This window comes from Silene latifolia, chromosome 3 (assembly GCF_048544455.1).
Source record: "Silene latifolia isolate original U9 population chromosome 3, ASM4854445v1, whole genome shotgun sequence".
NCBI classification, from domain to species: domain Eukaryota; kingdom Viridiplantae; phylum Streptophyta; class Magnoliopsida; order Caryophyllales; family Caryophyllaceae; genus Silene; species Silene latifolia.
This window is the reverse complement of record NC_133528.1, coordinates 138417492-138560766: the sequence shown is the minus strand read 5'-3', so window position 1 is coordinate 138560766 and position 143275 is coordinate 138417492. Positions and strand designations below refer to the sequence as shown.

The 143275-nt window shown below is 37.3% G+C and overlaps 14 protein-coding genes and 1 long non-coding RNA gene across 20 annotated transcripts; 4 read left to right on the top strand and 11 right to left on the bottom strand.

Moving 5' to 3' along the window:
* Nucleotides 1–5903: 5903 nt before the first annotated feature.
* LOC141649782 (uncharacterized) lies at nt 5904–7951 on the bottom strand. The gene is made up of 4 exons (XM_074458462.1): nt 7789–7951; nt 6579–6866; nt 6283–6465; nt 5904–6220 (listed from the first exon to the last, which is right to left on the bottom strand). Exons 1-4 carry the CDS (start codon nt 7949–7951, stop codon nt 5904–5906), a joined length of 951 nt encoding a protein of 316 aa, XP_074314563.1.
* Nucleotides 7952–11033: 3082 nt separating this feature from the next.
* On the top strand, nt 11034–12123 carry LOC141648157 (uncharacterized). The gene is made up of 2 exons (XM_074456642.1): nt 11034–11963; nt 12006–12123. The coding sequence occupies exon 1, from the start codon at nt 11142–11144 to the stop codon at nt 11871–11873; it is 732 nt and encodes a 243-aa protein (XP_074312743.1). The 5' UTR covers nt 11034–11141; the 3' UTR covers nt 11874–11963; nt 12006–12123.
* Nucleotides 12124–15836: 3713 nt separating this feature from the next.
* Nucleotides 15837–26847, bottom strand: LOC141648156 (uncharacterized). 3 transcript variants are annotated; one of them, XR_012545944.1, is made up of 19 exons: nt 26556–26847; nt 26043–26105; nt 24298–24391; nt 24067–24178; nt 23731–23769; nt 22882–22965; nt 22727–22788; nt 21813–21915; nt 21532–21714; nt 19885–19953; nt 19272–19328; nt 19016–19189; nt 18393–18470; nt 18198–18308; nt 17711–17781; nt 17050–17268; nt 16833–16926; nt 15981–16466; nt 15837–15904 (listed from the first exon to the last, which is right to left on the bottom strand). XR_012545944.1 is itself a non-coding variant. In XM_074456640.1 (18 exons), exons 2-18 carry the CDS (start codon nt 26101–26103, stop codon nt 16152–16154), a joined length of 1926 nt encoding a protein of 641 aa, XP_074312741.1. In that variant the 5' UTR covers nt 26104–26105; nt 26556–26847; the 3' UTR covers nt 15929–16151. The 3 variants fall into 3 exon arrangements, 1 of the variants encoding a protein (XP_074312741.1); XR_012545945.1 differs by having other exon boundaries at nt 24067–24175; XM_074456640.1 differs by lacking the exon at nt 15837–15904 and having other exon boundaries at nt 15929–16466.
* A 3579-nt stretch (nt 26848–30426) lies between these two features.
* Nucleotides 30427–35585, bottom strand: LOC141648152 (uncharacterized). Of its 2 annotated transcripts, none has more exons than XM_074456636.1 (3): nt 35033–35585; nt 33406–33948; nt 30427–30809 (listed from the first exon to the last, which is right to left on the bottom strand). In XM_074456636.1, the coding sequence occupies exons 1-2, from the start codon at nt 35413–35415 to the stop codon at nt 33426–33428; spliced, it is 906 nt and encodes a 301-aa protein (XP_074312737.1). In that variant the 5' UTR covers nt 35416–35585; the 3' UTR covers nt 30427–30809; nt 33406–33425. The 2 variants fall into 2 exon arrangements, with proteins under 2 accessions (XP_074312737.1, XP_074312738.1); XM_074456637.1 differs by having other exon boundaries at nt 30468–30809; nt 33393–33948.
* A 455-nt stretch (nt 35586–36040) lies between these two features.
* On the top strand, nt 36041–37087 carry LOC141648155 (uncharacterized). The gene is made up of 2 exons (XM_074456639.1): nt 36041–36570; nt 36831–37087. Exons 1-2 carry the CDS (start codon nt 36211–36213, stop codon nt 37002–37004), a joined length of 534 nt encoding a protein of 177 aa, XP_074312740.1. The 5' UTR covers nt 36041–36210; the 3' UTR covers nt 37005–37087.
* On the bottom strand, nt 36931–41359 carry LOC141648153 (mitochondrial outer membrane protein porin 2-like). Its single transcript, XM_074456638.1, has 6 exons — nt 41153–41359; nt 40950–41017; nt 38764–38874; nt 38593–38679; nt 37920–38128; nt 36931–37402 (listed from the first exon to the last, which is right to left on the bottom strand). Exons 1-6 carry the CDS (start codon nt 41202–41204, stop codon nt 37099–37101), a joined length of 831 nt encoding a protein of 276 aa, XP_074312739.1. The 5' UTR covers nt 41205–41359; the 3' UTR covers nt 36931–37098.
* Nucleotides 41360–42547: 1188 nt separating this feature from the next.
* On the top strand, nt 42548–43339 carry LOC141649781 (uncharacterized). The gene has a single exon (XM_074458461.1). It carries the CDS (start codon nt 42548–42550, stop codon nt 43337–43339), a length of 792 nt encoding a protein of 263 aa, XP_074314562.1.
* A 4562-nt stretch (nt 43340–47901) lies between these two features.
* LOC141648151 (ABC transporter C family member 13) lies at nt 47902–65915 on the bottom strand. 3 transcript variants are annotated; one of them, XM_074456633.1, is made up of 32 exons: nt 65786–65888; nt 65617–65662; nt 63793–63891; nt 63274–63522; nt 62293–62362; nt 60884–60944; nt 60258–60345; nt 59719–59837; nt 59329–59426; nt 58608–58674; nt 57457–57574; nt 57248–57364; nt 56770–56850; nt 56430–56681; nt 55858–55959; nt 55703–55770; nt 55362–55493; nt 55116–55263; nt 53868–54145; nt 53434–53593; nt 52417–52592; nt 52236–52347; nt 52097–52150; nt 51444–51566; nt 50956–51054; nt 50382–50474; nt 50169–50279; nt 49768–49929; nt 49474–49661; nt 48980–49169; nt 48401–48568; nt 47902–48081 (listed from the first exon to the last, which is right to left on the bottom strand). In XM_074456633.1, the coding sequence occupies exons 3-32, from the start codon at nt 63856–63858 to the stop codon at nt 48001–48003; spliced, it is 3831 nt and encodes a 1276-aa protein (XP_074312734.1). In that variant the 5' UTR covers nt 63859–63891; nt 65617–65662; nt 65786–65888; the 3' UTR covers nt 47902–48000. The 3 variants fall into 3 exon arrangements, with proteins under 3 accessions (XP_074312734.1, XP_074312736.1, XP_074312735.1); XM_074456635.1 differs by having other exon boundaries at nt 63793–63859; nt 65786–65873; XM_074456634.1 differs by having other exon boundaries at nt 65617–65915.
* Nucleotides 65916–66246: 331 nt separating this feature from the next.
* LOC141648150 (G2/mitotic-specific cyclin S13-7-like) lies at nt 66247–68890 on the bottom strand. Its single transcript, XM_074456632.1, has 5 exons — nt 68762–68890; nt 67808–68007; nt 67103–67705; nt 66861–67022; nt 66247–66771 (listed from the first exon to the last, which is right to left on the bottom strand). Exons 1-5 carry the CDS (start codon nt 68796–68798, stop codon nt 66454–66456), a joined length of 1320 nt encoding a protein of 439 aa, XP_074312733.1. The 5' UTR covers nt 68799–68890; the 3' UTR covers nt 66247–66453.
* A 5129-nt stretch (nt 68891–74019) lies between these two features.
* Nucleotides 74020–78861, top strand: LOC141648149 (uncharacterized). The gene is made up of 5 exons (XM_074456631.1): nt 74020–74944; nt 77464–77521; nt 77616–77699; nt 77815–77956; nt 78191–78861. Exons 1-5 carry the CDS (start codon nt 74452–74454, stop codon nt 78554–78556), a joined length of 1143 nt encoding a protein of 380 aa, XP_074312732.1. The 5' UTR covers nt 74020–74451; the 3' UTR covers nt 78557–78861.
* Nucleotides 78862–80092: 1231 nt separating this feature from the next.
* LOC141646326 (uncharacterized) lies at nt 80093–80889 on the bottom strand. Its single transcript, XR_012545509.1, has 2 exons — nt 80779–80889; nt 80093–80297 (listed from the first exon to the last, which is right to left on the bottom strand). It is a non-coding gene; the product is annotated as an uncharacterized LOC141646326 (long non-coding RNA).
* A 7839-nt stretch (nt 80890–88728) lies between these two features.
* LOC141649780 (uncharacterized) lies at nt 88729–90234 on the bottom strand. Its single transcript, XM_074458460.1, has 3 exons — nt 89679–90234; nt 89476–89585; nt 88729–89361 (listed from the first exon to the last, which is right to left on the bottom strand). Exons 1-3 carry the CDS (start codon nt 90232–90234, stop codon nt 88729–88731), a joined length of 1299 nt encoding a protein of 432 aa, XP_074314561.1.
* Nucleotides 90235–90292: 58 nt separating this feature from the next.
* Nucleotides 90293–92019, bottom strand: LOC141649779 (uncharacterized). Its single transcript, XM_074458459.1, has 3 exons — nt 91657–92019; nt 91386–91577; nt 90293–91279 (listed from the first exon to the last, which is right to left on the bottom strand). Exons 1-3 carry the CDS (start codon nt 92017–92019, stop codon nt 90293–90295), a joined length of 1542 nt encoding a protein of 513 aa, XP_074314560.1.
* A 19154-nt stretch (nt 92020–111173) lies between these two features.
* Nucleotides 111174–113699, bottom strand: LOC141648148 (putative WRKY transcription factor 40). The gene is made up of 4 exons (XM_074456630.1): nt 113369–113699; nt 112623–112964; nt 112207–112323; nt 111174–111739 (listed from the first exon to the last, which is right to left on the bottom strand). The coding sequence occupies exons 1-4, from the start codon at nt 113525–113527 to the stop codon at nt 111404–111406; spliced, it is 954 nt and encodes a 317-aa protein (XP_074312731.1). The 5' UTR covers nt 113528–113699; the 3' UTR covers nt 111174–111403.
* Nucleotides 113700–118752: 5053 nt separating this feature from the next.
* Nucleotides 118753–121126, bottom strand: LOC141649778 (uncharacterized). The gene is made up of 3 exons (XM_074458458.1): nt 120247–121126; nt 118966–120123; nt 118753–118868 (listed from the first exon to the last, which is right to left on the bottom strand). Exons 1-3 carry the CDS (start codon nt 121124–121126, stop codon nt 118753–118755), a joined length of 2154 nt encoding a protein of 717 aa, XP_074314559.1.
* Between the last annotated feature and the right edge of the window lie 22149 nt (nt 121127–143275).

Below are 143275 nucleotides of genomic sequence, written 5' to 3'. Positions count from 1 at the left end.
TTAGTCTTATAATTTGGTAGACTTTTGGGGCTTTGTTGAGCACCTTAGTGGTGTAATCTTATCATATCGATCATAAGCTTTGATGAGTGTTTGGTAAGCGGTAACCCTTTCATTGTGCCGTTTCTATTCTCCTTTCCTTCTCTTTAACGATCGTTGAACCTTGTCTTTATGCTAAATTTTACGTATCTTCTTCTTTCCCGAGATATCTTCTTAACTCGAATACCTCTTATTTTTGTCAACCGTTATCTTTACGGTCTGACTCCTTAGTTTCCTAACTTGTCAGATGCATGCACCCTTCAGAAATGTTTTATTGTTACTCTATTCCGTTATCACTCCTTACCTCCTTAGTATAGTTGGTACCCTGTTGACCATGTTTACAGAGTTTGTAAGATGTGATTTGAGGATATAGGTTTGACTAAGTAGCCGAGTTTGGGTTGGGCTTCCATAATCATTTTGGATATAAGGGTGTCACAGAACTGGTCTCTATTTCATCCTTTGCTTACCCTTCTCCATAATCTGGTCTTTTTTCTTCCTGCACACTCCTGCAGTATGACCAATACCCCTACACTATGAGCACTTAACAGGCTTCCACTCATAATGAACAATCTGTCTATGTAAAGTGTCATTCTCATCCAAAAACGCTATTACATCAGGGAATTCCTGATCCAAAGTGACTTCCACCATTATACGAGCAAACCCTAAGGACTTAGCCTGAGTAGCAACATCAGTACGAATAGGCTTCCCAACTAACCTTGTTATTTTGTTCAAAGCTAATCCCCAAAATTTAAGGTCAAGTCCATAAAAGCGAATCCAAATTGGAATAGTATCAATTGCAGATTTAACCATCATCACATCAGACTGCCATTCCTTAACAACTAAGGGATTGTTGTCATAAAACACAGGACCTGAACGAAGCACAGTCTGTTTACTCGTTTCATCCTTAAATCTGACAACACAAATTCCATTTGCCAGAAGTGCAACATTATCAATTTCATGAAATTTCCATAATCTCCTTATATACCCTCCTAATACATAGCCAGGCGGGTTAGCCCCAAGAACATAGCAGAAAACCGACGTAGACCAATACTCTAGTTCTTGTTTCGCATCATCAATGTCTATTTTAAGTGGAGAAGAATCCTTACTCTCAGAAGATACAGAAGACGACCTGGACTTGGATCGATCAACTTGCTCCCAATCCTCCTCATCCAGAATCGGCTCTTCAACAATTGGATTCATCTCTTTTGTTAAATCATAAGCCCGCACTTCCACCTCCTGATCGTTGATCACACCAGCAGGAGAGCCCTTGCTGGAAGACCCAACTTCCATGGAAGAGGAGTTGGGTATATTATTATTATTAGGCGTACTACTATTAATTGGTCATTGATTACTACTAGATGCATTACTATTTTTGGTTTTTTGTGAATTAGTATTAATTTTTTTTACTGAATTTTAAGGTTACCCCTTCGTCTCGCCATTGCAGAAATCTGAACAACCCTAAAATCGCATAATCTCCCCTCTCTCTAAAATCGTTCGCAGTTTTCTTCTATTATTCTTTCCTTTAATGGAAACTTATTTTGATATCTTGGATCCTCCTTTTCGAATCCTTTGATATCTTGAATCCTATTGGCTTCTCCGGTGGTATCATGATTCTTTAAAATGCTAGGGACATCTCGGTTACTATTGTGAACAAAAGGGGTCAGCTCATCAATGCGGTGGTCCAGGGATCGGTAAAAAGCCTCACCTTCCGTGATCATCATATATGAGAAGCGTTCCGCGAAGTCACGAACCATGTCGCGGAAGTAATTTCCAAATTCACCTTGCGTGACTCGAACTTACATTGTGGCTCCTTTTGTTGGGACAGTGCACCCCATTTTGGTTTGGATATGTATAACTTTGATTTGGCACATATTTGTACTCCTTTATCTCCTTATCCACCCCTAGTTATATTTGAACCTGTGAAATTTTAATATAATTGTTCCTCCTTTTTCCAAAATAAAAATAAAAATGGGAAGGTATTTTATAGGGATTAATTAAGTAAATAAATCTATATGATTTTACAATAATATTATTGTACAACCGATGGACGACATAATGTTTTTTTGAAAATTTGGAACCCAGTCAAATTAGATTTCTAACTTAAACAATTTGCCAATCTACATAGTATAAAAGCTGAGTTTTTTAAAGAGTTCTCATTGGTTGTTGAATTTTAACATGTGGATCTCCTCGTGTTTTCTATTTTATTTAATTAATCTCTCTCTCCTCAACCCAATTCTTATTCCTATTTCATATTCATATTTTAACTACTTATGTTAAAACATAAGTTAAAATGTCACAATTTACAAAAAATGTTGAAATTTACATGCATTCAACGGGTCTAACATGACAAATACCTAAAATATAATTCTAATAAAATACGGTTGTATATTATTTGATATTCAAATCTAATATTTATCAAATATTCGAATCTCCAAATCTGACTATTTATATTGTCACGATATTGAACACTTAATCACGCTCAAGTATATGCTCATGTATCTAATGATAGCGTCTTCTATTACGACCCGTACATTTTTTTCTACGGGTATAAATTAAAACTAGTTAATTTCATAAAGATTTGCCTTGATGTAATCCTCCAAATTGGGTAAAGTTTTTGTGACAACTTTGATACGTACAATTTGAATGGAAATCCACTCCATTTTCTAAAAAGAAATGGAGAGGCCATTTACTTTCGGTGGCCCAGATCGCATCTTGGAATTATTGAACGGTTCTAAATTTATGGGTAAAAATAAAGGAATAATGGGGTTTAGTGAAACAAATATTATTTAAAGTGTTTAAAAGAGGAAATGGCCTCTTTATTTCCTAAAAGAAATGGAGAAGATCCTACAATTTGTATAATTCACCATTGAAAGTTTATCAAATGAGTGAGATCTCTATAATTATATTTTATATCAATAAATATTACTTACATATTTAATTCTTGTATTTCAAGAGTGTAAAAGAATAAATAAACAAATCATAATCACAAAGTTACAATAAGTATGAACTTTTTGCTATTCAATCCAACCTATGAATTCAATCAATTTCATTACCTCCATAAAATTATTTAATTTTTAAAAATTAAGTGTATGTTTAATCTACCTTTTTAAATATTTTTGGACTTAAAAGTACTTCTTGGCCAAACACATTATTCTCTCCGTCTCGGTCATTTGTTTGTCTTTGGTTTTGGCACAAATACCAAGGAAAGAGGATGAAGTCAATTATTAGATGACAAGTGGATCAAATTGAGCGTGGAAGATCAAATAACACATTAAAGACATTCCTACTAAACAAAGACAAACAATTGGCTAAGACACCCCAAATTAGAATATGCAAACAAATGACTGAACGGAGGAATTATTATTTAAAAGTTAAAAGTAAATTCTCAACACAGACATTAAACCGATTTAATTTAGGGTAAATTGATAACTTATACCTAATATAACACACTTTTTCAAACTTTATCCCTAGAATATTTTTTTTCCAAAACTTATACCTGAAATCCCGATTTCTTTCATGGTTGCTACCAAATATCATGAATTGACCATTTTACCCTTACTAATTTCACTTCACCACCATATTAACCCATCCCTATCACATTAATCGACAATCATTCAATCATCACCATTAACCACCTTCTCCAAATCCCACTAACAGCGCCGCCATTGCTGGTGCCGGTTTCAGCACCAGTACCGGTATCGGCACCTTACTTATTCTCTTGCCGACAATCCCTTTTTAGATAGCAACTATCATACTGCTCACAAAATCACAGTCGTAGACTCATCATCTCCCACCACACACCTCTTATTTACATACAATAACATCAAGTATCAATACACCACTCTATTTCTGCCAAATCTCTTATTATCCTCCTCTTTTGTAATTTTCCTCTTATGTAGTTTATTTATAATGTGCAATAAATGGTCAATTGAAGGGTGGTGTTTATTCTAATTGTGGTTGATTAGAGTCGGGCTTGGGTGGGTGAGTCGGGGTGGGGGGAGCGAAAAGTTGGTAGTGGTGCTTGGTTTGAGAAAGGTGATGTATGAATAGTATGGGGTTTAAGTGGGGTGTGGTGGTCTGGTGGAGGAGGTGGTTGGTGAAGGAATTCATGGATCTTCATGTTTAGGAAGATGAAGTTGTATATGGTTTGATTGCTTTAATGAAAGATGAGAGAGAGAGAGAGAGAGAGAGAGAGAGAGAGAGAGAGAGAGAGAGAGAGAGAGAGAGAATTTGTAGAAAATGAATTGTTGAGAGTTGCATTGAATGAATTGAATGAATACTCTGTCTTACAATCAGAGATGGGTATGACCTTATATACTTAATATAAACCGGCATAAAGCCATATAACAAACTTCTAACTAAACCCAACAAAGGGTGTAGAAGACATCCCCAACTTGGATTGCAGCAGACGATGTTGTGGACCCCTGAGAGCCTTATTAAACATATCAGCAAGCTGTTCTTTGGTGGGGATGTAAGAAAAACTGGATCACCTTGCAGTAATTTCTCACGAACAAAGTGACAATCAAGGTTAATGTGCTTTGTTCGTTCGTGGAACACGGGATTTTTGGTAGTGTGAATGGTTGCTTGGCCGTCACATTTAAATGAAAATGTGAATGGTTGCTAGAAATGTTAGGTACATCCAGTTTAACAAGTAACCTGCTTAACGAAGCTAATTCTACAGTTAGCCTTCGAAGTGATTTCTATTCAGCATCAGCTGAAGAGAGGGAAACTGTTTATTGCTTCTTAGATTTCCATGATAGCAAACTACCACCCATGAAGATCACAAAGCCACTGACTAACCTCGCTCTTATTATGAGAACATGTTGCCCAATCAGCATCACAAAACCCTTCTGACCTGAAATCTGCATTATTATTGAGAAAGATCCCCTGACTTGGATATTTGGAAAGGTATTTAAGGACATGTAGGGCAACTTTCCAATGATTATACCTTGGAAATGACATGAATTGGCTCAATAACTGCACAAAGAATGCAATATTAGGCCTTGTGTTTGTGAGGTAGTTCAACTTACCCACCAATTTTCTGTAATCTACTGGGTTATATATGTATAAGGTTGCCTGAATCTTTGTCAATCTTGACTGTTGGATCAAGTGGACAACTGACTTCTCTTCTATCTGAACAACCAAACTCTGTGCGTAATTCTTTGGTGAATTTTTTTTGAGTAATAGCCATGCATTTGTCAGTCTCTGTAAATTCCATTTCTAAGAAATAATTGACGAAACCAAGATCTTTGATTCTGAAGGTCTTGTCTAAAAACGATTTTAAATCTGCAATTTCATCTGTATTATCTACAATCAGTAGGATGTCATCAACATAAATAGCAAGGAACACCACTTTCCCATTTGTCTTCTTCTTGAACAAAGAATAATCATTCAGAGATTGCTCATATCCTCTTGATCTTAAAGCATGACACATTTTGGCATTCCATTGCCTTGAAGCTTGTTTCAGGCCATAGAGGGATTTTTTAGCTTATAAACCAGATTTTTGTCATGTAATGCCATGCCAGGTGGAACTTTCATATAGACTTCCTTCTCTAGCTCACCGTGAAAGAAAGCATTATTCACATCCAACTAAAGCATACTCCAATTTTTCTTAACTGCAACAGCAACAAGGCTTCTAATTATAGTCATCTTGACTACTGGTGAGAATGTCTCAGTATATCTATTCCCTATTTTAAGGTGTATCCCTTAACTACTAGTCTTACTTTATATCTCTCTATAGAACCATCTGACTTATGTTTGACTTTAAACACCCATTTGCAAGAAATAGCCTTCTGTCCAGTGGGCAATGGTACAGCAGTCCAGGTGTGATTATCATCAAGTGCCTTAAATTCAACTGCTATAGCTCCTTACCATTCTGGAAATGCTGCAGCCTGTTTATAAGAAGTGGGCTCTTGGATTGAAACCAAGGCCTTGTCCACAGAAGTGGCATTGAAACAAACAAAAGAGATATCCTCTCCAATAGACACATTTTCACACAAAGATGTAAGAGTGTTACTGCAATACAAATCATTAACAGTATTGTAAGATTTCTTGGTCTTGTTTGGACATACATAATGTTGTAAGTAGGCAGGTGGTCTAGATGGCCTAGAGGCTTGTCTAGGTACAATATTATTTGTATTTTGAGAAGTTGTATTATGAGAATTAACACTGTGATTATTGATAACTGGAGAATTAGTAATGTTGTTATTATCAGTTGTAATAATGCTTATATTAGTAGTAGCAGACTAGTAGTATTAAACATATCAGGCATAACATCAATATCTTCATGCACAGCTACAGATCTGAAACTATTTGAGGAATCAGTAATACATGGAAAAACATCCTCATGAAATATAACATCTCTAGATGTAAGAATGAAATGGTTCTCTAAATTTAACAACTTATAGGTCTTTTTACCAAATGGATAACCTAAGAAAACACAAGGAGAAGCCCTAGGAGAAAACTTGTCTCTCCATGGATTTGCAGTTAAAGCATAAACAAGACAACGAAGGCTCTCATATGAGATAAATCAGGAGTCTTACCAAAAAAAACTTGATTAGAAAGTAGTCTATTAACAATATAAGTAGCAGTGAGTACACAATCACCCCAATATTTAGTAGGCAAATTAGACTGAAACTTTAATGCTCTGACAGTTTCTAAAAGGTATTTATGTTTACGTTCCACAACTCCATTCTGTTGAGGGGTGTGAAAACAAGTAGTTTGGTGCATAATACTATTGTCAGACAAAAATTGAGCAGTAGAATCACTTGTACCTAATTCAAAAGCATTGTCTGATATGATAATTCTGACTTTCTGATCAAACTGAGTTTCTGCCATTTTATTAAAAGATTAGATGAAACAAAAAGCATTGCTTTTGTAGGACAAGAGATGTATCCAAGTACATCGAGTAAAATCATCTACTATATTGAGGAAATATTTGTATCCATTATAAGTAGGAGTATGGTAAGGACCCCATAGATCTATATGAATTATCTCAAAAGGATGATAGAGGTAGATATACTGGATGGAAATAACAATCTGTGTTGTCTTGCTTTAACACAAACAGTACAAGATACAATATCATTCTCAGGTATAAGAAGTTGTTTTAATTTGTAAAGAGGAACATGCCCCGGCCTATGATGCCAGGTTTTACACGAAATCTTAGAAACAACTGAACTAAGATTACAACTGTTATCTTCTTTATTCCCTAGTAATGATGATTTAGAAATATCATGTTGCAGCAGATAGAGGTCATTATGATTTCTACTAAGGATCAAGTGCTTCCTGGAAGAGTCATGCAAGTGGCAAAGGTTGGGGGTAAAACTCACTACTGAGTTCAATTGTTTGTTCAACTTACTGATTGAAAGAAGGTTATATTAAAACATGGAACATAAAGCACATTAGACAGGCAAAAATCTGATGTGATATGCACAGTTCCTACTGTATCAATGGTTACTACCCCCCCCCTCCCCCCATTTGGTAAGGACACCGTGTATGGTTTAACAATGGCTTGGAAATAAGTGAATAAAATCTTATTAGAACAAAAATGGTCACTAGCACCAGTGTCTAGAATCCAAGTATTAGAGAATTTAGAGCAACAAGCATTACAAGAAAAAGAAGTGGATAGAGAACTCATACCAGGGAAATTAGCAGAAGAAACTTGATTATTATTATTATTATTATTATTATTATTATTATTATTATTATTATTATTATTATTATTATTATTATTATTATTATGATAAGAAGTACTTGTTCCATCTCTTCTTGTTTGACTTGATTGACCCCGTCTAGTGTTGAAAGCAGGCACTACACCATAAACAGCACTAGAGAATTGACCATTCTCAAAACCAGAAATTATAGTTTCTTGATTGTTGTAGAACACATTAGCAGTTAGTCTTCTTTTCCTATTCATTAAGTGATAACAATTGTCAATTGATTGACCATTCTTCTTGCAATAGTTGCAGAAAATGGTTTGTCTTCACCAGAACCAGGATTTGGATTTTGAGCTGTGCCTTTATTGAAACCAGTATTATTCCCTTTATTTCCAAGATTATTGTTGAAATTTCCATGATTGTTTTTGTTCCCATAACTTCTGTAATTAGTACTGTTGGAATTATTATAATTCCCTTGATTTTTACCCGAATTCATGTTCTTATTACCCTGATAACCCTTGTTATTACAGGAATTTCCTTTATTACCCATATTCTTGGCCATCATAGCAGAAGAATCTGCTTGGAATTGAGCAGTATTATGGATCTCTCTCTGCCTTTCTTCCTGCAGGAGATTATTGTAGATGACAGAGATCTTTGGCAATGAATTTTGCATCAAAATTGTGCCTCTGATTACAGCATAAGAATCATTCAAACCCATTAAAAATTGAACCACACGCTGATTTTCTTGAAATTGCATATGTTTTTCTTGTGCTCCACAGTTACAAGTACAACACCTTGGATTCATTCCCATGCTAGCTATCTCATCCCACACAGACTTCAATTTGATAAAATACGTAACAATATCATCTTTACCTTGAGAAAAGTCGTTTAATTTCTTTTGGATACCATACAGTTGTGTGCCCTATTTGTCTGCCCAAATCTTTCTTGAAGCTCATCCCAAGCATCTTTTGTTGAGTTGTTGAAAAGAATGGAATTAGCAATGGTAGGATAGACAGAGCTGAGAATCCAGGAGAACACCACATCGTTGCATCTTTGCCAGGCTTTAGCTGTAGGGGCAGTTGCAGCAGGTTTTGGAATGGACCCGTCTATGAACCCAATTTTATTTTTAGTAGAAAGAACAATTAACATGGATCTCCTGCAACCATCATACCCAGTTCTTTCAAAGATATTAGCAACGAGTTTACCACCAGGAGCATCAGATAGATGAACATAATGTGGATCATTCACGTCAATATTTTTGTTATTCTCTATTTCAGACATCTTGAATTATTATGAAATTTATTGAATGATGAGGATAAGAAAGAAGAAGAAAGAAAAAAAAAGTGTGTGCGGAAGCGTAATGAAGACAAAGAAAAAAAAACAGGTTGAACAGAAACACGATCAGAAAGACCCAGCTCTGATACCATGAAAGAATTCATGAATCTTCATGTTTAGGAAGATGAAGTTGTATATGGCTTGATTGATTTAATGAAAGATTAGAGAGAGATAGAGAGAAATTGTAGAAAGAGAATTGTTGAGAGTTGTATTGAATGAATACTGTGTCTTACAATTAGAGATGGGTATGACCTTATATACTCAAATATAAACCGACATAAGGCCATATAACAAACTTTTAACTAAACCTAACAAACTTCTAACTCTAGTTAGGTTAAGTTAACTAGACTTAAATTCCTTATATTCCTACAGTTGGTGGTGGTTATGAATTAATGTGGGTAAAGAGAAGCAAATTCGAATGCGGTGGTGAACTTGGGTGAAGAGATGCGAATGGATAGTGAGGTGAAGGTGAAGGTGGGGTGGACAACGTAGTAGTGTGGATGTAGGTGGGTTGGGTTGGTGTAGGTGGAGGAGGGGTGATTGGTGGTGTATATGGGTTGATGTGGTGGGGAAGTTGGTGGCGAATTAATTAGTAAGGGTAAAATGGATAATTTATGTCCTTTTTTAAAGATTTGGTAGTACCAATGAAAGAAATTGGGATTTTGGGTATAACCTTTAAAAAAATAATTATTTTAGGTATAAAGTTTGAAAAAGTGTGTTATATTAAGTATAAGTTCTCAATTAATTAATACTATATATTAATTCCAGAAAGCAAGGAACTTCAATATAATTAAAGAAAGTTATATAAATTAATTATACTATATAGTTTTAAATCAATAGCACCGTGTGATGGACCCGATTAAGGGATCTCAATGCAAATATTATTAGTTTGGGTTAAAATTAAATTATATAGAAGCTTGGTAATTTTTCCTAAACATGGTCAATTTTCTTAAAATAAAATAATTAATTAAGATGGTCAATTTTCTTAAAATAAAATAATTAATTATAATGGTCAATTTCAAGGAGACTAAAAGAAAGAAGATGACAGGTAATTTAACTAAATATTTATAGAAGAATAGAAGATGGTCAATTTCCTTAAAATAAAATAATTAATTAGTATAAACATGTACATTTATGATATTAATTATTATCATCATAAAATTAAATATTAAATTTAAAATCTATGCAGTTTTATTAAATTTTATAGTTTATTGGATGTATAGAGATGTTAATTATTTAACATACAAAAATATAATAAGTAGGTTATAAATAATTCAAGTTAGATACCATAATATATAATATTGCATAATTCTTTTGATTTGATTTAATGCAATGCATATATGTAATATATTTATGTAAATATATAATACTCTTAAAATTGATTGTTTAAGTAGTAAAAGTAATTTCGTCAGTAAAGAAAAGAATTGTAGTAACATTGAATATAGTTATATGATAGTAATCACTCATTTTTGAATAGTAAAGTAACAATATTATCAACGAGATTAGTGAGAGTAGTAGAAACAACAACGGGAGTAGTGAAATAATCAATATTAATGCGGCAATAGTGAAAGTAACAATAATTACGGCATGAGTAGTGAAATTATCAATATTAATGCGGCAGTAGTGCGGTAACAATAATTAGGGCGGGAGTACTAAAAAGTAACAATGATTACGGGCAAGTAGTGAAATGTTATTATTATTGTTTCATTAATAAGAGTAAAATATTAATAACGGGAGTAGTGAATTTGTCTCAAAATATATTTCATCGTAATTTTAAGACATATTATAAAAAATATATTAATGATAAATTTATAAGTTATATAATTTTAAGTAATTTTATTTAATGAAAAAAAATAATGATAAATAAAGATAACCCAGACGAAGCCGGACAACATACTAGTATACCCTTACAAATATTCCACCGAATACAACAGAAAACAGAGTGACACAATTCCACACAAGAAAGAGAGAGCATGCAAACATTGTTTGTACAAAATACAGAAACAAGGAATCCACAAAAGTTGACAAAAAATGTACTCCCACTACCTCCTTCCACACTAATAACGTCAAATTGAATCCTCTCTTTTTCAACACTTTACTTCATCACTAATCCAAATGACAACCACCACCACCAGACCACCACCACCGCAACAACAACCACCGTCAACCACTACAACAAACCGCCGTCAAAACCAACCACACCAATACTACTACTCCGGCACACCATCATACTACTCCTCCTCCTCTTCACCATCCCTAATCAAAGGCTGCTGTTGTTGTCTCTTCCTCCTCTTCTCCCTCCTCGCTTTAATCGCACTCGCTCTCATCCTCCTCGTCGTCCTCGCTCTCAAACCCAAAAAACCACATTTCGACCTCCAACAAGTCTCCGTCCAAAACATCTACATCAACCACGACACTTCCACCACCGCCGCCGCCGCCGCAACACTCTCCTTCACAATCCGGCTCCAATTCACCGCGGCGAACCCGAACAAGGTCGGGATCAAGTACGGGGAGTCGCGGTTCACGGTGATGTACCGCGGGGTGCCGCTTGGGCGGGGGACGGTAGCTGGGTTTTATCAGGCGGCGCATAGTGTGAAGAATACGGATACGGTAGTGAGTGTTGATAGGGTTAATTTAATGGAGGCGGATGCGGCGGATTTGATTAAGGATGCTAGTGTTTATGATAAAGTTGAATTGAGAGTATTGGGTGATGTTAGTGCTAGAATTAGGGTTGTTAGTTTTGATTCTCCTGGTGTTCAGGTTTCTGTTGATTGTGCTATTGTTATTAGTCCTACTAAACAAGCTCTTACTTATAAACAATGTGGCTTTGATGGTTTAAGTGTTTAGGGAGTTAGTTTAATAATTGGTTAAATGAGGATTTATGAGGATGCAATATATATGGAAAGTTTTCTAATTTTAGTGTATCTAATAATCAAAGTGTTGAAATTGTAGAAATTAATGCAGTGATTTGATCTGCAGTTTTTGTTTTTATATTTTGACTTTTGTGTAAGAAAAAGGTGATATCTTTGTAAATGAGTTTCCCAAATATGGGTTATTCGATTTGATGATCAAGTGTTATATGAAGAAAGACTATATTTTACATTCGACTCGATTTATTTTAGGACAATTGAGCAATTTGAGTAATATTGTCTGTTTATTAAAGGATCTTTTGTTCTTCTTGATCTTAATCCGTAGATATTGCATGTTTTGTTGCCTAGTTTGAGTTGATTATTGATTCATGTAATTACCCTATGTGAAGTTGTTGGTGCTGAATGTGTCAATTGATCATTGATTCATACATATGGATGAAGATCATTCGATCACTTGAAATCTAAAGTTGGAAACATAATGGTAACTGCAAGGATTTATTAATTTGCTGGAAGCTGATCTTAATAGTCTAATAGATGTAAAGATTTGTATGAATTTCTCATCTTTACTTCTATATTGACTACTGTTTTTCATTACTTCCCTTGGCACTAACGGTTTCAGATGATGGGTTCATCTGACTCTAAATCATTTCAGATTTTTGAATTTAAGGCTGTTCTGTTGTAGTAGTTATAAACCAATTCCCTTACGCACATCGTTTTTCTTCCATAGTTTTCCAAGCTTTTTACCTCTGGGTGGTGACTGGTGACTTGCTTTTTTCACTCGTTTGGCTATTAAAGGAGCATAGCAACCAGTGTGAAACTTTGAGATTATGTTTTTTTGCACCCGTAAATAGAGTAGTTAAGGCGCCTGCTAGATTTTTTGCTGTTGGCATTTACATTTTTCCAGCAATGTGATGGAGCTAGAAAGTATTGTTTATATAGCGTGGAATCCACTTCAATTGCTTAACGTGCTTAGTTCTGTTGAACAAATAAATGTCTCATATAATGTCCTGCAGCTCTTGTACCACCTAGTAATATACCTGTTGGTGCCGTTTACTCTTGTTATGAAAAAATTCACCTGTCATTGCTCGTAAGTTACATCAGAATTACCAGATACACCAATAAGTAATGACTAATGACACTATACGTTACAGTTCAAGTGCTTGGAATTAAGTTGCAAATGCTTAAGAGATATTTTTGTATTCTTATCTGAGCTGTTGAAATTTCTTTCTTGTGTGGACTCGGCGACAACCTTCTGATCTCTAGTTGAATCGTTTTGATGCATATCTGAGATCTGACCCTTCTTTAAGAATGGTCAATTGCTCAGGAAACATTTTTTTTTTAATTTGTTTTTTGCCTAGGTAACACTGGTCCGCCATGCTTGTTTCCGTTGGATGCATGATACCTGGGAGAGGTGCCCAGTGTGCTTACCTTCATTTCACTCAGTCTCCTCTTCATTTTCATGGCAAATCTAGTCATGGTCCTGTTATACACTGTTGTGTGTTATATATATATATATATTTTTTTTTCCATCTTCGAGTTATCGTCTTGTGCAAGGCGACACATGAGCTATTATATTCTAGTGAAATAGCGATGGATCCTGAAACTTGAAGTTTTGGCCCTTGACACACGGTTTGGGAATGACCACTAAACCATTAAGCAAAGCACAAATTGTCAGGTATACATGATAAAAAAAAGCCAGCAGTGGCTGGGCCCTTCCCCGCTCTATAGAAGATCTGCCTCTGTCACTGTGATATCGGACAAGTGCCATTGTGAAAACCAAGTCAAGATGACACTGCAAGGTAACAAAAGGTACATCTCTGCTCTAACATTCTTTTCTTCTTGTTTAACCCAGGTGAGAATGAATGTACATACTACTATCCTAGCATGAAAAATAGAAAAAAGTCTGCCTGTATTCCGAGTTGTTGATACTAAATTTATGATGGCATCTTCCCTTGCATGTACATACTGCTCTAACATTCTTTTCTTCTTGTTGTACTCCCTCAGCTGCACTTATTTGCATCCTTACTAGTGATATTACAAGTAAAATGTGTTGAGACTTGAAACAGGCAGTACGTTTCGTTTAACTGTTGGGTAGTGATTTATCAGAATTAAGTAATCTTTTTCATCAAAAAAAAAACAACTCTTTATCATTCTCATATATTTGACTTTTGATCAAATAGGAAACAAGGATGAAGTGTTTTGTGATCAATCTCATGTTCTTAGGTAAAATAGGATTTTTGGCCACAGTAGACCTCATCTTTGTAAATGCCAATACCATTAATCTTGTTGGTTGAGAAACTCTTGTGTCAGATCATCTGATTAGACACTTATAATAATGAGATATCGAAATTTATGGGAATTTTTTTAGCGTTGTGGTTTACTCTTGGTTGAGAAACTCTTATATCAGACTATCAGACCACCTGCTACACTGTGCTGGTTGGCATCTACATTAAGAATGTGATGCAGCTGACACTTGAAAGTAATGTTTATAAGGTGTGGAATGCAATCTGAGCTATACACTAAAAACAGTAACAGGGATATGGCGATTCTTCTAGCCTTCTATAGTTCAATTGTTCAACATGCTTAGCTCTGCAGAACAAACTAAGGCCTCATGCAATGTCTTGCAGCTGTTGCACCACCAAGTGAGTTACATCCGAATTGCCAGGTGCAACTATAATTAACAGTTCAATGGTTTACAGGTAACTGCAGAATCTTGATATCTTTGTACATATTGAGCTGTCGAAATTTTATTCCTTTTGTGTAGAAATGAGCGCAACTTTCAGGTCTCTATTTCAAACATTTCTATGTATTACAGACCACAGATGTCATTTTTGTTTCGCTGGATGCATGAATCTTGGGAGAGGTGCATACTCTGCTTGACATTCTATTATGTAGTTCTGCGATGGCCGCTTATTGATTTCTATGGATGTTTGAGTTGGTTAATTCCCTTTTTTCTGTCTGCCAATTCTACATGGGGACATGGCTGTTTGTTCTGGATCATCTGAGTAGCCTGCTCCTGCTGAGAAATTGGATTACATCCCTTCTCATTCCCGGCGCCCACTCTACTGTGATCTCGATTCTCTTCATTACCATACTTGATTCTTTATATGAAGCGCCATGCTTATTTCATAAATCATAATCCCTCCGCTGCAGTCTGAAATTTTCACAGGAAAGTCGTTCTTGCCACGGACAGCTAGCTATGAGAAGGCCATGATGTATACGCACACATACACCGACAAATACCCATGGCACCGTCCTTTTAGCCCGTGGCACCATGTTTTACCTTCTAATAAGGAAGCTATAGGCAAGTAGGCAACCAGCATGTCAGAATTTGCAGCTTTGGCACAAGGCTTGTGATTTTCATAAAAAATTAGGAGATTGTCTCACTAGTCACTATCATAGTGTGAGCCTGTGTGATGTCATAGATGCATATGTTTTGTATTAAATGATTTTCTTTATCTAACGAAGCGCACGCTTACTCGTATTACAGTAGAGGGAAGGGGGAGTATTGATTGTGATTTAAAAAAATTGGAATTTTCCCGTGCTACTGGAAATTTGCCATTTTTTCATCAAACTTTTTAAGTTTATGCTCATTGTAACCCTGAAGTTTGTAGGTTATGCTCAGCGTGCGCAGTTTTCACTTTTTCGTTATAATTTCCCATTAAGACCATATTCTTTTGGACTGAAACTTATCTGATCTAAACTGAACTGAACTTGGACTGAAACTTATCTGATCTAAACTGAACTGAACTTATACGAACTGAACTTAGAGGACCTAAATTGAACTTAAATTAAGTGACGTATAAGATCTAAACAGAATTGAATTTATAGGATCTGAAGTGAACTTAAATTAAGTGACTTTAAGTCTAAAAGAACAGGGTCTAAGTTCTCATGAATTAGACTACTATTTGCAATTAATTCCTGAATAACACCGGTTGCATACTTACAAAACTGTCCCGAGAAACTAGTTTGTGTATAAAACTAGTTTTATGGTATGCCACAACATAGCTACTTGTGATCATACAAAATACCTCAGCATGAAAAGATTATAAATTTGTGTATAAAACTAGTTTTCACAACATACCTACTAGTGCCCTTTCCAAAATGTATTTACTGGGGACTTGACCTTAAACCAGCAAACGAAAAACACAAAAATGACAGAAAGCCATTACTATACAAAACAAAAGAATGTCAGTTTGCCTGGGTGTAAACTAGTTTGAAACTAAGATACACATTTGATCGGAGATTCTGAGAGCTATTCGTGGCTTTCCGAAGTGGTCAGTAGCTTAATTTTGCGTTCTTTTTTGATCTTCTTTTCTTTCAGTATCTGAGCTGCCAGTATAAGTAGCTCTGCCATTTCGAGTCCTGCAGCAGACACAGGATCGATTTTCTCAGCATCAGAATCCTCATCTGTTACGTTGTTATTAGGCGATACTCCGCCCTCTCCTGACCAACTAAGAGGTAAGGCGCTGCTGAGGGCAATCTTCAACATTTCTGCTTCCCTAATTGTATCATCCACCTGCCTCTGGGTGCCGGTAGGAAAGCCTTTTGATGAATACGCCACATTTACCTATAAATTTAAGCAAATTAGTAATGTAAGACCAACCGTTTATTCTGACCATCTACAACTTGAATAACTATCTCATTTATGAGACGCTCACATGAGAAATTGTGGAAGGCACATCGAAACTGAATTCTAAAGTTAACAAATGAGACACTGCCACAGAAACTTCTGGTAACCCTCTATATAGAAAGTTCTTTTAATTGTTTGATACACTACCTCATAAAAAATAAGCAGTCTCGCACTTTTTTCGTTTTCGTAGGGAAGTCTCACACTTTTAATGTCTGAGACCATCTCTCATCTCTTAAGAAAACAACTTTCTTGAAAGTGAGGAGGATTGTGGCACATCTAAACTGAAAACGTTTCGAGAGTCACCTGTATAAGAGAGTGTCGAAGTTTACGAATATCAGATGTCAAGCGCTCCAAACTAAGTATGCTATCCTTCAGAGTGACATATTCGATCCGCAATCTGCAAGTCAAATTTTGAGAGAAATAGAGGATTAAGGGCCAAAGATTTTAAGGGAATTATTATACTGTTGATGAAGATTGAACAGCAAAATATTATCAGCCATAAGAAAATTTAGCAGTTGACCTTGCATTGTCTATGTTGTGATTAGATCCTTGGTTGTTTGGAAACGCTTCAGATTCCAATTTGTGTTGGACTAAAGATGTACTAGTTTCCCCTGTACCAAGCCACCGCCTTAAGGAAGTTCTTTTTAACAAATTTGTAAGCTTTCCATCTCTTCCAAGACCAACAATTCTTCTGTCACCAGAATCTGCCGGAAGGTTTGCTTGTGGACCCTTGGTCTTCCTGGGAGTATGAAAAATGAGTGCTAAATAAATATATGGATACGTCGAAAACGCAAAAAGACTAAAAGCTTCGAAGTACACGTGATTATTGCGAGCCATGAACAGTAAATAATACTCGTATGCAAATTGCAAACATGCCCTGCAAAACTTAGATGGAAGACGAGAAAACTATAAATAGAAGAGGACGTGAAGTTGTGCTTTTACTAGCAAATAAAACCAGCAGTCAACACCTAATCTATCAAATGCAAGCAGTATATCACCCTTGAACATTATAATGTTCTTTTTATCAAAAATTCGCTATCGGCTGATCATTCTTTTTCCAAGTTAGTCTCCTGAGAGACCATCTAACATATAGAAATTGTGAGATATATTATTAACAGGGGTTGGGTCAAATGTATTTGTGATTATATAGAGATAATAAAGGCGATGTTGAAAGATCATACTCTAATAATTGCTGATATTGCTGTTTAACCTCTGCCAGTTCCAAGAGAGCCTTCACCTTTTCCTCAGTTGCCTGAAAGGACAGCACGCAAGTTAAATACTCATAACTAATAGCTACTGGATTAACAGTAAATATATTAACAGTTTCTAGCTAGTGAAGAATGCATCTGACACAGGAAGTCACGAGCACCATATCATATACTCCGTATTCATTATAGACTTGCCCCTTACATTGACAAAACATCAACGAACACATGCTAATGAATTGCAAATTTATAGTGCGCGCAAAACAAATCACCAAAATTTCCCAATCATTGGACATTATATGATTTATCGTACAACTCAAAGTCTCAAACAGATTCCGAATACGACTCTCTCTTTCCAACCCTTCACTTGAGAGGACTTATATACTATCAACAACATAGCACAGTGTTTTCGGCCAATTATGTACATATTAACCAAGTTTTAGAGAAGGGAAAGAGAATTTACAAGTTTCAGATTCCTCTGCAGCTCATCAACTGTTTCTTGAACAGCATTATGAACGTTTTCTTCCAAAATGTGTCTTTCTTCTTGCTGTGACAGAAGTATCAAAGCTGATACCTATGATCAAGAATTCAAGATGATGTCAAGAGACAATAATGCAAAACCCAGAAAATGAATACGAGGTATACAGATAGCAAGTACTTTCTCATGCAATGCCCGCGCCAGAGTTTCAGAAGACTCAGTCCCTTGAGCAATTGTAGGCGTGCTAGAACTGGTTTCCTGCAAATAATACATATTACAATGTTTCACACAGGATAACTTTGAAAGTGCAGAGTACTACTTAGAACAAGCTGATTCACGATTGCCAACAAGGCACCTTTCTCATACAAAACATCAAACGAGGTTACATATATCAAGAAGGCTGCCACCAGTTCCTTACAAAAGTTGGAATAATCTAGGAGCTCGGATTACATGACCCTTAAGTAGTAAAAACTAAAAGGGATAATGGAATAAAATATCAGACATGTGTTCACTAAACTTGCTCTGTCAAATTTCTGAGTTTTTTGTGTGGGGCCATGGCTTCAAGTTAAACAGTTTCTGTTAAAAGCCTACTTATTGCTTCTAATAACTTATCGAGTTTCAAAGGAAGCCGTAAGGGAAGTTTTGATGCTCACAGTTTTTGAGCTCAAGTCATGAATATAGCTCCGAAAGGACTTTACTACCTAAGCTATCTGAAGTCTCCATTAATTCTAATAATTGAGAAGGGCTTATTGAGAATAAAGCATTTCAAAATACATACAGCAGATAACGATTAGCAAACAAACCTCAATAGCTGGAGTATCTCTATACAACTTCCCAACCTCTTGCTCAATGCTGTTAACAACTGATTGTTGGAAGGATCGTTCATTGCTAAGTAGTTCCACAATTTGAACCCTTTGTTGATTATGGTATTCACGTAATGATGATATTCCATCAATTATATCTCTGTCTGACAGAATCTGGTTTGAGGGCCACCTTATAAATAATGCAATAGTGATAAAAATTGATTAATTTAAAGTTTGAAGATGCTGAATTTCTTACTTTCTTCTGCTCCAGAATGCTAATCCTATTCTTTAGGTGCTTTTCAATTTCCCACCCCTTATCAACACAGCAAATATAAACAATTAGTGTTAAAACATTCAATAAAGAAAAGCGGAAATATAGAGAGATCAGTAAGCAAATTTTTCAATCTTGAAGTATAAAGAGACCTGCGATGATCTAGCACTCTTTGGACAAAAAGATGCATTTTTACAAAGTTCAATCAAATATGGCGGACAATCGGACATGGTACTATGGAAGGCACGTACCAAAAATAATCTAAGAGTAATAGAAAACGAAATTCCCACATAATATCAATGATATTTTTTTTTTTTTCAATTCATTCAAGAAGTTGAAGTTTTTGACCCTGGGGGAGGGGGATGTAAACAACCTTACCCACTGTTAACAACACAAGGAGATTGTTTGCGAATGACCCGATATGAAGATTGAACTGAATGATGATTACTTTGTAAATAAAAGACGTGCAGCCAATTGAATGAGCCATTTTACTTTATTCCATCATTATTCACATCAACGAATTATGAGTTTGGCAAATTCCCGTTAAAATTATAAAAAGTGAATTAACAACGTTTGAATATTAAAACTCTTATATTACCATTTGTAGCTTGTGTTGTAGATCACCAATTGAGCCCCGTAAAGTTTCAACCTCTTCATGCAAAGCAGCCTGTCTGAGAAAGAGCTTATGACTATAGGAATGTAAATAAGTAAAATAGATCACCAAATATAAACCTAACCATTGTCTAAAGTAGGAAGTACCAATTTCGAAAATATATCAATCATACTGTTACTTTAGGTACCAATACACAACCAAAGAAGTTCATAGTACAAGTTGTAAAACAACATTACTTGATTCTCTCAAGTGTCCTACCTATGGCTAGATCACGGGAGATCTATAAATATCTCATAGTCAGCATGGCTGGTTTGAGTCCTAAAGACAATCAGGAAAAGCACAATGGTCTCCTATTCAGACAAACAGAGCCCGATAGTATCGCATAGATACAGATCAAGTAACTGACCTTTTGGCCACAATAGAGGAGTATAGTTATCTCCATTTCCAATAAGATTCAACACAAGTTGAGGCTGTATACATCTCACTCCCTATCTTGCCAGATGCGGTAAACTTTGACGCACCATTATTGAATTATCATTAGCAGAATATTTTACATTGGTAAGTAGAAAGGCGTGTTGGGACTCTATTATGTCATCAAAGGGTGCTATAAATTCTAAGGCAATTTAGTGATATTAAGAGATAGGATGAGACTCTTAGGAGTCCATTATAATAGGAATAATTATAATAGTTGGGCCTCAACCATCACCTTAAGGTTTTGGTTGAGATGGTTCATCTAATATGGTATCAGAGCCAGTGTGGCCAAAAGTCTCGGGTTCGAATCCTGGCAACCTCAAAACTCCTCAAAAACTCTCGAAGTGGAATTCCAGCACACGGTATGGGGGAGCCGGTGCACAACTAACCACTCTTCAAGCCCAATGGGCATTTGAGTGAGGGAGCGTAATAGGGATAATTATAATAGTTGGGCCTCAACCATCACCTTAAGGTTTTGGTTGAGATGGTTCATCTAATACATTAGACATGACCTACACTAGATAACATTTAGAGAGTAAAGATGCTACAAATTCCATCTGCAAAGCATTTTTATGAGTAAAAAACAATATAAGTTAAAGGACACCATAGAGATTACCCTCTTTTTATAAAAAGACGCCAAGGGGTGACCCCCATGCACAAAAGAAGAGCTAGATAACAAAATTTCAAATATTTATACCCTATTCTGAAGATGGTAAAAAAGGTGATTTGATCTGGATAACCCACATAGTATACGGCATACCTAACGGGTCGAAATATTTCGGTGGAAGGAAGGTAATGAACTTGAAACAGAACTTAAACACAAGCTGATACTAAAGACCTAATATTAGTGGAAGGATACTAATATCTCCAGGTAGGAACGTATATTCTCATGTTGCTTTATGAAGTAAACTGGTATAGGAAGATAAAAGAAGTCAAAATCGAGGACCAAAGTTGAAATATTGCCAGAGTTATCTTACAGCATTGATAATACTCATGGACTGGGCACAGAACGACAAAAATACTTGAAGGTCTTCTGAATCTCTATGATTAGCATATTCTAGCTAGACAACACATACATCTCTATGCCTCAACTTTCAACTCAGCAGAGGTACTACAGCGCAAGCTATCATGTTAAAATGTGCAAGCAAAATCAAAACTCACTACATAGTTAGTAGAGGCAGATCTCTGATGAACATTGAAACTCCAGCATTCCGTCGAATCATCATAAAGGCTGGCACATTTATCATGCAAGGAAACATCCTCAAGCAAATCACTCAGCCCACTTTCTTCATCATCACCCCCTCTATAAGCATGCTGTCTTATGTTGTAGAACATATCTATAACCTATGTACAAAAACATTACAAATAACACGAATTTATTGCACAAAACCACTATTGCAAGCTGATCAAACTTTCAGTTAAGCAGGACAAAGAATTACAACCTTTTTACAATTTTCTATTTCCTGATCTTGTTTTTCTATCTTCGTTCGCAAATCCATTACTAGCTCTTCTGTCTCAGTGGTCCCGGCACGAAGTTCTTGTAAACTGGTTATGGATGAGAGAAAAATGACCAGCTCCTCAAAGAACATTTTTTAAATGAAATCTAAAATAACACACAAAGCCAACACAGCGCAATGCGGCGATGCCTTAATTGAGGTTCTGTACGAAGGGTTACTACAAGCATATTTGCAATCTTAGGTATAGAAGTGTAGAGAAGCTGTTACATGTTATGTTACTCTGACACTTCACTTTGGTCGCATGTCCAACACTTATATTGTCTGACACTTTATATGAGACCAAAGTATAGGAAACTTTGCGGGGAAATAACCTATCCTACGCTGTTTTGTGTCCGACACTTACAGCCAAGTCAGAGTAACGTAGGTTACAGGTAAATCATATACTACAGCAATACCCAAATTGAAAAAGAACAAAACTTGTGATGATTCCACTACAAATTAAAGACAAAAATGTCAGTTATCGACTAAAGCGATAAAATTTATAACGCAATACCCAAATTGAAAAAGATAAATCCTTGAACAAAAGCAACCATCTCTGTTTACCCATACCATATACTGGGGAACGCAAACAATCAGCAAAATTACACCACATCATAACCACCGGGTACTATTTCTCATCCGAGACCATTACTTTGGCCAGTTCAGTACAGCATCACAATTTGAAAATATTTCTGGAATAATTTCTTTCAGGCCTTTAATGTTTTTACATAATGTAAAGCGAAGACAAATTAGGTACTTTTATTCTAGTCACGCCCTCTAGTGTCGGAGTTATAGGAGACCATGTCCATACTCCATAGTTTATAGTTAATATTGTCAAATGTAATCCCATTGAGGCATACCTTGTCTCAGCGTCGTCCAAACGCTGACACATAAGTTCTTCGCTCTCTTTAGCCTTCTCAGCCTGCGTGAACCAGACATCAGTTTCGATATTCAGAACATATAAAAGAATAACAAGAAGCATACAAGGAAATACAGAGAAGTAAAGCTCACTTACCTCCATTACCGCATGATCACGATCAGAAAAAGCCTTAGTAATTTCTGCACGCAGATACTCAAGCTGCTTAACTACCTCCACGTTCTGCAAATTGGTGAAACTATTTTAGAGCAGCCAATAATCGCATTACACGTCCAGTACTCAGCAACAACTTACGGTTCTTGATATAACCATATTAGCTTTTAAACTAAGGAGAGGGACTAATTAACTGGCTTAGAGATAAATGCAGACGGATTAAAACTAGAAATATGCCATGTCTTATAGTAAAATCTCTATAGGCTCTATTATGATATATTTCCCAAATGTGAGTGTTCCACATTGACGAAAGAAAGAGATTTGACCACTTTGTAAACCAAATACTAACCTTTCCATTTCCAAGGGAGCCAAAATATAATTTTTCTTTTGTTCTGTATTATGATGATATACAGCAAAAATGACTCATTAAATTGGATAGGCTTCTTAATGTGAAGTAGCAATCATTCAATGCAGTTCTCGACATATTTTTTATTTTGGTTCATTCGAAAACAGTGTACTTCTGTTAGCAAGACAACATTAAGGTTGCACACATTTTACACAACCGGTTATGTGTGAAACAGTTTTTAGGAGCGTTTGCGGAAGAAGGGTGATGTTATTGTTAATAAATTTGGTTGCAAAAGGTGGTTGTTGTTGTCGTTGTTGTATACCAAATACTTACACCTCTCAATGTCAATTACTTTTTGGTGGAACCTCCTTTGGGATTATGAGGTGGATGTTCTATCCTCATGGTGTGAACAAGGCCCTTTTTATGGATCACACACATCAAAGACATGGCTTTGACCGAAGAAAAAAAGAATGTGGAAAGAGGGGTACCTTCGAGACCTCCAATTTATGTAGCTGATCCAAATGAGTCTGGCAAAAGAACATGCGTATTAGACAGATAATGTTAAAAATTGGGTTTAGAAGTTTTCCCAAGTGAAAAAAATAGAATTATGTTAACTAAAGTTAGCAAACGAGGACATATGCTATCAGAAACAGAAAATAACACAAGGAACAAATTCTTTGAAAGAAGTTAAGAGGACACCCTTGAAAGCTGCAACATCCTTAGCCCAAAACAAGATATAAATTCAATATGCTTTGATATTCCAAAAAAGAAAAATAAAACCAGAGACAATACAACTACAAATTATATTGCATGATACAATTCACCTTAATCCTCTTTGCCTCAGAAAGCTCGTCCTTGATATCTGAATTTTGTTTGACATAGCCGGCCAACTTGTTCTTTAAGTTTTCAACCTCTTGCTCTAACCCAGCTGTCCTGCTAAATTAATATAAAGGAATCCTTATCATATACTACTATCTCACAGTCCTTGGCTAACTCCCAACTAACCCAAAAGCACATTATCAGACAAAATGGCATGGCTTACAGGATATAAATACCTTCGGAAATATGTTTGAGTGGCGAGGCTGATATAACTGGGACCAGCTTTCTCCATACATAATTTCTCAATGTCTTTCTGTAGCTCATCTCGCTCTACCAGTAACAATAATACGAGCAATTTAAGTGTAAAACGTTAGATATTCACATCAGTGCTCATTTTAGAGAGGAGGGAAGGTTGAACTACATTCACTTGTTTGGGCTTGTACAAAAACGAAATTAAAGCAGACAAATGATGTAGCTGATAAATGTCAGGGGTTATTGCACAGATTTCCCGCCAACTTTAAATCTGAAAGGTCAAGACCTACCAAGACTAATTATAATCTTTAGGAACCACTTCACTGCCGAATCCCCTATCTACTAAAAGAACAGGTAATTCACAAATTTTCCCTCCAAAAAGCATCTTTTTAAATAAGGAAACTATTAATAATTTAAATGTATTCAATCAATAAATAAAGTAATAATTATAATGTTTTTCAATATTATTATCTTTTAATTAAAATAAATATTTTCATCAAATTATATAATTTTCACTAAAGTCTAAACTATAATCTTTTAATTAAAATATAAATAATATAAAATTATAAAATGCTAAATCTTTTATTGATGCTATTATTTGAGAATGACTTGACTCATATTACGTATAAACAAAAGTATAAATCATTTTTATTACTTTCATGATAAAAAAAAAATTGAGAGAAGTTATAAATTGGAATGATTAGCTTTGTGTAAATTATTATTTTTAAATACATTTAAGCACATTACTCAATTATCTTGGATTAATTTTTAGTTTAATATTTTTTTCTCAAAACAAAATACAATAGCGAGAAAAATGAACAATTAATGAGATACCACTATTATTTAAATATCTTATTAAAAGCAAAAAAATTATATATACCGTGCATTTATTGCACGGGTTCTAAACTAGTATAGATTAAAGAGGTATATTTCTCTTCCACATCAATATTGTACTTTCAGCCTAAGTTATCTGGCTTTGGATGCTAGCTGTTCCGGTTTTTTTTCTGGTCTTATGGGTATAATCTCACTCGTGAAGGAAAATTATATGTGCTAGAAGTCTCCTACTTACGCTCATTTTTTGCCATGTACCATGTCAGGATTGTCAGCAACATCACTGACGACATTACCTCATTGACTCAGGCCTTCAGCAGATGATGGGGTAGGGGGTGTCAGATTTACGCAATCCTACTCTTGTAATTCTTCATAGAATCGTATCTTTGTGTAAACAGCCTAAAGAAAACTATTTCTAGATGACCCTTAGTGAAAATTTTGTTGAGAACTGCATCAGATGACTGCCACTTCACGATAATAATATGTTCAGGTAGCTTGGTAAGCCTTTTTGCTCACTAAAAATGAAAATTGAATACCTATTGTAAAATGTAGACATCAAGAATGATTTCATATCTCCTCTGAAACGATCATAGTCCTATATATGACATATATTCCCAGCAAATTCATGTAATCGATACTATAGCTAAAGATCAGCAATTGACATCTTATCTGAGTACCAAAACATTAATCTAGCATACGGTTATACACATACACAGATACACTTCAACAAAACAAAAACATACACCTAACTAAAATGTTGAAATCGATTTCATCCTCAAATTCCAAGCAAAAAACAACGAATTAAGCAAGTTAACGAAATTTCCTTAGACATTAAGTTGGCTGAAACATAATCTGAAAATCCCGACACAAAGCTAAAACCAAAAAATAAGCAACAAACCTTGCTCTAGCTGCTGAATTCGGGCATGCAACGACTCGTTCTCTCCCGAACTCTCATCCATATCTGTAAAGGTCAAACACTTATTCCTCAAAATTATTCAAAATTCAAACACCCTTATAACAAAAACTTGCTGATTACACAGTATCACAATTCATACCGCACCACATTCAAATTCAATGAACAAAGCCTGATTATACTTAACATTAAAACCCGATAAAAAGGAGATTCCTTGCACTCAATCAACGCACCATACTAGTAATATCATCAATTATCGTCTAATTGAAGAAAACCCAGCAATTATTATAAAAGCTTATTTGGGAGGAGTAAGTCTCCTGAAAGACCGTCATCTCACATTAAGACAATGTGAGACATAGTATACAATACAGAGGTGTTACGATAAACTTATGGTGAGACCGTCTCATATAAGAACTAGTGATTTTGGGGAGGGATCATAAGCATACAACAAATAAGTACAAAAATAGAGAAAACCCAGATGAAAGAACAAAAACCCACCTACAAAAATGCTGAATTTTGTGTATCAGTTAGCAGAATTGTTCAAAATTCAATCAAAAACTTGGCTCTGTGTGTTCATCAACCAGTTGATTTTTGAATGAAGAGAAGATAATTAAGAGATGATTAGTTGATGTAAGACTTTAATTAGGGAGTCAAAGTAGAGAGAGATTATAAAAAATGAGAAGGTGATTTGAGGGATTTGGGAATTAGGGTATGCAATGCAATTGATTGAATTGCTGAGTAATTGAGTATATCTTTGAATGTTTGCGAAACATATTGCGACAGAGAGGACAGCATCTACTTTGTTTGCTTATCTGTTAATGAGACGATTAGTTAGTAAAATATACGGACTAGTTATTGGGCTACCACTATAATTACCCCTTGGACCTCCTCAAAAGGGTCTCTCATATGAGAGCGGATTCTCTGTTTTATTTGGTGTTCTAACTTACTCCCTCCTATTCTAGATAAACCTCCCTATTCATGGGGGTCACTAGAATTAAGGAGGGTGATTAAAATAAGGCAAAGTATTGTAGTGGGGTTAGGTAATTGGAGAGAGGAAATGTATTGTGGGGTATTATTGTGGGTGAGTTGATTAAAATAAGTATTGTTGTGGGGTAAGTTGATTAAAATAAGTATTATTGTGGGGTGAGGTGTGGTATTGTTGTGGGGTAGGGTGATTAAAATAAGTATAAAACTTTTCTAAATAAGGAAATAGGGAAGGTATTGTGAATAGATGAAAAAGGAAAGAGGGAAGTTTATGTAGAATAGGAGGGAGTATTTTATGTCTCATTATTCCTCCTTGTCACGCATCATTAACGTAATGAAAATAACCATTTTTATTATATGAGTGGTGATATGTCGTAAGATAAAGATAATAAGACATGAGATTAGACACAAAAGTGGAACAAAGGATTTCAACACATTTCATACTCCTTAATCAATAATTTTTCGTAATTTATTTTCGCAGTACGATTTTTACTCATTTCAATACTTTTTACACCAAATTTTCCATTTGTTACCCTTAACTAAATGAAATCAAACCTAATTCCCTCCACCCTTTCTCTCTTATTGAAACCTTAATCTTCTTCAACCTCTTTAAAAAATTTCAATTATGAATGATTACATTTATTCAATCAATTCTTTAATCCTATATTAATAATTAAATTAAGTCTTCCTTATAATTTTGTTCTTTTTTAATTAGGGTAAATGTCTAAATTAATTTAGGGATAATTTGTATGGTATGGTGGTGGTTTATGGCGTCACCGGTGTAGTTTGACGGTAATCCGTCGGTGACCTGAGAATGATCGTTGAAGCCACGGTACGGTGGTGGGAGAATTAGGTGGTTGAGTGAGGGTTCGGATGTGTTGGTAACGTATTACGTACATTGAAAAGCCTAATCAATATAGCAAATTAGTAGTACATACATACACAGGATGCAAACATAATCTTCCCCCGTAGTACTCAATGCAAAGACACACGAATTAATCTACTCTTTAGTACTCCGTAATACTTAGTTGGCCGATGAATCCCTCAACGTAGGTCGATGACAATTGCATGAGTAGTAAGTTTATGAAACTAGAAGGAAAAGGAGGTTTGAAATTAGATGAAGATTTGTAATTAGAGAGAATATTATTAGAGAGAAGCTAGAGAAGGAAATGGGAAGAAAAAATGAAAGGGGTATAATTGTCAAATGTGTACTGCGTTGAGTAAAATATGTACTGCGAAAATCAGCACCCTAATTTTTTTTATGGGTTCTCATCTTCATGATTAGTAAGCGGTTGTTTTAGCTTAATTAGAAGATTCGAGTTTAAGTTCTAGGTTAAAGATTCATGAGAAATAACTTTTCTTCTAATGTTCTTACTTGACTCCAACCTGGATTAAACTGAATGATATACACCAAAAAATAATTAATAATTTATGGGTATTTTTTCAATTATGTTTGCTTACTAAATAAACTTTTCATCTAGCTCGTAATTGTATTTAGTTTAAGGGTAATGCTAAATACAACCCAGTGGGTTGTATTTAAGCATTAAATACCTTCTAATTTGGGTATTAACTTAGAAATTAAGAATTAAATTACACATTAACCAATACATTTAATGCATATATCAAGAATTTATTTCCTCTTTTGGTCCTTATAACATTTCTTTATTTTAACAAAACTTTGTTAATTTGGACGATTTTAAGCGATAGATACTTCTAGACTTCTAGTCATTAAATACATTACGTTTACTTTGTAATCAACCTTTTTGTGAACATGTCCAAGCATAGTAGGAATAAAAAAAGAGCAGCAAATTACATTCAATATTTGCCAACTATACCAATTTTAGCTATTCAGGAGTCGTTTGGTTACCCATTTTAAAACACATGAATTGCAATTTATGGGATTTGTAAAATGGGAGAGTTATTTGTTTGCCCCAAATCACATGAATTGAAGTTCCATAGGAACTCCAATTCCTCCATGATGTGGGAAGTTGCTTACCTAAGCCCCCCTAGGTAAGTGTAAATTCCTGTGTAATTAACTTCCCGCATTCCAACCAAACAACATTCTTCCATTTCATGTGATTTACAAAATCATGGGAACTCTTATTTCCTTGGAACTTTAATTCCCTTAACGAACCAAACGACCCCTCAGTACCTAGAATTCTCTATCAATATTACCCTAGGTTGCACGGACACTCCTCCTAATCGGCGTTCCCGTGTCGGACACCCGTGTCGGAGACGACACCCGTGTCGGACACGACACTCGTCGGACACACGTCAAAACGTGTCGGACACTTGTAAAGCCGTGTCTAACTTTCATCTTTTATTTGGGCACGTGTCCGACACGTGTCCATGGTATTTTGAGCCGTGTCCATGGTATTTGGACACACCTTCAAACGAAATCAAGTTGAATTTAAGGTAAATGGCGTGAATTGTTATATGGTTGAATTTGGTGAGGAAATAAGTTGAATTAGCGGTAAATGATGTTCTTTAGACTAGTAATGAGATGTCGAAATAGTTGATTATAAGTTAGTTTTTGGTTTTGGAAATGAGAATGAGTTATAATTAACGTCAAGTTTTACCTTCACTTATTTAAATTTAATATTCAAATACTTTTTCAAAAATAAAATCGCACATAAATAAATATAAAATATATATATATATATATATTTTATTAAATTTAAATGACGTGTCCCGTGTCATAAATTTCATGAGATGCCGTATCGCGTGTCCGTGTCGTGTCAGTGTCCGTGTCGGTGCTACCTAGATATTACCTAGTTAGGGTTTTACATGATCTATTTATATTTAGGAAAGGGGTGAAATGTAAATGCATCAAATACTAAATAATTGTTAGCGAAGAAATATATATATGGGCACGCGTTAGAAAAACCGTAATAATAAAAGCCGGAATGAAATGGAATTAGTGAAAGCTATTTGATGGCACCTGATGGAACAACAATAAGAACAATTAGACATGGATGGTTAGTTGTTGACAATTTGAAATAACAGCAATCCAAACAGTAAGAGAAGGTATTAGACTAGCAGTAGGTCTCCCTTGCGACGGGTCGGATATTGCGACGGGTATTATGTGAGTGGAAATGAGTAGAGGGGACAAGGTGGGCACCCACCCCATGTGCTTTGTCTTTCACCCTTCTGGGTTTTTTGTGAGATGATATGGTATCCGTCGCAAGTTTGCGACGGATACCCTCCGTCATAAGTGAGAATTTGTGATTAGACTAATGATAAAGGTTACGGATTCTGATCGACAACTCTCAAATTCATATCCTCGTTCCTCAAAATAGAGAAGAATTGTTTGTGCAAGACATTAACCCCGAACTGACAAATTCTTCAACATCGTCTTCCATACCTTTTCCATTCCTCAAACTTTCGATTAGATCCATCAATTCAAATTACTTGACCTGAATGCCCTTTCAACAAATACTGTATAAGGATTTTAAGTTATATAATGGCCGTTCATAACAGAAGAACGATCAAGAACAAATAACTGCGGATGAGCCCAGAGTTCTTTGCTTTTTTTTTTCCTTAGGAGTGCACAAGTTTAGGGATTAAGGCGAAGGCTAAAAAGCTCTAATAATTTGACAAATATGTCCACATTAGCCTTGAAAGGCCACATGAAGCTGAACTATTGCTTGCTTCCATGCCAAGTTTACTTCTATCTATTAGGTAAACCCTCTACTCCGTAAGTTTTACATCTTGCTTCCATGCCAATGCCGCTTCCATGAAAATGTGGTCTGTCGATAATCAACAAATCTACAAAAAGCGAGTTATAAACAGGCGTGTTGGTTCAACAACCTTGAAAAAAAAAAAAACTACTGTGATCAAGGCTTGAATTGTTAGAGCATATATGACCGCAAGCAAGTAACAAAAAGAATCCTACTTCAAACAGGTGCGCACATCAACCAATATTTTAATCATTTCATCCAGTTATTTCATCAAAGAATAGGCCTCGATTTAGAAGCTCTAAAAACAACATTACCTAATATCTCAAGGGTTCCCATCTAAGGCAGGTAACAAGTTAATGTACACGGCCTTACCCATAGTTATCCATATTCCTTATTTTTTATTTATGCAAAACAGACATGGGAGTTTCATGGGAACATGGACTAAGAAGCAACTATACAGATACCTAAGGATACCACCAGATGTTAGACGATATGAAATTCAATGTCCAACCCCATAACCCACGCCAAACTGCTTACCAATAGAGTATCAAATTATCAATAAGACATTTGAGAAAAATGTGTAGGATGGAGTAAAAAGGCGTGTAGGATTTAGCAATTGCGTGGGACTTGCTATTTCCTACACAGCATATTACTCAATCCTACACATTTTTACAACTTTTTCCAACTTTGCCCCTTTTATTTCTTAGCCTCCACAAAGAACAAACCTAAGAGAGATAGAAGAGGTTCAATAAATTGCCCCACCAACTACCCCACCAGCCGCCCCATCAGACAACCACCCCCACCCCGACTCCGGCCACCCCTCTCCTCTCCCACAACCGATCGACCTTTCTCTCCCTCCCCCGCCACCGTCGTCCTCAAGCCACCGCACCATTTCCCGCACAGCCACTTCAGTAACCGTCTCACCAACCTATTACCGCCATTCTACAGCCACCAGTACCACCACCACGTCAGCGACGCCCTCTTTACCCTTACCCTCCACTTAACAACCACCACAGCCACCCCCTCAACCACCCACTTCCAAACCCTAATTGTATAAAACCCCCTTTTAAAAAAAGAAAGACTAATTGAATCAATTAATGAATTAAAAGAGGAATATTAGAGAAATGATGAAATTATTAATAAACTGTACAAAATTTACCTGTGATTATTAACAAATTGTGATATGCAATTGTCAGATTAGTATTAAATTGATTGGGTTTGGATTTTGGAGGAGAGATGATAGGGAGAACTTTTTTTGTTATTTTTATGAGGGTAGTGGTGGAAAAAATGAGAAAAATGTGTAGGATGGAGTAAAAAGGCGTGTAGGATTTAGCAATTGCGTTAAATTAAGGCAGGCAGTTAACATCTATGAATTTTACTGATATCTATTTCCATTTAAATCTTCTACAGGAAAAACATGCTGCAAACATATCTAAGAATCTCTACAACATTGAATCTGATACTAACATTCTAGTCCCTCATAAGTGCATTATTATACAAATGTTTACTACTTACAGGTAATTTGTTATTCTTATTGTCGTCTTTCGGGTTATTTCAGCTATATTTAATACATTTGCTAGTTTTGTGGTTTAATTAGTTGAATGTTATAATTATTACTGCCTCCCATTCACCACCTCAAAGCCTCCCCCAACCCCCTGAAACACCACTTTTGACTTTTGACTGTCGAAAAATCCCACCCCACTCAGGAACCCTTCCTTCCCCTCTCTCTCTCCAAAACCCTAGATCCATAATTCTCGAGGGCAGGGGAGGCGTTTCCAGATTGGGTGGGGTTTTCGGCGGTCAAAAATGGTGTTTTAAGGGGTGAGGAGCTCGCCAGAGAACGCTGACAATGGAGTTATGGTGACCGTCATGGGAAGCAGCATTTGTGTGTGTGTGTGTGTGTGTGTGTGTGTGTGTGTGTGTGTGTTTGGTGGCTTTGGAGGGGTGGGGGAGGGTGGTGGGTGGGGTGGGTGGTGGGTGGGGGTGGGTGGTGGGTGGGGGTGGGGATGTTTGTGAGTGGTGTTGGTCTTGGGTGGGGGATTGGGGTGAGGATGGATGATATAAGATGGGAATGAGTAGATAGGTAAATAAACGGGGAGGATATTTTGGTAAAGATCACTTATTGATCCACTTGTCCAAATTTCTGTGCCAAAACCAAATGCTATGTTTCCAATGAATGAGAGGGGAGTATTAAACAATGCTAAGTTATGGTTTTTTTGTTAATAATTACGTAGTGCCTCATAAAAATATTGCATGGATGGACAAAATAAGTAGCAGTTGGGCTGGGTTTACTGAAGACGAATTGAATAAGATGCCTAAGACTATCGAGTGAGCAGGATAAGTTAGAAGACCAAGCTAAAACAAGACTATAGAAAAAAATTATACTCCGTAAAAGAAAAGAAGAAATTGAAACATCCTCAGCAATAATCCCCCAACAATGTGCATAATGATTCAACCCCTAGGATCTAAATACTAAACATTTACTTAATTATCACTGGCAGAAGCATTCGATCAACAAAATAAATTAACAGGCTACAAATCCCACACATGACTTCATTCAATAACATTTTGATTCATTTAACATTTAGACCAACAAAAAAACCTGCCATTGGTAGCAAATTCATCACTCAAAACGTGTGGATTCCAATAATAAGGCCAAAATATTACGAACCAGTAGGACTTACAATCTCCAAAAACAGCTTCTTCATCTCTGAATATTCAACATAGCTTTCGCCTCAGTTTGTTCCTGCAACAGCTCGTCACTAGTATACTTGCTTAACAACTCTTTCTTCTTCTTCTCCACAATCATCCTCTCAATCTCTTTCTCATCAGGAAGTGGCACGTGCACCACAAATTCCTTCTTCAACGAGCCCTCATCTTCTTCCATTTCTTTCCTTCTCTCCTCCTCAACCACATCCTCCTCTTCCTCGTACAAAATCGCTCTCACGTCACTCCCGACAGCTGCCACCTCACCACTCTTAACCGCCTTCCTTGCTGCCCGCTTAATCTCCTCCAACATTTCCCAGTCCGCCACTGCTGCTGCTCTCATGGCTTCCTCTGCAGGTCCCTCCAGCTTGCCCAACACCCCATCCTCCTCGTCCCTATACCCGTAATAACTTGCATTAATCCGTTTGTATATATCATACCGTGTACGCCTCTTTCGCAACTCCGGCGGCTTCTCGAACAACTCCCTCACCCCCGGCAGCTTCTTTGCAGCACCAAAGTACCTGATGAAGACAAAACATAATCATACTCCTTCCATTTTATTACATTCTTTAACCTTCCCAAATTTCCACAACACACATATTTGAGAAGTGTAAAAACCCGTCATATTCTTTAAGTTGGTTTTATAAATTCAATGTTTTCATTATCTTCCTCTAATTTTATCATATCTAACCCCTATTTCTAGTTGAGCTTACACTTAGCAATGGCAAATTGTACCTAGATTTAGACCTCTTCTTGTATACACTACTAGTGACAACATAAACTGCCAGTCTTGTACAAAACCGTCTCTCCCAGATGATCCCAATCCAAACAAAAAACTTACCAACCATTCAACTATAAAGCTAATGGATCGCTTTCGCAGCAATAATGAACTCATTTAAGTATTTATGCTCAATAAATAGCTCATTTGTAGATACTAAAACATGTACATACAATCAACTCTCCCCTCAAGCCTTTATAATATCAATTACTCTCGGGCAAGACCGCTGCACGAATACAACAACGTAACTAACAAGGTAAAAAACCACCATTCTAACATAACATTACGCCATTGCACACATTCTACTGTTTCATATGATTTTTATATCACACAAATTACCCATACCCCAGCTCTCTTTCACTAATTAATACCAACATCATATACAATCATGTCAATCAAATCTCCTCTCAAACCTTTATATTATCAATTAGAGGTTACACGAAAACAACAAAGCCACTATCACAATCATAAAACGGGCAATATAACATGAAATTATGCCATTATGCGCATTCAACAGCTTCATACGATCTTTATACAAAAAGAGCAATATAACATAAATTTACTCCATTGTACGCATAGAACAGTTTCATACAATCTCTACAGTCATAAAACGAGCAATATAACATAAAATTAAGCCATTGTACGCATACAACAGCTTCATACGATCTTTACACTTACAAAACGAGCAATATAACACCAAAATACACCATTGTACACATACAACAGTTTCATACGATCATTGCAATCATTAAACGAGCAATATAACATGAAATTACGCGTTTATACGCATAAAACGGTTTCATACGAGTTTAAATCAAACAAATTACCTGTATCCGGGTCCTCTACCACTAGGATTGGGCACATCAACAATATTCCCATCCAAATCAGTCATCTTGGCCGACTGTTTGGTATAATTGGGACCGCCAAGCTCGAGAATACGCCGCTCCCAATGAGATTTCTCCCGAATAAGCTTATTAATCTCGTCATTCAAATCACGAAGGCGATGTTCGCCGAGACCTTCGTTCTGGATTTCCTGGACTTTCTTACCGATTTCACGGAGGATTTGTTGACGCCATTTGTCAGCTTCGGCGAGGTCTCGACACTCGGAAGCTAAGAAAGGGCGGCGTTCTTTAGGTTTCTTCTTTTCTTCTTCCTTCGCTGTTACGAATCGATTAAGCATCGACTGTGCTTTTTCCTCGTTTCTCGCCATTGTTGGATTGAATTAGGGTTTTTCTGAGGTTTTGATTGATTATTGTAATTTGGGGGAATATTGAGGAATTAGGGTTTTAGATTGGGGAAGAGTTTTAAAGTGAAGTTGAAGATAGAGAAGATCGAATAACACCGCGCTAGCTATTTTACTTCACTTTTATTATGAGGAATACGGAATACTAATTTTAGAAGGATCGGGCTTGGGTTTGTAGTCGGTGTGGCCTTGGTGACCGATAATACAAGCCGAGCCGAATCCAAGCTTGATTTTGTCGGCTTGTGCTCAAGAAGCAAAACTCGAGCTCGAGCCAATCTCAAGCTTACCACAGCTTGAAAAAAAAAATGGACTTGCTATTAAGTTTGCGAGTTTTAATGCGACCTCGGCTCAAATCGAGCCTATATTTTTTTTGATTTTTTCTTTGGATATTTTTAATGAAGGTTGGATCGGGCTTGGTTGTAGTCTCGCTATTAATAAGTTTATTGAGTTGTTTTTCTTCTGCTTAAAACATGATATAACATGATGGACGAACTCATTTAGTTGGAGCAGCAGCAAGAAAAGTTGATTGGATCTTGTTTTACCACGTAACATCACATATCCTCTTATATCCTCCACTCACCAGTCACCAAGCATACTCTCCCAACCAAATAAACTCAAACACCCGGTTAGTCTTGTTTAAGACGACAATATTTCCAAGTTAACACACAATACTTCTATCTTGTACTGCTTCTTGGTACTTAGCCCAGTAAAATTTTATCCAAAGAAGAGCAAAAAAACTAGAATTGCCCAAGTAGCACAAACATGAGTGTAAGTAGCAATGGTGTTAGTATCCCAACAATGGAGGACATCATGGAAACCTCTAGAGCACAAAACCTTGACTTAAAGTTCCAAAAACTAGGACCCTTGTTTAGAATTACCGCGAAAAGTATGGATACAAAGCGAGAACTAGGAATAGCAGAGGGCGGTATAAGGGTATGGGTAGATGGCAAAATACTGCACTTGGATTCCATCAGATTGAACAGAGAAACTTTGAGTGTTAGGAAGTCGATTTTCGGGGTTGGATTGTTCCTTGGTGCTGTGGCTGTCAGACATGGCTTTGATTCTGGTTGCAACACTGCTCAGTTGCTTGCTATCAATGACACTGATCTCTACCATTCTAAGGTTCTTATCTATTCCCTTTCTCTACCGTGTCGCCTCTTTGTAATACAAGAAAATTTGTATGAGACCGTCTCATATGGTGACATAAGACAACAGACCATATAATTATTTAGCATATATGATTTGGTTTGGTCCTTACATGTGACACCGTCTCATACAGATACATCACCTGAACATTATCGTTTCATTGCAAATATATTTTCACCCGTAATTGACAAATTTAACTGATAAATCGGCATTACAATTCTCATGTATGCATGCAGCTTGTAAGATTTTACAGTAGAATGGGATTCAAGGTTGTACATGAAGTAGACGGCTCCTCAATACGAGACCTCGCTCACATGCTTGTATGGGGAGGGAAAGGAACAAGAATGGATGCTAATGTTGAAGAACTCCTTGTCAAATGGTGCACTCAGTTCAAACCAAGAAACTCGTGAAAACTCTCGTCATCAAAATATTGTATATACCAACATGGCAACATTCATAAATTTTGATAAATTAAACCAGAGATTAGATGCTTTACTCAAGGAGTCAAGGCCTTAATGCTAGCGATACGCCAATTTTTGGACTTGTGTCAATGGAGTTGTAATCAAACTCGGCAGCCATTGTCAATAGCGTCTTGGGCTTAATTTCATTTTGCAGAAGTACTCCAAAGTTCCCCTGGTTGTTGAGCTTCAGCTTAATTAGAGTTGATTCATCAAAATTATATGACCCTCCTACAGTTAACGTGTTTCCATCCTCTGAAAACCTGTTGGTGAACTCCACTGCTGTTGTCGCTTTCAATTGATCCAGGTATCGTACATATGATGCTGTAAGCAGATCACCCTTGTCGGCCCTGAAACACAGTCGTAAAATGCAAATTGTGCTGAGAAATGAATCAACCGATGGTTGATTCACATGATAAGAAGCACACTCTTCAATGGGTCATATTTCATTACAGAATACTCCCTCCGTCCCGGTCAATTGTTGTGTTTTGGTTTTGGACCAAATTGTGTGAGTGATCAAATTGTTCTTCAACTCCATTCCTAAAATGGAAAGTACATGAATTGACCGAGACACATCAAAATGGAATAGGACAACAAATGACCGGGACAGAGGGAGTAATATTCCTAGGGCTAAGAATAATGAGTCTTTGATTCCGTAGGAAATTGAAACACAGTTCCATAAATAAACTTTGACTGAGCAATTGTTCCGAATTTTCTCATCATGGTATTTCTTTAGGAGGCTTGATTTGCTAGAAATGCTATTTTACACTAACTAGAGCACTAATGACTTATGCCTTCCGACGCAATTTATAGAGGCTACAGTAATGCATATTATAGTGATTCTTGTGAGCTGAGTAGCTGACTTACAAGGTGAGAGTAGTGCAGAAACCTGGTTCCATCATGCTTATGCCGGCATTGTATTTCGTAAAGTTGCCTATAGAGCTATTATAGGCTGCCTCTACTCCAAACACAGTGGTTGCTGTTCCGCAGGTAGCTGAAATATCGAATATGGGAGGATTTCTCAAAGAAAGAGATGAACCTATAGTTGCATGTTCATGGAAATATTGTACCTCAACCTGAAAGAAGCATAAACAATAAAGAAGGCTAAAGCTTGATTAATCTAAAAAAAACTGAAACACAGATGCATGAGAGTTATCCCATGGATGAAGCTGAAGTATGATCGATGCTCTAAGAGCGTCGAGTATAATACTTGACATTCCACATTTTTTATTCTTTGTTCGTCCAAAACAAAAATATGATTTCATCTCAATCTCATACTCCTTTGCCCTGTATATTGTTTACAAGGCTTTTAAAGGTATGGCAGCCAATTGTTTACAGTTTCCGGTAATTGTTACTGATGTAAAATGAGCTAATTTGCCATCTATTTTCCAACCAAGACCTGTGGTTGATGAACTCTCCCTATCTTCGTGCAGGTCCAACATGCTTTTCAATTTAAATATTTCCAAAAGATCTCATTTTCTCCTTGTTTTTTGTGCAAAAAGTAAAAGGTAAACAATTGACTAAAGCAACGCAGATGTACCTTGGCAGAGTTCATATCTGGAAGCTTTATAGAAGCTATTGTCTTAACAGATGGCAATACATCTGTCAACGTCACCCTCGTATCTATCTGAGAAACATAAAAATGGAAACATGTCATACAGCATAACGCAGTATTTACGAAATAACAGACAATCTTTGCAGGAAGACCTACATTCGACTGTGTATCAACTTTGACATCAATAGCTGCATTCTTGTATCTATATAGTGCTGCTACATCACCAACTGTATGCTTTCCCTTTTGCAGCGCAGTCGAAGTAAGGGCCTTCAGACAGTCAAATACGTTCAGTCATTATGTAGGTTACATAAAATATTATTTGGTGTATTTATGCCACATGATTAAGAACATTATAGGACAAAAAAACAAGTAAATTTATATTTGTAAGACAAATGCTAACTGCTTGAAGCTTACAGCCGGTTGTTCTGACTAGAACAACACTACTTCAGAGTATACGGATTGAGCACCTTAGCAATCATGCATGTGCAGTCTCTAGTCAAGATCATAGGATAATGCAAATTTAGTAAGCCGTAGGGCTTGCTTGGAATGACGGTAACTGGTATGAGTGATATGGACCGAACAAAAGAAAGACGTGTCGTGAGGGTGGATAGAGAGGAGATTAAGAGGGAATAATTGTCGCCTACCTCCCCATAGGATAATGCACCTCAAGTGGGGTGATAGTTCTCCTACCCTCCCTTCATCTTCCTTCTACAGTTCTACACTTCTACCACTATTAGTTTCCTCAATATCTCTTTTTTTTAACCTCCGTTAACCTGTAACAATTACGCTAATCCAAGCAAGCCCTTGAAAGAATTACTACACATGTGTAATCTCATTGGTAAAGTTGAAATCTTTTTCAGTGACAACGAAGAGAATCATATACAGCGTAAAGATCCTAAAACGGAGACCACCACAACCATTAGATGATAATCCACTATATTTTACTCCCTCCGTCCCGGTCAATTGTTGTCCTTTGGTTTTGGCACAAAGACCAAGGAAAAAAGGAGATGATCAATTACTAAATGACATGTGGACCAAATTGAGTGTGAATGATCAAACTGTTCATCAAATGCATTCCTAAAATAGAAAGAACAACAACTGACTAAGACACCCAAAAATGGAATAGGAAAACAAATGACCGGGACGGAGGGAGTATGTGATTAACTTGCATTCACAGTTTAGCAGGGATTTTAGCATCAAAATTGTGCCTTTAGGAGCTGAAGTACATGATCAAATAACAAATGCCAAAAAAGTTGCATATTTTTACTAAAACTCTGAAAATTTACTCGCCTTTTTAAAATTGGAATGATTATGGGAACCTAACCTCCATCATTATCGATTTATAATTTTTTTCCTGGATAACTCTAATAATAGAGAAAAAGGAACATACATCGGATGTACTACCTCCAACTTTTTTGTTTTTTGAGCATATATGTATTTTTTTTGAGCTTATTTACTCAAACTTTATTTGTTTTTGAGCATATTTGTATTTTTTTGAGCATATTAAAATTTATAAGTTAGATTTTAATATTTTTTCCGTCAAAACTCAAATTTAACTAAACTTATAGTAATATTTTTGAGTTTTATTGCAATTTTTTAGAGTTTAATATTTAAGTGAATAAACTCATAAACTTCATAGTAAAACTCAGAAACTTTAAAATAAAACTCAACAACTTTATTAGAATGCTCATAAACTATAAAATTGGAGGTAGTACATCAGATGTACAATCCTCTAACTGCTAATAATATAAATAAAAAAATTCACAATTGGTTACCCGAACAACCTCACCTGGAAGTTAAACATACCCTAATAAGACACGAAACCTAAATTGAATAGACCTAACCCAATTCAACCTCAATTTTGCTGGTCCCCAATTGATCTTCACCCCTAAATAATTGCTTATAACACAACTGAACATACCCAAAACCGAAATGGTCTGACCCGAAATAACATATCCCAAATGAACTGGTGTCGTACATATCTGACCCAAACGACCAGTTTATCGGGTTTACTTACAATGACCGCCAAAATTGTGAAAATGGTTACTAGTTAGAAGGTCAATGTTGACATTGAAAGCGCTCCAGAAATTGAAAAAATTGTCACCTTTAATTCTAAGATAAATGGTTCTGGGAGACCGTTTTGTACAAGAATTTAGGCTAATAACTAGTTTGGTTTTCGGCGAAATGGACATTATCTCAGCTGGTTCTCCATAAACGTATAAAAAATTAAAAACAAAATTCAAGCATCAAGATACAGCACTAAATCAGAGAGAATGATACCCAGAAAAATACAAAAATCAAAGCAGAAGAAAATTAAAAAGAGAGAGATAAGAGAATAATACAAGGCCATCTGAAGCTTGTGTAGTGATGCTGAATTTCCTGTCATAGTTGTAGTCCTTATACAGTATTTCTGCACAAAAATTACAGTAAACCAAAATTAAAGTCAAAAATACTCCCTCCGTCCTGGTCAATTATTATCGTTGTTTGAAACAACGAAAACTATTGTATATAGTAGAGACTAGAGAGTAAGGAAAGTAGAAGTAACCTCTTGCAGTTTTGCCAATGTCTGAGAAAAGTCCTACACCAACTTTACTCATACTCTTTGGTGTTTCTTGTCTGTCTATTTTTCCGTTTTCTTGTCTGTAAATGTCTTTGGGAGAGAACTAGTATTTGGACGGACCTGGTAATAGATTGTTGGACAAGACAACACTCGAACTTTCAAGTTAGTTTATATATATGTCGGGAAAACTAACCCGACCTAATCTGACTGAGTCCAACTCTAGCCAAAAATTTCCGGTTTTTTTTTGTTGCCAAATTAAAAAAAAAAAAACTAAAACTTGAATTATCTTCGCGTAAACCGCCTTGACTTGTGTAAACCTTCCTTGACTTGAATCGTTTCATTTATAATCATAAATCACAAAATAACTCAAATGACGGAAGACCTCACTCTTGGGCTCTTGGCCACCCAATTTGGATCATAATTGACCCTTATCGGATACAATATGGTTGCAAGAAAAAAAATTATTGTTAATTTTGAACTTATCTTGACTCTTGAAATGACTCCATCACTTAAATGTTAATTATTGACTTCAATAACATGTCTAGAATTTTCGTTAATGAGTAACTCATTTTTAAGATCTTTTGACAACTAATTCACCAAAATGGAATCATTACTTGTTACTCCCTGAATTACTTGTTATATAACATTCTACATTGTTTCACATAAATTAAGACATGCATTTATTCTATTTTTTTTTATCTTTCTTTACTCACTTTGATGAGTTTGGTCATGTGAAACAGTGCAAACATACCACTTACGGAGTATACGAAGAATAAAGTTTGACTAAGCTAACTAAGGTCAACTAATACTTGTATATAAGGCAATCAATGTACAGTTGACATCTTAAGTTAATGAAAATAATTGGTCTCCCTTGTGACGGGTTACCATTTGTGGCGGATATTTTGTGAGATAAAATGGTAACAAAATGGGTTAGTGGAGAAAGGGGAACCACATGAACAGTGTTGCAGAGAGAGAAAAAGTGGGTACTTTGTAAGGTAAAATGGTATCCGTCACTCCAAAGTGACGGATATTGCATGTCACAAATGAGAATTTGTGTAATGAAAATATCTCCTTTTATTTACTCTTTATCTTACTAGAAATTACTTCCTATGGCTTCCGTGTTTCCATTTCTCTGATTTCACATGGTATCACAGCAGGACTTTCCTGTCTCTTGATCTTGTGTCATCATTTCGCTTGTTTTTCATTGTTTTTGCTCGTTCTTTGTTTTTCCCCAAATTCTAGGGTTTGCGATTTCGCAATTTTTCCGCGTTTTTTTCCGCAACAATTATTCTTCGATTTTCACATAAATCTTCTCAAAAACATCAAATCTTCTTTTCTTTCACGATTAATCACACTGATTCATCAATTTTCTTCAACATTATGCCTGCGTCACAAGATTCCAGTATCAACAGCGTTGCTCCGGATCAATACGATGATCCTCTTTTCCTCTCAAACTCCGATTATCCTGCAATGACGTTAGTAAACTCGATCTTCGACGGCAAGAATTTTCTTAATTGGAGTCGCGGTGTGGTTATGGCGCTTGGAACTAAAAACAAGCAAGGTTTTCTTGACAGTTCAACGGCGATGCCGGCTCTAACTTCGCCATCGTTTCAGAAATGGCTTCGTGCAGATCACATGGTGCGATGCTGGATTCTAAATGCTTTAGCTCCAGAAATCAAGCAGGGATTCATGACGGCTAAGTCTACGAAGCGTCTTTGGGAAGACATCAACAACATGTATGGTCAGTCCAATGCTCCCTTGCTTTTTCAGTTAAAAAAGGAGTTAAAGAATACTTCTCAGGCTGTTGATCAGTTAGTCGTTGAGTATTACAATAAGTTGAAATGCAGTTGGGATGACATTGAGGATTTGGAGATGTTTCCTGACTACACCTGTGGTGCCTTGGCTAAGTGTCCGTGTAGCTTTCTGAAGAAGATTCTTGAAGTTATGACTAGAGAGAAAGTTATGACATTTCTGATGGGATTAGACAGTGAATATAAGCATCTGAAGACCAACATTCTGTCTATGGACTCCTTACCAAATCTCACCAAGGCGTACTCTCTCGTTCAGCAGATTGAGAGTCAAAAAAGGCTTTCAAAATTTGCTACTGATCATGTGGAGTCCAGCGCTATGGCTGCCAGCAGGAAATCTTTCCCGCAGAGTTGGAATAAGTAGTCTGAAGGTAATCCTTGGAATGTTTGGACAAAGGATGGGAAGAAACCTAAGAAGGACAAGGACAGCAGATGGTGTGATAAGTGTCAGAAGTTTGGACATACAAGGGACTCCTATTTTGTGCTCTTTCCAGAGAAGAGGAAGGAATATATGGCTAGGATTGCAACTGCCAAAGCACATCATGCTGAAGCTTATTCCAATGATGATAATCCACTTATCTCTGGTTCTGATCTCAACATTGATCCTAAGGTTGTTGCAGCAATCTATCAGCAGATGGTTAATATGCAGCAGAATAGGCAGGCTAATTCTCAAGATAGCACCAATCAAACTGCAGCTATAAATTTTGCAGCAGTCAATTTCGCAGGTACCTCTCTGGTTACCAATGCTTTTCCTCCTTATTCAGTCTTTCATCAACACATCAACATACCTGGATCATTGATTCAGGAGCAACAGATCACATGAGTTCTTTATTGCATTTATTCATCAATAAGAGAACCTTGCCTAAACCTGTAATAGTAGGCTTACCTGATGGGACTAGCAAGCCAGTTAGTGTCATTGGAGATATACAATTAATGACTAGCTTGATTCTACATAATGTCCTTCATATTTCAGACTTTAAACATAATTTGTTGTCTGTTGGAAAATTGTTGTCCACAACTGGTTTACTGATAAACTTTGATGTGGACAAATGTGCTATACAGGACCCTCTCCATAAGCTCACTCTTGTTGTTGGAAGAAGGGAAGATGGCCTGTACAAGCTAAGACTCTCGATTAATACTGCTAGAGCAGTCTTTCATTCTAGTACAAATAAGAATACTTGTTTTTACTCAAATGTGTGTGCTTGTAAACCTGATGTCAAGTGTAGTGCTAAGATGCATTTATTTCATGCAAGATTAGGGCATACCTCTTTGTCTAAAATGAAGCATATAGATGCTCTCAACTGTAATGATGTGAACAAGTTTGAGTGTGAGACTTGTGTACTTGCTAAAATGCATCAGTTGCCTTTTGAAAGAAGTAATTCCAGGGCCTCATATATCTTTGATCTTATTCATATAGATTTATGGGGGCCATACAAAAGGCCTACCATAACAGGTGCTTATTACTTTCTTACTATTGTCGATGATCATAATCGTGTTACTTGGACCTTTTTGTTAAAAGACAAAATACAAGCCACTGAGGCTATCAAAAATTTTATATTACAAGTTCAAACACAGTATAGTTGTCAAGTTAGAATTGTAAGGAGTGATAATGGGACTGAGATTGTGCAAAAGGGATGTGATGGTTTCTTTTTGTCACTTGGGATTGTTCACCAAAAGAGTGCACCTAGGGTTCCTCAACAGAATGGTAGGGTTGAGAGAAAGCACAGGCATTTGGTTGAAACAGCCAGAGCTCTACTGTTGTTTGCTAATCTTCCTAAGAGGTTTTGGGGTGAGTGTTTGCTGGCTACTACACACATCATTAATAAGCTTCCTAGCCCTGTTTTATCCTGGAAATCTCCTTCAGAGGTCTTGTACAAAAGGGAGTGTACTTATGATGAGTTGAGAGTTGTGGGTTGCTTATGTTTTGCTCTTACACCTTCACACTCTCGGGACAAGTTTGACACCAAGGGGAGGAAATGTATCTTTTTAGGCTACCCATTTGGCCAAAAAGCATACAAACTCTATGACCTTCTCGCTCAGAAAATTATTATAAGCAGAGATATGGTCTTCTATGAGACAGTATTTCCATTTAGGGCACCAACTGTCCAGACAGTTGAATCAGCAGTATCAAATATACCATCATTTCAAATGTTTCCTTTGCATCCTTGTGAGGATGACACTCATTCACCTCCTGTTACAAATACAAGTGTCATTTCATCAAATGATTCTGACAATGATACAAATAATATTCATATACATGATGTAAATTCAGATCCACTTACTAATACTTCAGCAACTCCACTTCATACTTCTCCAGTTCACTCTATTGAGCATTCTGCTCCTACAAACCACACCACTATCATTGATAATCCTCCACTAAGAGTCTCCAAAAGACCTGTCCAAGTTTCATCAAAATTAAAAGACTTTGTATGTCCAATTTTGCCTCATAAAACTATGATTCCAAATTTATCCAACACTTCAGATGCCACTTCTGATCAACATTTTTCTGCATCCACTTCACTTCAGTCTTCTCATATCATAGAACCATCAAGCTACCATCAGGCTCAAACTGATCCAAATTGGGTCAGTGCCATGGAAAAGGAGTTGCACGCATTAGAAGCAAATGGCACATGGGACATCACACCTTTACCTGTAGGTTTTAAAGCTATAGGATGCAAATGGGTATATAAATTGAAGATGAAACCTGATGGAACTATTGATAGGTATAAAGCAAGACTAGTGGCCAAAGATTACAACCAAGTTGAAGGGAAGGATTATAAATTTACTTTCAGTCCAGTGGCCAAATTCACCACTGTCATGGTTTTGATGGCACTTGCAGCTGCAAAGAGTTGGCCAATTCATCAATTAGATATCAACAATGCTTTCTTGCATGGGTATCTTGATGAAGAGATATATATGACTCCTCCTGAAGGATACAAGCCTCTAGCACATGGGTAAGTCTGCAAATTGAAACGTTCCTTGTATGGTTTAAAGCAAGCTTCAAGACAATGGAATCTTGAGCTTACTAAATTGCTTTTAAGTCAAGGCTTTGAACAATCAAAGAATGACTATTCTCTTTTCCTCAAGACTTCTGGTCTGATGTTTACTGCTGTTTTGGTCTATATAGATGATCTACTTATTACAAAAAATGATGAGACATATGTATCAGTTTTAAAACAGGCTCTAGACAATGCCTTCACAATCAAGGACCTTGGTCTTGTCAAATATTTCCTTGGGCTTGAGATTGATAGGTCTGCTGACGGTTTGACACTCTGTCAGCATAAATATGTCACTGATATCCTTCAAAGTACTGGTTTAACTGACTGCAAACCAGCTTCTTTTCCATTGCCAAAGGCTTGTTGGGAGGTTATTGTATCTTAATCTTACCAGGCCTGATATCTCATTTGCTGTACAACACCTGAGCCAATTTTTTAGTGCTCCTAGACAACCACACTTTCAAGCTGCATTGCATGTCGTGCGTTATCTGAAGGGTACTGTGCATGCTGCCTTATTCTATCGTGCAGACAATTCCCTCCATCTCAGAGCCTTTACTGATGCAGACTGGGGCACTTGTTCCTTTAGCCGCAGATCTGTCACGGGACAGTGTGTTTTTCTTGGGAACTCTCTTGTTTCTTGGAAAACTAAGAAGCAAAAAACAGTTTCTAAATCTTCAACAGAATCAGAGTATAGAGCCATGTCTTATACTTCAAGTGAAATTGTTTGGTTACATCGTCTCCTACAAGATTTTCATGTGGAAATCCCTCTGCCCATTTCCTTGTTCTGTGACAACAAGGCGGCTCAACATATTGCTGCCAATCCTGTATTCCATGAACGCACCAAACACTTGAATATTGACTGTCACTATGTGCGGAAGAAAGTCCAAGAAGGATTTATCACCACTCATCATGTTTCTTCAGCATCCCAGTTAGCAGATATCCTTACAAAACCACTTGGGCAGCAGCAGCATCATTACTTAGCTCTCAAGATGGGCGTTCAGTTTGATACTCTTTCCCCACGCCCACCTTGGTTGGGGGGGGGGGGGAGAAGAATAAAGTTTGACTAAGTTGACTAAGGTCAACTAATACTTGTATATAAGGTAATTATTGTACAGTTGACATCTTAAGTTAATGAAAATCTCTCCTTTTATTTACTCTTTCTCTTACTAGAAATTACTTCCTCTTACTTTTTCTCTCACTACAAACAACAAGCTTAAGCTTCATCAATGTCTTCCGTGTTTCCATTTCTCTGATTTCACAACTTACCTATTCTTCATTTCTTCCATGCGTTTCATTAGCTGAATGAGAGATTCCATGTACACAAACATTGAGAACTGTAGATCTTTTTTATAACAAAAGCCTAAAACGACAACTATAAAGTAAAAAAACAAAAATGTTACGACGTCATCTAATAAATCATGGAGGGAGTACTAGTTTAAACACCTACTTCTTTGCAATATTCAAGCAATTTTCTTTAAAGTCCCGGCATTACTTCATGAAACTTCATGATATACGCCTGCAAGAAGTACGGCTGCGCAGTTCTCAGCTATGAATTGATGATTTTACGACTGAATCACTGAACAATGTGATTAAGTATACGATTACTCCGTAAAGACAAAGGTTATCATCATTCTTTACTGATCATGCGATACGTGTTCTACACTTTAAGCTAGCTTTTTTTGGTGGGTTTTATCTTTACAATATATTGGTATCAGAGCTACAGCTACCCACTCCGTTTCCACCTTTGACAGTAACATCGATATTGTATTATTTGTCCAGACTGAAAAAATCTAGCGCCGACTGCACGTGACTTTGGTATGGCAATGAACACCCTAGGCTGGAAGGTTAGGTGCAGTCGTGCAGAGCATGATGGAATGTTACGGTTCACTGTAAGATGCAGGTCTTGGATTCTACATATGACGGCTTGATGTGGGGTTTATATCAGTATGAATTCATTCAAGAGTAAAAGTTCCGTTTTCCTAATTATATTAACCAACCGACATCAGTACATGTTAAAACAATCTTTGATTTACATGGAGGAAGCTCTAGTGAAAGCTGAAAACTTTGAGAGCCCGTCTTGAAGAAGAACCTGCGGGTTTCCCTGCTCCACCTGTGAACAATTTAATATAATTCAAAACACACATTAAAACCTTGCTTAGTTGACAGTAATATAAATATTTGACAAACAAGACTTGCAAGCGAGGAGAGGTGCACATAAGCAAGGGTGACCTAGGGAGACATGGGTGTACGCGTGCACCCTTTGATTCATTGGATTTACTATACCTTTCAAAATATGTGTGAGATTTTGAAAAAAGTAGTGAAGAATCTAGATTAACGGAGGGAGCGACTAGAGTTTTCCAAGGGAGGGGTGGGAAGGAGATGGTTATCCTTGCACGAAATAGAACTGGTAGTGGTATACTAGTACTTACCAGTCTTCCTTTCTCGAGAACTAATATATTATCCATGCTGAGCACAGTTGAAATCCGATGAGCAATAGTTATGACAGTTGTGCCTATGCATTCACTTGATATAACGTTTTGTAGTGTTGAAGCTGTATGAGTATCAATATTAGCCGTGCATTCATCCAAGCACAAAACCTGAAACATCAGAAACCATGTGTTCAGGATACTGCATGCCAAAGAAGCTTGCAACTCCAATAAATCAAGCATGATGCAATAGTATGGTTCAGTATGACTGTCCCTCTGTTCTATATAAGTCGTTCTCACATTTCAAGCAAATCGCTTATATCTCAATAAAATTTCAAAATTTATGAGTACATTTTATGAATTATACACAAATGAAAGCTGAAAGTCAAAGCATCTTCTTGGATGAAGGAAAGCGAGATGTATAAAAAACGGAGGGAGTATCAATTATGGAATGAAAAGCGTGATGTCACTGAAAAACATCCAGTTCTAACAGGGATATAGAAGCCAAATTAAGGAACAATTCAATATATGTACTAATGTAGTATTTGCCCAAACTATTCTTAATTTCTCAGCAGAGCTTACCTTGGAAGACTTGAGAAATGCACGTGCAAGGCAAAGAAGCTGCCGTTGGCCAACAGAAAATAACGCTTCGGATTCCTTTATTTGGGCATCAAGCCCCCCAGATGCCTGTACTTCTTCCTTAATGTGACATTGTTCTAAAACTTCCCAAAGTCTAACATCATCATGAACTCGGAAAGGATCTAAGTTATCCCTGCATGTGCAAAAACAGCAAGAAAAACAAAATCATGTTTTTAGCAAAGTTACTCATGAACACTAGACTGCTAAATCAGTATACTTTGATCAAGCTACTACTACACGCATGGTTTTAAATCAAGACTCTGACACCAAAAGACGACAACTTTGTAACAGTTTTGAGGATCACCGCAAGTTTTGAGGCAATATTGGCCACATTTAGCATGATTAAGCAGTGAGGGTGATACTGAGATTTAATATTATGGCTACAAGAGGCGTGCTACCAACGATGATTGATATTTCAAAATCGTAGAAACTATTACCTCAAAGATCCTTGAAATAAAAATGGACTCTGAGGAACAATGGCCAATCGTGTGCGAAGATCACCAGCAGGAATGTGATTGATATTTATATCATCGATTAATATGTATCCTCCACAAATTGGGCTGAGGCGAAAAATTGCATTGAGAATGGTTGATTTTCCAGCACCCGTTCTACCAACGATTCCAACCTGTTAAACAGTCAAAGCGTAAATGATACGAGTTGGTAAAAAAATAATATATATAATTAGTCTAGAACTCCAGACGCAAAGCATAAAGAGAAGCTGAGAAGCTTACCTTTGTTCCTCTTGCAATAGTAAAAGTCACATCGCATAATGCAGGAGGAAGAGTAGGTAAATATCTGAGGACAACATTGTGAAACTCAATTTGTCCTTGGAAAGGCCAACCTTCAGAGATGGCTAATGATCCACAGTTTTCTTCCTGAGGAATGTCCATATACTTCCAAGCAAAAAAAATAGAAATGCAAACATAAATTATAGATCAACTACAGAACATAAATAAAAAATAAAAATGTTCATATACTTCCATCCATGGTATGAATATCTGGGCCACGACATCCAATCACGAGGGAGTTATAGAAGTTTAGACAAAGATTAGGCCACAATGGCGATTCTGAGATCAAATCTCAAATCAAATTTTAATACTATGCTTTCAACTATTTTTTGATGAAACCTTACCTGGCCAACTCTTTCAACGGAAACCATTTCCTTCTCTGTTTCGGTGAAGCTAGATAAGAAACTTCCCAGTAAAGAAACAACTGGAGCAGCATAAGATAGTGCTAAGCCAACCTGTCAGTGGGAAGATGATCTCAGGCCCCTTGTTAACAATGTAAGGCCAATGTGCAAATTGTTCTGTTTAAAAATTTGTCAGGTTAATCAGAGAAAGCTTACCAGTCCTGGTGTGCCCAGACTAATAGGGAATTCTCCAAGAGAACCAACGACAGACATTAAGGCTATAAACAAGATGAGAAAAGCAGCCACCCACTGCAAAATACAATTGTTACTGAATGAAAAAGGCAGTTACATAGAATAACACCTACAAAACTGTGGTCATTTTATAATTATCAGAATGAAGACCAATATTTAACCATCCTCGCTTTTGTAAACAGAACTAATCAATTCCTCTGGGTTCCATTATGTGTAAGAGGGACAGAGAATTTCTATTTCCAATGGAGCCAAACACTATTATTCTATGATTCTGTAAAATGATGAAATAAAGCAAAATGGCTCGCTAACTGGCTGCTTTTCGTTTAATTGTGGAGCAACAGTCCTTCGGTTTAATTCTCTACGCAATTTTCATTTGGCCTTTCGGAAACCACCTCTTCGTGTTGCTCACATAGGGGTAAGACTGCGTACACCCGACTCCCCTCCCCTCCAATTATTTGCTGGAGCCCTTGAGGCCCTTGTTGTTACTCAGAAACTGAAAATCTGCCTGAGTTAAAGAGTTGATAATAGCAATACTGACCTGAAGTCGCAGTGAAAGCCACAAACTAGCTATTATTTCAGTATATGAGGTCTTCTGATACATTGCTACATGACTGGTAAATTTTGTGAAGAAGAAGTCCTGCAAACACAGTTTTCTAATTTAATTGGCAGTACAAAGTTGTCTATTTTGGTTTGATACTATAATTACAATAGCATAGACAGGGATTGAAATCTTAAATAATGTCTAGTACAAAGATATAAATTAACAGAATTGTGGATGTTACATAAGATACTCAAGAACATTTGGCGTGCAAATTGAATGGGCACTAAGGTGATTAGTTCAGATGCAACAAAGTAAAGCATGTTAAACAAATTTAAGTATATTACAATTGGGAGATGGAAGGGAATTAACACGTAGCCAAGCAGGTCTCACTTATAATGTAGTAAAATAAGTTTCAGCACTAGTGAATTGTTCTCTGTTTAAACACATACTTCGATCAACTATAAATTAAGTCATTAGTGACAAACCTCTGATTTAAATGCCCTTATGGTAGATGCTCCATCGAGTGTCTCTGTGAATGATGCATATATAGGGGAACGAGAAACACTGTCAAGCCTCCGCAATTCACGTGACGTCGACCTGTAGTAAAACTGCAGGAAGTAGGTTACATTTACTAGCGAGATTATCAGCAAAAATTGCAATCATGTTGATGGTCGTCAGATGCTGCTGCAAGTAAAATGGCAGTATTTCTACTAAGGGACCCGAATCAAAAGTCCATATAGCCAAACTTCTGTACAAGAGCTGAGCATCACTCATAATCTAAGAGTTTTCACAGGCCATAAAAAGGAGAGGGGGTGATGAGGGAGTCAAGTAGCATCACAAACAAGGACTTCAGTTGTTAGTCCCTCGGCATTAACAGGGAAGTGTCGTTTTTCTGAAGAAACTTTTGGATCACTGCACATTTAGAGGAGTTACACAAAAAAAAAATCATGTCTTCGGAATTTCGGATAGAAACACTGCTTTGTGGAAGACCATGAGAACTCAATTAACATTCACGCATAAAAATTACAGATGACTGCTAAATTTTCCCTACAGAGTCCAAGTACTTGTCCTGTGAAAAATGTGTACTTTTTTTTACGATGATTTTTAGATTAGGAGTGAAGCGTGAATTGAGGAATACCTGCAATCTCTTGTAAAGAAACCAAAATGGCAACAGCAGAAGCAGGAAAAAGATCTGCGCAAGTGTGTAAATCAGGTAAGAAATTAAGAGATATGAATTTTCAGAGTCAAAAGATAAATATGGCAATTGATAAATGAACCTGCACATATGACAAGATTATAGCAATCCCCAAAAGCCCGACAAAATTTGCAAGCAGAATGTTGAGAATGAATGGAAGAGAATCATCGATTGTATAAAGGTCTGAAGACAACCTACAAAGTAGATGTATCAGAAATCAAAGTATGGGCCTTAGATAATACCCAAAAGGAATGAAATGACACCTGTTAAGTATTCTTCCACGAGGTGTCCGATCAAAGAAGAGTACTGGTGAGTGGACAAGCCTATTAAGAAGTGCATCATGAACCTGGACTGCCGCTCTCAAACCACCAAAGGCAAATGAAAAAGCCCTCACCAACGTGAAGATCGAGTTAACCAAGCAGAAAACACTCAATATAACCTGAAACATAAAATGGTTTGGCCTTTAACAGATCATATAATACATATTTTCTAGTTGAAAGTTCTAAAAACACAAGGCTAGCAAGCCACACCCTTAAACATACAAAGAATACTGTTATTATATTAAATAAGAAAGTTTTCTTCTCACAGAGACTTTCTTGCGGAGCAACAGCAGAAGACTACGGACCAAGGTCAGTCATTTCATACAAGAAAACATGTTGACGCCAGACTACAGAAATTGATGGATCAATTCCTAGAAGAAAGCAGAAAGCATTTCATTGATGCAGGGCAACGTTTATTCCGCTGTACTTAACAGCTTCTCTCCATTGATTGTACTCCGCTGGCACACAGGACTTCATAACATGCCATTTATTCCCCTGGCTGGAAAGCTTGGCTCAACATTGGATTTGTTTGAAAATAGCTAAGTATGGCGTATGTGTTGGACAATAATGTGTTTATGGAATATGATAAACTAAGTTTCATGAATACATTATTGTCTGATATGTGCTAACTTATTGTCTAGACGAAGTTTAATAGTGGCAAGAAAAAAGATTAATAAGTTCAAGGCATGTAATAGCTGGAGACCAATTCTTTGTCCTTCACAGTTCACACCCCCCAAAATGCATATTCCCAGTTGGATGTGTTGTTCATTTTGTCACAAGATTGAGAAAGAAACGAGATCAATCTCTCCGAGATAAACAGAGACTTCCCAGGTCATGGTGAATTTGTTAAGAACAAGATAAACATGCAGTAGATTACACTTACAGAGACAAATGATTTCCATACTAAATTATGCTGTTAAAATATTTGCACACTTTTTACTAAAAAAACTGCCAAAGTACCAGGTAAAAGGTCATGGAATAACGTGATCTGTCACTCCCCGTTGTTGAATCAACCCAATATGATAGCCAAAGATCATTTCCATTTCGGGAAGCTTGCATCAGAACAGCAGAGATTAGAATAAGGGAGGCAACAAGCCGACCGGAAAAAGCAGCATACTTTCTGCAGAAAGTTGGACCACACAGGCACGCAAGTAAAACATTAATGAGAGACTGGTTAATCCAACAGCGCATAAGGACTAATATATACTTGCAATGAGTGGATAATGCACAAGCCCACCGATACCATGTGCTCAAATTCCACTTCCATGGCTCTGATACCATGTGAGAAGACCAACTCAACCAAACCTTAAGGTGATGGTTGAGGCCCAATCGATGGTCTAATACCCTTAACACTCCGCAAAGACTGAAAAAATAAAATATAAAAGATGGCTCACCCATAAACAGCCAGCTCCACCTTGCCTTCTTTCCTTTCCTCAAGGTCAACAATTTCCTCTGCTTTCTCAGCAATCTCTGAACCCTGTTTTCCTTGGTAATTAAGCGCTACTGTTTCACTATGAAAGTCCACATTTTTCTCACAACTCTGTACAAGCAGGAATGGACTTAGGGCTGTATGGACAGAGAACTCTGAAGATGATGCCAAATCAGCCGGGCTTCCAACTAGCTTCACACATCCTTTACTGAGAACCACAACTATATCTGCAGCAAATATGGCCTATGATAGACATATTATTGATCGAGGAAAAAGATTATGAGAATTCAACCTATTCATTATAAATTAGAAACATGCCCATTTAAAGACAAAACAGTAAAACACTAATTGCGTGTACTTCCATGTCTCAGATATGAAATTATTTTTCCAACATTAGTAGATATATATACGTTGAAGTGTAGGAATAGCAAGGGCACGTCAGGCAACTAAAAACATGATGACCAACAAAAAAGAGCAAGCCTACTAAAGATTTTCCAGTTAAATACCATGTTAACGCACACATTCAGGTAGTTCACAGTCACAGGCTCACAGCATATCTTACTCAGACAGTCAGACTCAGACAGAAGAATCCGACATGTGTGCGTGGACAAATGTCGAACTCTTCTGTTATACGAAATCCCGTATTTTTGGTTTAAAATCGAGTGTCCAATACTCCAATTGTCAGATTCATGTCAGTGTCACACACAGGTACCGAGGTAATATGTCAGAGTAACATACTTCACAACAAAGGGATATATTTTAAGTTACTACAAACATAGGCTTACCAAATTAGAAAAAAAAGAAAAAAAGCTTTTAATAAACGATTAATGCGATTCTGGCTGGCAACTTGGCACCCAGAACTTCTCATCATGAGGGAACTCCATGCAAGTATGCAACAATTGTAAGCAAAATTACCTTCAACTCCAAAAATCAGAAAGACAGTAATAGCTTAAAAGATATAGGAAAAACACATCAGTCATAGATACAGTCATATAACCATAGAAGGCCCATCATCTCAAGAGACATTGCATACGGCACAGAGAATAGCAACACAGTTAAGATCATTTTCTGGTGTTCTCTATAAAACTTACTTTTCAATAGGAACAAAAGATTTTTTTTTAAATACAGCAGGTATCAGTTGGAATTTATTAGTCAAAGAAACAAAAACAATTTTCTTGAGGAACTCTCAAGTCGAAGGATGATAGAAGAATACCTGAATGTAGTGGGTACACAAAACACGAGTCTGCCTGTTCATAAGAGGACCATGGATGGCTTTTTCCAATATGCATCGAGCAACTTGAGAATCCACCGCACTTAGAACGTCGTCAAGCAAAAATATATCAGACCCATGATAGATAGCCCTGCCAAAAGGATGACAGTATAGAATCCAAGTATATTGACGTCAGCTCTAGCATTCCTCAGAATTACATTCAGGAGTTAATAAAGGAAAAGCATCTACCTAGCCAGAGCAATACGAGCCTTCTGTCCACCTGACAAATTGGCCCCTTTTTCTCCCACATAAGCCAGATCACCTCCAGGCATCAGAGAGATATCAACATCCAGTGCACATGCCTGAAGCACATCCACATACCTATCAAGAAAATAGATCTCAAATGTTGGACACTGAGAAACTCATATTCGGCAAAATAAGCTAAAATTCAGATGGTTATGAGGTGAATAGGGTGACGGTAGAAAAGAAAATATGTGTGCTTTCCGAAAATTAATTAAATTTGCGAAGAACTAGAGAAACTGGGAAAGTATGGATCGCAACAAGACTAGAGTCAGCTAAGAATGTTTCACCTTTCTGGAATATATTCCTTCATTAAGAGTATGTTCTCGCGTACAGTGCCAGAAAGAATCCAAGGGACCTACAATTCCAGGGCTTGTTATACAGAAAGGACTGAGTTAATAAGAAGGGTTTCACAAAAGAGAAACTTCTTTGTGTAGTGTTATACCTGTGGCGCATATGCTATTGAGCCATATGAATGAGCCCAGCCTTCAATGACTTGCATCTCCCCCAGCACCGAGTTCAGGAGGGATGATTTGCCACAGCCAACCTGTATCATAGAGAATGGGTAAAACGTAAAACACGAATTCAAGAGTGGTGGTCTGAGAAGAGATAATCAAGTAAAATATTGTTAATAGGAAGGTTTGCCAATACATCACAGGTATCGAGCTTAGGTTGACACAGAATCAGCCTGGCTTCAGCCTTCAGCTCAACTCTATAACCACTCGGACAAACACATGAAATATGATGTTAACAGAGTAATGGCCTATTATTTATTGTGTGTTAATAGGAAGGTCCGCCAAAAAGAATCAGCCTGGCTTCAGCTCAACTCTATAACCACTCGGAGAAACACATGAAATATGATGTTAACAGACTAATGGCCTATTATTTAGTTTTTTTTTTGTGTGTGTGTGTGTGTGTGTGTGTCAGTGTGTGTGCGTGTGAGACCGTTCAAATTCTTAACAAGCGATAAAAAAAATACATGAGAAAAAAGTATGAGCGAATTTCTTATTATGTTACCTCTCCAATGATCACGACAAGGGAGCCTTTCGGAAGGCTAAGATTAATGTTATCCAACTTGAATTTTTCTTTTACATTGGTTTCACTTGACCAGGAAAAGCATGCATCATGAAAGATAACAGCTTTGTCTTCTAAGGCTTCGGCAGCCTGGTTACTCGAACATGATGAGGCCAAAATAGCAGCTTCTCTCTGATCTACTTTATGTTCAGGACAAGAAAGAAATCTGCTCAGACGCCTTGTTGATACAAAGGCCTATGTTGATGCAAGGTAAAATTACATCAGTCTTGAACTGACAAACTTTTAGCGAGCAGAAACTAAGAAAGATAGCAAGGAAACTCACATCAATCAACCCGTTAATGACCCAGGGAAATGAATTCAGAGGAGATATAAGAGTATTGAACAAAGCCACACAGGTAAAGACCTGGAAAAGGAATAATCAAGATATGGATCTCAGGAAAGACACTACTTCACAAGAGATTATCTTTCTATCTCCAACACACAATAAAACCACTGACAGTTTGCTCAAATTTCAAGAAATCACTCCTGTTGAGTTAGGATCCCATTTCACCATTGATTCTCAGAATTATACTTGAAATCAGAATCAAGAATGCAACATACACTAAGGGACTATCTGAGAAAAATCAGTAAAATACTCGGAAACTTTTTTGAAAAATTTACGATATTACTCTCTTTTACTTAGAAAGTTATGAAATGTCCAAAAGTTTTCCTTTTTGAGAAGTGGATGATTTCTGCCGACGTAACGAGGTTAGGTTTTGTGGAAGAAATAGTATTACATACACTAAAAAGGAGTACAATACCGTAGCAGCATCAAGCTCATGCCCCATCAATGCAAAGAGTCCAAACGTACACAGTGAGAAAAGAGTAGGAGTTGTTGCCCAGAAAAAGACACACCATGCATCCAGATACTTACGTGTCTGATCAGAAAAACAACCAAAATGATATAATTAAATCAGAAATGGAAAAAAGGTTTTTAATACAGACATCCAGGAACAACGTAGTTACATACAGATAAATGTGCAACTTCTGAATGTCTGGTCTCCATCACCCAGTTGGTGAAGAGAATCTCCCACCCATACATCTTCAATGTGCGAATATAAGTCAAAAGCTCACCAGTTTTCCTGATCCTGGCACAGAATAAAACATCTCTCTTAATAAAACTACAACAACAACAACAACAACATCAGAGCCTTAATCCCAAAATGATTTGGGGTCGGCTGACATGAATCATCCTTTAGAACCGTTCATGGGTGAACGCACACCTCAAAATGCGAAAAAAATAGGAAAGGCAAAAATGAAAAACAAAAGGGAGAGCGAAACATAATACAAAGTATTACAATTTAAGATACCATGAAATGAAACTATGACAGAATAATTCTGCCAGGGTCAAGTTGAATTATTTTGATCTTTCTGCTACCATGGAGAGCAGAACCATCAGCATCAATGAATTCCATCACAAAATATTACAATTTAAGATACCATGAAATGAAACCACGGAATATGTAGATCGGAAGAGGACAAGCTCTTAGAAACTGGAGAGAATTATAGTCACTTATGTTGTATATATGATAAACAGATAAAAGCAATGCCTACACCAGGATCCAAAGAAAGGCCAAGTACTACCCCACGAAGAGAGCTGATGAAAAGTCTAAACCAAGAAATCTTGTCATTCCATTTTAACTAATTGGCATCCCTGTGTAACCCGGACATCCAAAAGTAACATCACCAACTCACAAAATGAGACATGTAATGTGTTGTTCTCATTTCAACCCAAAGGCGTCAAACCAATACGAAGTATTTTACATCCACCTTGACAAAGAACTCGAATAAAACCTGACCTACTGCTTTCAATCAGCAAGGCTGCATCGGCAACATAGAGATGGCAATCTTTTTTAATAATAGAGAATATTGATTAAAAAGGCACCAAAAGGGTAACAGTGTAACACCCATGTTGGTCTTTCATCATAAATATTGCCGTGAAAGGAAATGACAGTTATCCAAGTTCCATTAATTAGCAAGGGTGAGGGTAATACGGGATATAATATAGACGGTCTTTGTTGATTCCCTTTGGAATCGCAGAGCTTAGAAGAGTTATAATATAGACTGCATTCTTGTTAAAAGGGGGATAATAGACCAGAAATGTGCTCCCCGATTACCGACCTTTCATCTTTCTGCTGCATCATTTTCTCAGTGGCACTGGCAATCAATTCGGCGATCCATTTATTAACTGCACCAGGAAAAGATCATGGCAGCTTTATATCATGAACCAATTTCAGAATGGCAAGGCACAGCTTGGAGTGGAGGTGACACTGAGCCAAAAGGAAAAGAAACAAGAAAGAAATTATACAGCGTCCTATGAGCAAGACAGGTAGTCTTCTACCCTAATGTAGAAGACATTACCGAGGACACCCTCATCTGCCATCATGTCCAGAATGGTTCTTCCAAAGTTTCAACATCAAACTACTATTTCTAGGAAGGCCTGTAATTCCGAATTCGAATAGATAGTAAACAGCTCAGTAATCTAAAAAAAAAATACTCCTAATAAATTGTCAAGCATTTATGAGTAGAGGCTTAGAATGATTGAGCACAATTTGAGTCAGCCTACTCATGGAGCAACTTCTTTAGTTCAGTCCCTATGAACATTTCCTGTATTTACTTATGCCACTCATTGGCCAAAAGTTCGAAAACCCCCTCCAAATAGGCAAACAATAACCAAGCACATGAACCATAATACTGTAGAATCCACAACAATAAAGCACCAAAAGAGAATAAGATATTTAGCAAGAGGCCACAGATAAACAGATCATACTAAACACGCACATTAGAGTGTCTAACCTCAATGTCTGGTGGAGAAAAACACTATTTTGAGTGATCTACGTACCTGGTATTAGCAAAATGGTGATCGAGATTCCAGAAAGAAAAGCAAACTTCACTTGCGTATACAAAAGATAAAGAGCAATCCCAATTTGCAAAGGCAAGCTGCAAGCAAAACAAAAGTTTTGAGGATATAAGCAAATATCATCCAATATTAAAAAAAATAAAAAATAAAGCTCAAATTTATCACTAAAGCAATAGCAAACATATGCATCAGCATTCATTTTATACTCAGAAAAGTATTACAGGTGAAGGGTGAAGAGATCCCCTAAACATTTTTTTTTAAATTTGGCAGATGAGACATTGACACTCATAGTTCAATTAAAGCAAAACATATTAGCTAAACAATGGTAGAAGCTCATAGCATTAAACCAAAGTTCCAACCGTTAACCATTACCTCCACATATCATGAAAACTGTTACACAAGTTGACAGTACGATCAGCATCGACAGACATGAATGTCTGAATTTCTCCTTCAGAAAATTTTGCTCTCTGTGCAAGAGTAATAGAAAGGCACTACAAAAACAAAGAAAAATTTGTCATAATAATTCAGCACAATGCATAAATTTAGTGACCAAGAAAATTTAACACCCAACACTATTGAAGAGATTTTTCTTTGGTTTCATCTTCACAAGCCTAAATGCCTAATAATAAAGAACATCATACAGAAAACATAGAAGGTTTTCCAAAATATGAAAACGAAATGACTGAGGTCTGCTTAAATCTAACAAGAACCCTTGAAATAGATTATAACAAAATATGAACTTTCAAAGGTTTTCCAAATTGGACGAGATCAATGAAAAAGGAAAAAGATTAACCAAGGCAAACAAACACTATTGAAACAAAAATATGACAACTCTTTTATATACATTCATACTGTCATTGAATTACTTAAACAACTATTGTTATAAAGAGCAATGAAAAAGTTGCAGTCACCTTCTGGTATATGACCGTCATAATACCAGATCGGAGCTTCAACTTTAACACAGAAAGTCGATAAGTATATTGTGTATCAAGGACTGACCTGCAAGTTCAAAAGAGACATTACAAACATCATCTGAAACATGCAAAATAGTGAAGACTGCTTCGAGCTTTATTATCACATTCAAAACAAATGAGATAACAAGCAGAATGTAATCGGAAATAACTAAATACTTACTAAGAACCTCCACCCCTACCCCTCTCAAATCCCAATCCCTCCAGGCTCCAGCCTCCTCATTCCAGCACCAAGTATACAAAATAACCACACAACTAGATATCTGTTGCTTGACATACAACAAACAAGCATTGGCCTTGTACCACATTACCTCATCCTGATATGACTTCTGTAGTAATTAAATAGCCTTCTAACTAGAGAACTTGTTTATTAATAAGGAGTATAATTTTATAATTACTCACTCAAGCTCATTTTGACAGTTCTCGTTTACAGACATATCTAGAGTCTTGGCAGGTAAAGAACTGAATATGCAGTTTGATACATTGTAATAGCATAATGATGACAACTGTAATGAAGAAAACAGGAACAACGAAACTAAATTTGCAATTTGAAAATGAGTATATACTTTAGAACAGATGTTAAGCCCATGGCGATTGCGAGAAAATAGCCGTCCATGCCTCCAGAACCTAGAGGGAAACAGCTGAAATTAAGAACGGAATACAAGAACAAAGGAACTTAGGGGCACAGGTTCCAAGGGTGGAAGAGATTAAATTCAACCAAGTACTAACAGAAACTAATATAATCAAAATATAGCCAAAATTTTCGCTAAAACGAGAACGGAATACAAAAGAAGAATAAATGCAAGTTGTATTTTTGTAATTTTCTAAACAATGTGCATGAGATTTTAATATCCTCATTAATTTCCCAAACCACTCAGTTACTTATGGTGTACACAAATACCACTTACATTTTGTTCCTAATGTAGTGAAGGCTAAATATTTTAGGACTATAAAAATGATAAAACAGAAAAGGAAAATGTTTTCCTTCTATCGTTTGTGCGATGGAGTGAAATCACGACTCCATGAATTTCCACCATGACTCGCCATTTCACTAAAAGTCTCTTCTTATAATAATTTTTTTTTGCTCAAGGGTGAATAATACCCGCTAAGTTCGACGACCATTGCCTGTTGGTATCATTCACCCACTAAACAAGATCTTATATGGCAAGAACATTTTGGTGAAATGGTGAGTCAAGGTAGAGATTTGTTGGGGAATGATGGCACTCCATTCCACCAATGAACAAGTTGAAAACCTTTTTTTGTTTTACCATCTATATCTCCTCGTAAATTTAGAATATCTACATTAAGAACACAATCTAGGAGAGGTACTTTCTGTGTCATTTGAGAAATTAGTTCAATCGGGTGTTATGAATACCTTGTCCACTGTCAAAGTATCAAGACATTACAATTACAGCAAAAATAAAAATCTCTCTTTCCAACTTTGTTATTTCATTTTTATTACAGTTGAAATGTTTGGCGATATTTTTACCGTCTTTATAAATATATATGGATCTTTGGTTAACTTGTATTGTTTTTGTACTAGAATCCCTACAAGAACAAAAATAACAAAAGAAATAAAGGTGGGGGGTTCATGTAAGGCTGCATTTAGACGGGGCAACCATTAGTCAGTTGAAAAACTTTTGGAAGAAACAATTTTTATAGAAACTTGAATTATTGCATTTCATGGCCACAGTTTCATTAGATACCAGGTAATATTTTGAGGACATTGCAAGTTTCCGGCATGCATGAAATAGATAAAGGTTGAAATGGGATTGATGGAGAGGAATAATCATAGAATCCTCCTTAAACAACAATCCTGGGGTTGTTCATTACTATCCAGACCAAAAATAGCAGTAAATTGTACTCTGGACAATCCCTACGGCAGAACTTTAGACCAAATCCTCCCTACAAGTCCTCAATTTAGAGTACAAGTAACTAAATTCAAAGCATAGCAGCAATTAATAAGTTGGATAACCTTGTTGAAGAAAGCGAATTAACTTATTCAGAAGCAATGGCCCCGCAAACCCAATGCAATCATTCAGCACCTGCCCAATACATTATAAAACATCAAGGAAGAAGCAAATCGATCATCTAAGACAAGAAAGAACAGGCGTCTACTATCTACCATCTATAACTATCTCCTGAATCCGGACACCTCCCTCTCAATGTCATTCATCGCAGCTATAAAAACATAAAGAGGACAAACTTGATGGGGTTTTTCGTTATTAAGTTAACATATATTATACAGAACTTCCATTTCCGTTGAAAAAAAAAGAGCTGAACACAATAGCATTGACAATTTAAAAATAAAATGGGTTTTCACTTTTAACCCGGAAAAATGGTTCGTGATATTTATTTAAGACACAGCTCCTACAAAAGTCCACATACCACACACATTCTACATGCACAAAGATATCGTGAAAAAGACGAGATAACAGGTCCCAGATTAATTATGAACCCCAATTCTTTTCACAAGCCTATAACTTCATTCAAGCAAATAAGAGAGCACGAGCGCTATGCAATCACCACCTACTACAATGTATACAACAGCGAAGTTGGATGCAATTGAGGAGCCAGATTCACTAACAAATTTCTAAATCCAACAATCCTTTCACGTCCCCCCTCCCTTCCAACAGAGACTCTCGACACTGCACGCCTGACATTGGCCATTTAAGGGCAGATTATGTCGAAATGTCAGTACACATAAAACTTTGCCTAACATCCTTTTTGTCAAACAGAAATATGTAATCTAGTGTGGAATTTCTAAAAAGTTTGCAAAATTATCTTTCTTCAGTTCCTCGTAGTATAAATTTAAAAAACATACATGTCAATGACAAGGGATAAAACATTGAAACGTAATTTCTATGGTGTTATAAGGAGAATCAAGAGGCAAAAATAAAGAATCGTGACATTTTTGCAATTGAAAGTAATAAGATGCTGTAGTAGACAGAACCACCTTTAACAGGCCTAGGCGGAAGTATGGCCATCCATATGCTGAACAGATTGCCCTGAAAAATGATGGGTTATCGGAATTATCCATAACCTGAGACCGCCAACTTGACTGCAATGTCTTATGACACGAAGAAGGATCCATATCAGGTGGCAAATCGAGTAGTTCTCCAAAGTCAAGCTGTTTTGTTACACCTTTATCCATTATAGGCTTGATATTGTTGAATGTCATGTGCGTCCAAATGGTAGCAGTTCCCTTTCACCAACAAAGAAACATGAAACCAAAATTAAACAAACAAACCAATGACCAAATGAAACTGCAAGTAAGCACTAGAAGAGGGAAAATGGAAACATAATACCAAGACAAAATCACAACAGTACTCGGTAAGTGACTATCACACTACCTTAGGGTACAACTTAAATGATAATTTCTCGCCAAAACGCTGAAAAACTTTTGAAAACTAACTGTTGCAGAAGGCACACATATTGATACAAAAATTGAAACCAACAGATAAGTGTTTCTTACAGGATTCTTAGGTTGACCTTCCTCGAGATCATGTGACAGCAGAGGATCCTCCAAATCATTATTCATCCTGTTAGTGAGTAGAGCCCACAGAAAATGTAACTGGGACATAATCACAACAATACGATTATGAACAAATACACTAATGTCTAAACACCAACAGATGCCAACCTTAAATGGACACTGAATAAATACTACGCTACACAGTGTTCGTATATAATAAAACTTACTTTTAAGAATGCTCTCGTCCGTGCCTCAATACCAATGTCAGAAAAAGGTGGTAAAACAGCAAGCATGGATATATAGAACACAGCAATTCAAAGTAGTCATGGAGCAAATGAAAGTGGATGAAATGCACCAAATGTGAACCACTGATTACTTCAGGCCATTAGTCTTGCATCCTAAACATCCTAAGCACATTAACCCTCTTTCAAAAGGTTTTCGACTTGTTTGACTCTCTTTCTTTTCTTCACTACTACTACTACTTTTTCTTTCTTTTTATGTTTTCCTCTTCTCTGTCTTTTTTACCTTTTTTCTGAGTTTCATTTTTGAACCAAGACTTTCTTGTTGGTGTTGACATATCAGATTGAGGGAATAATTGCCATTCAAAATCTACACTTGTTATAAACTAATGGTGGTTAATGCCTGTTAGAATAAGTCTGCCTAGATTAGAAATAGTTTATACTAATTCCAAATGCTGCATCCACTAGGGAAATGACCAACTCTTTAAGACACTTCAAAGCCCGCAGAACAAATTCACTATTAAAAAAATACTCCGTAATACACTGCGTTATAAATATCAAATGAATACATAAAAACGGAGACTTCACTCTCTGCGCATCAATCATCATGAGGTGATTCACTTTTAACAAACAATAGAGATATTCCCTCAGACTTGATCGACCAAAAACATAAATAATTACTGCAACATAAGGTAAACCAGAAATTCCTCGGTGATAGCACTCGAAGAATAGACTGAAATTCCATAGTTTGGCAATACAGCTATGTTACTCAAATATGCAAGTGTTGGACTCTCCAAGACAAATTTTGACACAAGGGGACACTGTCCTAAAACGAGGATACAGTATAGTAACACATTTTCAAAACAGAAAATTAATTGAAGTTTTAAAATATTTGGATTTTTTAAAATGAAATGGAGACATTTTCGAAACAAAAGGCTTAGACATTTCTTCATGTAATATTATCTATGCAAAGTAGTGTGGACAGGTTAGTATTGGGTACAGATTCCATACCCATATGTTTGAGAGTCATGTCAGTTACCGGTATGGCACAAAAACTGAAAAGCCGAACTAACATCAAAACAACCAGTGAACAACTTACAAGAGCTAATTTACATATCAGTAAGTCTTCTGTAAAATTGTTACAAGCATACAACACAGTAGTTGCCAAGCAATTCGCGTATAGCATGAAATTGAGCCATTGTAAAACCCTTGAAATCAATTCGACATCCTAGAACATGTTGCACACTCAAATGACGAGGAACAAGTCAACAATTCTTAGGTACTGATATACAATTAATTTAAGCTAAACTAAATCTTACAGATAATTCACAAAATCTCATTTGAGACCGTCTTAAACTTAATACATACGGAGTACTACCTACTATGTGAAATTGCGAATGCCGTTTATAATAACTATACTCCGTATTTTTAAGTTTTAAGATTGACTAGAGATAAATATCTAAAGCTGCAATTAATTTCCAAAATTAAGGTAAACAAGACAACAGAAATCAACACGTAAAACTCTTGAATAACATTCCAGAATTCATCAGGAAAAAAAAAATTAAAAAAAAATTAAAAAAAATACCTGCGTTCGTCTGCTATCACTTCGCAATTTCGCAATTACAGCAAACCTGAAAGCACAAAACGATGAATTAAAGCACAAAACGATCAAATTCAGTAAATTTTACGTCGAAAAAACAAATTAATTAATACTCCACATTAATTTGCAATAATTTTTGCGAAAAACAACGTACACTGATTGAGAAAAGGGGAATTAGGTTGACGATGATGAGTTGATCAAGGTAAGAGAGAAGAGTGAAGTAGTGTGAATGAATGTGTGAGGGAAGATGAAAAAGTAGAGTGCAAAAAAAAGCGGGAGGTTTTAAAGAGCGGTGCACGCACCTGCATGCACTACTTTACTGTTTCCTTTCTTTTTTTACTTAGTGCGGGCGTCGTCACTTCATGTGGTCTCACTGGGTTCCCACTACAAAGTTAGTGAAGTGAGATTGAGACGGTCTCACAATAGATTAAATACAATGGGGGTAAAGCCTGATTGGATTAGTTTCGATTTCAAATCGCTTTAAGTTATACGAGTACAACTATTAGAGTCTATTAAATTAAATTTGGATCGAGTTAGTTTTATCGTGTTTTTATATCAGTGTAATTACATTCTATCTTGTAATGCTTGAAAAATACAGTGACTGAGATGTTATCAGAAGCCAACAAAATGATATGGAGAATAAATCCTCTTTGTATATTATTATGAATGAAATCAGTTTTAATTGCTAATACATCACATTAAAAAATCGACGAATCCTTAGACATCACTACAGATGATGGTAGTTCTACTGTCAAATGAAATTAAGATCTCCATTGAATCAAGAATGTCAATGAAGTCTGGACTGCTTAAAATCTAGGCAATTTAAGACAAAAGGGCTTTTGAAGGAGGTCGAAGAGCAACTGATCCGACTTCAGGTTTTGAGTACTTCTTGTAAACCGCTTTGAGCCTATGTTCAGGAGCAGATGAGTGAAAGCTTGCTAACAGTTTAGCACATTCCTGCATTTGGCCTTCTGAGTAGCCTGTGTAATGTCTCAGTGTTTCTGTCCAAGAGTGGCTACTGTTCAATGTTGAGCGAGCTGCGTACACACTTGAAGCGGCTAGGAGCGATGGAGGGTACTTGATTGTGGTCGAATAGTTCATCATCCCTAATTCAGCAAAGAAATACACCATCTTCTCCATCTGCATCAACCCAATATATACAATCAGTTAAGAAAAAGTCGATTCAGACGCGGGTTAGGTTAGAAAAAGTCGATTCAGAAGATATATACCTCTAGATCAGCAGGAACAGAAGCTTTCACATATCTGGTAAGGAACATGTATGGTGTAGGAACTGTCAAGTACCATTCTAACTTCCCAAGAATTGCTTTCTCCATTGCCAACACTTGTTCTCTGACATATGCCTTGTCTGATATCTGAACGAAATCGCTAACCTGCAAATAATAAACAATTAAACATCGAATTTACAAAATCAAACATATTGGATTGATGAGATTTGGTAAATGGCAAGTACCTCAGGTGCCCAAATTTCTTCATATTTGCAAGCAATAAGCATTGAGGCAATGCCAACCAACTGAAGCTCCTTCCTAGGGACCGCCTTCATCGACAGAAACCGATCAATGATGTTTACAGTAAGGTAAAGGGTTTCCTGCCTTAATTCAAACTTATGGTGAACTTCAATCAACCAATCCACAAGAATTGCTCTCATTTTCTCATTAATATCAGGTTGGATTCCCATGTAATCATGCAATCTACTCTCATTTTCAGCAAGCTTGTAGAACTTGTAGATGTCCTCTACATACTCAACTACTGCCAGTTCATCCTCCATGCTTCCTTCATCTATGTTTACTACCAATTCTTCAGGTTTCCTAGCTAGTCCACAGGCTTCCTTGCTGCGAGCCGTGAGGAAAGACGTCATGCTACCGGATTTCTTCTTCCTTGATGCTAAGCTAAGCTCTACCATCTTATCTGCACAAGGGGTTTTTTCATGGTTTACTGATACTGATACTGATACTGCAATTTCAGTTTTCTTTTTTTCTGGCATTTTAGTATGAATTGCTGCAGCTTTTCTCATCCTTGCTACATGATTCACATCCACCACTGGTTCTCCTTGTTTCTGTACACACATAATCAAGGAATCATTCAGTAAAAACATCATATAATCTCATCCAACCCAACAACATACAGAATCATTCAGTAAACAGATTATAAAAACTACCTTCTTTTTCTCAGCATTAACAGGTGCATTGGCAAGAAGCTGAGCACAGAATCTCCTGGTGAGAGGGCGGTTGACGGCCTGCGGCTTGACGATTCCGTTACCAGCAGCTCCTCCTCTTACTGTCACTACATTCCCAATATCTCCTAAAGCTGTCCTATTTCTCCTTTCTACTCCTTGACCCATTTTTTGTTGAACTCCGCCTATGATTTTATCATACCACAAAATTAGTGTCATGAAATTATGAAAACCCAATTAAAAAAGAAGATTAATTACAGACAATACAATAATCAATCCCTAAAAAATCTCATGCTTATTTTTCCCTAATTTTTTTGTTTATATTCTTACGGATTAATCCAAAGAAATCCCACTTACATACAAGAATTAATAATAATTACATTTAAAATAAAATTGAGTAAGAAAGATAAGACATACGAGTAAAAGAGAAATAATCAACTATATCGAGTGGTGGATGAATGTACGAGATTTGGGGGTCTCAAAGACGTCAACAAATACATTTTCGCGAATTTTGTCTAATCAATACTCGTAAATAATTCTAAAGTGACGTAAAAAAATTCGTCAAGACCGCAAAGAAACTTTTCTGAATCCGCTTCGTTTATTAATTTATACTACAAACATTCCAAACTAAAGAAACAACAAATTACTCCGTATTATTATTCATCAAAAACTCAAGCTCAGGAATAAAAAGAAATCAAACCCAGATTAAACTGTCATAAATCAACTACAGATTATGAAGAAAAGTGATGATGATATTTAAACTACCATATTATTCATACTACAAACATTCGAAACTAAAGAATCAACAAATTACTCCGTATTATTCATCAATAAAAAAGAAATCAAACCCAGATTAAACGAACTACAATAAATCAAACCCAGATTAAACTACAATAAATCAAATAAGATTATGAAGAAGGGTGATTGTAATTATTATACCTCTGGGTTGTTCTTGATAAACCGCTCTCGCTGCCATTATTATTGTTGTTAATTGCCTCTCTAACTCTCTCTATCTCTCTCTAGATTTGTTGAGAAGAAGATGTGAAATAATGAATGAATGAAGGTGTTGAGGAAGGAAACAACAATGGTGAATATATATATGGGTTTAAATGGAGGAAGGGAAGAGAAGGGGCAACGGTCGAATTTTGTAGGTGCAAAGGGTTATGGATCGTTGGATGCGCTCCTGTCCTAACGGTAAAGTCCTCCCTGTCGTTTCTTCCTTTTACCGCTTTTTCTTTATTTTTATTTTTATTTTATTATTCTTGCTTCGTTTTGTTTTGTTTAGGAAAGTGGGACCAATAGTTAAGGGCTTGAGCATCGGTCTAAAATCGGATTCACGACCCAAAAAAATAATTTAGGTGAATCCAAGACTCGGCCTAACAAAATCGATCTTAGACTGATTGAATCCGTATTTTTCGATTTGGTCCAATCTTGGACCGAAAATTATAATTATTTCATTTAACATTAAAATTTCGTAATTTATTTTCGCAGTACACATTTTACTCATTTCAGTACAATTTGCACTAAATTTTCCATTTGTCTACCCTTAACCTAAAAATATCAAACCTAATTCTCTCTACTTTCTCTCTATTGTTTTATTCTTAACTTCCTTCAATCTCATTCAAATTATTCAATTATAAATGATTATTCGAATATAGAACAAGTAATTAATTTACTAATCTATTTTTAATAATCAAATTGACTCTTTGTTAGGGTTTATGTTCAAATTAATTATTGTTAATTGATGTAGGATGCTAGGGATATTGGTGTATCGGTGACATCACCGGTAAAATGGACAAGCGTCGCCGTCGAAATAGATCACAGATTACATTCGAGAGGCCGTCATATGTAGTATATTTAAAAAAAAAAAATCAGAGAAGTAAACATATTACACGGCTGTATGGTAGTGCATTAGTGCATACGTATGTAGTATCAACGTACTACATTAAACAAAAATCGTTAGGCGCTTCGACAAGCCGGCAAGTGTAGTAAACAATTTCATATCTATGTAGTATAGTCGTATAGAGTACAACAACGTACTACATTAAATAAAAAAAAAAAAATATTAATTGTAGTAAATTAGTATATAGTACGAAAGGTTTACCGTCAGATCCTCTTCGCCGGCAAAATAGACGGCTGATGAATCCTCTCACCCAACATCGATAACAATAGTCTGAATTGCGGGTTTGTGAAATTATAGGGGAATGGAGGGTTGAAACAAGATGAAGGTTTGGAGAGAGAGGGGGGGAAGAGGTTAGAGAGAGAAAATGAAATGAAAAATGAAAGGGGCATAATTGTCAATACTGTACTGCGATGAGTAAAATGTGTACTGCGAAAATCAGCACCCTAAAATTTAATCTTGTTAAATCAAATAAATTGGTTGATATAAATATCTTTAACATAAATAACCATCAATATTAAGTTTGTAATATAATCGTGAAGATAAAATACTTGATTTATTTATAAGTTGCAAAAATTAGGCATAAACATCTAAATTTCGGTCCAGAATGAAATTAACCGGTCTTGGACCGGACCAGAACAAAAACTCAAACTTCATATGTGGCGGGGACCGTGCCTAAATGACTCTAGTCTGGGTTCGATTCAGGCCAGATGGATCCGGTCAGATCCATTTTTTCGGTCCATACTTAAACTTGCTCAGCCCTACTATTAGATGGTTTAGCATTAATTAGAGATGGAAGTGAATTGTGTCGGGCCTACCAACCGTGTCTAGGGCCTGGGGGAGAAAATGGCACATCCTAAACACGGGAAGGTGGGCTTTGCGCCGTGTTGTGACTTGTCGTGCTTGGACATGCCCATGCAATTTCTCCCCTTTAAGGCTTCAACCTTATTTTTTTGTATTTTGAGTGTGTCGTGTTGGGCTTGGGCTAGTCACTACCTTTTTCTTCAAACTTCGGCCCAGGCATGACCCATGGCGTGCCCTACCGTACCGTGATGGGTCGTGGGTCCCGTGTCGTGCTAAAATGGGTCATGGGTCTTGTTAGGTCGTGTCACTCCATCGGTATGCGTGTCGTTTCCATCTCTATAATTAATGCCAATAAGGTAATGGAAATGAAAATCGACCGTTATATAAAGTTGTCAAAATAAAATTTAGTTTACATAAATAAAGGGTGTGTTTTTATCTTGTTTGTTTACAGTAAATGTGTATATTTTATTAAACTCGTGTTATAATTAAGATGGTTTTATAGGAGAATTGTTGATGATTTAGTTCTCCACCGTATTTTTCTAATATACGGAGTAGTATAAAGTAACTCAGTATACTATAATTCTGATATAGGAGCGTCTTAGCTATAGGAGGGGGCTCAATGGAAGAAAAGCCCAAACTTAAGACTTAAGATGTGAGATTTTCAACATCTGATGAGATTATAGATTAGGGGATGAATTCCACCTTTTGTCCAATTTAAGAGGCTTAATCACTCATTTGAAACTTGAGTGGCTTAATCTCAACATTAGACAAAGTAATGAGGCTTGATTACCAATTTATCACATTCACGCAAAATTATTTTCTTAATATTCAATTTTTATTTTCATGGTAAGAACGAATTTTTTTTTTTTGACAATGGCAGGAGAATAACTTACAATGTTCTACCAGCAACAACGTAAGCTACTCGACTAGGTACCACCAAAAATCCGACAACTAAATCTAGCACTACAAAGCCATACCTAAGACATACATAATAATTATTTAAAACTAAAACTACAACATTAAGATAAGCTAGCTCCGCGATGATAGGATGGATTGACCACGTACAACCAAACCAGCTTCAACAGCACACTTGACTTCCAGAAGACATCGAAGCAAACGACCAGCAGAGTGGCAATGACAAGGTGTACTTCCGCTCTTGCGAAAAGAACGAAGACATAAAAAGAGATGAGCAAGACGACGAAGTTTGCCATCGGCGGAGATAAATCTCCTACGCCTTAGAAATCGAACCCTTTGACCAAAGACCAACACTTCAGAAAATCCTCCATGCAAAGAAGAAAGGACAATGACAGTTCATTAACCAAAATCCAGTCAAAAGAGGCCATAAAACGACATCTTCTGTCGAATCCAACCCACACATCACTACCAAAAATCTCCACAAGGAGATTTATTGAGACTAAAATCATAGAGGGGCTATAAAAAGACACCAATACCCCTATAAGAACTAAAAATACGACCCTACGATTCACCTCAAAGATTAAGGGACAAGACACCCATAACCAAAGGGAGGTTATTATTGAAGTAAATAGAGAAAATAACCAGCAACAAGAATAATGTATCATCAGTTAGAAGCGGAAACCACCACATCCGACCCAACCAACGACACTACCAAAGCCCCGACTCCACCCTACCCATCATGCCTAAAAAACAACAAAAGGGATACCCAAGCAGCCATGATCTCGCTCCGACAACAGAAAAAGACGACCACACCATACAATCCACAAATGGCACAACCGGCCCAACAAAGATCAAACTCGCAAAAGACACCAAGACACCCGAAATCCAAACGAACCCCTCCAGGACCGTCGGCTTGCATGCAACAACCCCCGCCGAGAAGACAACACAAACGACTCTATTAAACCGGACAAGACACAATAACGATGCCCGTTTCACCAAACGACTCCTTCTAGGACCACCGCCTCACAAGCAACTAGACCAAATCAGAACTAAACTGAGAGACATTAGTGGTAAAGGACATGGGACCGATAAGTGGGGTGAATGGGGAGATCACCATATCTGACCCAAATCACGACCACAAAGAAAACTCCAGAGGTGCGGATGAGCTATATTCATCGACACAGATTGACAAACAATAACAAGCAAGCCAACCCAGAGGTGGGGAAATGGAGGGATCACCTCTGGGTTGGAAACAAGAACGATGGTGACATGACAAAGGGACGGGACTGACAATGAGAGACAAGGACAACCAGATCTAACCAGGGGAAGGGCGAAGGGGTTGCATGCAAGGCTTCGACGACAGGACTGGGGAACGGAAGAACGGCCGACATCAGAACAACTGGAGAAAGACCGTCGCAACCAACAGACCACCGAGACAATACTAAGAACCGTCAAAGAAGAGGAGAAAGATCAAAACTTTATGGGCGGAAAACGAAGAGAGGCATGAGCAATCGCCGGAGTTAGGCCAAGGAAAGAGCCTAACTCCGGCGAAGGGTATGGGGAGAACGAGGGGTAGTGTGTGGCTAGAGGAGGCGGCGCCTCAAAGGGATTGATTATGTTTTTGTTTTTTAGAGGGAGGGGAGTTCTAGAGAAAGAGTGGTTATATTAAGTAAGAACGAATCTTGTTCCATAAATAATCCTATCTATGAACAAGCGGCTTTAGAGGTAATACTATCAATTAGTCTTATATAAAACAATTTTATACTAATTTAGTGTAAAATCATTCACTATGACCTATTTACCCTCGGAAAGAAACAAAAGGTATCAAACTATCAATGAAAGAAGTTATTTGGAGTTATACATGTCATGTAAGCGATTTACGATAAAACCAATCCAAACATAATTCTTCGGAGTATTATTCTATTAATGGATAAAAGTAGTTACTAAGGGGGTGTTTGTTTCAACTTATAAAGGTATGGGTTATGAGTTTGGAATGAGTCAAACCTATACTAGGTGTTTGTTTGGTAAAAATATGGGTTTCATACCCATACCTTGAACCCACGAGTTATGTGTTTCTCATATCCAAGGGGGGAGGTGGGTATGAGATTGATAACCATGGGTATCAAATAATAAAACAAAAAATCATGAAAAAACTTATGTGAAACATTTTAAATGATTTTTTTTTTACATCTATTTGATCAAATCTTCATTTTCATGATTTTTCAATATCAAAAATAATTATTTTTATTGTTGTATTTTAGATTTTTTTAATTTTGATTATGTTCAACCTCATTCTACTCAAAATTGAAACAAACACTGGGTATGAGGAATCAAGTTCCAAACTCATACCACCGGGTATGATTTCTGATTCCTGATTCCAAACCCATATCCATGCGCGAATCAAACATACCCTGAAAAGTTTTCATTCTACGATAACATGCCAAGTTATTAATTATTATACATGAAATATGTAAGACGGTTTTATAATAACTTAGCGTAACAACCACCGGAATCATTTGTGTTGTAGACTTGTAGTGCAAGCTCGAGAATCACTCTTGTGAATTGTGGTTGTCCCACCCTAATATCACTCCCGTTCCTACTCTATGCCATTTCAAACCTCTTTCCAGTTTCACAATCCTCTCTCACACTCTTTGCATTGTCTCGATTCTTGAATGCTTACCCACTAGTTCTTCGCCTCTTCGTATTTCCCCAATTCCATAGTCAACTCCTTCCTAATTTCCACTTTCTCCCCAATTTCCTCTCTAATTTCCTTCATTTCACTCCCAATTCTTTCTTTCCTTAGTTTCCTCCCTCCAAAACCCTAATCTTATACCTTAATTCCCTTCCCAATCCCCTCTCAATTCTCAATTTCAGCTCATTTCCTTGTTGGGTTACTTTAATTTCGCCACGAACCCTAATTTTCACCCAAATTTACAGCAGAAGGCGCGATTTTAGCATATGGGTTGTTCCAATTTTTGAATTACAGCAAAAGACGCAATCTTAATCATCAATGTCAGGTAATCCTAGGGTTAGGTCGATTAATCAAGCTCAATCGGAGCAAAGAAAGGTAATCATCGAACCCAAAAACCCGATAAACAAGCTGAATAAGAGGGCAGAGAGTGTAAAAGAGAAGAAACAAGCTCAATTACCACCCACATTGTCGCCGCCATTGAGGAACTTGAGTGCGCCGTCGAGTTTACGACACGGTAGTCAGCTGTTACGTGGGAATTTATCACTTAATGCGTCGTGTTCGTCTGATGCATCAACGGATTCTTCGCATAGTGGGGCGTCGACGGGAAGGATTAGTAGGAGTAGTGCGCCAAGTGTGAGGAGGAAGAATGAGGTGACTAAGTTTGATCGTGTTTTTAGTGATAATGGTGGTTATGGTAAAATGGCGAAAGTCGGGGTTAATAATGGTGATCATGGTGATGATGATGAATTAGTTGGTGATGTGGGTGGTTTGGTGTTGAAGAAAAGGTGTGGTTGGGTTACATCTTCTACTGGTATGATTTTGGATATGTTTTGATGTTAATAATGTTGTTATATAGTTATATATTCCGTTCGTCCCAATCATTTGTTTACATTTGATTAAATACCGCACAAAGAATGATAAAAGGTGAACAAATGAATGGTACGTTCTACTACGTAGGGATTATAATATGTGTATGTACTATGGTGTCAGTTCTGTCTTATGTTTTGAACTTTGAATGAAATTAGTGGTTTTTTTTAATGATAATGACTGTTAGCATGTAGTGACAGTAATAGGTGACTGCTAATGGCAGGGTAAGAGGGGTTCAGGTGTTACGTAGCGTTACCCTTCACAACACAATTAGGTTGGTTTTGTATGACTCATGATAACAATCGTGACGACCATTGGTGAAGTTGTTGCAACTTCACGAGAAAAAGAAGCACAACTAGTTTTGTGAACGATTTTGCTTTATTTCATTGTAATTAAGCAAGTCTTTGGTATTGTAAAGGGAAAGTTTGGAGAGGAATACTATCCGCCTCCTCTTTTGGATCTTATCTCCAATCTTCTTTTCGAGTACACCATTAAACTAACATATATTTCACCATCTTAGTTGACATTTTGTCAAGAAAAACAAATATTATGTTAACCGATTGTGAAAGAAGTTCTGTAACACTCGTCAAGTTTGGAGTGCTCCATGTTTTAAAACAGTATTTGTTGGAAAATGTCTGATGAATACTGGAATTTGGTCCTGAGTTCCGTTGTTGCTCCATTAAACAAGACCCTGTGAATTTTGTTTGCTTCGGTTTCAATGAGGTGGAGAGTTTATTGGTAATCAGACTGTTTGTTAGTTATGTTGTTGATTGTTAGATGTGGTGCAATAAAACTGAAGCATTTGCCAACATTTATATAAACGCACAATACATAGCATGCGAGTACAGGTTACCTCAGTGTATTTACCAACTAAGTTCTCAATAACTTGATTGTGAATGTCATTTTTTAAAATGTAAAATAAGAAACTGGTTGTGAATATGGTAATCAGTTAATACCAAAATTGGCTTCGGCCCAATATTGGCTAGTTAATGAAAGATACACAAAAGGTTCTGATACATCTAAGATTGTGTATTTCTTAGAATTGTGCGTTATTTCTTCAGACCCATTAGTTTGTTCTATCTTGAAAAGCCTATTACTTCCGTATTTGAGGCTCTCAAGTGCTAACTGTGATCCTCCTGGACAATACATTGTTTCCCATACTTAAGTGACATTAAAAAGTTTTTCTTCATCTCATTTCACCTGCAAAGTTTGAATTGTATCTACCTCGACAGAAATAAGTTTGTTACTATATGCCTTGATGGAACTTACACATGAACATTAGCTATAGAACTTAAACATGAACATTAGGTCTGGAACTTGACATTATTATAGGATATTATTACTCACACTTTTAGTGATAGCCATCTCTTTGAGTGTGCTGATTGGTAACTCAATTCAGGCTAGACCTCAAATTAGTTGGAGAAATAAAAATGTGAAGTTAGTGGACTTGCAGCTGTTGTTGCTCGAGAATTTACAACAGAGGGTGCAGTGAAATATCTAAATTTCTACTGCTTGCTTGCAATGTTGTTTATTTTTCTACACCTAAGCTTGAGACACAGTTAAATTGCTGTTCCTAGTCATAAAAGATTTTGGTGGATAAACAGTCATGTTTGGGAAACCAATGATCACATGTTGGAACAAAGGTGCCATTTAAGCATGTCTCCTCATGTTAGGAAGGTTGGTGATCTTTTGCGAAGAAAACTAGAAATAGCCTTAGCTAGAAAGCGAAAATTGAATTGATCAACTTTGCATCATTGTATTTATGGATGTGGAAGAGTGTAGTATGGCCGTATGACACATATAAAAGAAAATGTTCGTTGAGAACAAGGAATCATGTATTTAACACTAAGACAAGCATCATAAGACTCACAACAATGCTGGACTTTTCTTTATTAATGTTCTGTTGTTGAGGAGTGTTCGTAGCTTTTAGTAAAACTCACTATAAGAACCATCTATCCCCAATTCAAGAATCGAGATAGAAGCTGAAGTTTTGCTTTAGGGAACTAGAAAGCCATGAGGTGTTCCTTTCTTGGTACTGACTGGAATTTGCAGCGAGTTCATACAGTGGTGACATGCCTCTGCTTTAATGACTAGTTTCCAGGATGAGGGTTGCGAGTAAGAAATCCCAATTTTATTGTCCCCTTTCCCCCAAAATTTATCCCAAAATAATTGCCCCCTTTCTAAATTTAGCAAGTATTTACCCTACAAATTACTCATCCTTCACATTTTATTAGCTGTTCTTAAATCCACCAAAGATAGAAAGTAGAACAATATAAATGAGATGGAGGGAGTACTACATATCGGTTGGCAAATGGTACTCACTACCCACTCTTTGATTTCACATGTAGAACACGCTTATAGAAATGCCGATTTCTTTCAGGAGCACAGTCTTCTGTATTAATTAGTCTTGTGTTTGATATCAACTTGCCAATGTGCCTAACACTGCTCTCTTTTCTGAAATAGATCCATCATATGCCTCTTTTCACGATGAAGAATGGGGAGTTCCAGAGCATGATGACAAGTAAGTTACATTTAGAATGCTCAAGTTGCAGTTAATTTTTGACAAATTTCACTCTTATCATATTGGCTTACCTTTATTTAACAAAAACTTGTAGCAAATTGTTCGAGCTGCTCAGTCTTTCTGTTGCTTTAGCTGAGCTAACATGGCCGGCTATACTGAACAAGAGAAGTACATTCAAGTAATGGCAATATCTGTGTTCTGTTAATCATACTCCGTATTTCTACTGATTGCCTTATTAGTACATAAGAATCCTCAATAATTGGAACACTTTTTTGTTACTTGTCTCATCTCAGGGAGGTCTTTTTGGGGTTTGATCCAATCTCCATCTCTAAATCAAATGAGAAGAAGATTTGTGGCCCTGGTACTCTTGGCAGTAGCTTACTATCAGAGATGAAGCTCCGTAACATATTTGAAAATGCTCGTCAAGTTTGCAAGGTATGTTAAACTGATATGGTTATTTTAGACACTTTCAAATTTCAATCGACGCTATATCCATCCTTGAAAATAATTATGTGCATTTTGTTTTCTCTGTCAGTCAAGAGTTAACTCGAATAAACTATCTATAGTGTGTTTGAAAGGCCTTTTGGCAACATCAAGATCGACATTGTTTAGGTCTTTGAAATAGGAATAAGAATATTGAGTGGTTGCCTTCCCTTTCTAATGATGCAGATTAAAAGCGAGTTTGGGTCATTTGATAAGTACATATGGGGGTTTATGAACCAAATTCCCATAGTGAACAAGTTCCGATACTCTCGTCAGGTCCCGGCCAAGACCTCCAAAGCAGATTTAATTAGCAAAGATCTGGTTCGGAGAGGGTTTCGAGGAGTAGGTCCCACAGTCGTCTACTCGTTTATGCAAGCAGCTGGTTTGACCAATGATCATCTGACAACATGCTTCAGATTCCGGGAATGCGTTGAAGCCTCGGAAGGTCCCAAGGAAGATGGCCAAGCAACTATCGACGTGGATGAGACGGTAGACATGGTGAAGGTGGAGCTTACTAGAGCTTTGGATGAAGTTAGTATTTCTTCAGATTGACTAATCTTGTTGATATCTAGATTCCAGTCAGGAGAAGTATAAAATGTGAACTATTCATCCCAATTATACACAAAGGGGAAAAAAGAACCTGCTCACTGTGCTGAGGACACATTGCTAATGCGGGTCTGGGTCCGGGTTTCAGGAGTCACTTGTATATTTCTTGTGGATATTTGTGATATGGCTTTTCTTGTATAGTGTACTGTATTTGCTACTTTCCCTTTCTATTTATAGCTTTGGTTTCTCTGTAAGATGATTTCACGGCAAGTCCAATGTTCTTCGTTTATTAAAATAGCTAAATGAATTGACGTTGGGACGAGTCTGATACAAAACTGTGTTATGCTTGATTATTCTCACATTGCAGTCGAGTACCTGCTACGCTGCTACTGGATTTTTGAACCACGGACTCCCGCCGTATGAAAGCAATACTCTTAACTATTGAGTTAAACAGGTTAATTTGCTTTCAGATTTGCCCGTTGTCCTCTACTTATAACGAGCGAGAGCGATTGGCTAATCTGCTATAGCAAGAGAGAAATATGATTCATTCTCCTCTCCCCTCTCCCCTCTTCATTCGTACCCATACCTCAAAATTCCTATTTCCAATTAGCCACACCTCCCTGGTGTGGTGTATGGTGAAAGTAAATGTCGATGAGGGGAGAAGGAAGGGCTCGGGACGGGTATTAGGGTGGTTTGTCGGGATGATATGGAGAAGATTATGTGGCGGTGGGCAGAACCGCAGAACAAAGAAGAGTCAAAATGGAACCAAGAGTAGCGGAATTGGAGGCGTTCTTTGTTGGCGTCTAAAAGGAAAGACAAATGGGCATTCGACTGTCTTGGAGAGTGACTACGAGGAGATGATTGCCGATTTGCAACAGAGACGAGGTTGTCGAAGTGATTTTCGATGACATTATTGGGATGCGTGGTTGATTCGTTCAATTACATTATTTGGTCGTTCGTTGGCAGAAAATCTAATCGAATCGCTTATGAGCTCGCTCATTTGTCCGATGGGTCTAGTTGAACAATTTGGCTTGAACTCTCTACCTAGATGTATTGTTTTTTTTTTTGTGTGAAAGAAACCCTAACGGGTTATCATATATTACTCAAATCTGTAACCGCGATATCAACAAAAAACAGAGGTAAATCATCTGTCCAAAAACGCCTACCTATGGACCACGGAATAGCGTGAGCCACCTCGTGTGCCAACCTATTAGACAATCTACTAGTATATGTAAAAATAACAGACTAAAAAACAAACTAATTCTAAAAATATCGTTGTATATCAGGCAAATATCACTCCGGCCCTTTTTATTCTTCTGCAAATCAGTGACCACATTATGACAGTCACTCTCAATAATAATACTCCGCAAACCCAGACGTCTTGCTTCTTTGAGACCAAGGTACACAGCTTCTGCTTCCGCCATTGCCACATCCCGACCACCCTCAGCCTGAACTGCTGTAACACCCCCATACTCCAAGTGCCTTACCAGGACCACTCAGGTATGAAGACATTACCATCTCGGTTACCCGAGGCAATGATAATCAAACAACAATAAAGAAACAACATTTATTATAAATAGTTTAACGAATAGTTACAATCCATGAAACCAACTAAAAGTGCGATACATTATTCTCAAATGACTGTCTAACTGAAAAGTAAATAAACTAAGGCTACAGCGGAAGACTCCTATCGTCATGTCGTGGCATCCCAGCTATCCCAGTACTCATCTCAATACCTGCTCAATATCTGCTCACCATCCCCGAATGGATCACCGCAGGTTTACAAAACAACACCGGGGTCAGTACTAATCACACAATCAATATAGATAACAATAATAAGATAAACAGACAATGAAACACACACACACACACACACACACACACACACACACACACCACCAACTCCCATCATCTCAATCTTGACCGTCCACTTTGGACCCACCCGCCCGATGGGGGACCGCAGCCGTTCCCACCTAAGCCCCGCTCATCATACCGAGCGATAACCCTGTCCCATTAATGTGCACATCCCCTTCCGTGGCGGGTTCCACGAAGGGCGAAACTAGGGCGTGAAGTCACTCGCAAGTGACCCCACTCACCGAGAACGCATCTCGAGAACCATCAACAAAGAATCACAACCACAAACACAATACAATCATCACATCAAACAACTAGCTACAACACATCACCAATATCCCATTATGGGACTAATACTGAGTAGGAAATCCTACCTGGAAAGCACAACAAGCAGACGGTATCTACAGCTGTATCAAAACGCCTCTTCTACGAATCCTCCTCCTATCACATAACACATAGAGACTACACATCACATACTACACACAAAACCCCCAATCCCTAAATTAGGGTTTAACCAATCTTAACAAAGCATTATAAAAAAATATGTTAAAAGCTTACCCTTGACGCAAGGAACTCAACGATACGAATTACGACAAGAACTGACCGTCTGAACTCCGGGAATTGCTAAGAATGCGATTAGGAAGATGAAGTGGTCGCTTTCTCTCTTAAACGAGTTTTAGGTTTTGCAAAAGTGATTAAAACAATGACGATTATGTTTAAATACCTTAATCGCATAATTAACAAAACCCGAGAAAACTCCCCGTAAAACCGGACACTCGATCGAGTACCCAAGGTACTCGATCGAGTACCCCCTTACTCGATCGAGTACCCCAGCTACTCGATCGAGTACCCAACAGTCGAAACTATTTTATTTCGCAACTTACCCTTACTCGACAGAGTAAGGGCTACTCGATAGAGTACCCCAAGACTTATAAATACGGAGTATTACAGTCTTCCCTCCTTAAAAGGAACTTCGTCCCCGAAGTTCAAACCACTACCAAACAAAGGTACTCCCACAACATTCCCGACTCAAAAGCCAAACAAAATTTTAACATAACATAAAACATGATACTAACCCAACTCATCCCGACAAACATACCGACACTACCTATAAAAGGTGTATAAAACTCTTAAAACTGCTCGCGATCATCTCCTACCCCCCTAAAAGAAACAAGGTTACGTCCCCGTAACCATACATACCTGATCAAAAAGGAAAGGGTAACGCTCTTTCATGATATCCTCTGCCTCCCATGTAGCTTCCTCAGTCTTGTGGTTAGACCAAAGGATCTTAAGCAAAACTGTCTCACCACTCCTAGTCTTCCTAACCTTTCGGTCTAGAATCTGCTTAGGCACCTCCAGATATGATAAAGACTCATCTAGCTCTAAGCTCTCTGCCTCCAACACATGTGACGGGTCACTCACATACTTCCGCAGCTGCGATACATGAAACACATTATGCACTCTCTCCAACGCAGCTGGTAAAGCCAAACGATAAGCAACTTCCCCAACTCGCTCTAAGACCTCATAAGGCCCTATAAACTTCTGACTTAACTTGCCTTTCTTCCCAAATCTCATAACTCCACGCATCGGAGACACTTTCAGAAGAACCTTGTCCCCAACTTGAAACTCTATGTCCCGACGATGTAGATCTGCATAACTCTTTTGTCGATCCCGGGCTGCTCTCATCCGTTCCCCGATCATCTTAACTGTTCCACCATCTCATGCACCATCTCTGGTCCTAAAACCACTTTGCCTCAAAGACTATCGTCCCAACAGATTGGACTCCTACATCTCCTCCCATACAAAGCCTCAAACGGTGCCATACCAATACTAGTGTGATAGCTGTTGTTGTAAGAAAACTCTATCAAGTCCAACCTCTGCTCCCAGCTACCACCAAAATCCATCACACAAGCTCGCAACATATCCTCAAGAGTCTTGATTGTTCTCTCAGTCTGCCCGTCTGTCGCAGGATGAAATGCTGTACTCATCTTCAAAGCTGTTCCCAACGATTCCTGCAACTCCTTCCAAAACCTTGATATAAACCTCGCATCTCTGTCAGACACTATGTCCTTAGGGACTCTATGTAACTTAAGCACGTTCTTTCGATAGGCCATAGCCAGTTGTGCCTTAGTCCATGTATCTTTCATTGGAACAAAGTGAGCTGACTTGGTCAGACGATCCACTATCACCCAAATCATGTTGTTACCTTGTTGACTCTTAGGCAAACCCACAATGAAATCCATGGAAATGGATTCCCACTTCCACTCAGGCACCTCTAAAGACTGAATCTTACCTTGTGGTCTTCTCTGTTCCCCTTTAACTCTTTGGCAGGTCAAACAACGGGACAAAAACTCAGCTGTCTCTTTCTTCATCCCAGGCCACCAAAACGTTTTCTTCAAATCCTTGTATAGCTTGTCTCCACCTGGATGAACTGAGTATGGTGTGCAATGCGCTTCTGTCATGATCGTCTTTTTCAACTCCTCATCATTAGGCACACACCACCTACCATCAAACCTCAAACTACCATCTGTATGAATAGAAAACCGGGACACTGTCCCTTTCTCTACTCCAGCTCTCCACTCCACTATCTTAGGATCCAAGGCCTGTTTATCCCGAATATCATCATAAAACTCAAGCTGTACTGTCATATCGCCCATGGCATCTCCTTTCTGCATCATATGTATCCCAAAGCTCGCTACCTCATCCCTCAGCCTCATCAAAGATAGAGCTGTACACAAGGAATGTACACTCTTCCTACTCAAAGCATCAGCTACAACGTTGGCCTTCCCTTCATGGTAGATGATTTCCATGTCGTAGTCGCCAATCAACTCCATCCACCTACTCTGTCTCATGTTCAACTCCTTCTGCGTGAAGATGTACTTAAGACTCTTGTGATCAGAAAATACCTTAAAGACTGCTCCATAAAGGTAATGTCTCCAAATCTTGAGAGCAAACACCACTGCACCCAACTCCAGATCATGGGTAGGGTAGTTCTCCTCATAAGGCTTCAACTGCCTAGAAGCATAGGCAATCACTTTACCATTCTGCATCAACACACATCCCAACCCATTCTTCGAGGCATCCGTATAAACCTCAAAATTCTCGCTCCCTTCAGCAATGCGAGGACAGAGCCGTGGTTAAACACTCCTTTAATGTTTGGAACGCCGTCTCACAACTCTCATCCCAACGAAACCTGTTCTCTTTCCTCATCAACGCCGTCATCGGTCTAGCTATCTTGGAGAAATCTTTCACGAACCGTCTGTAGTATCCAAATAAACCCAAGAAACTCCTAACCTCAAAGAACATTCTTCTGCTTCCCACTTTGTCACTTTGCCTCAATCTTCGCCGGATCCACAAACTACCCCATCTTTAGAGATTACATGCCCCGAGAAAAAGCAACTTTCTCTAACCGAACTCACACTTGGAAAACTTAGCATACAACTCATGATCCCTCAAAGTCTGCAACACGATCCTCGGATGCTCCTCATGCTCCTCCTTAGTCTTAGAGTAGACTAAGATATCATCGATAAACACTACTACAAACTGGTCCAAGAACTGTCAAGATTCTATTCATCAAATCCATAAACACTCGCCGCGCATTAGACAACCCAAACGGCATCACCACATACTCATAATGGCCATACCTTGACGTGAAAGCTGTCTTTGGTATATCCATCTCTCTAATCTTCACCTGATGGTACCCCGACCTCAAATCAATCTTAGAAAAGACTGTTGCACCGCTCAGCTGATCAAACAGGTCATCTATCCTTGGCAAAGGATACTTGTTCTTTATCGTCACACGGTTCAGCTCCCTGTAATCTATGCATAGCCTCAAACTCCCATCTTTCTTCTTTACGAAAAGAACTGGTGCTCCCCAAAGCGATACACTTGGTCTAATGTATCCCTTCTCTATCAGATCATCCAACTGCTTCCTAAGCTCCTCCATCTCCTTAGGACCCATACGGTACGGTGCCTTAGAGATTGGCCCTGTCCCTGGCTTCAACTCTACGGTGAAATCTATCTCCCTCTTCGGTGGCAACCCCGGAATCTCCTCTGGAAAAACATCTGCAAACTCTCCCACCACTGGTATCTCATCAACTGTCGGGCTCTCTATCCGGTCATCTCTCACATGACACAAGATCAACGAACATCCCTTCCTCAGATAAGACTTCAAGGTGACAGCTGCAATCAACTTAACTTTGGGTTTGACTAGAAACCCACGATAAGACACACTAACACCCTTAGGACCTCGTAAGGATACTTTCTTTTGATGACAGTCTATCTTAGCTTTATACTTTCCTAACCAATCCATCCCAACTATCATCTCAAAACCATTAAAAGGAAACTCTAGCAAGTCTACAGGGAAATCAACTTGCCCAACTATCAAAGATACATCTCTAAACAACCTCCCACACGATACAGACTCACCCGAAGGTATGAAAACTTGCTCACTAACAGACTCATATACTCTCAAACCCAACTGTTTTACATGACTCGAAGACACAAACGACTGAGAAGCCCCCGAATCAAACAAAACAAACGTAGGAATACCGTTAACAAGGAATGTACCGGTGATAACGTGCGCATCCTCCTCAGCTGCATTATTCTCCATCATGAACAACTTGCCATCGGTCTTCCGCCCACCTCCCCGGACAAGATCTTGGGCGATGCGGTCGGCTTAGCACCCGACCCTTGATTGTTGTTGTTGTTCGTCGGTGTCTTCGATAAGAATTACCGCCGTTGCGGTTGCCTCCACTCTGTAACTCGACTTCCCGGTTTGGCCATGATCCGGTCGGTCATTTGCTTGCGAAGCTCGTGCGAGTCTCGAAAAGATCCCGGTGCGCTCGTGCACTCATGTCTCTTGTGGCCCACACCACCACAACCAAAGCAGGTCACTCCCCAACTATTACTCACACTCCCATGGCCACGCCCAAAGGAAGCCCCACTAAACCCGGACCAAGCAGAAAAAATCCCTTAGATGATTGTGGTTGCCTTTCTTGTGATTCGATTGGCCACCACCCTCGCTCTCGGACTTCCTCTTCTCACCACCTCGACCTCTCCCGAGCCATCTCCACCAACCTCTCGGCTCTTCCAGCCCTCTCATAAGCTTCCTTAACATCGGTAAGGATCCCCACGGGTAACTTGTCCATAATCGTGGTAGTCAACCCCCTTTCAAACCTCAATGCCAGGTTCTCCTCACTCAAACCCATATCCTCGGATACCTGGACTTCTCATTGAACTGTCAGTAGTACTCGACTACCGACATCTCGGCGGTCATCTTAAACTTATCAAACTCTTCCCTCAACTTACTCCTTACATGCTCCGTTTAACTCCTTCCTCACAACCCCTCTACGAAACTCCTCCCAAGGTATAGCAGGTAAGCCTTGGTTGGTGTATATCTCCTTAGCACTCACCTTCACCGAATCCCACCACTTGCCTCTTGCCTCCCTCGGATAGAACGCACTGTTCCACTCTCATCTCATCGGGACAATGAACCAAGTCTAAGATGTTCTCCATCTCTCTCGACCAACTATCAAGAAGGTTAGGTTCCCCAACCCCTTTGTATTCCTTCGGGTTAAACCTCGCAATGTAGAGGCTGATTTTAGAATGATCAACCTCCTTCTCCTTACTCTTATCCTTGTCCTCATTCACTCTCTTCAGGGTCTCAGTAAGAGCATCCTGGTGCTCTAACATCTTAACGATGTCATCCACGGTCATAAGCTCAGCTCTCGCGTACAAAGCAGTTCTCTTGGGCGGCATCTTGAAACTATATATATATATAAGAAAAGGGGTAGATATGAACATACGTACTAAACTTCAAAACACGAAGACGCGACCCCCAGAACCTACTCGATCGAGTTCCCAAACCCACTCGATCGAGTAACGGGCTACTCGATCGAGTGCCCCACGTACTCGATCGAGTACCCAAACTCCAAACCAAACAAACCTTCGATCTCTTTCCTACTCGATCGAGTATCTAGGCTACTCGATCGAGTGACCCCCTACTCGATCGAGTACCCCTAGTTACTCGATCGAGTGCCCCAAAACTCGATTCTGGACTCAAAATCGCCAAAAACCCACCCGATCGAGTCAGTCTCACTCGATCGAGTAACACTAACTCGTAAAAGCTACCCGCATGTTACGTCATATGCTAACATGGTAAACTTTATAAATCACATATTATATCATAACAATCATGCTATTAATTGCCACGTTGTAAAACATTCAACATGCTATCATTTCATCAACAGTTTCTATATATCATCACTTTTCTTTCACCTTCTCAACTTCCAACTTCGAACATCCAACAATCAACACATTCCATCAAATTTGTAAACAAGTTAACCAAACACACATACAACTCGACAAACACTTCCCCATGTGACCGGTTCAAAGTTGTAGGGCGACCCCCGCGACTTTAGGACGTCTCCCAAGCCTTTGCACTAGCTCCTACAACCTTTACCCCGGGTTCATTTTAATTGACTCCCTATGTTCATTAAGTTCATTGGTTACAGGTTTCAGGATCGTCGCTCTGATACCATTTGTAACACCCCCATACTCCAAGTGCCTTACCAGGACCACTCAGGTATGAAGACATTACCATCTCGGTTACCCGAGGCAATGATAATCAAACAACAATAAAGAAACAACATTTATTATAAATAGTTTAACGAATAGTTACAATCCATAAAACCAACTAAAAGTGCGATACATTATTCTCAAATGACTGTCTAACTGAAAAGTAAATAAACTAAGGCTACAGCGGAAGACTCCTATCGTCATGTCGTGGCATCCCAACTATCCCAGTACTCATCTCAATACCGCTCAATATCTCGCTCACCATCCCCGAATGGATCACCGCAGGTTTACAAAACAACACCGGGGTCAGTACTAATCACACAATCAATATAGATAACAATAATAAGATAAACAGACAGCTGAACTGTCACACACACACACACACACACACACACACCACCAACTCCCATCATCTCAATACTGACTGTCCACTGGACCCGACCACACCATGGGGGACCGCAGCCGTTCCCACCTAAGCCCCGCTCATCATACCGAGCGATAACCCTGTCCCATTAATGTGCACATCTCCTTCCGTGGCGGGTTCCACGAAGGGCGAAACTAGGGCGTGAAGTCACTCCCGCAAGTGACCCCACTCAGCCGAGAACGCATCTCGAGAACCATCAACAGCAATCACAACCACAAACACAATACAATCATCACATCAAACAACTAGCTACAACACATCACCAATATCCCATTATGGGACTAATACGAGTAGAAATCCTACCGGAAAGCACAACAAGCGGACGGTATCTACAAACAGTGTATCAAAACGCCTCTTCTACGAATCCTCCTCCTATCACATAACACATAGAGACTACACATCACATACTACACACAAAACCCCCAATCCCTAAATTAGGGTTTAACCAATCTTAACAAAGCATTATAAAAAAATATGTTAAAAGCTTACCCTTGACGCAAGGAACTCAACGATACGAATTACGACAAGAACTGACCGTCTGAACTCCGGGAATTGCTAAGAATGCGATTAGGAAGATGAAGTGGCTGCTTTCTCTCTTAAACAGGGTTTTAGGTTTTGTAAAAGTGATTTAAAACAATGACGATTATGTTTAAATACCTTAATCGCATAATTAACAAAACCCGAGAAAACTCCCCGTAAAACCGGACACTCGATCGAGTACCCAAGGTACTCGATCGAGTACCCCAGCTACTCGATCGAGTACCCAACAGGTCAGAAACTATTTTATTTCGCAACTTACCCTTACTCGACAGAGTATACCCTTACTCGACAGAGTAAGGGCTACTCGATAGAGTACCCCAAGACTTATAAATACGGAGTATTATAACTGCTACCGCCCACGCCACTCTCCCTTGCTCATCTTGGCAAACTGCCCCATCCACACTCCCAGACCCTCCTTAACGCCCGCATCGACATTAATCTTCCATACGCCTGCACCCGGCCTCACCCACCCGCCAAAAGACCGACCACACCCCCCTCTCCCTCGCTGCCCTCGCTTCATCCTCTTGAGTACACTGCATCTCCCAGCTTATATCCATTACTCTCCGGACTATAGCCTCACAACTCCACCCACGACCATCAAAAATCATCTTATTCCGCTGCTCCCATATCACCTAACAAGTAGTCATAAACATCACCCTTTCCTTCTCCCCCATATCACGGATTAACAACTCCACCCACTCCCTAACATCCCCGCCACCAACCGTTCCTTGCACATCTAAGCCGACACCTTCCCATACATCATCATTCCACCCACAATCCCTCAAGACATGGACACAGACTCAGCTTCAAAATGACACCGAGGACAAGAGCCATCCACCCCTCTTAGACGTGCTGCTATATTAGCCTTGACCGGCAACGCATTGTTACACAGCTGCCACATAAAAGCTTTAATACGCGGTAAAACCGGGGCAACCCATAACGTCTTCCACAACCAACCCCCCATCGAGCTATCCGACTGCTCCCCCTCTCCGCTCTTATCTGCTGCTAACAGACGATACCCCTCCTTCACCGAGTACTCCCCATCCTTCGCCTTATCCCAACACCGGCTATCCTCCCTAGAATGCTCACTCAGACGGATATTCAAAATCCTTTCCACCTCAAAAGGCAGAAAAACAGCCTCCACCTTCTCCCGATCCCACCGTGACTCACCCACCACCATAAGCTCTGCTACTTTCATCTCAAGATCATTATCCTCTCTTGGCGAGACAACACACCTAGAAGAGGTATTGGGTATCCAAGGATCCAACCAAACCCGCGTATCAATTCCATTACCCACTCTTTTCCTTAAGCCCAAACCCATAACACACTTTGCCTCACAAATACTCCTCCATGTATAGCTCGGATTGTTACCTATTGGCGCATCTATAAACGTGCCATTCGGAAAGTACTTACCCTTCAAAAACCGCACCATCAAACTGCCATCATCACAAATTAACCGCTATGCCTACTTCGCTAACAGAGCCAAATTGAAATTTTCAAAATCACGGAAACCCATGCCCCCTCTCACCTTTGCCCGACACATAAACTCCCAAGACAACCACGAAATCTTTCGCGCACCTCCAGCTGAACCCCACCAAAATCTCGATACAATAGACCGAAGGTCATTGCAAAAATTAACTGGTAATTTAAAAACACTCATCGCATAGGTAGGAATAGATTGGGCAATTGCCTTTATCAAAGTTTCCCTACCTGCTCTGCTAAATAACTTACCTCGCCAACCTTGCATTTTATTATTAAGTTTATCACAAACAATTTTGGTGAGAGCATGCTTAGACTGCCCTATAACCGTCGGCAAACCCAGATACCTGTCCTGCTCCGCAACGACCTGCACACCCAAGACTCTCGCCACCTTCTCCCTTCGCCACTCCACCGTGCCCTTACTGAAAGATACCATCGTTTTCTTCTTACTTACAAGCTGCCCTGACGCCCTCTCATACTTACTCAAAACATCCATGACAACTCGAGCTTGGTTCTCATTTGCCTTAACAAAAATAATACTATCATCTGCGAAAAACAAATGAGAAACCACCGGTGCCCCAGGTGCCACCCGAATCCCATGCAAGACCCCCTCCTCCACTTTCCTCCTAATCATACTAGAAAGCACCTCTGCACAGAGAATAAACAAATACGGAGACAAAGGATCACCCTGTCGCAGACCTCGAGTAGGAACAAAAGGCTCAGACGGAGCCCCATTAATTAACACCTCATATGACACCGACCGAACACATCTCATGTTATTAAATATCCACTGCCCTGCAAACCCCATAGCCTGTAACACCCTCTCCAAAAACACCCACTCAACCCTGTCATATGCCTTAGCTATATCAAGCTTTAGAGCCATATGCCCCCCCACCACTTCGGGCATTCTTCATATAATGAAACATCTCAAAAGCAACCAGAATATTATCAGAAATTAACCTACCGGGAGTAAAAGCACTCTGATTTTCCGAGACTAAGTCGCCCAAAAATATTTTAAGCCGGTTAGCGAGAACCTTCGCCACTAGCTTATATAAAACATTGCACAAGCTTATCGGTCGATAGTCAACAAATCTGTCCGGCGCCTTCTTCTTTGGAATTAAGACAATATGAGTTTTATTAATAACAGCAGGGAACTCACCTCCATTTAGAATCCGCAGCACCAAACGAGTAACAGATGGACCCACAATATGCCAATATGTTTGATAAAAAAGCGCATTCATCCCATCAGGCCCAAGAGCTTTCAACGGGTGCATTTGTTGCAGCGCTTCGAAGACTTCCTCTCCCCTATACTCGCCCCCAAACACTTCATTCATCGCCCCCGTAACCCTATCTCGCACACCCACCAATAACTCGCTAAAACCCGCCGGCTTGGAAGACGTACACAGCGATTTAAAGTGCTTCACTGCTGCCGCCTTTATACCCCTCTCTCCGGTAATGACCCGTCCCTCCTCATCAGTCACACGACATATCCGGTTCTTTTTCTTACGTTGCCCAGCCTTCCTATGAAAGTATTTTGTATTCCGGTCCCCCTCTTTTAACCATAATGCCCGAGAACGTTGTTGCCAAAAAATTTCTTCCTGCTTAAGTAAATCATTCAACTCCCTCATAACAACTTTCCTTTCCCGTACATTACTTACTGATCTCTCATTTACATTTAACCACTCAAGCCTCTTCCTCTTTCTATTAATATCCCTCATAATCTTACCAATACTCAATCCTTTCCATTTCTGCAGCTCCCTTGCACACCTAGAAATCGTATCTACAACATCCCAGTCACTCTCCTCCCAAGCTCGCCTAATTGTATCTTCACACCCTTCTTCGCCAACCCATATCTGTTCAAAACGGAAATTCCGCTTATAGCGCCCATCTATACCCTCCATGGCGTCCGGCACCACTTTAATAGGAGAATGATCGTCACTCCCGCCCTAAATGAATTACCTTTGCATAAGGAAAAAGTTCCCTCCACCCTTCGTTCTTCATTGCCCGATCTAGCCGACATTTCCTATTATCCTCCCCAGCCTGCCCATTGTCAAAAGTAAACGCATACCCCTCCACATCTAAATCACTCAGCTCACACACATCCACAGCATCCCTAAAATTATTCATTTGCCACTGTGCCCTCGTACCCCCCTTCATTTCATTAGCAAAAAGAATTTCATTAAAATCACCCATGCAAAGCCACGACCCCTGCGACTCAGCTGCGAGTGACCGTAACAGCGACCAAGACAGGTGACGGTCCTGGGACCGCAGGCCACCCATAAAAACCAGTGCATCTCCAATCCTGTTCATCCACCCGTATATCAAAATCCATAAAATGAACATAAGCAGATCGAAAAGTGACATGAATATCTTTTTTCCACAGAAAAGCAAGCCCTCCAGAACGACCCATACTATCAACAGACATACTACTATACTCGTCAAAACTCGCCATAACTAAAGCAAACTCTACACTACTCAGCTTCGTTTCACAAAGGAAAACTAAAGCTGGGGTCTCCCTTCGGATAAGATTCCGGAGCCCTCCAACTGCATCGGGGTTGCCCTGTCCTCTGCAGTTTAGGCTTAAGAGATTCATTGGTCCCGGCGGGGCTGACTCGAGTCAACCTCCGCCTCAGATATAGACACATCCCTGTGTATAAAAGCTTTTTTCGTGATTTTCCCACCCCCTAACTCATCATCCACTCGCAACCTCTTCTGATTTCCATTCAAAATCAAGCCCCCATCCTCCCTGCCAACCCCCGACCCTCCTCACTCAACAGCCTGGCCCTATGTTGCCACTTCTGAACAGTCACACCCCCTTTCCCTGCATGCCCAGTCACCTCACGCTCTCCCTGCATCATCTCTCCCGCGGTATCCCTTCAAAACATCATCCGACCCAACCACCATAGCAGCCGCACTTCCATCAATCACATCCCTTATAGAAGCATTCTGCCTACCCCCACCCATCACATCTCCCCACCGCAAAGACCCACCACCAGCCACCACTTCATGCCCCAACACCGCCTGACAATCCTCCTCCAAAACACTCCTCAATCCCACCTGAGACCCCCTCGCCTGAACCTTACACTTCCCTGATAATGCAATTTTTTGAAGCTTCTCAATCATCTCCATCTCATTCTTTCTGAACTCCTCCTCAAACTCAGGCCGTAAATCCCTACTAGCTTTACACCCCTCGGCCACACTAGCTCTATTACCCCTCAGAGGCGAAGCCCTCAAAAAATCACCATACTTGAGGGTATCCTCATCATGGGGCCCATCCTCACAATCTTTCACCCCATGACCCAGTACACCACACCCGTAGCAAAAGAGAGGTAGCCGCTCATACTTGACGTCGAAGGTTGTGACATTCCCATTTGGCAGACGAATTTCAGCACAAGATTGAAGCGGCTTTCGAATATTATGCAAGATACGAATACGCATTGCTCTTTCCATCTCAGGGCATGAAGTATCATCTTTCATAACATACGTACCCAACTGTGCACCCAATCTACGCAAATTATCTTCATTCGTGCGCCCTTTAAGCGGAAGGTCATACACCCGAGCCCAAATAGGAAGCCGGAATAGAGGAGTATCAGTTAACTTACCTTCTCCGCCAGGTTCATTAAAACACCAGGTAAACTTGTCAAAGTGCCATGGCTGCCCCTCAAGGACCTTAGTCTTATCCCGATCATCCTCGAATCGAAAGATGAAGATTCTCTCCCTTGTATCTAAAATATTTCCCATCACCTTCCCCTTTGGATTCTATAGCCTTAACATTGTATCAATAGCAGCTTTGCTGTTAATCATCTTTGTAGACCAAATCTTTGTTGGAATATGTGTCCTCCGACAATAATGCGATCACGACTGTTGATCATGATGATCACATGTTTAAGTCTCATTATAAAGAATACAACTGGGAAGTATTTTTACTGTCAACTGGTCCACACATATCGGTAATGATTGGCTGACTAGAGTTTGACATTACTGTCGTGCGACGGTGGTGACCAGTTGATCCCCTAGGTCATACCTATAGGGCAACACTCTTAATTGATCATTTAATTGATCGTATAACGTTACGAGTCAATTAAATTATTTAAAATTGACGGAAGATTTTGGAAGTATTATTTACGTATCTCATTGAAATTTGATTAAATGAGATACGGTCTGAGTAACCGAATTGTTTCATTACTCAGATGAAATTATTGTTTAAGGAAACAATTGAAATTGAATAAATTATTATAAATACAAGTTATTGTGATTTATAAATGGGTAAAATATTTTGGTACAAGTAATTATGAATTACTAAGTCAATTTTTGTGTATGACGTATTTTTATTAATACGTTGATTTTTAATATGTTAAAAATACATAACAAATTTATGTTACATATGACATGTGACATAAGACAAATTGACATTTTGACAAAGATAATATGGAGTCCATATTATCTATGTGTGCCGAAAATTAAGAGGAGGATTAGGCTTAAATTAAGTTGATTTTGTTAGTGGTAAGCACAATGATTACCTACTAACTAGCCATGCAAACCTAATGCTCATTGTGAAGAACAACTCAAGCATGCATTGGCTCCCTCTAATCCCCCCCTTCCACCCGGTTTTTTGAGATGAAAAACCACTTTGGTTTTTCATCTTATTTCACCTAATATACACTAAAATGTAGTTAGTGTATTATTATTATTCATTCATCTAAAATTTGAGTTTTAGAAAGATAAAAACTCTTCTTTCTCTTCCTTCTCTCTAACCGAAAATATAGAGTTCCATAATATTTTTGGGTCATTTTTTCCTACAAAATTAATATTGTCTAGTATACATAATATTAATTTTATTAAGAGTGTGTCTTGGGTATAAAGCTTTGGGAGAGATCCTACACTTGGATCTTAGTTCTTCCACTAAGGAAAGCACAAGAACAAGAGAGAAAGGAGATCTCTCTTGTGCCCATATAAACCAATATTCCAATGTAAGATAAAGATTTCTTCCTTAAATTGTTTATAGTTTGCATGCATAAGATCACCATTTAATTTTATGACAAATTAAAATAAAACATATATATGAATATGTTAAGTATATAGATCTACTTTTCCTTCAATCGGTATCAAGAGCCTTGGTTGTTTGCATGCAAATCGGTTAAAACTTTTTCCGAGTTATATGATTAACATACAAAACTTGTTTAATTTGTGTTATTATGATATATCACGAAAATTATTATGCATGTTAAAATTTCTGGTCCTAAAATGTTTTTAGGATATTTTGGTTAATTTATGGATTTTTATTGTTCATATTATACAATAATGGCATTAAAAGTATGATTTTATGAATAGAATGTCATTTTCGGACTAAAATTAGCTAAACTTCGAATTTTCCAGTGATTTTTGGATATGTTGTCACATATATTATTTTGAGATAACCTGTAAATTTTCATAATTTTTGGACTTCTTTTGCTCGAAATATGGATTTTTCATTATTAAAATCGGATTTAAGTGAAAAATAGGTTAATATGAGATAAATTTCGAATCTGGTCATAAAAATTTAGTATGTTGTCACATGAAATTTTATAAGATGTGTGTAAAATAATAGGCTATATTGAAGTACTTATGCATGATTTATGATTTTTTGAAGAAAAATAGCATAAATAGTGACATTATTAATGAAATATTAATAAAACATACTCCATGACTAAGGAAAAACTTCATATGTTGCATTTTATTATCTTTTTCAGATCTAAAGTTGAAAAGTTGATGTATATATTTTTCTCATGTTTTTATGATTATTTTGTTAAAAACCGATAAACCGCAACATTGTTTTTCCGGAAAAATTTCGAGAATTTTTAACCTAAGTTTTTGAACATTAAGAGTGTCATGGTATTTTTCCAAAATGTTCATGAGTTTAAATTTCAAATTTTGAATTTATTTGATATTTTGTGATTTATTTGAAGTTTATAGCTTTTTTATTGTAATTTTAGGTCCATTAATGAACAAATTTTAGTAATATGAGTTAATTACGGTCAAATAATTAGTGAAGACTAAATTTTGAGTCCTAAGAGGTTAGGGTAATTAACTTATGCATAAATATGAATTTATGTATTTTTGTGATTATAAAATGTTGAAATCACATAAATCCGTAAAAACCGAGTAATATACGATATTAGCTATTTAAAGGCGATTTAGCTTAAAATTGGGCATGTTCATACATATTATAATGCTGCATTTTCTTTATGATTGTCATAATTATTTTATGTAATTTTTGAATTATGTAATTTTTACTTAGTATGGCCTTAGTTTTAATTGGTATTACCCGAAATGTATGGGAATATCGATTCGGTTGTAATTTATTGTGATCTCGTATCACCGTTTTGTAATTTAATAGATTTATTTTATTTTAGTTACAAATGTATAATAGGAAATTATGTAATTCATTATGTAATTTTATTCATTTCGGAGTTCCCAAAGACGGATTTCTTCAAGATGGCGATACATAAAGACGGTGTTACCTCGAGATGCGTGCCACAACCGAAATTCAAGGGACCAATGGAGTTGGTTTCCGAATATGTAATAGTTAATTAGATTTTCTATTTTTTTAGGAAGGCCATACTAGGATTTATTTTTTTTATGCTTTGCATTTTATTTATATGTCGCATGCATCGCTAAATCGCCATAACTAAAACATGCATCTTCTTTCATCGAGTTTATCGACCGTGTCAATTACAATTATCGTAGTTCACCGCTTTAGTTCACTTAAAACGTGATAGATAATAAATTGACATGACCTCTCGCTAAAACAATCAATTCAGACATAGCCTTACCAAAGAGTAGAAACCATGAAAACCTATTTCGCGAGGGAGTGCTCTCGGCCACCCCGGGGTACAAACCTTGTTACGTAGGGGAAGTGGGTGATGAATGTCTATCCACCGAATTCATGTTGATGAGGGTTTCATCGGCTACCCCGTGCCCAAATTAATATGGGTTTGGATAATGGACACATTTATTCGAAATTTGGATTGAACTCAACAAAAGTTTTTGATAAGGGTTTCATCGGCTACCCCGTGCCCTTGTCGGATGTGTTTTGGGCTATAGATAAATATTAGAGTAAATTTATCGACCAAGAGTTCTAAAAGTAGAATCGATTAAAAGGTTAATCCACCAAGTTATATTGATAAAGGTTTCATCGGCTACCCCGTGCCTAAGTTGATATGAATTTGGGTCTTGGAATCATTTATCTAGTTGGGTAGAGGTCGCTAGAAAAATGCAATAAAACTTGTTTAAATCACAATTTTTAAGAGTATTATTATTAAAACGACATTTGTTTTACTCCTTCTATTTTGTTTTGCAGACCACTTCTTTTCTCATAACAAATGGCAACACCAACCCCTAACGCCACACCTCTCGCTAATTCATCATGGCTCCGATCCTTCATGGATCGATGTAAACTTGAAAAGAATGGGTCAAATTTCTCCGATTGGGATGCCCAACTCAAATTAGCCGCCCAAGGTGACGACAAGCTTCGTTACCTTACCGAGGCCTCTCCACCCGAACCTACTACTAGGTCGACCGCCGCCACTAGGGAAGCATATGAGGCTTACCATAAGGAGTCCGCCGCAATGAAAAACGTCTTGATATTTGCGATGGAGGCGGATCTCCAAAGGAGAGCCTTTAAAATGGGCACCGCTAATGAGATTTACTCCAAGCTTGTGACAATGTTTTCACAAACTCCGCGGATCGTCCAATATGAGGCGGCCGCGGCATTCTTTGATCTCGACTTCAAAGAGGGCCAAAAGGTTAGCCCTCATGTGCTCAAACTTATGGAGCTTGTCGAGACCTTGAAGATTCAAAAGGTTGAAATCCCCAAAGAACTCATAGTAGATAGGATTCTACACTCCTTGTCCAAAGTCAAAGCGTATGTTCAATTCCGGGTGAATTTTAACATGCAAGACAAGGATGTGTCTCTTGAAGAATTGCACAAGTTACTTGTGCAAGCCGAGAGGGACATGGGGTTAAATGTGAACCCTCCAAAGGATGTGCTTAACATAAGCACTAAGAGCAAGGGGAAGTTCAAGAAGAATGGGAGGAAGGGTAAGAAACAAGCTCCCACTTTCACCAAAGCTAAGGCTAATGATGCTAGCACTTCAAAAATCAAGAAGGGTCCTCTTGATAAATGCCATTATTGTAATGGTATGGGACATTGGAAAAGAAATTGTTCCAAATACCTTGGTGATATTAAAGCTGGAAAGATCACTCCAGTAGGTAAATGACTATCCTTCTTTTATGTTTCTAAATCAACTATGGTATTGTAATACAAAGTTGTGATAATGTATCTCCCTTTTTATTGTAAATAGGGTCTCCACTAAGCAAAGACAAGGGAAAGGAAAAGCAAGCATGAGAAACCATCAAGAAGCTAGGAATAGCTTTCATGGAGCTTTGCTTTTTATTGTCTTATTTTAATCATGTTTTGGATTTTTAAAACCTTTAAGTTTCCGTGTTCGACATGGAAAGGTATTTTGGATAATTGGTAGTATTTTGGATAATGGTGGCTTGGTTTGCAACCCAAGTCACCCGTTTTATCATTTTATCCTTTGTTCTAAAATTCGTTTTTAAAATGCTTGCTCTTAGAAACATATGATTATTCACTTAAAGTGATCTAATAGACAACTATAATGACGGGATTCATTATATGTCCACATGCTTAAGGCTTGTGCATGATCATTTATAAAGTGATTTTGACTCTATGAACTCTCTTAAAGGAATGTCAATCACCAAGTACACTTACGAAATCTAAAACTATTAGTCAATCTATGAGATAGTTCTCCTTATACTTCAAAATCATTATTTGTGTCTCATATGTTATCTTTGAATCTCTAGTGTATTTATTCTAAAGATAGAGTGGGAGAAAAATGAGGACACAACTCACACCAAGATAAGTTTGTGTACTTGTGTAAATGAGATCTACGCAAGAGAGAATGATTTGAATGTAGGTATATCTATTTATATAGTATACCCAATAGATGAGATCTATGGTCTCAAGTAAGTTCTATATGACTAAAGAGACCAAGTGAAGTAATCATAAGAGTATGTTCTCAAGATAACTACACGAGGAGACCAAAAGAAAGTTTTTGGAACAAAATGACTAATGTAAAGTCTTAACAAGAGTTTTGACTAAGTTTATGAAAATTTTGACCAATAGTTTCAACCTTGAGATTTACTTAAGAGCCTAAATGAATCCAAGTAACATACTAGTTATAAACGAGTTGCAAGGATTGATATACCGATATCTTCTATAGCTAAGTTTCTAACCTCGCAAATGTCATTACTTAACCACATTGTGAAAATGAATTGGTTAAACCTCCTTCTGAAAGGGATATTTTTGAAGGACGTGTTCTAGATATTATTTATATTTGAATAATGACATTGCTACCCATCATTATGACATGTGTGAGTCAGAGATTAAAATCTCTTTTAATAAGGTTAAGATGAGACCACTTCAAAATAAGTATTTTGAATGGATATGATGGGAACATATATGGTTTTATCTTAATAACTTGGCAATGCAATTTATATTTCAATTCTTGAAATGTTTCAATTAAGAAGTAAATTTCGAAACATGTGGAATTGAGTGGGAGTTTGAAATTATCATGTGAAGACATGGAATTTAGTGGGAGCAATCATCTTGTAAAAGTTTATAACTCATCACTCATTGAAGAATGACGAGCTAATACCTTCCTTACAAAGGAAGTTTTGAGTTTTCAATTCTGGATGAAAATGGACCATGATGAATCCAACTACATCATGAGATGTTGGATAAGTATTAAAAGATACACATTAAATCAACGAGATACGTAGGTTATTCATTTAAATGAAAATGGAATTGCCATTAGCAGTCATGGTCGTTCCTTGAACCTAAATACAATTGATAACATGATTAAAAGTTACTAATGTTTCCGCCATTAGAATAATCATGCACATGTCCAATTATGAATCATATGCATAAGAGCATGATGAATCATTGGTAAGCCATAATAGAAACGTCATGAATTCTCGAGGAGAATCCGATGAGCGATTTCAGTGTTTGACAGAATACTCTGTAATGTGTCAAGAGGTTGCACATATTAATAAAAATCCGAACAGATGTAAGGATTTATGAGAATCCTAAGCCTTTCAAGCTAAAAGGAGAAATAAGAGGTTTGGAAAGATACTTAGTTGAATAAAGAAGTTGCTTAAAACTAATCTTTCCTAATATGCTAGGACTTGTGAGAAGTGCTATGCTAATCATCTTGACAAATTGTTGCAAGACTCTACAAAATATTTACCTAGTACATTGTGTGTGGATGAAGTACTTGATCAGTACAAGTTATATCATTCACCACAAATTCGTTCGGTATGTGATAATCGATAAGGAAGTTCTTTCAAGATAAAAGAACCAAAACCAAGGTCGGGAACCTTGATGTGTACTTGGTAAGGTTCATGCTATGAGTGAGAACATGAATGTAAAGGATAATACGATTAAGAAGTTTGAACACATGGACACGTAACATGTTAAACTTCTATTGAAATCAACAAGTGTTTACACTTCCAATTTGCATCACAAGGTTGTAATATGGTATTGACTACCCGAGTGTGATGTCGACATTTGTCGTTTGAGTTATAATTAACTCACCATATACTTTGTTACATCCAAACGGGTTGTGGAGACAACTGAACCCCGTTAAAGTGAACATGGATTAACATTGTATTTGCCCATAGTCACTTGTATGAGGTGACGTCTCGAAGTGACTAGAGTGTGATGCGATTGATGACAAGTTCAAGTGCCATAGAGTCATGTGAGATGACTAGTCGATCACATAGGCAGACTGTTAGGAACATTTTGTCGGGCCTTATGAGCGCTTATAGAGTTCTGGCAAATTTATATAGCCTGGTCGTGGCGAGAGCTGCTATAATATTCAAATGAGTCGATTCTTTTGACTAAAGACTATTCGCCTAAAATGGCACAGTTTAGGATTAACTTTGATTTGTGTTACTACTTCGTAAATGGGGTCAAATGGGCATATTTTGGGTTATGATGGTTGTGGCTAGTTGAAGGGAATGAGTGCGATAGGAATTGTCCACCCCTAGTCAGGGTTATAACAATATCTCAGGGCCACTCGAGGAGTAATGAACTGAAAATGCGTGGCCACGCTCGGAAAGTATCCATGGCGGATAAATCCGGTCAATCAGTTATTCTCCAGATCGAGGAAACCACTCTCGATATGATCACTTGCAAGTACGACCTGAAAGACACCTTGCATTGAGTGGGAGATAGTAATAGGACAAGAGAATTGGTGACGCAAGCTTGCCGAGGACAAGTGGGAGATTGTTGGAATATGTGTCCTCCGACAATAATGCGATCACGACTGTTGATCATGATGATCACATGTTTAAGTCTCATTATAAAGAATACAATTGGGAAGTATTTTTACTGTCAACTGGTCCACACATATTGGTAATGATTGGCTGACTAGAGTTTGACATTACTGTCGTGCGACGGTGGTGACCAGTTGATCCCCTAGGTCATACCTATAGGGCAACACTCTTAATTGATCATTTAATTGATCGTATAACGTTACGAGTCAATTAAATTATTTAAAATTGACGGAAGATTTTGGAAGTATTATTTACGTATCTCATTGAAATTTGATTAAATGAGATACGGTCTGAGTAACCGAATTGTTTCATTACTCAGATGAAATTATTGTTTAAGGAAACAATTGAAATTGAATAAATTATTATAAATACAAGTTATTGTGATTTATAAATGGGTAAAATATTTTGGTACAAGTAATTATGAATTACTAAGTCAATTTTTGTGTATGACGTATTTTTATTAATACGTTGATTTTTAATATGTTAAAAATACATAACAAATTTATGTTATATATGACATGTGACATAAGACAAATTGACATTTTGACAAAGATAATATGGAGTCCATATTATCTATGTGTGCCGAAAATTAAGAGGAGGATTAGGCTTAAATTAAGTTGATTTTGTTAGTGGTAAGCACAATGATTACCTACTAACTAGCCATGCAAACCTAATGCTCATTGTGAAGAACAACTCAAGCATGCATTGGCTCCCTCTAATCCCCCCTTCCACCCGGTTTTTTGAGATGAAAAACCACTTTGGTTTTTCATCTTATTTCACCTAATATACACTAAAATGTAGTTAGTGTATTATTATTATTATTCATTCATCTAAAATTTGAGTTTTAGAAAGATAAAAACTCTTCTTTCTCTTCCTTCTCTCTAACCGAAAATATAGAGAGTTCCATAATATTTTTGGGTCATTTTTTCCTACAAAATTAATATTGTCTAGTATACATAATATTAATTTTATTAAGAGTGTGTCTTGGGTATAAAGCTTTGGGAGAGATCCTACACTTGGATCTTAGTTCTTCCACTAAGAAAAGCACAAGAACAAGAGAGAAAAGAGATCTCTCTTGTGCCCATATAAACCAATATTCCAATGTAAGATAAAGATTTCTTCCTTAAATTGTTTATAGTTTGCATGCATAAGATCACCATTTAATTTTATGACAAATTAAAATAAAACATATATATGAATATGTTAAGTATATAGATCTACTTTTCCTTCAATCTTACCCATAAGGACTCCTTCCGTCCGTGTAGCTTGTCCCTCGTCCTCACCAATATCCCAGACAAAGGTCTCACGCTCACCCCTGGAAACCTTCCCCCATCACCCATTTACCTTTGCTACTATTGCCATGCTCCATGGTTCACGCAGAAGAAACAAGGAGAAAACTAAACACACAAACCCTAGCTTGGAAAACAAGCAAAAAAACGAAACCCTAACGCTACTGCACGTCCAAAATCAGAAAACCACCCCAGCCGACGGAACTACACTCTAACAAAAAGAAAAAGATGAAATCAGAACCACATACACAATGTAGAAAGATACCTTGAGCAAGAAGGAAGTAGCATAGATGAACTAGGACACAACTCCCATAGAACCCTAGGAAGACGTGGTTTCTCTCTCATTTAGTTAACATTGCTGCAGTTGGTTTTTTTTATAACAAAAAAAAATGACTAAAATTTAAAGATGAAGAATGTGCTAAGGGCCTAAGGCTAGACCCGTCAAAATTAACCCGAATTAAAAAGGCTGGCCCGAAACCTGAAATTGACCCAAAATGTTGTTGGGGCTGGTGTCCTTAACAGTTAGTGCAAGGACTTATAAATCTCTAAAAGGATCAAAGGGCATACTTTTGGTATTATTATCAGTTGATCCACGTTTATCAATAACGGTTGGCTTGCTAGATAAGTTTGACGTTATTGTCATACAGATGGCGGTGATCAACTGGTCCCTAAAAGTCACACCTATAGGATACGTTTGAGAGACATGACAGTATGAAAATACAGTCATGTAGATGCCAAATTTGACTAACCAGTTAGTCTGAGTTATTTGACTAATAATTAGTCAAAATGTGATGTTGAGATATTTTATTTAATACGGATTAAATAAAAATGGCTAAGACGAATTAAGCGGTTAATTCGTAAAATTGAATATAAGCGTTTTATATTTAATTAAATGTATATTGAATATAATTATACAATATTGTCTTTGTCGGACATGTATTAATAATTCAACTAATCCGTGTTATTAGTTGATGATTTAATATCCGATAACCGATGACAGTCTATAATAAACACCGCGTTGTATACATTTTAGCCTCGGACCACGAGTTAAAAAATAAGGAGAAAATGGAAGCCCATTTCCCCTTTGTCCACTCGGTTTTGGCCGAATTAGAGGAGTCAAAAGGAGAGCTCTCTCCTGGACTTGAAACCTAATTCATTTGCAAAACATTTCTAGGGTTTTGAGAAAATTGCCTCTCAAAACTCGGATCTCTCATCCAACCAAAACTCACAAAACAATCCTCTCGATATTGCAAGGCAATTAGAGGATTCATTCTAGCACAAGGGCATTTCTCGGACGATCTTGGGTGCAACAATTAGGAGGAGGTCTACTTTGATCTCTCATTGCCGAATTGCACTAGGACCGGAGGTTATTTCTAATGCTTTATTGTCTTTCTCATGTTTTCGTTTTATGACTATAATCACGTATTAAATTTACGTTATAATCCTTAAATTTAAAGGGTCTTATACGGATATAACCCTACAAATGCCGCACCCGAATAACACTTGAAACCCGAATTGACCCGACCCAACCCGAAAATGACCCGCAACCCAACCCGAAATGATCCGATCCGAAACCAACCAACCCGAAAATGACCCGATAAAACATAACTTTAATTGACCCCAAAAGACTTGAAATGCCTTTTTTTTCTCTTAATCATTGACATGAAAACAACTCAACCCGAAACAACCCGACCTGCTTGACTCGAAAATGACCCGACAAACATACCCGAAACGACTCGGAAACCCGAAAGGACCCGATGATGTGACAAACCCGAACTAATCCAACCCGAATTGGCCTGACCCGAACCCTACCCGTTGACCCGTTTTGCCATGTCTAGCTAAGACTATTGCCATATACTATAAAGAACTAAATTCAATTGTAAATTTAAAGCAAAAAAAACATTAAGTAGATTATATACAATCAGTTGTATTTGTTGTATAATAATAAAGAATCTGAGCTCTATAAGTAATTATTTGAGCTTAGACTTATAAATTATGAGCTTTATTTGAGAGAATCTGAACTCCATTATAAAAATATTGTTTTAAAAAATTATAATGAAACTCAAGAATAGTATATATAAGCTCAATTACATTTTAATTTTGTTCATCAAAATGTAAATACAAATCAAAAATTATAAAAGCTCGAAAAAAATACACATAAGCTCGATTAGATTTGTTATGGTTGTACAATGCTCTTATACAACAAGTTGTATAGTAGTATTTGTGAAAAAAAAAACAAGAATTGGTCTTGTTCATTTTTATAAATACCAATCTTTCTGTTATAATCTTTGTTTTCTTAAAAAACTACTTTTTTTGGTTGAGAATAAGCTCCAATCTATATGAGTTTCACATGTAAAAATTCCACATTGAAGAATTAGAGTGGAACCCTCTTGGACTTATGTTGTGAACCAGGGGCGGATCCAGGAATCAAATTACAGTGGGCTAGAAAATTTTGCTTACCCTTAAAAAAATTATTTCGAGACGTTATTTAAAGAGGCTTAAAATTAATAATTATTTACTCGCTTCAACTCTTATTATTATATAGTATATTAGTATTATGCTTCATTTTTGTCATATTCGAGTGAATAATTTTAAATTATAATTTTTGACATTTTATCGACATTATCTTACCTTAGTACTTTGTACTAATTAAGCTTACATATAATTATTCTTATTATTCTATCGATAAATTCTTAAAATTATATATCCCGACGAAATTTTTGGATCATAGGAGCTTCATAAACAAAAGAAATTAATAAAAAGTCATGTCAGACAATGAACATACAAAAAAAACTATAGGTTTATAAGTATAAAACCCCAAGAAAACAAAAAATCCAACAAGTAAAATAGTTACAATGAATTTTGCCCTCCATTGGTATTCAAACCCCCGCCCCTATTATGATATTAATGATTCTTTACCACTAAACCAAGGGAATACTTATGTTTATTAGTTACAATGACTGCTTATTAATCGTTTTTTTTCTCGAAAAGCAGGTTGGGCTTCAGCTCATATAGCCAATAGGTTGGATCCGCCCCTATTATGAACTCTTTCTCCTTCTTAGTGTGCGGCTCTGATACCATATTGAATTTAACATTTTTCAAATGCAGTCGATTGTCAGGAGGCTTGTTGACCTCTATTATGTGCACAAGTCGAGAAAAACCAAGTTCGTGCTCGTTATCAATTTATCGCCTCTACTATGTGCGATGCATGCATGTTATTAGTTAGTTTAATTTACGTTTCTCATTTTTTTTTTTTGAAAAAAAAAACTGAAAAATTATCAAGAGACTTGAATACTATAATGAAATGTGTATTTTAATTAAAAAAAATTTAACCATAAAACTACTGGTATATTTAGGGTATGTTTAGCCTCACTTTAGGAAAACTAATTTTGCTTTTAGAAATGAGTTTTTTAATAAACTACTTCTTGATAAAACTGTTGGTGTTTGGCCTAATATTTTATAAAAAAACGACTTCTCAACAAGACTTTTTACATTGTAACCAAAAAAAAACAAGACTGTTTACATAAGTGGATGAAAAATAATTTTTTTTGTTTAAAAGTATATCAAGATGGGTCTCAATTTGTAGGGAATGAAAAAATATGAATTAATAAGTATTAATTTTATTTTTTTGGACATGTTTACAACATACAATTTGTCATTTATACATTAAAAATATTTAAAATAAAAGTAAAAGCTATAAGCATCAAATTGGTGCTTCTACTTCTGGTCTGGCCCTCAAAATTGACTTTTGAGCTCAAAAGAAGTTGTTTTAACTTCTTCAAAATTGATTGTTTGGCCTAGCTTATGCTTATTCAGTAGAAAAACACTTCTAAAAGTCGGGCCAAACGACACCTTAATAAAGTTTTATTAGTAATATATTTTGGGAACAATATAATCTCTATTTATTCCGCTGATTCGATTTCCACGTGATTTTGAATAATGCTTAATGTACGAAGGGTCTTGATGTCTTTATCTCCGCTTAACTTTGAATGACGATTTTTGTAAGGAGGGTCCCGGTTTGACTTAATCTCCTTTCATTAATTTGACTTTGTGAAAGAAGGCTTTTGGACTTGATTTCCTTCACGATTCGACTCCTTGGTGACGACACGGGATTTGAAGTGCTTTGATGTCTTGATACTTGAAAACGGTAACTGATCTTCTAATTTGAGGGTTATCTAGTGTTTTCTTTTCCCTTCTCTTTTATGATTCTTCTGAATAGAAAAATGATGGGTAATGAGTTGTATTTTTTTTTTGAAGACCCAACATGGGTACCTATTAATTCATATTAGCTAAATCATCGGCCACAACATCTTCAATAGTTTGGGGAATATCGATTTCCCATACTCTCCTACCTATAGTCCATGATTGCACATGAGCTAGATTATGTGCTACCTTATTATCTGTCCTACGCACCCAAGATCAACTAACATTATCAATGAGCTGTATTTCTAGAGAATGAGATATGTGAGCTTAATCGTAAATGGGCTCAAGTGCTCGACTCTCATTTCAGCAACTCCTCTGTACTTGGTAGTCATTTGACCCATTTATGCATGCTTGACTCATTTAGATGAACTTGACCCGTCTTAGTGAATTGACCCACTTATCGGATTTTACCACTTTAGAGAAGCGGGTTGAATTAAAATAATCAAAATGGACTATTAATTTAAACTTCGTCTAAATTAATTACTCCCTCCTAGTTGAGTGTTGGTTCCCCTTTCCATTTCCATGCTAGTCGGGTGTTGGTTCCCTTTTCCTTTTTGGTAAGTTTTGTGCTGTCCAAATTCAATTCCATATATGGTAGAGTGTTTTGTGTGGCCTAAATTCATTTCCTTAATTTTGGTGCCTAAAAGAAAAGAAACTAATGCTCTGTTTGGCAAAACTACCTGAAAAGGTAGAATAAACTCCGAAAAGGTAGAATTTGAAAACCGAAAAGCTAATCGAAACTCGAAAAGGTAATCGATAAGGTAGCTGAAAAGGAGGAGCTGATAAGTTAACTGATTATATAAAAATGTGTTTGGCAAACTAGCTGAAAAAGTAGCTGATTTTGGTAAAATGACGTAAAAGGATATGAAAGTTATTTAATATTATAGAATAAAAGGGTACAAAATGGAAAATAAGTCATTTCAGGTACCTGATTTCTCAAATGCTACCTGATGTAGCATTTCATTTCAGGTATCTTATTTGACCGAATAAGCTACTTGCCAAACACTTGTGAAAAATCAGGTAGCTGAAATTTTGGTCAAATAAGCTACTTTGGTCAAATAAGTTACCTGAAGTGTCGTGCCAAACGGAGCCTAACACCCAAACTAGGAAGGAGTATATATGTAGTTTCATGTTTCCTTTGATTGGTCAACATTTTGACCTTGACTTCTAACATGTCTTAATTTTGACTTTTAACTTTCAATTTGACACTTATATAAATTTCAATTGGTCTCCCTTGTGACGGGTTACCATTTGTGACGGATATTTTGTGAGATAAAATGGTAACAAAATGGGTTAGTGGAGAAAGGAGACCACATGAATAGTGTTGCAGAGAGAGAAAAAGTGGGTACATTGTGAGGTAAAATGGTATCCGTCTTCAGCTTGTGACGGATATGTCATGTCTTCAATGAGAATTTGTGTATAAATTTTACGTGCCAATAATTTTTTCATCACAAAAAGTCAATGATTTACCCCGGTTTCCTTTTCCTTCTTGTGTGGGTTACTTTTCATAGCATAGTAATAGTAGCAAGATATGCATGGGACGAAGGCAAGATGAATATCGTTTAGGTTAATGACAAGGGTGAATAAAAATTTCGGCGCTCCAACTAACAAGTATGGTCAAAATTGAGCAAAGAACAACGATTACAATAGATGGAAAATGAACAAACTATTTTTTCAAGGGACTGTGATACTCACTCATCCAAATTCAACCATATATTTGAAAGTCTAAATGCAAACCATCAACGTCATTTATGTCACGAGTGACCTCACGAGAAAGCTTCTAAAATCCCTAACCATCCCTGTGTTATTGTAGATGTACACTATCCCATGTAATTTATAGACTATACAATCAATTGTATATATTATACGGTGTAAAATCTGAGATTTGTGATTAAGTATCCGAGCTTTATGTTAAAGCTTTATTAAAAATTATTGAGCTCATCCATTTACACATTAAAAACATGAACTTTGAATTAGCTGAGAAAGAATACATATAAGCTCGGATTCTTATACCTTGGTTGTACAATGCTTATGGTACAACTGGATGTATAATTCTATTTGTGCTATCCGTGTAAAGTTGTAGACGGATAATGACTCTCTCATAAAATGTAAGTGAGAGGGCAAGTGAGGTTATTCATTTCCCACCCACTTGCACTATCCGCTCTCATTTTGTGAGAGCGATAATATCCGTCTACAGCTTTAAAGGGATAGTGTCCGTTTAAAGTGAGAATTTGTGAATCCCTAACGCTCTCCATTTATTTATACTTATATACTTCTTTGTCACGGTTATTTGTTTGTCTTTGATTTTGGCACAAAATAGATGACCAGTTATTAGATGACAAGTTGATCAAATTCATGTGTGGAAGATCCAATTGCGCATCAAAGACATTCTTAAAATAGAAAAGTAAACAATTGACTGAGATACCCAAAATAGAATGGGTAAACAAATGACTAGGACGGGGGAGTATATAGTTCATTTATATTGGCTTATTCCTTACATTTGACAAAGACTCAACATCAAATATTGTTTATTTATTGGGTTATTTCTTACATTTGACAAACAATCAACATTAATTATTGTTCATTTATTTGGCTTATTTCTTAAATTTGACAAAAATCAACATCAAATATAGTTCATTTATATGGCTTTTTCCTTAAATTTGACAATTCCTATGTAAGCAATTCAATTGGGCATAAAAACATTACCATCTCAAAGACTCAAATGTATAATGTCTAGACTTTAAAAAGGCCATCAAAAGTCCAAAAGCCGATTTTGTAATAGTTTTGAACAAGTTTCACATTTTGCTCAAACTTTCAAGAATCAACTTTACATTTAACTCATAGTATACGTATATATCGCAAGAAATATATGTCCAAAATTTAAAAAAATTACATTTTAAGAAAGGACTCTTACATAAGTATACAATTCATAATAATTACTCAAAATTCTCAGAAATAAATGTCTCAAAATACGAGAATGACTTGTGTAAAAAAAACACAAAGGTAATATAGTTATTTTGATAAGCTGTCATCGTATATTTAACATTAAACCTATACATATATGTCTCGTAGTTTAATTTTGATGGGTTTGGACAAACTTGTAAATTAACACAAATTTTCATTTATGACTGTTAAAATTTGTCAAAAAAAACAAGGGGAAGAATAAGTGGGAAAGAATTGTGAAAGGTTACCCACTAATTACCGTCACAACTCACAAGTAGGAGGGACAGGTAAATTAAAGAATTAAAGATTTAGAAATTTAAGTTGACTTATTATTCATGTCTAGAGTCAGATTGACTAAAGAAATTAGAATGACGGCAAAAATGGGTGTCGACAGAAGATGAAAGTCTACGTCAGTTACTATTAAAAAAATAGTAATTGGACGAGAATTAGACTCGTTTCCCACACACTTGTTCATGTTTTTCAACCCTTGACTCCAAAGTCTTGACCCTCTTCCTTAGTTGACCACCTCCATTTCTTAATTTTCCTTTTTCAGATGGTAACGTTGCATGTTGCCAACTAGCTAATGGTTGGATTATTAAGATTGACTTAGTAGGATTATTAAGATTTCCAATCTCTAATTTTCAACTTCTTCACAAAAAAAAAAAAAAATTTCAACTAAGGAAAATGATACTCCCTCTACCCGATCATTTGTTGCCCTTTTCATTTGAAGTGTCACAGTTAATTGTTATTATTTCTATTTTAAGAATGAAATTGATGAACAATTTGATCATGCACATTCAATTTGGTCCACTTGTCATTTAGTAATTGACTATTGAGTAATGTGTAATTTAATACAATAATGGAAAATGATAAAATACAGCACTTAGAGTTGTATTTAAAAAGAGTTATAAACGGAAATAAACCCTTAATATTTGTAAAATTGCTATTGAATAATGCTTAATTTCTAAGTTAATACCACATATAGAAGGTATTAAATGGTTAAGGATTGTATTTAAAATTGTCCTACAATAATATATACAACCTTAAGGATTGAATAGAAAATAAAAGCTTAAATCAAATATTACGCGTAAATTTGGCATACTTCCTACTTTCATTCTATTTTAAAAAAATATATTTAATTTTTATTTACAACGCTAAAAAATGTATCATTTTCCTTTATTATTGCCCTGATGAATATCCTAATGTTCCAACTTCCAAGAAGCTAAGCTTTATATGGTTAATACTTAATAGTTGTATATTCTTCACATTATTATGAATATAGTACTGTAACAATCTTTCAATTTTTTAAAAATTAATAAATGCAATTTATCTAGATTTTATTTAAATAAGTTAGTATGTGTAGCCTTTTTGCTCTATGTATCGTAACTTACAGAAAGGTTATTTTCATTTGATTTAACAATATTATACGATACGAAGTATTACGTTAATTTTGACATCATTTCTAGATGTTTCACGGCGCCAGCTTAAAATATTAATTAATCTTCCAAAAAAAAATACAGAAGTTGTCTAGCTAAACGTTTATAAAGAAGAAAGAGTTCATAAGCTTTAAATTTTATCTTAAAAGTACGCCGTAATTGTCAATAATAACTACTTATCGACTTATAAAGTGATCGATTCTTTTCGATATCTTGTATCAATATGAGACGCACTCAAATAAGTTAACTAGCAACAATTCCTAATAGTTTTCTCTTGCTTCTACTCCGTATGTGAGATCCCTAAGAAAGCAAACCCCAATACTTACATATTCTAATAGGGTTGTAAAACAAAGCATGTGTTAGATTGACTGATGAAAGGGTGAGTCTAATGGTTAAAATTTGAGTTAATTTTCTGGACATTGCATTCAAAAAGAACCTAAAATTATAACATTGCATTCGAAAAGACTTCCATTTTATTTTTCTTTGGTTGGGTTGCATACAACTCCGATCCAAACTACTAGGTTGCGCTCTAAACTTCTGAATCGTTTAATTTTACCTAAACAAAATGCTATACACAATGATGAACAATTGTACAAATTATATATGCCCAATGCATTGTTATCCAATAACTTAATTACTCGTATTCTGACTCCAACACAACCTCAAAACATTGACAATATACCGATATCACAAACATATCATTTCATCAATCACTTGGGCTTTGGTGTACAAATCTCCCGGAAATGGCCGCGACAATGGCCGATGTAAATGTTGGATCTTTAGTCAATGAAGACGCCATATGTTCCGCTAATAATTTTTGGAACTCACCCGAGTTAAACTTGTTCAATTGGCTTGAACTGTCACTCAACATTTTATTATTGTTAGGGCTCGACGAGTTTGGTGGCGAATTACGTGGGACTGAGCCAACATTTAAAACCCGGCTTGAGCCTAATGAGCCGTCTTGTTGGGGTGGAGGTGCATGGTTGTGCTCCCCTTCATATGTTGCTACTAGCATTGATTGGTCTTCTAGACTTCTTTGTACCTAATGTAAATAAATCATAAAATCAGAATCAGAATCATCTTTGAAATTTTCATGCAATGTGTGCCATATCAAATTCAATTATTGGCAACCAATCGGTTGGAAAATATGTTTCATGATTGATGTATTAAACTATTTATGTAGTTTAATTAGATCTCGTAATTAATAAATATTGACCGGTTTGATAATAAACTTATTGTCGACGATCTTGCTTTAATTCGTGTTAAAAGAAACACTGAGAATCATTTAGGATGACTAACAAGGAAATGATGGGTAATTCTGCCACAAGACCATCTTACACTAAATTAGTACGAGACATACTCTAACCATCCATTATATGAGAAGTCTTATACGAGTATTAGCTTTACTATAAAATCGTCTCATATGAAAATTAGCATAACGAAATGATAAATGTGCATGCATGCATTGATTTTTTTTCCACTCTTTATAAACAATGGAAGCAAAATTACCTTCTTTTTAACGGGGCAAGTAGGAGCAAATGAGCATTTGAAGTAAGCTCTAGGGCAAGGATTATCCCTTGTCACTTTTTGACCATATTTCCTCCATTGATAACCATCCTTAAGTATCTGCATGAACCATCATAATAAATCTAAGTAACAATAACTATGGATCGGGACAGAGGGTTTAATTGATTATACTGAATTGAAAGACCCATCTATCAACGAAATATTAGTTAATCCCAAAACATAGATTAAAGAGGATGATAATTAATTATTATTAATAATATCCGCTTCTGCTATGCTACGAAATCAGATGTCAACCAACTTAGTTGATAAATTTATTAACATGAGTCTAATGAAAAATATTCGTCAAGTTAAATTTGCGCTTATGACTATCTCTATGCAAAAGGAGGTAATGAACTTACAAGGCTTGAATCGGAAGCTTCGGTTCGAACCGCAACAGTTGAGATCTTGGTTTTGAAGGCTTCATCTTTAGATTTCCCGCAAGAATCTTCTTCATGATCACTAGAACTACTTTCGACGTTGTTTCTAGCTGGAATATTATTATTGTTATTAATTGCAACCGTCACATTCTCCACTTTTCTTTTCTTAATCACGTTACCGACATTATTACTTGCGCTTTTGTTCATCAATTCCGTTAATTGCCTCTTCAATCCATTGTAATTCTCACATATTACCGTTAGCATTTCTGTTAATTTCTTGTTTTCCACGTTTACCCTATTCAATTCTTCCAATAATGCCCCTGTCTGCAAATTAAACTTTATTAATTAACCACCTTAAGACTTACTCAATAGTCAATTCATTTAACTATATAGTTAAAGTTGATTTTTTATTTTATGAAGAAGTTGTCCTATATGAGACTTACTAAACATCGTCGTAGGATGTTTGGTAATTAGCAGATTATATGATAATTATAATGGTTTTATGTAAATAAATTGAATATATTAATACAATATGCTGCTATTAGCAGAATATTCAAAAATGGTAGATTCCAACAGCGGCATATTAGAAAATGATAGATTTCGACTAATATGTTATCAGAATATGCTATTTACCAAACACATGAAAATGACGGATTGTTTGGGAGTTTCGCAACAAGAGCAATTTTAGCAACAAGCAAAGTGTTGTTGTAACATATATAGTTATATACCTCATTGTGAACCCAACTTTTGTTAGAAACTTCATTAGAGCTAGATTGAAGCTCCACCTTAGCTTCTCGGACCGGCGAATCGTCGAAAAGGGAAAGAGTACCATTTTCATGACTTTGATCAAACGAAGAAGACGTGCTCAACCATGACGGATAACCCATTATATTGTTTAAGTACTTGGATCTTTTCTACTTGACTTTTTGTTTTTAACTTATGAAAAATTCTCAGTTTCTTAAAGAGTTATGTAGAATAATGATGAATTGAGTCAAATATCGTGAACCAGCAAAAGAAATGATATATATAGAGAAAGAAAGATAAGATAAGGTGGCTAGTTGTCACGTACATACACTTGCTTCCTTAGGAAAGTCGTAGGAAACAAAAATTTATTTAGTGGTACAAGATTTTACTAGTAGATATAATATTGTACTTGATGTCACTGCTGATCCGATTTGATATACTAGTATTGACTTTTCAGTTCTCTCATACATTGGGCTTGATTCGGAGGTAATCGGGTCAGATTTGGGTCGAGTTATTTCAAATATAATAGGGATATGCTAAATTCCGCACACAATTTTACTCAATCCCGCACATTTTTCCGTCTAATTCCCAATTTAACCCTCTCATTTCTAACCCACCAAGAGAGAGAGGAAAAAAAAAACTAAACCCCAACAGTTCCCTTTCCCCATGTCGTTCTTCCCTTGACTACCACTCCCCCTCCCTCCGACCACCACTTCCCCGCCCCCTGCTTCTCCGCCGCCAACCACCACTTCCCCTCACCTAGTCGACATACTAACATCCTTTCACCAACTGCCACCGCGCTTGCCTCCCGCCGCTCCTGACTTCTACCACGTCAACTGCATAAGGCCGACCACTCTACCACCCTATTCCGGCCAAACCGACAACCACCAAAAAAAAAATCAAAACCCTAATTGTGAAAACCTTTTAAAAAAACCATTCAATCGATATGTGGTTTCTGTAACACCCCCTCATACCAAAGTACCTTACCAAGGACTACCTTAGCATGAGAGACTGTTACCATCTCGGTTGCCCGAGGTTAGTATATATCAAAAGCGTCCGTCCTAAACACATTTATTAGAAGTACCGTAAAGTATTAATATTTACAACAACCAAAACCAATAAAATGAATTCAACTGGTAACAACTACAAAATCAAAACTAAGACTCGTAACTGTGATTCTACAACTGGTGGTGACGACTTCCCCATGACCGCCCAAGCTCACCAAAAGCAATACCTGTCAAGTCTGCTCACCATCCCCGAATGGATCACCGCAGGTTTTACAAAACAACAACAACGGGTCGATCTGTTCAATCAATATAAGACAAATAAACAATGCAACCTACCGATCATCCTCCATCCCCGGTCTCCCGATCTCACACAAGAACCGACTACGCACCGAAGTGTGTAGCCCCGCCATTACCCATCGCAACAGGTAATCCTCGCCGCCGATGGGTGACCGCAGCCCGTCCCCACCTAGTCCAGCTCATCAACGAGCGACTAAAAATCCCTGTCCCTTAATGTGCACATCCCCTCCCGTGACGGGTTCCACGGAGGGCGAACTAGGGTGTGAAGCCACTCCCGCAAGTGACTCCACCACAATCACACACACACAAGATCACAAAATGTCACAACACCACAACCGTCACAACACAACCACACCAACACCGTCTCCACAACACCCATCCTCCGATGATCAGCAGATAACAACAATTAAGAACATATGCAATCTCAATCAATTAACAGTACTGAGTAGGAGAAACCCTACCTTTTCGCAATCCAAGCACACACAAGCAATCAATCATGATCCTTCATATATCCATCACCTACATAGCATAATTATGTATAATTAAAACCTACTCAATCAATTCATCATGCACATAACCTAGACTCATCATAACTTAATAGAAATATCAACTTAAAGAACAAACACGACTTTTCCTGATTTTCCAGCACATGATAGACTCGGTATAAAAGGCATAACTAATTCTCAAAAAATCTAATTGATGCAAGGACAATTGTATTGGAACCCCATGAGTCTTAGCTACAAATTATATCTAAAGAAGTTTTCTCAAATTCCAAACTTATCAAGGGTTTTCAGACTGATTTCCAAAAGCTGACAGAATCCGTCGCATAAAAAGTATTGATTCATAAAACGAGTTTAAATTATTATTTTTCAGAAATTCCAAAACCTATTGTCATCTAGACTCTACAAAGATGATGTATGAAAAAGAGCCAAAACTGAATCGACATATAAATTAGGGTTTCAAATCATTTTCCACAACCAAAACAGATTCGAGGACTTTTCAGCGACATGTTCATAAATAAATCACCTAGGACAAACCATAAGGAATTTGACTACGAGATTTTATATGCATAAACTAGACTTCAAATAAACAGGACTATCTTCTCAAACTTTTCGAATAAGACGACATTAAAATAGTTTAAACAATTGAATGAGATCGACTTACAAACAGGGAAATCGAATTAGGTTGAAATCGGTGAGAAATCTTCAATCAAATGAAAGGCTCGACAATTCCTCTTCCTATCTCTCTCTAGGTTTAGTAATAGTTTTAGAGATGTTAAAATGATTTTAGAAAAGGCTTAACTGTTACAAACAAAAACCCTTTGGCCAAAACATAAAATAAACCGTCTAACTCGCTGAACCGATTTACTCGGTCAAGCGCACTCGGCCGAGTAACACACACTCGACCGAGTACTCCAACTAAAATACGGAGTATCACAGTCTTCCCTCCTTAAAAAGAACTTCGTCCCCGAAGTTCGCACCAACTACAACTACGACACCTAACATCACATATAATTAACACAATATAACTCATACTCATAATATAACTCATATGCATAACTAGTAAAATCTATGCTAACTCATATAGACTTGAGTAAACTCGGGTTGTCACATTTTATCCCCCATAAAAGAAGGTTACGTCCCCGTAACCTAACTCATATAAAACCACACAAGCCATGCGATATCACGGTCCTTCCATACAAATACAATTCATAATAAAACATATAAACAACATATGCAACTATACAATTCTAAATAAAACATATAAACAGCATATATAACTATAGTTCGACCACACACGGAAGCTATCATTCCATATAATAAACATGTTACCACATTGTTTCAAGTAGTAATTACTAATGGAAATCCAAATAACCATATAGAAAAATATAGTATCACGTTACATCTCCCTAAAAACAAACTTCGTCCCGAAGTTTCTTATTCATCTCATATACCTACAGACCCTGGGTTTCGTGATGCACCACCAACATCTTTTACGATATAACAAACCACAATCCACAACATAAGGTCAAAATTTGTGCTCATATGTCATATTTAACCCGTTCATAGGAGATTGTAAATCATCAAATCATGTCACATTTCAGTAACAACTCGTGAAGCCCTAATGCAAGCCAAAACTCACTTAGCCAACTAATACCAAAAGGACGAGACCAATTCACTGTTTATGCACATATACTCGAACAATAAACAAATGTAATAACACAACCTTTAATTACATGTCAATGTTATACTAGTTCAAATAACCGAACACGTTTGACTTATTATGTTACCAATCATGCTTTCCGACAGAGTTACCAATTTCATCGCAATTATGAAGAATGCACCAGAGATGTAAACAACAAAAGCCATCTTATCGTTACTCATGCTTATTACTTCCATTAAGTTGTACATACATAATATAAGTTGCTAATTCTCGCTATTACGCACAAATTTGTATCCACATTAGTACTACTTGGCAAATAAATTAAAAATATGCACATGAATCAATTACACATGTATAAACCGTAATTCCACATCATGCTCAAACTCGGTACCCATACTTGTTCGAATTATTACTACACACTTGTTTACAAGCACAATACATACTAAGACAATCATCATTTGCATCGTGATTAATAACATGTTCTATGTCAACTCATGTGGATCACAAAAATAAAATAAAAAAAATACACACTTCAACACAAATATATTACCATCAATTAACTATCATTCAGCTGCTCACGTCATCACATAAGCCATCTATTTGCACCGTCAACCATATATTGTCATATCACTAGACATGCTAGGCTAATCTTATACAAATAAATTACTTAATACTTCCGTTTCATCATATCAGCTTCTTATTTGTATGACTACTCCAATTTACATGATAATTACTAACACCATTAACTCATCGTATATTATTCATGGACTATTATACGAATTACCTCATTCTACAATGATTCATTAAACACCTATTGTGTTTTATCCCATATTCATGCCGATAATATAATAATCAACCATGTAACATATTTAACTCAACCAGACTCGTTAGCTTAGGTAACCACAATTTACTTGCACGTAATCACACTTGTTACTATCTATAATATGTGCAATAATCAATCCACTTAATCAACCTAGCTATCATTCATGTTCATGCTATTTGCAGACATCATTATGTAATAAGTGGCATATAAGACACGACACCCACAATCTTTCAATGTCATCACTTATTCCACATAGGCTTATAGGTTAAGCTACTTATAATGTCACATAAACATGTTGCCAAAACATAGAAACTAAGACTTCGAAATTCATAGTATAACCTTTATTAGAAACTTGTCATCAGACACACATTCACATGCACTATTAAGCATGCGATAACTTCCAGAATCACCAATAAATAACAACTTAACGAATACATGAGTTTTTAGACTTTTTAGCAAATACAGAGAGTCACGGAATATGGAGAGTTGAAATTAGGTCCAATGCACAAATAATCACTTTATAACGATTTTCCCAAACCGTCAGGTCAAAACATATTGTTATCAGCAATTTGTCGCATTTCAAGGTCAACTTGCAAAAATCATAATTCATTAATGATACATCCATATCAGGAGAGGTTTACCAATTTGGAAACTTCTACGAGTCTACTAATTAGGAGAGTTGGAATCACTCAAAAATCATGTACACATATCAAATGGTAAATTTTACAATTTGGTTGGTCGAAATTTTTGAGTTGGAATCACCTGTGTTGCGCAGACTCTTCAGACACGTGTCGTGTCGGACACGTGTCGGACACCTCGTGCCAAATTTTGTCAGACACTCGGATGCGGTCAACGAAGTGTCTTGACCTGTTATAGAGACACTGATACGACACTTCAAATAAAAGATAAAATTCTTAAACTTCAGCTGTGTTCGATAAATTCGTTCAAAAATCAGAAAGGTAAAAAGTTCAAACTATAAATCCAACAAAAGTTCAAAATAACAACAATGAAAAACAAATGATTCAAACTTCTAAAATGTGTTTAACACATGACAAGCAACAATCAGATGCCAACGTCTTCATTCTTCAAGCTCTCTAGAACCCAAGTAAAAAACAACACCTTCAAGCTCCGGGTCGTCAATGGAAAGATCCGCCAATTGTGAAACATCCGCATCAACATTAAAATTGTCACCTCCTAAACAAAGTAACAAACATAAAAAAGGATTAATGTCCCTCAAATTTAATTAATTAATAAGGAAAACTGAAAAAGTATAAAAAGGAAAATTCTTTACCAATGTCCCAATATTTTGAGGGACCGCTTTTATAAGCTTCATCCTGCCTTGCTAACAATCGCAGGCTATTATGGACCTTTACCAGATCTCTGGCTCTATCAGATGTCAGCCTATTCCTTTTGAGAGTCTTTATATTACCGTAGAAACTCCAGTTGCGTTCGCAGCAAGATGATGAAGCAGGCTGGGACAATAAGAGGAAAGCTAGCGATTGTAGATGTGGGGCGGCAGACCCATAATTAGCCCACCAGCGAAGAGGCTCCTCCTCTAATTCTCTTGATGCCATGACATGCGCTTGACTAAAAAAGTCCAAGCTTGACGAAAACGAACCATATTCCTTACATACACTTCTCAGCACATTAGGATCAGGGAAGAGACGTTGAAAACAAAGGTTTCTTTGGACCGACACCTCTGCATCTTGGTGGGGTGAGACCCTAGGAAATACAGACCTACCTTCTGCTAACCAGGCATTACTATAGTATTTGGGTACAAGAGAATGGGCAAGACAATGCAGGGGTGTGTTACTCTTATTCCACCTCTCTTCCAAAACCATTTGTATTGCATCATAAAAACTCGATGAATCAACCAGAATGTCCTTTCCCTCTTTCTTAAAGACGATAACTTTAATTTCTTCTATCATGTTATCCCACATATCGTAAATTAAGTGCAGCATAGGTTCGTCTTTATCACCATCTCTAATCATAATGTAAATAGGTTTCATAAACTCAAGAAAATATTCAACCTTCTCCCACCATGAGTCATCCAAAATTAACATTCTAATTTTTCTAGCCTTCAGATCAACGGGGTTGGTTGACGATTTAAAAAGATTTCTCCACTCGGGATCAATAACCAATTGATCTAAAACGGACTTGACTAAGGTAAGACGTTGTGCACATATGTAATGACTAGCAAATCTAGTTTCCGCAATTGAAAGAAGTTGATGTTCGGAATACTTTTCAAACAATGCTTTCACCATTTCATGACGCGAAACAAACTTTTGTATCTCATTGATATCATCACATAAATAGATAAGCCACTTACATTCCTCGTAATGGGCAGAATTTTCCAAAGGTTTGCACAGGCTTTTAAATGCCAAATTCACACAGTGAACTACACACGGAGTCCAAAACACAGTAGGATATCGTCCTTCAATAATATGGCCTGTAGATTAAAACAATTGAACAAACAAAAATTTAGTGCTCTTAAGTCTTAAAGGCTGAAATAAGACCACCTTAGTTTAAATATGAACAACATGTCTCTTTTGAAATACAAAGAAACAATTACCTGCAGCCTTAAAATTCGATCCATTGTCCGTGACAATTTGGACCACCTTTTGAACACCGATCTCATCTATAGCGTTAGCAAAAATCTGAGCAATAAAGCCCGCATCCTTTTTGATACCAGATGCATCAGCGGAATCGATAAAAACAGCTGTTTTACCAGATGCACCCATAATGTTCACAACTTGATTGTTTGAGGCATCGGTCCACCCATCCGAACAGATTGACACCCCCTTCTTAACCCAGCTATCTTTGATTGGTTTCAACAGATTGTCGACGTGGGTACTCTCTTGAGCAAGTAATGTTGTTCTAAGTCTATTATAACTCGGTGGTCGATACCCAGCAACATTAGATATTGATAGCTTATAGCAAAAATTTATAAGATGAGCATTCCGAGCAAGATTAAATGGAAGAGCAGCAGAATAAAAAATCCTAGCAAACTCTTTATCTAGTTCATCCCTTTCTTTGAGATTGAATGCTCTTTCAAGTGTAGATTGATTACCTTTCCGTTTTTTGGGTTGCACTAAATCAGAACCCGGAGGTAGGGTAATATAATCTGCTTTTTTCTGGGAATCTTCTTTCATCTTCTTCGCCCTTTCTTCAGCCACACTGTCTTCAAGTTTCAATTGTCGCAGCATGTCGACATTAACTTTAGAACATAGCTTGGTACCTTGATTCTTTAATTGTAGAAGATGAGCTCTTACCCTTGTGTAAGAAGAACCCGTACTGTATCCACAGTACCTACAAACCCAGTCTCGATTGCCTCCTCCATCTGTACTATCTCTAATAACTTCAACGTGTTTCCAAAGGGGGGTTTTTGAATAATCAATTGGCCGAAGAGGCTTTTGATTAGATTGATCCGCTGAAGTAATTGAAGAAGACATTTAACTATTTTTTTTTCAAGAGAAATTGATGAAGAAGAATTGAATTGATGAATTTTTCTGGTTTTGAGATGCATATTTATAATCATTTTGGAGTAGTAGATGAATTGAATTAAAACGGAAGAATATGGAGAGGTTTACTGGGAAACATGGAAAATTAAAGGAGATGGATGATGAAGAGATTACTGGGAAAAATAGATGATAGGTTAGGGTTTTGTTAGAAGGCTAGAAGCAACTAGAAAGAGGACGTCTTTTATAAATCATAGGTTAGTTGTCTTTTATAAATATAATATAATATAAATAATCAATTAGGATAAATATAAATAATCAGTTACGAATTACGATAACGATAAATATTATCGGTTTTTTATAAAGTCGTCTTAAACAAAAAGAGTTATCTTCTTAAATATTGTCGGTTATTCTTTTTTAAGGCCGTCTTATAGAGTTATAGTTAAACTAACTACATACTCGGTTACGAGTTAACATAATGATTAACATTGTCGGTTATTCTTTGATAAGGTTGTCTTACATAGTTATAGACTTATAGTTAAGTATAAGTAATCGATAATCCATTACGAGTTAGTATAACGATTAACATTGTCGGTTGTTCTTTTATAAGGCCGTCTTATAGAGTTATAGACTTATAGTTAAACATAACTACATAAGTACTCGATTACGAGTTAACATAATGATTAGCATTGTCGGTTATTCTTTGATAAGGTCGTCTTACAGAGTTATAGTTAAGCATAAGTAATCGATAATCGAGTATGAGTTAGGTTAACGATTAACAACATTGTCGGTTGTTCTTTTATAAGGTCGTCCTACAGAGTTATAGTTAAACATAACTACATAAGTACTCGATTACAAGTTAACATAATGATTAACATTGTCGGCTGTTCTTTGATAAGGTCGTCTTATAGAGTTATAGTTAAACATAAGTAATCGATAATATAATCGATTACGAGTTAGGATAACGATTAATATTGTTGATTTTTCTTTGATAAGGCCATCCTATAGAGTTATAGTTAAAGTGTTAAACACAACTACATAAGTACTCGATTACGAGTTAATATAATGATTAACATTGTCGGTTATTCTTTGATAAGGTCGTCTTACAGAGTTTTAGTTAAACATAAGTAATCAATAATATAATCGATTACGAGTTAGGATAACGATGATTTTTCTTTGATAAGGCCGTCTTACAAAAAAAAGGTTCGTCTTACAGAGTTATAGTTAAACATAAGTAATCGATTGCAAGTTAATATAACGATTGACATTATCGGTTGTTCTTTAATAAGGTCGTCTTATAGTTAAAATTTTACCGCCTAAATGAATTTGGCTATAAATGGGTTTTTATTATATCATATCTACAATTAAATTTCAAATTGAGTTAAATATCAGTTTTATAATTATTATTTTCTTTAATATTCTTATCTAAAAAAAAAACCGCGCATACGCGCGGATCTATACTAGTTATTATTGATCGGTGTAAGAGACGTTTGACCCAATAATTGTTACTTGTCTTTTACTTTTGTTTTTTTAGTATATTTTAAATTTTTATTTAATTTGCAACTTTTAATTTAATTTTTATTGTCTTTATATTCAATTGGTAACTTATTAATTTTCTTATATCCTTTGTTATTAAACCTCTTAAGATTCAAATGTAATAATTATGCTCCATAACTTTGATTAAAAGTGAAATTAAACCTAATTTTTAAATTTTCAACCAAAGTTATAATTATTTTGCGTAGAATGAGCTTATATATAAAATGATTTAATTATATAATTTAAGTTGAAAAAAAAAATTGAGTTGATTTAATTATATTATTTTGCGTAGTTTGATAAACCTGTCTTACGATCCCATTTTACAAAAAATCAATGAGAGTATAAATTAGTTTGATAGTACTAAGTTTTACTCGTTTTATTTGTAGTTTTGTACAATATTTTTATATACGAAGTAATTTATACCTGTAAAATGGAACTTATGTATTATTAAAACTTAAAAAAACAGAAATTAACTTTACTTAACGCCCTTTAAATCTAAATTAAATTTATAAAATAATAAAAAGCTAACAAATTTGATCCATTCAATAAAATAAATGTGTAAATGACCACTAGTCCACTAATGGTCTACATTCTACAATATTCTATTCTACATTTCACTTTTCAATATGTCTGCATCTTTATCCGATACATCTTCATGTTTCACATTTTTCAAAGACTCTGCCTCTTCATTTTTCAAAGACTCTATTTTGCCTCTTCATTTTCGTCCGGACCATCTTCATTCTTTAGTACAAAAAAAATTAAAAAATAAACTCCATCGTTGCCGGCTTTACTATTGGCAATGGTGATCGACTTCTTCTACTTTCTTGATGGAGTTCTTCATTACTTCCTTCTTGATCATCGACACATCGGCATCGTCCCCCTGAAGTACTCAGTCTATTCTTCTGTAAGTTTCTTTCTTCTCCATCGTTGCCGGCTTCACCACGAAGTGTCGAGAGTCGTGTCTAACAACGCCGTATCCCATACGTCTTAGGTGTCGTATCCACCCACGTGTCGTGTCGACACTCGACGCGGCACCTGTATGCAGTGTCGACGCAACACAGGGAATCACTCAAAAATCACTCAAATAAAATATTTGTTTTTCTTAATCCGTAACTCGTATAGGCATAAAACCAGCAGCAAATGAAAGCTAACACACGAGACTAACACATATAAAAATTTTAGATAACATATCTTAATCACGTATAAATTAGCAGCAAAAACAATTAAGAGGCATAATCTGAGAAATAAATCATCTTTCAAGCTTTATTCTTTGTAATCCTTTATGCTACTGTACATGTCTTCCCCAGGTACTTAACCAAGAATTTATCAAACACAAAGTAACAAACTTAACATCACGTATTACAATTGGTCATAAGATTCGGTCACGTAAAACAAACTCGGTCGAGTACATGACGTACTCTACCGAGTACAGGACACTCGGTTGAGTAGTGAGACTACTCGGCCGAGTTCACGACTCCGTGTCGAACATGATTATCACGAAAAGATTGCTCGGCCGAATATGGGTTACTCGGTCGAGTATGAAAGATACTCGGCCGAGTAGGGACTACTCGGTCGAGTATAGGCAGAGTTCTCGAACGCCCGCCAGAAATGATCATATCTCACTCGTTACTTGGTCATTTTGGACGTGTGACCTGAAGAGTCTATCACACCCGAAATACTCGAGAGGGGGGGGGGGGGGGTGGGGTGAATTGAGTATTTAAAAAATTATGCCTACTTTTTATTTTATATCAAAGGTAATTAATTACTTAAAGTTTATTGATTAAACTTTAATTAATTAACTAATTGATCATGAACGAATGAAATGACTAAAACGAAAGATGCAAAGACACACGATATTTGAAGTGGTTCAGCTTCACACGTCGAAGCCTACGTCCACTATTCTCGATTAATAATTTTAGTACCTTACTCCGGATTACAAAATTATCAACCCAACTCGTATAGTTAACTCTAACTATAACTCGATTTGACTATCTTAAGTTACTAAGAAAGTACTTGATTGTTCTTCTAAGTGTTCACACAGTTGAACGAGTAAGAAACAATATGAAGTACTATTATCTTATGACGTAACCTTTAAGAAAGATAAGCAATTTTAAGAGCACGACTTTTCGCAAATATTTTCCAAAACAAAACGATAAGACAATTAAGAATTAAACTCAAATATGTTTTGCAAAGATTGTTATATTTCGAAAAGCTTAGATAAATGAAGAATGATCAATTGTATTTATAGTAGAAGTGGGAACTAGGGTTTGCACGAAACCCTAGGATGCCGTGAGATAGGCGGCTAAGGAAATAAGAGATAAAACTTTATCTCTTTCCTTAATTTAATCCAAGATATTATAGTTTGGGTAAATAAGATAAAAGTAAATCTTATTTGAAATCTAAAACTATATCTTTTAAGATGTTGGGATAAGTAAACAAATCAAATCATATATTATAAAGATAGGAAAATATCTTATATAAATATAAGCTAGATTTGATTAGATAGATTACTTAAACACAACCACCTCACACGCCCCAAATGGTTTGCGACTCACTACCAAACCCTAGGCCCGTGTCCATCTTGGATAAAACCTATCTCCTTGGATTAGGGTTAGATTAGATAGACTAGCAAACCCTAGGTAGTATGACGACCCATAAGTCGTTTTACTAACCAATAGAAATATGCAAGTCACCAATTATAATAATCCATAATTCAATTCTACTATATACACAAAAGATTTCGAAATATGTTTAAAAGAATTTTGTCTTTTGAAAAATGATTTTAAAATTATTAAAATCGTGCCTTTAAAATGCTACCTAAAGTTATAGTAGAAACAGCTATAACTTTAAGTTTGGTTAGTAAAGTTATAGGTGAAATAGCTATAACTTTACTTCCCCAATACTCTTATCTTAAGATATCGTCATTAGATGAAGACCTATACTAACTAATCTTCCTGGAGATCTTCAGTAAAGGATCTTCTCTTTATCTTGACCAAAAGCTCTTCATCTTGAGCTTTGTTAAAGACTTGATCTAGCCTTTTGCTTGAATGATCATCATACTTGAAACTTGTTACAGTTGCTTATGATGCCTTAAGAACTCTCAATGTTATAGCTCAAGCTGCTATAACATGACTTGAATGATGCTTCACAAATCTTCAATGTTATAGCTAGGAGAGCTATAACATTACTTGCTAAACTTGTAAACCTAAGTTAATCTAACAAAGACTAAACAAACAATTACAAGCAAGAGTATATATAAAACGAAGCACACACTTGTCATTATAAAAAATGAATCATATATCTCTATGGTCCAACAAATTCCCCCTTTTTGATGATGACAAGTCTCTTTAAGATTTGTGACTAAGTGTAAGTTCCCCCTCAACATAATACTATAAAAAGTCATAGACAGTTGAACGCAAGAACAATCACTTATATACAAAGTATAGCATCTAAGGACCTTAAGAGATTAAAGATTCCGACAAGGAGCAAGCTTAGGCAAATACTTAAGTCACGAAGATTTCTTCCCCCTCTTGACATCATCGAAAAGACGAGAAAAGACATAAAACAACTAGAATAATATTAGTCGAGACACAATTTAAGCATGCAAAGAGATATTAGAAAACGAGAAAGTAATCAACATTAACATGCCAAAATAGAAAATAAGCATACTACAAACCAAAGTAGTCTAATTGCCAACTGGGCCGAATGAGAACAAGAGTTTTAAGCCAAATGGGCCGAATTAGACAAAGATTCAAAATATAAAATCTAATAAAAGAAAAGGCAAGGAAAAGAGGAGGACGGGTTTAAGGAATGTCACGTTTCACGACATTGGGGTTGACATAACCGGGACGGGTCCTAAACTCAAGAGAGTCAAGACGATCAAAGCATGAACGGACATGGTTAGCTTGTGCCGTGAGACACCGCTCAAAATTAAGCACCTTCATTGACAAGGCTTGAGTAGCCTCGTACACAACCCGCATATCCTCATGCATAGCCTTCCCTTCCTTCCACAAAGCCCCACCTTGACTAGCCAAATTAGCTAACGAACTAGAATGACGAACACACTCCTTTGCCGCCCTAGCCGCATCCTTAGCCATAGCATCCACCCGTGCTTCAAGCCCATGCAAATAAGACAAGACTTCACCATGATCCGAACCCTTCGAACCCGAAGCCTCATTCCTGTCTTTTCCCAAACCCGAGACCAACTCCACAACCATCTTATTTTGTGCATCCAATTTCTCACAAATACTTGCCATAAACACTTCCAATTTTTGTTCAACAACCGAGACCACATCCGACGTTTTCTTCACCAAATTCCCTTTTGACAAAAACACCAAGTCGGGTCCAATAGCACCAACTTTCATCAATTTAAGATGAGTGTCACACATCTCATCTTTCACCTTTACACCATAGCTAGAAATCCCAATCACCCCCTTTGTGTTCCAAAAGCCGAGAGACCCACATACCATAAGGCAAATCCAAAGTTGTATAAAATTTTTCCTCAGTGACACAAACACTAGTTTGAATGATTTTATGAAACACAAGACAAGGAAGACTAACTTTGGATCCCTCGAGCCACTTAGACAACAACAACATCTCATAGCTAGACAACTTATCACGACCACCCCTTCTTGGAACAACCGTGTTCCAAATGAAATTAAGAAAGAATTTCAATTTTGGGGTAAACGGCCCCGCAAGCATGTTACTTGACCCCGTAGCATCAACATCAAACGATTTCTTAATTTTAAGCTTCTCTTCCTCCGTCACATCTCCCCATTCCGCACTCGGATTTATTTCGATCCCATCATCAGGGACCGAAAACAGAGTACAAAAATCGGCAAGGGAGATTTTGACTTCGGTATCATTCACCACCGCATGCAACACATTATTTTTGACAGAGACGGAAGAATAGAATTGGATTACCTCTATAGGATAAACCGGACCAACAAAGGAACAAACTTTCTTCCATTCTTGAAAATTCAAGAAATCCTTAAAGAATTGCAAAGCTTCAATTTTTCCATACCACTTTTCGGAATAGAGACGACCACCATGAATACCGTACCTCATGACATAGTTGACACGGGTTCTTTCATCCGCGGTAAGGCGAAGCTTATCAAGCCCCATTGATGTTGCATTCGGCATATATTCCCGAAACATTGTCCTTTGTGGACCTTCTAGAGGAGCTTCAACCTCAGTTTCTGTGGGTTAATATCCGTATACTACCCCTTTTATTGTAGGACTATAACGTAAAATTTACATGTGAATATAGTCATAAAACATAAAAACAGGTGAAACGACAAGAAACAAGAAATAACCTCGGGTCCTTATCGTGCACGGCGTAAAGAACAGAAATCAAACGAGATTCCCTCCTAATTGTTGCACCCAAGACTTGTCCGAGATATGCCCTCGTGCTAGATGGTGTTCTCCGATTGCTTTGCAATATTGGGAGAACTGATGTGAGTTTTTCTTCGAGATGAGAGATCTCAGGTTTTCAGAGGAGAATGCTCTTCAAACCCTAATTTTTGTTTCAAATGATCGATCAGGTCAAAAGGAGAGGGAGTCTCTCCTTTTGTTTGGTTCGGCCGGACCGAGGGCTTGCATGGGGAAGTGGGCTTCCACTTCCTCTTAATTTTAGCTCGAGGTCCAGTTCGCCAAATGCTAAAATGTATATGGCGGGTTTGTATTATAAACTGTCATCGGTTATCGGAAATTAAGGCATCAGCTAATAATACGGGTTAGCTGAATTATTAATTCGTGTCCGACAAAACAGTATTGTATAATTATATTCAATATACATTTAATTAAATATAAATCGTTTATATTTAATTTTACGAATTAACTGGTTAATTCGCCTTAGCCCATGATATTTAATCCGTATTAAATATAATATCTCAACATCACATATTTGACTAATTACTAGTCCAAATAACTCTGACTAATCGGTTAGTCAATTTTGGCATCTACATGACTGTATTTTCATACCGTCACATCTCTCGAACGTGTCCTATAGGTGTGACTTTTAGGGACCAGTTGATCACCGCCATCTGTATGACAATAACGTCAAACTTATCTAGCAAGCCAACCGTTATTGATAAACGTGGATCAACTGATAATAATACCAAAGTATGCCCTTTGATCCTTTTAGAGGTTTATAAGTCCTTGCACTAACTGTTAAGGACACCAACCCCAACAAGCTCCCACTTGTCCGTACAAGTGTATGTGCAATGACGTTATCCGCACTAACTGGAGGACACAAGCTCAACAAACTCCCACTTGTCCGTACAAGTGTATGTGCGATAACCGATTCTCATATTCATTTAAAATCTCTCCCACTCAATGTAAAACAATTTGCATTCGGATCCGCAAAGGTCGTATTTTACAATCGATCCGTATCTAGAGTGGTTTCCCCGACTAGAGAGTAACTTAACCGATAAAACGAATCCGTATCCGAGCATGGCCATGCATTTCGATTCTGACTCCTCGAGTGGCCCCGAGAAATATCGAGTACCTGATAAAGGCTGAATATTTCCTTCAACTCGACTCCTTCCGATCTAAGCACAGTATGAAATGACCCAGAAAAAATCTACTTGGCCCCCTGTTACGGATGACCGTGAGAAAGAAACCAAAGTCACCCAAAATCTGCCGTAGTCTCAAGAGACAGTCGATAGTCAAAGAATCGACTCTTAGGATCACCATGGAAGTCCTATCCACGACCGGGCAGCGAATGTTATAAAACATTTAGGACTCCACGTCGATGTCACAATGGTGTCCTACGAAATATCCGTATAAATCGCCTCTGTGATTGGTCAGTCAACCGGTTGACTTATGGCTCGTTGAACCTACCATCAACCAACGTCACGTAATAATTGCCGAGTTATCACTCATGTGGGCAATTAAGGACTAACAAGATATGATGTTTGTTCGTTCACTTTGTGGTGTTCAAAATTGTCGTACAATTCCACATGAAAAACAAAATATATATATAAATATCAAAAACGATGATGTCGTATAGAGTACAAACGAGAATGAATCTAATCCATAAAAAGTACTACAACTCAGGAACACGTTTGATTCCCATGGAATTAACGTGCCCTTCATGCTTATCTTGTCGTAATGCTTTAGTGAGAGGATCTGCTATGTTATCATCGGTAGCAATCTTTTCTATCACTACTTCCTTTTGCTCCACGTAATCTCGGATTAGATGAGCTTTCCGTTGTACATGTCTAGACTTGTTGCTAGACTTTGGCTCCTTAGCTTGGAAGATGGCACCACTATTGTCGCAATAGATGGTGATCGGGTCATTCGAACTAGGCACTACCGATAGTCCATGTAAGAATTGACGCATCCATATCGCTTCCTTTGTTGCTTCGACGCGGCATAGTACTCGGACTCGATCGTAGAATCTGAATAACAGTTTGTTTCGAACTCTTCCACTGATCGCAGCGCCATTAAGAGTAAAAACGAATCCAGACCGAGATTTCGAGTCATCTCGATCCGTTTGGAAGCTAGCATCTGCAGAATCGGTTGCGCATAGCGTTTGAGAGCCTCCATAAGTCAATGCCCAATCTTTAGTCCTCCGTAGGTACTTAAGAATGTTCTTGACAGCCAACCAATGTGGTTCACCTGGTTGCTGTTGGAATCGACTTGTCATACTCAATGCATATGCCACGTCCGGACGTGTGCATATCATGGCATACATGATTGATCCTATAGCCGAAGCATAAGGAATCCGTGTCATGCGCTCCTTTTCTTCCGGTGTCTCTGGTGCCTGAGACTTGCTCAAATGCACCCCTGGAGCCATAGGAAGGAACCCCTTCTTGGAGTTAGTCATGCTTTGAATCTCTCTAGGACTTTGTCTATGTAAGACTCCCGATCGAGAGATAACATCCGTCGTGATCTATCTCGATAGATACGGATGCCTAGAATTCTCTCGTGCCTCTCCCGGATCTTTCATCCGGAAATGGTTTTTCAACCATACTTTCACCGAAGTTAAGAGAGGTATGTCATTCCCAATCAGGAGTATGTCGTCAACATACAATATTAGGAAGACAATCTTGCTCCCACTCGACTTGATATATAGACATGGTTCCTCGACAGATCGAGTAAATCCATTTTCTTTTATCACTTGGTCGAAGCGATGATTCCAACTCCTTGATGCTTGCTTAAGTCCATAAATGGAACGCTTAAGCTTGCACACTTTCTTAGGATGTATTGGATCGATAAAACCTTCAGGTTGTACCATGTACAACTCTTCCTCCAAAAAGCCGTTTAAAAAGGCGGTTTTCACGTCCATTTGCCAAATTTCATAGTCATGAAAAGCGGCAATCGCTAAGATAATCCGAATGGAACGCAGCATGACTACGGGTGCAAAAATCTCATCGTAGTGCAAACCTGGCACTTGGGTGAAACCTTTAGCAACTAGTCGTGCTTTGTAGATATCTTGGTGACCTTCCACAGAATGCTTTATCTTGTAAAGCCATTTGCATTGAAGGGGACGAACCTTAGCAGGTAAGTCAACAAGATCCCACACGTTGTTCTCATACATGGAGTCCATCTCGGATTGCATGGCCTCAAGCCATAGCTTTGAGTCAGAACTGGTCATGGCACCTTTATAGGTTGCGGGTTCACTACTCGTTAAGAGTAGAACGTCATCTATGTCATGTTCCTCGACCATACCGATGTATCTGTCCGGAGGAATAGAGACTCTTCCCGACCTCCTAGGTTCCTCAGGAATGTTAACCGCAGCCGGGATTGAAGGAATAGGTTCCTCCAATAGTTGCTCGGTATTTGGTTCTGGAACCTCCGACAGGTCGAAGGTTCTATCACTCTTTGCATTCTCGAGAAATTCCTTCTCTAAGAATGTCGCACTAGCCGCAACAAAAACACGTTGTTCGGTTGGCGAATAAAAGTAATGACCACGTGATCCTTTAGGATAACCTATAAAGTATGTCTTGACCGATCGCGGGCCGAGCTTATCTTGGTCTCCACTTGACATAAGCCTCGCACCCCCAAACCCGTATAAAGGACAAGTTAGGGACCGTTCCTTCCATAGTTCATATGGAGTCTTGTCAACACTTTAGACGGACTTGATTTCTGGTTAAGTATTAGAGCGGCCGACAAAAGAGCATAACCCCATAATGAATCATGTAAAACCGTGTGACTCATCATGGATCGAACCATATCAAGTAGTGTTCGATTTCTCCGTTCGGACACACCATTCAACCGAGGTGTTCCAGGTGGAGTTAATCGTAGGGCAATCCCACAATCCTTTAGGTGTTGATCAAACTCGTGAGAAAGATACTCGCCACCACGATCTGAACGTAGTGTTTTAATCTTTCTACCTAATAGGTTCTGTACCCTATTTTGGTATTCTTTGAATTTCTCAAAGGATTCACTTTTGTGCTTCATTAAGTAGACATAGCCATATCTACTCAAATCGTCCGTGAAAGTGATAAAATACCTATAGCCTTCTCGTGCGGTGATTGACATAGGACCACATACATCCGTGTGTATGAGTCCTAATAGGTCAGCAGCGCGCATTCCAACACCTTTGAAGGAAATACGAGTCATTTTACCGATGAGACATGATTCACACGTGCCAAATGATTGAAAATCAAAGGCCGAGATAGCTCCATGTTTGATGAGCTGTTTTACGCGTTTCTCATTAATGTGTCCCATACGGCAGTGCCATAGATACGTTTGATCTTTGTCACCAACCTTTAACTTTTTATTCATTACGTGTAATATTTCCGTGGTCTGATCTAAAACATAAATTCCGTTCATGGAGACTGCCTTGCCATAAATCATATCGTGTAAAGAGAAAATGCAAGCATTATTTTCTATTACAAATGAAAAACCAAGTTTGTCAAGTGCAGAAACTGAAATAATGTTTTTTTGAAAGACTAGGAACATAATAGCAATCATATAATGATAACTCAAATCCGCTAGGAAGCTGGATCACATATGTCCCCTTTGAGATGGCAGCCACTCTTGCTCCATTCCCAACACGCAGTCCACCTCACCCTTTACGAGGGGTTCGATGTTTCGAGCCCCCGCACATGATTACACAGATGAGAACCACAACAAGTATCAAGTACCCAAGTTCCGTAACTTGCGTGGTTAATCTCAATCATATGAATAAAAGTAGAAGAGAGAGAAGACATACCAACAGGTTTAACACGACCTGCCTTTAAGTCCTCATGATAAACAGGACATGTGCGTCTCCAATGCCCAGTCTTGTGGCAATGATGGCATTCCATGTTTTCACTCTTGCTCTTTGTCATGCCTGATGAGTTGCTCGACTCACCAGGTCCACTCTTACCTGAACCCGACTTCTTGAACTTCGCCTTACCTACTGTTAGGTTTGCCGGAGCTTTGCCCTTACCTTTCCCTTTGTTTGACACAACGAGAACATCCTGTTTGAGCTCCCATCGCACTTCATGTCCTTCTCGGTGCATGCGAGAAGGGAGTGCAATTCATGGGGAGTTTTCTTCAAATCATTCATATAGTAATTCGCTCTAAATTGCGAAAAACCATCGTGGAGTGAGTGAAGCATGCGGTCGATAACAATGTTCTCACCGATGTTACGTTAAAGGTCTCCGGTTTCTCGACATTCTCAATCATGCTGAGAATGTGTGGGCTAACCGGTTGGCCCTTCTGGAGTCTCGCATCAAAGAAGCGAGTGGTATGCTCATAGGTCACGATTCTCGGTGCTTTCGAGAATTCCTTGGTGAGCGTGGTGAAAATCTTGTTTGCACCTTGGGCTATGAAGCGTTTCTGCAAATTGGGTTCCATTGCAAAAATGAGTACATTTTTAATCGCACCCGCTTCCAAGGCGAAATCGTTATACTTGTTGATCTCGTTTACTCCGGTAGTGGGGCCTGGATGTGACGGCATGGGCTCAAGCGAGAATTTGAGCTTCCCGTCGCCAGCGGCATTCCGTAATCTTTGCCTCCCAGTCGCGAAGTTTGATCCATCATTCTTCGATCGAGTTGACCGATTCATCCGATTCATGAAGATCCGGCCGGGACTCACGGTCCAATGTGGCACTAGGCATTGGGTCGTTCAAGTGACCACCATTTGTTATTTGCGGTTTAAAGAACGTGATCTACACCGAAAAAGAAAGAAAAACAAAACGAAATAAGCAACTCATCGAGGTGATTTAAGTCTATTTAAAATTCATTTTAACATGTAGACTCAATGCACTTGCATAATTGATCTCCCTCAAGAATGATACAAGTGATCCCAAGACTCAATTTCTGTAAATTGATAAGCCAACTGTTTAGCTAATTCTTCCGGAAGAACTCTTGGTCGATAGATTTCTGTAAATCCTATCTTTAGTCCACCACAGTCACAGGATCGTACGAGTGACCACAGTGTTGAGATAAAATAGGTCAATCGGTTCCAACTTACCCGACGTAGAAGGGGTCATAGTATGCCTACCGACGAAGAAGGGACTCATTGGAGTTTGACCTATAAAGACCGTTCTCAATTTTTGTTTATACGAGGAAGATCCCATCAACTAAATCATAATTCATTTTAAGTGAACGAATAACTAGCGTCTGTCGTGAATGAATTTATTTGGATGATGGCTTTAAAACGTGTGACATGAGAATGTCAATGAAAACTAACTCGTGACCTCTATATGTGTCAGTTTTCATGCAATAAATAGGTGGTTTGGTTTTTAGGCGGAATATGATGCAAATTATCGTTGCGAAAAATAAATAAGGAATGCAAAAACGTAAATAAAAAATTTCCTAGTGCGGCCTATCCTAGTATAAGAACATAATACAACTTTGGAATCCACCATTGGACCCGAAAAGCTTGTCTTGATGTTCCATCTTGATCCAAGTAGCGGGAGTGAGCATCTGGTCTCCATCTTTGGTCTTCTCAAAAATTACAATTAAAATTACAAAATATAAACCTATTTACATTCTAATCAAAACTGTAATTACAAGTGAAAAATCCAAAACGGAGATACAAGATCTCAAAATACAACCAAGACCGTGTTCCATCATTACGGTAACACGTTCTACTAAGGCCACACTAAGTTACAACCGTTTGTAAAATTAAATACGTAATAAAAGGGCATTCACGGCATTCAAGATGAACGATAAATAAAAATGCATCAACTAAAAAAACAAATTCATTCGTGACATAATTCCGTAATTATGTTAAATTTATCCAAACCACCTTTTAATGATTAAAATTCATGTGATAAAACCGCTTCTATCATTTAATTTTAATCCATTACAATCCGTTATTTTAAAGACGCTTTAAAACAACTATATGGTACGTGAGTGAACCGATTCACTATTAAGCGAGTGTACTATATCCGTATAAAGTACATATTGAAGCCAAAAGAAAATTTAAATCAAAAGAAACAAATTTTCAAAGTCATTAAAGATTTAAATCCTCGATCCAGGGACACAAGTGCTCGATCGAGGAACTAAAGGGCTCGATCGATCAACTCGCAAGTCGATCGAGGGGTATGCTAATCAGGGAGTACTCGATCGACTAAACTGGAGGTCGATCGAGAACTTATATTAGCAAATCTACTCGATCGAGTACGAGGACAACTCGATCGAGCAGAAGGGTTTTGAAAGGGGTCGATCGAGTACAACAGGGACTCGATCGAGCAAAAGGTTTTGGAACAGGGTCGATCGAGTACAGCAGTGACTCGATCGAGCAAAAATATACAGAAAAGTCACTCGATCGATTAAAAACTTGGTCGATCGAGTGCAAAAGTCTCTGGAAAATTCAAAACCCTCGTGAAAACATATTTCGAGACAAAAAAATTGCAAATTCGATCAAAAATGCATTAAAACAAATTCGACAATTGACAAAACATGACATATTGTTATAATCTCTGTATAAAACAACAATATGCATAAAAAACAAATCGAAAAAGATGAAATTACCGTGTAATACATGACACGGTTTCAAAAAATTTCTGCCGTGTATACTAGGCACGGTTTTCGAGACAAAAGCAAAGTCGTTTCAAGATCGTTTTATGAAAAACACATAGAAAAATTTACGTGGCCTCGCTCTGATACCACTTGTGGGTTAATATCCGTATACTACCCCTTTTATTGTAGGACTATAACGTAAAATTTACATGTGAATATAGTCATAAAACATAAAAACAGGTGAAACGACAAGAAACAAGAAATAACCTCGGGTCCTTATCGTGCACGGCGTAAAGAACAGAAATCAAACGAGATTCCCTCCTAATTGTTGCACCCAAGACTTGTCCGAGATATGCCCTCGTGCTAGATGGTGTTCTCCGATTGCTTTGCAATATTGGGAGAACTGATGTGAGTTTTTCTTCGAGATGAGAGATCTCAGGTTTTCAGAGGAGAATGCTCTTCAAACCCTAATTTTTGTTTCAAATGATCGATCAGGTCAAAAGGAGAGGGAGTCTCTCCTTTTGTTTGGTTCGGCCGGACCGAGGGCTTGCATGGGGAAGTGGGCTTCCACTTCCTCTTAATTTTAGCTCGAGGTCCAGTTCGCCAAATGCTAAAATGTATATGGCGGGTTTGTATTATAAATCATCATCGGTTATCGGAAATTAAGGCATCGCTAATAATACGGGTTAGTGAATTATTAATTCGTGTCCGTACAAAAACAAAGATTGTATAATTATATTCAATATACATTTAATTAAATATAAATCGTTTATATTTAATTTTACGAATTAATCGTTAATTCGCTTTAGCCCATGATATTTAATCCGTATTAAATATAATATCTCAACATCACATATTTGACTAATTACTAGTCAAATAACTCGGACTAACTGGTTAGTCAATTTTGGCATCTACATGACTGTATTTTCATACCGTCACATCTCTCGAACGTGTCCTATAGGTGTGACTTTTAGGGACCAGTTGATCACCGCCATCTGTATGACAATAACGTCAAACTTATCTAGCAAGCCAACCGTTATTGATAAACGTGGATCAACTGATAATAATACCAAAGTATGCCCTTTGATCCTTTTAGAGGTTTATAAGTCCTTGCACTAACTGTTAAGGACACCAACCCCAACAGTTTCTTCCACCGAATCTTCAAACCCCACGGCTTTCTTTTTCCCTTTATTCAACTTCCGCCTTTTCCCTTCTAGGTTAGGATCAACCCGGTTATGTTCGGGATTAGTTGGTTTTTGGTTTGATGAAGGTGAGGGAGTTTTGATAGGGACATAGGTTTTAGTGCATGAAGGTTTGGAGGACCCGGTCCGAGTTGTGGACTGAGTTGAGGGCGAGTGAAAACGGGTTGAGGAAGGAGTCATGATGATCAAAGGATTTTGGAGGTTGAGTGTGTAGAAAAGTCTAAAAAGAGATCTTTGGGTTTTGTGTTTGTGATGGTGATAGTGACGGTAGGAGGGAGTATTTATGGGAGTTGGAATCTTATTATGGCAATAGAGATTTAAGGGAAGTAGGATAGTGGAGGTGGCGTGTGGAGAGGAGTTAGGTAAGTTTTTGATTTTTTTTTTTTTTTTTTTTAAATTTACTAAAAGATAGACAAGTGGTTAGGGTAAAAGATATGGCAAGATATATAAGGATAAAGTAAGATATGGTAAGAGATAGACTTATGGGAATTTCGGTTTTGGCAGGAAATAAGAACAGTTGGTTACGACTCTTGGCTCATAATAAACTTAAAATATATATGACTAGAAAATGGAATATTCTCATAATATAATAAGAATTTGACATAAATAAAAGTGCAACTAAAAATACGGACACAGTCATACAATCTCAAACTGGTCACCATATAGAAAATAAAATTTTTGTGACAAGTTTAGTTGCCACCAATTAAACCAATTTCCAACCGTAAAATCTCAAAACGTTCTCTAGCCAATGCTTTGGTAAAAATGTCAGCCCATTGTTTTTCTGTACTACAAAATTCCAGTCTTATGTTGCCCTTATCTACATGATCCCGTAGAAAATGGTGTCTAATGTCTATATGCTTAGTTCGTGAGTGCTGTGCAGGATTTTTAGAGATAATTATAGCACTTGTGTTGTCACATAAAATAGGTATACACCCTACATTAACACCATAATCACATAGTTGTTGTTTAAGCCATAAAAGTTGAGAACATACCATCCAAAAGAAAATGTATTCGGCCAAAGCAGAGATAATGCCACGGAGTTTTGCTTCTTGGATCCCCACGTGATGATACATGGTCCAACAAATGTGGCTATGCCGGAAGTACTTTTTCTGTCAAGTGAACATCCTGCATAATCTGCATCTGAATACCCTATGAGATCGAAATTACACTCAAGAGGATACCACAGATATAATTTAGATGTACCAATCAAATACTTCAAGATTCTCTTAACTGCAATCATATGCGATTCTTTAGGGCACGATTGAAATCGAGCACATACGCATATACTAAACATAATATCCGGACGACTAGCAGTTAAATAAAGGAGTGAGCCAATCATACCTCGATAAGTTGTCTCATCGACAGACTTACCGTTCTCATCCAAGGTCAACTTCTTCTCAGTGCCCATAGGAGTTGGTTTAGAGTTAGAATTTTCCATACCGAATTTCTTGATTAGCTCCTTGATGTATTTTTGTTGGTGTATCATAATCCCTTCAGGAGTTTGTTGGATTTGGAGTCCAAGGAAGAACTTGAGTTCTCCCATCATGCTCATCTCGAATTCTGAGGTCATTAAATCTGAAAAATACTTACATAAGCGATTATTAGTTGAACCAAAAATAATATCGTCAACGTATATTTGTACGACTAATAAATCGGAAACCTCAGTTTTTAGGAATAGGGTTTTGTCGACAGATCCTCTTTTAAAACCACTTTCTAGAAGATATTTTGACAATCTGTCGTACCATGATCTCGGAGCTTGTTTCAAACCATACAAGGCTTTATCTAATTTGAAAACGTGGTTTTGAAACTTGTTATCGGGAAATCCTGGGGGTTGTTCAACAAAAACCTACTCATTCAAATAGCCGTTAAGAAAAGCTGTTTTAACGTCCATTTGAAAAAGTTTTATTACTTTATGAGCAGCAAATGCTATTAATAATCTAATAGCCTCAAGTCCAAGCTACGGAGCGAAGGTCTCATCGTAGTCAATTCCTTCTTGTTGATTATACCCTTGTACAACCAATCTAGCTTTGTTTCGAACAATAACTCCCGTATCGTCCACTTGTTTCTAAACACCCATCTCGCATCGATGACCGTTCGATCTCTAGGTCTTGGAACCAAATGCCACACTTTGTTTCGTTCGAACTGTTGAAGCTCTTCTTGCATAGCAACGATCCAATCTGGTTCGGCAAGTGCTTCTTTGATATTTGTTGGCTCAATGGTTGACAAAAAAGAGTAGAAAGAGCAAAAGTTGTTAAGTCTTCTCCGAGTTCGAACACCTTCATCCAAACTTCCTAGGATGGTTTCCATTGGATGGGAATCCTTATATTTCCATTTCTTAGAAATATGAGGCACATCTTCATCTGAACTCGTCTCGCCTTCTTCGAATGATTGGGGTTCAAGCCTTGTTCCCCCTGAATCCAAGTCTGGGGTTATAACAGAATCAGTTATAACTCTGGACTTAGTTTGTTGATTAGAAGTTGAAGTTATAGCTTCATCAGTTATAACTTTATCCTTCAATTGCTTGGATTGAGAAGAGGTTTTAGTATCATCAACTAAACTCTCAGTACTCTTTCCTTTATCATTCGAAGGGGTTCCATGTTCATCATTAGTGCCCTCAATTTCTTTATCTTCCTCATCCAATTCCGGAAGTTCATCCCTGGATAATCGGAAATCAGGTTCGTTCAAATCTTTTTCCTCATCCTGTTCAGCTTTGTCAAACATATTATTCTCATCAAAAACAACATGAACACTTTCTTCGATGCATAAGGTTCTTTTATTAAAAACCTTATATGCTTTACTATGATTAGAGTAACCAAAATACCGCCGTCACTTCGGGATCGAATTTGCTTAATCTATTTTCGCCATTATTATGGACGAAACATTTACTCCCGAAGCAACGTAGATGTGATATGTTAGGTTTACGTCCCCTAAGAAGCTCATAAGGAGTCTTCTTGAGAATAGGTCTAATTAAAGCTCGATTATGAACATAGCATGCAGTACTAATAGCTTCAGCCCAGAAATTTCGAGGTAGGCCACTACACAATAACATCGTGCGTGCCATATCCTCCAATGTTCTATTCATACGTTCCATAACACCGTTTTGCTGTGGGGTTCGTGGTGCTGAGAAGTTATGCCCAACACCATTCTCCCTACAATATTGTATGAAAGCTTGGTTATCAAATTCGGTGCCATGATCCGTTTAATGGAAATTAATTTAGATTTATACTTATTTTGGGCAAGTTTCATTAGAACTGCAAACTCCTCGAAAGTCTCATCTTTTGAGTTTAAAAAGATTGGCCAAACAAATCTAGAATAGTCATCAACTAGAACGAAGACATACCTGGATCCACCTCTACTTCTTACCTTCATTGGGCCACAAAGATCCATGTGCACGAGTTCTAGTGGTTCCTTGGTACTTACTATTCTCTTTGGTTTGAACGATGATCTAACGTGCTTGCAACGGGCACAAGAATCACATAGAGTTTCTTGATCGAATTTGATTGATGGAAGTCCTTCAACCAGATCCCATTTCTTTAGCTTATTCAAAGTTGTTGAATTTATGTGAGCAAATCTTTTGTGCCAAAGGCACGGATCATCTGTCGTTACTTTCATGCATGTGAATGAATTAGTAGGAATGTTATTTAAATCAATCATATAGACATTCCTTCTACGGTGTCCTTCAAGCACAACACTACTCGTTCCTTCAATTATTATTCGACAGGAATCTGAATGAAAAACAACTTTATTTCCTTTGTCGCATAATTGAGAGATACTTAGCAAGTTGTGTTTGAGACCACTAACAAGATAAACATCACTAATTGCATGAGAGGAGGATATTCCAACTTTACCTACACCGATGATCTTACCCTTCTTGTTATCACCAAATGTGACCTTACCTCCATCGAAGGGTTCAAGTGAAAGAAATAAGTTTACATCTCCAGTCATGTGCCTTGAGCATCCACTGTCAAGGTACCATAGGTTATTTTCTTTCACCACAACCCGCAAAATAGTTAGATACAGTTTTTAGGTACCCAAGCTAAGTTGGGTCCTTTGACGTTAGTCACCCTGAAAACTAGATCTTTTCTAACCCAAACCCTTTTTATGATTTTACGTTTTGGAGGCGAATGGGTTTGTTGAGGAACCGTCTTAGGTTGAGTTGTGGGTTCCTTATTTCGAGGTTTTTCAGGTTGTTTGGGGGGAGCTTTGGTTTCGAAGGTCTCTTTAGGTTTAGGTGTTTGTTTTGATTTGGTAGCCTTCTTAAAATCGAAGCTCATATCGTAGAACCAACGATGATCATTGTTGCGTTCCTCACTAGTACTTGGTTAAGATGGGGTACAATCATTATCTTCGAAAATAGTGTCGGATGCTTTAACACAGTTGATTCCTTTTCTTAAATCCTGAGCATATTTGACACAATTTTCTTGGATATGTCCAGTATGACCACAGTAATTGCAAATCAAGTATTCAGGTAAGTTTGTATATTTTCTCCGTCTGAAATCTCGTTCGGAAGGGGTTGATTTGCATTTAGAGTGATCTCTACGACCGTAGCACTCATGTCCTAATCCCATTTTCATATTATTATCTGATTGCTCAGTTAAGAAATTTAGGACACGTGTGCTACCTTCCCATTTCTCATGAACCTTTCTAGCATGCAACAGAAGTTCTTTTAAGGACTCTATTTCCTTGTTGCACTTAGAATGGTCTGATTCTATGATTTTGGGAGGATGAGTCTCTTCATAGTTGTCACGAAAGTTCTGGAATCTATCATTAAGAACTCGAACCATCTCGGTATGCGCTCTTTTAGTATTTGAAAGGACAGTCTTAGATTCCTTTAATTGCTGAGTCAAAGATTCGATCTCCCTTTTTTGATCTGAGATTACGGTTTCTCTAGCCGTAGCCTTGGACTCAAGAAGCTCTTTGACTTTCCTCAATTCCAATGTTATAGCTTCACTGGCTATAACTTTGGCCTGAAGATGCTTAATGTTGAGTTTTAGGTCTGAGGTTATAGCTTCATTAGCTATAACTTTTGACTCAAGAACCTTCTTCTCAAAGATTTGTCGAATCTGAAGTTGTAGCTATATTAGTCAGTAACTTTATATTTGAGCTTTTTGGCCTTTGCCTTAAGGAGTTGATTCTCTTGAAAATATCGAGAATTTGTTCTTTCAAATCTTTCAATTCCATCTCTTGTTCGTGACACTTATCAAGAGATTGCTCAAAATATTCTATTAAAGCATTCTTAGAAAGTTTCTTGACACTCTTCTTAAGTTCAAGATAGCTTACCTCTTCTTCTTCTTCTTCTCGAATCGGAATCTCCTAGGAAGCGCGGGAGTCCACACTATCTTTATCATCGTCTGAGAAGAGGTCAAGACTAACGTTGCTTAAGCATAGGTTAGCAACTTCTTCTTCTTCTGATGCTTCGTCGTCCTCAGGGTCGAGATCTCCCCAGCAAGATGCTATCATAACTTGCTTGAATTCCTTCTTGGTTTTCTCCCGTTTTGCTTTGTCTTTGATTCTCTCCCATGTGGGACAGTCCTTAATCATATGACCGGATTCTCCACACTTGAAGCATCCTCTATTGGCAAACGTGTTCTTTGTCTCTGAAATTTTCTTATTAGAGAATTTATTATTGTTGTTGAACGATTTTGCTTGCTTATTTCTGAAAATGCGTTTGTTGAACCGTTTAGCAAACAAGACCGTTTCGTCCTCTATTTCTACATCTTCTTCTTCCTTAGCAGAAGCTTGTAGAGCCATGCTCTTCTTATTACTGGACTCGGCCTCATCGTCTTCCAGGACGAGTTCATGAGCCATGAGAGCGCCAATAATTTCTGCATAAGGAAGGGAAGTGAGATCTCTGACTTCTTCCATAACCGTGACCTTGGGACGCCATTTCTTGGTTAGACTCCTAAGTACTTTTCTAGCAATATCCTCGGAGTTGAAAGTTTTACCAAGATTTTTGAGCTCATTGACTATAGTAGAAAATCGTGCTGACATGCTATCAAGTGATTCATTATTTTCCATTCTAAAGAGTTCATATTTTTGAATCAAACAAATCAATGCGATATTTCCTTACAAATAGATGTTCCTTCATAGGCCAATTCAAGACCATCCCATATTTCCTTGCCGAAGTGCAAGAAGAAAAACGATCGAATTCGATCGATGTCATGCCGTTTTGTAACAAGCTTATCGCTTTCGAGTTTTTCTCAGCCTTCTTGTAATCAGCCTCAACATAGTCTTCTTCCTTTTTCTCATAGGTAGTGCCTTCCGAAGATGCGACCAAAATTTTATGTGGTCCGTTCTTTATAATCGTCCAAAGACTCCCAATCATGTCCTTTTATGTAGTGTGTCATCATGTTTTTCCAAAGTTCATAATTCTTCCCATCAAAGACTGGACACTTAAGATACTTGGAATCCATTTCACACGTGTAAGGCAAAATGGAATAAAAATAAAATAAAAAGATAAAAAGATAGACGGATCTAGCCTCTTTGCGGTTAGGCAA

Bases quoted from the DNA above. Each gene is read 5' to 3' on its own strand.
- LOC141649780 (XM_074458460.1), bottom strand. From the start codon at position 90,234: ATGGGGTTTGCAGGGCAGTGGATATTTAATAACATGAGATGTGTTCGG. The intron at 89,586-89,678 runs GTAAGTTATTTA...TTAAATTACCAG, and splicing joins TAAAATGCAAGGTTGGCGAG to TTAATTTTTGCAATGACCTT. The intron at 89,362-89,475 runs GTGAGAGGGGGC...CGGTTTTTGAAG, and splicing joins AGTTTATGTGTCGGGCAAAG to GGTAAGTACTTTCCGAATGG.
- LOC141648156 (XM_074456640.1), bottom strand. From the start codon at position 26,103: ATGGATGAGAGTTCGGGAGAGAACGAGTCGTTGCATGCCCGAATTCAG. The intron at 21,715-21,812 runs GTTGTAATTCTT...TTTTGTACATAG, and splicing joins AAATAGAAAATTGTAAAAAG to GTTATAGATATGTTCTACAA. The intron at 18,471-19,015 runs GTTTGTTTGCTA...TATTATTTGCAG, and splicing joins GAGATACTCCAGCTATTGAG to GAAACCAGTTCTAGCACGCC.
- LOC141648153 (XM_074456638.1), bottom strand. From the start codon at position 41,204: ATGAGTAAAGTTGGTGTAGGACTTTTCTCAGACATTGGCAAAACTGCA. The intron at 41,018-41,152 runs GTTACTTCTACT...ATTTTTGTGCAG, and splicing joins CATTGGCAAAACTGCAAGAG to AAATACTGTATAAGGACTAC. The intron at 38,875-40,949 runs GTATTATTCTCT...GACTGTCTGAAG, and splicing joins CACAAGCTTCAGATGGCCTT to GCCCTTACTTCGACTGCGCT.
- LOC141649781 (XM_074458461.1), top strand. From the start codon at position 42,548: ATGCCTGCGTCACAAGATTCCAGTATCAACAGCGTTGCTCCGGATCAA.
- LOC141649782 (XM_074458462.1), bottom strand. From the start codon at position 7,951: ATGAATAGGAAAAGAAGACTAACTGCTAATGTGTTCTACAACAATCAA. The intron at 6,867-7,788 runs GTACTTCTTATC...ATAAAATGGCAG, and splicing joins AACAAGAAGAGATGGAACAA to AAACTCAGTTTGATCAGAAA. The intron at 6,221-6,282 runs GTCTGCTACTAC...CTAATTCTCCAG, and splicing joins TGATATGTTTAATACTACTA to TTATCAATAATCACAGTGTT.
- LOC141649779 (XM_074458459.1), bottom strand. From the start codon at position 92,019: ATGAATCTCTTAAGCCTAAACTGCAGAGGACAGGGCAACCCCGATGCA. The intron at 91,578-91,656 runs GTCACTCGCAGC...AATGAAATGAAG, and splicing joins CTGTCTTGGTCGCTGTTACG to GGGGGTACGAGGGCACAGTG. The intron at 91,280-91,385 runs GTAATTCATTTA...CGTTTTGAACAG, and splicing joins AACTTTTTCCTTATGCAAAG to ATATGGGTTGGCGAAGAAGG.
- LOC141648149 (XM_074456631.1), top strand. From the start codon at position 74,452: ATGTCAGGTAATCCTAGGGTTAGGTCGATTAATCAAGCTCAATCGGAG. The intron at 74,945-77,463 runs GTATGATTTTGG...TTTCTGAAATAG, and splicing joins TTGGGTTACATCTTCTACTG to ATCCATCATATGCCTCTTTT. The intron at 77,957-78,190 runs GTATGTTAAACT...CTAATGATGCAG, and splicing joins ATGCTCGTCAAGTTTGCAAG to ATTAAAAGCGAGTTTGGGTC.
- LOC141648152 (XM_074456636.1), bottom strand. From the start codon at position 35,415: ATGGCGAGAAACGAGGAAAAAGCACAGTCGATGCTTAATCGATTCGTA. The intron at 33,949-35,032 runs GTAATTTGTTTG...TGTCTTCATCAG, and splicing joins GGTAGAGGACCCGGATACAG to GTACTTTGGTGCTGCAAAGA.
- LOC141648155 (XM_074456639.1), top strand. From the start codon at position 36,211: ATGAGTGTAAGTAGCAATGGTGTTAGTATCCCAACAATGGAGGACATC. The intron at 36,571-36,830 runs GTTCTTATCTAT...GTATGCATGCAG, and splicing joins CTGATCTCTACCATTCTAAG to CTTGTAAGATTTTACAGTAG.
- LOC141648150 (XM_074456632.1), bottom strand. From the start codon at position 68,798: ATGGCAGCGAGAGCGGTTTATCAAGAACAACCCAGAG. The intron at 67,706-67,807 runs GTAGTTTTTATA...ATGTGTGTACAG, and splicing joins TTAATGCTGAGAAAAAGAAG to AAACAAGGAGAACCAGTGGT. The intron at 67,023-67,102 runs GTACTTGCCATT...TATTATTTGCAG, and splicing joins AAGAAATTTGGGCACCTGAG to GTTAGCGATTTCGTTCAGAT.
- LOC141648148 (XM_074456630.1), bottom strand. From the start codon at position 113,527: ATGGGTTATCCGTCATGGTTGAGCACGTCTTCTTCGTTTGATCAAAGT. The intron at 112,965-113,368 runs GTATATAACTAT...TTTAATTTGCAG, and splicing joins AAAGTTGGGTTCACAATGAG to ACAGGGGCATTATTGGAAGA. The intron at 112,324-112,622 runs GTAAGTTCATTA...TGGTTCATGCAG, and splicing joins AAGCTTCCGATTCAAGCCTT to ATACTTAAGGATGGTTATCA.
- LOC141649778 (XM_074458458.1), bottom strand. From the start codon at position 121,126: ATGTCTTCTTCAATTACTTCAGCGGATCAATCTAATCAAAAGCCTCTT. The intron at 120,124-120,246 runs GTAATTGTTTCT...TTTAATCTACAG, and splicing joins ATCGAATTTTAAGGCTGCAG to GCCATATTATTGAAGGACGA. The intron at 118,869-118,965 runs GTAAAGAATTTT...TACTTTGTTTAG, and splicing joins CTCAAAATATTGGGACATTG to GAGGTGACAATTTTAATGTT.
- LOC141648157 (XM_074456642.1), top strand. From the start codon at position 11,142: ATGACAACCACCACCACCAGACCACCACCACCGCAACAACAACCACCG.
- LOC141648151 (XM_074456634.1), bottom strand. From the start codon at position 63,858: ATGAATAATGATTTGGAGGATCCTCTGCTGTCACATGATCTCGAGGAA. The intron at 59,427-59,718 runs GTAATGGTTAAC...TTTTGCTTGCAG, and splicing joins AGTTTTCATGATATGTGGAG to CTTGCCTTTGCAAATTGGGA. The intron at 50,280-50,381 runs GTAAGCTTTCTC...TCCCACTGACAG, and splicing joins GTCTGGGCACACCAGGACTG to GTTGGCTTAGCACTATCTTA.